Here is a 121,896-nt window from a genome sequence, read left to right on the forward strand (position 1 = left end):
CCCTATCCAGGCCTCAGCTCAGCCCTCACCTGCTCAGGTTTCTATAGGTCAGGCTAGAGATCTGGCCCAGCTCCACACACATCTCTCACTCACTGACCAGCTCAGGAGCCCCACCACCCCTTTGGCCAGGGCCAAATTTGGGCTCTGCTGGGCACAGTGTAGGAAGCTCAGGTCCCCCCAGGTCATAATTAACCCTCTTCCACTTCCCCTGCTTCGGCCCCAACACTGCTGGGACTATTTTGACCCCAATGGCAGCCAAGGGTGAGTTAAGGTAGGTGTTGTTGGATGGCCATGATGGGGCTCCCCAACTGCGTGGGAAGGCTCACCCGAAGATGTGGGCCTGAGGCAGCTATCCCTTTGGTCCTGCCCTCGGGTTTTGGTGGGGCCCTTCCCCCTCATCCCCACTCTGGGCCAGGTCTCTTTCTCTCCCTGCCATCCCTGGGAGGCACCTCCTATCCACCTGGTTGCCCATCCACCTCTGCATCAAACCAAAACTCCCCACCATTGGCTTTAAAGCACTCAATCATCTTGCCCCCTCCTACCTCACCTCACTACTCTCCTACTACAACCCAGAATGAGCACTTCACTCCTCTAATGCTAACCTTCTCATTGTGCCTCGAGCTTGTCTATCTCGCCACTGACCCCTCGCCCACATCCTACCTCTGGTCTGGAATGCTCTCCCTCCTCAAATCCGAAAGACAATTACTCTCCCCCTCCTCAAGGTCCTATTGAGAGCACATCTGCTCCAGGGGGCCTTCCCTAACTAAGCCCCTCCCCTTCCCTTGTTATTCCCCCATCCCAGCCCTCCAGCACTTATGTACATATCTGTAATTTATTTATTTATATTAATGTCCATCTCCCCCCACAGACTGTAAGCTCATTGTGGGCAGGGAATGTGTCTGTTTATTGTTGTATTGTATGCTCCCAAATGCTTAATACAGTATTCTGCACACAGCAAGTGCTCAATAAATACGACTGAATGAATGAGTGGGCTCCTCTTCCTTTCCAAGACCCACTCCCGGTCCCTGGGGCCTGGGAGAAAGAGCATTTCTCAATATGGCCCAGTGGACAGAGCAAGGGCTGGGAGTCAGAAGGACCTGGGTTCTAAGCCCAGCTCTGCCACTTCTCTGCTGTGTGACCTTGGACAAGCCACTTCACTTCTTTGTGCCTCAGTTACCTCACCTGTAAAATGGGGATGAAGACTGGGAGCCCCATGTGGGACATGGACTGTGTTGAACCTGATTACTTTGAATCTACCCCAGTGCTTAGTACAGCACATAGTAAGCACTTAACAAATACCATTAAAAAAAAAAAACCTCAGGCGACAAGACAGGCGGATCTGTGGCCCAACGGGAACCTGGTATGTGGTCATCGCCAGCTGCCTCAGCCTGTGCCTGCCTGTCGGTCTCTGCCTATTCCTGCCTATCTCCGGCTTTGATTATCTGTCTCTTTTGGTCTCTCTGCCTCTATCTTTCTGTTTGCATCTTACTCTCTGTTTTCCCTTTTTTCTCCTTTTTCTACTTCCAAACTAGATCTCTCTGCACTTTTATTACAATGGTATTTACTGAGCGCTTACTGTGTGCAGAACCCTGCAATAAACATTTGGGAGAGTGCAATACAACAGTGTTGGTAAACATGTTCCCTACCCACAGTGAGCTTACAGACTAGAGAATTTACAGTCACTTGTCTTTCTGGTTCTTTAGGTCTCTGCCCACGTCTCTTTGACTAGCTCTCTAACTCTGGGCTTCTAGAAAAGCAGCGTGGCTTAGTGGAAAGAACGCGGGCTTGGGAGTCAGAGGACGTGGGTTCTAATCCCAGTTCCACCACGTGTGTGGGCAAGCCACTTAACTTTTCTGTGCCGCAGTTACTTCATCTGTAAAATGAGGATTAATACTGTGAGTCCTATGTGGGTCAACCGAATTACCTCATATCTACCCCAGTGCTTAGAACGGTGCTTGACACACAGTAACTGCTTTAAAAATACTATTATTTTTTTTAATATTATATCCATGTTGAGGCCTCTGTTGATGAGCCTGCCTCTGCCTAACTCTCTGTCTTTCTGTGTCTGCCTCACACTCTCACCAGAACCTTCTTCCCCCAAACCCCCACCCCAACTCCTCCTCCAACCACCATCACTTCCTTATCACCTTGCATGTGGTGTAAAAGTGATCAGAAATCTGGTCTCTTTGAGCAACAAGAGGTGGGGCAGAGCCAAAGGGAGTAGGGACAGAAGGGACTGGAAAGAGGGGAAGGGACCAGAAAGAAGAGGGAGAAAAGGAGAAAGGAAAAAAAGGGGAGAGCCAGCCAGCCATTCACTGACAGCTCAAGATCCCATGGTATTTTCTGCTTTGGCCACCTTTGCCCAGCTGACCAACACCTTTAACTTTCTGTCTGTTTCTGTTTCACCTTCCTCTGATCCCAGCTCCAGACCCATTTTCTATTGAGCTCAGCCTTCCGAGATGTCATCGAGGTGGAGAAGTCCCCGGGCTGTCTGCTTCTTTTCCTGAAGGTGACTCTCTTTGGAGCCAGTGAAGTAACAAGATTTTTCAGGACCCCTACAGTTAGCAGGCTTTTGTCTGAAAGTTAGTTCCAGTGTCTATGTAGCTGAATATGTTTCATATGTTCTGGAAAGAGCCCGGGCTTGGGAGTCAGAGGTCATGGGTTCAAATCCCGGCTCCGCCAATTGTCAGCTGTGTGACCTTGGGCAAGGCACTTAACTTCTCTGTGCCTCAGTTACCTCATCTGTAAAATGGGGATTAAGACTGTGAGCCCCACATGGGACAACCTGATCACCTGTATCCTCCCCAGCGCTTAGAACAGTGCTTTGCACATAGTAAGCACTTAACAAATGCCATTATTATTATTATGATGTTCATTCAACATATGAAATCTGGTCCTTTCCCCACATGGATCCTAATAATAATAATAATAATGGCATTTATTAAGCGCTTACTATGTGCAAAGCACTGTTCTAAATGCTGGGGAGGCTGCAAGGTGATCAGGTTGTCCCACGGGGGGCTCACAGTCAATGCCCATTTTACAGATGAGGCAACTGAGGCACAGAGAAGTTAAGTGACTTGCCCAAAGTCACACAGCTGACAGTTGGTGGAGCTGGGATAAGCAGATAAGCACCCCCCTGGAAGTCGAATTTCCAAAAAAATAGCCCATTCACAACAGAGTCTAGAGGAGAGAGGTTGAGAACGCTGCCCCCTGGGAGCGGAGGAGAGAACTGCATGTTCATTCATTCCTCCCCCTCTCCCTTGCCCTCGCCTTACCTCCTTCCCCTCCCCACAGCACCTGTATATATGTATATATGTTTGTATGTATTTATTACTCTATTTTATTTGTACATATTTATTTTATTTTGTTAATATGTTTGGTTTTGTTCTCTGTCTCCCCCTTCTAGACTGTGAGCCCACTGTTGGGTAGGGACTGTCTCGATATGTTGCCAACTTGTACTTCCCAAGCGCTTAGTCCAGTGCTCTGCACACAGTAACCGCTCAATAAAGACGATTGAATGAATGAATGAATGAATGAATGAATGAATGAATTCCACCTTTGCCTTCCCCCAGTTCCCCAAACCTCCCCAAATTTCCCCCACCCAGCCAGGCCTCAGAGACCTGGACGTTCAAAAATCAGGGGGCCCAAGCTGCAACCTCCCATCCTTCCAGCAGAGGGTGCTTCAGTTCCACAAGAAAAGAACAAACTTCCCCGCAAGGCCGCGTGGAGATTTTAATAGCCAGTCAAGGGGCCTTGGGATCCCCTGAAGCCTCCGTTTATTTATTCAATTCATTCAATCGTATTTATTGACCGTTTACTGTGTGCAGAGTTTGTCCTAAGCGTTTAACGGCATGGAGTCAGGGGACAGAGGGTGTAGGAAACTCATCCATCCCCCCTTTTAGACTGTGAGCCCACTGTTGGGTAGGGACTGTCTCTATATGTTGCCAACTTGTACTTCCCAAGCGCTTAGTACAGTGCTCTGCACACAGTAAGCACTCAATAAATACGATTGATGATGATGATGATGATCCATCCTTAGCTGGACGTCAGAGGGGCTTTGAAGCCAAAGGCTCCACGTTGGATGTCCCTGGCCTGGAATGCCCTCCCTCTTCATACCGGACAGACTTCTCTCCCCACCTTCAAAGCCATATTGAAGACACATCTCTAAGAGACCTTCCCTCATTTCTTCTTCTCCCACTCCCTTCTGCCTTGCCCTTGCACTTGGATTTGCTCCTTTTATTCACCCCTTCCTCAGCCCCACAGCATCTATATAATAATAATAATAATGGCATTTGTTAAGCGCTTACTATATGCAAAGCACTGTTCTAAGCGCTGGGGGGATACAAGGTGATCGGGTTGTCCCACGTAGGGCTCACAGTCTTAATCCTCATTTTACAGATGAGGTAACTGAGGCTCAGAGAAGTTAAGTGACTTGCCCAAGGTCACACAGCAGATACATATCCTTAATTTATTTATTTGTATTAATGTTTGTCTCCCCTTCTAGAGAGAATTTATGTGTGTAGGTGGGGTGAGCACATTTGTATACAAGTGCATTTACCTGGCAGGGGTGGGGGCATGAGTGTGTCCCTGCACTTGCAGGAGTATATTCATTCATTCATTCATTCAATTGTATTTATTGAGCACTTACTGTGTGCAGAGCACTGTACTAAGCGCTTGGGAAGTACAAATATATCTGAACAGGTGTGTCAGGATATTCTTCTGGAAACCTGTAAGATCACTGTGGGCAGGGAATGTGTCTGCCAACTCTGTTTTATTGATATATCGTACTCTCCCAAGTGCTTAGTACAGTGCTCTGCACACAGTAGATGCTCAATAAATATGATTGATTGGTAGATAAAGAATTGTTGCAGGAATTGTTGCTTGGGAATTTCTCACCTTCACTGATGAGCAGCTCCCATCAATAAATCAATGAATCAATGGTATTTATTGAGTGCTTACTGTGTGCAGAGCACTGTACTAAGCGCTTGGGAGAGGGTAATGCAACTGAGTTGGTAGACATGTTCCCTGCCCACAAGGAGCTTACAGTCTAGAGGGGAGACAGACATTAAAATAAATTATGGATATGGACATGAGTTCGGTCTGAGGGTGGGGTGAATATCAAGTGTTTAAAACGTACAAATCCAAGTGTATAGGCGATGCAAAAGGAAGAGTGAGTAGGAGAAATAAGGGCTTAGGGAAAGCCTCTTAGAGGAGATCTGATTTTAATAGGGCTTTGATGGTGGTGAGAGTGGTGGTCTGTCAGATATAAAGGGGAAGGGAGTTCCAGGCCAGAGGGGTGAGGGGTCGGCGGTGAGATAGACAAGATGGAAGTAAAATGAGCTGAAGAGCTTAGTCTCAATTATCCATCTTGTAGATTAGCCAGGTCCCTGGGCTTTACCTCTTCCTCCTCCTTCCCTCTGCCATTTCATTTAAGAAACACAAATCAATTCATATTGCCCTCTCAGCAGCTCTGGACAAGGCAGGGTTGGTTTTCTACCCGTCAACTCCTCCAAGAGGCCTTCCCAGACTGAGCCCCTTTTTTCCTCTCCTCCTCCTCCCCATCCCCCCCGCCCTACCTCTTTCCCCTCCCCACAGCACCTGTATATATGTTTGTACAGATTTATCACTCTATTTTACTTGTACATATTTACTATTCTATTTATTTTGTTAATGATGTGTGTCTAGCTTTATTTCTATTTGTTCTGATGACTTGACACCTGTCCACATGTTTTGTTTTGTTGTCTGTCTCCCCCGTCTAGACTGTGAGCCCGCTGTTGGGTAGGGACCGTCTCTATATGTTGCCAACTTGTACTTCCCAAGCGCTTAGCACACAGTAAGCGCTCAATAAATACGATTGAATGAATGAATCACTGAGGTGGAAACTTTGAACCAGGGAGAGGCAGCTGCGAAACTAAGGGCTGCGGCCACTATTGGAAGATGGATGTGTAAACCAGGTACTCTCCCTTTGATTCCCTCACGGGCTAATAGAGAGTGAGAGACTGAAGCTGCAGGGAATAATTTCTGGAGCCATCCAACAACACATGTATCGTGTGTGTGTGTGTGTGTGTGTGTGTGTGTGTGTGCGTGCGTGTGTGTGTGTGTTGTGCCTCTGGGTGGAATTTATCAATCAATCAATCGTATTTATTGAGCGCTTACTATGTGCAGAGCACTGTACTAAGCGCTTGGGAAGTACAAATTGGCAACATATAGAGACAGTCCCTACCCAACAGTGGGCTCACAGTCTAAAAGTTTAAATTTATGAGTGTGGGTGGGGTGAGCACATTTGTAGACAAGTGCATTTACCTTTGGGGGGGCATGAGTGTGTCCCTGCACTTGCAAGAGTATATCGGAACCGGTGTGTCAGGATATTCTTCTGGAAACCTGTGCCTTCAGCACCTAGAGCGAGACCCTAGACACAGGGCGGGGGCTCAGGAAAGGCTCTTCCCGAACTGCAGGGCTGGCGGCTCCCACATGTGGACTGGTGGCAAGTGCTCATGGGTGTGCTTGGGCCACCAAGAGCCGTCTAGAAAAACCGAATTGACAGGGTCTGTTTTGGCAGTCGCTTCCTCCGCAGCAGCTGGTTCTCAAGGACATAACACATACACACTCTCTATCTCTCTCTCTCTCTCTCTCTCACTCTCTCTCTCTCTCTCTCTCACTCTCTCTCTCTCTCTCTCTCTCTCTCTCTCTCTTGCCCCCCTCCCCTCTGGGCCCCAGAGAAACGATTACCCCCCCAAAAAAAAAACTGGGTGAGAAGGATTTGACCTTGGTCAGCCACCCCTCACCGCTTTGAGTGACATTTTAATTTTAATAAAAAGACATTCTAAAAGTTCAGGCTCCAACAACACATTCCAGGCTCACTGGGGACATTTTTTCCTCAGAGAGAGAAGAATATAGGGTATTACCCGGCTTTATGCATTCTCATAAATGAAAAGCTTGGTGGAGGAGGAGAAGGGGTTGGGGGGGAGGGAGGAGAGCAACGCTGGGATTTTGCATGCATATTACATTGTGCAGGAACACTTTCACCCCTTAAACTGGTCCATTGTTTCCACACCACACATTTCGTTGCACTATTTGCCCTTGCAGCTGGCGCTGAGGGAATGGGTTTGTGTCCTCTGAACAAACACACAGGTCTCTCTTCTGACTTTTCCACCAGGCAAGTGAACTCTCCAGTTCAGTAAGACCCATCTCCAATCACAGAAACCACTGGACTTCATCGGGTTCAACTGCTCCTTTAGGGCAGGGATCCTGTCTACCAATTGTATTGTACTGTACTTTCCCAAGTGCTTAGTACAGTGCTCTGCACACAGTAAGCACTCAGTGAATGCCATTGATGATTATGATGATAATGATGCTGACTCCGAGCCTGGTGCAGCTGCTATTGAACTGAAATCAATGATGTACCAGCCAGAGGGTCAAGATCATCAGGATTTGGATTTGATCTGTGCTGTTCTTCTTGCTGAAATCCCTCCATTAATTTTCACACAGCTTAGATGGTTTCCTCTCGTTCTTGCTGAGAAAACATCACAGCCTAGTGGAAAGAGTGCAGGACTGGGAGTCAAGAAACCTGGGTTCTAATTCCAGCTCTGCTGCTTGCCAGCTGTGTGATCTAGGGCAAGTTACTTAACCTCTCTCTACCTCAGATTCTTCATCTAATACCTTTTTTTCCCTTCCCCTTAGACTGTGAGCCCCAGGAGGGCAAGGACTGGGTCCAACCTGCTTACAGACTACCTACCCCAGCGCTTGGCACGTAGTATGTGCTAAACATAAGCACTTAGTACAGTGCTCTGCACACAGTAAGCACTCAATAAATACGATTGATGATTATTATTACTAACTGTAGGAAATTGGCCATAAAAATGTAGCGGTCCTGTGCAATTTAACGACAGTGAATTTTTCATTTAAAATCACTTATTCTCAGTCTTTCAGTGCAACTCAGCAATCTGGGTCAGTGACCATGGTGAGGAGGTGACTTAGTAAATGGTCTCTTACTGTGAATAAGGGTTGGGTACCCTCAGTGAGGTTTCCTTAAGGCGTGTAAGAAAATCTATTAAAGTGTAGCATCTCACATTGAATATGGGCCAGACTCTCTTCTTTTTTTACAATATTTGTTAAGCACTTACTATGTGGCAGCACTGTACTAAGCGCTGGGGTAGATACAAGTTAATCTCTCCCACATAGGGCTCACAGTCTTAATCCCCATTTTACAAATGAGGACAGGAAAGTTAAGTGACTTGACCAACGCCACTCGGAAGAGAAGTGGTGGAGTCGGGATTAGAACCCAGATCCTTTTGACTCCCAAGCCCATACTCTCTCCACTAGGTCACACTGCTGCTCATGCTCCTTTCTTCTTCCTAAAAGGTATTCAACGTTTCATAGTCTGTAGCCAGGGACACATATATGGCTATTCTGCTGTGTGGCTTAGTGGCAAGATCACGGATTTGGGAGTCAAAGGATGTGGGTTCTAGTCCCGACTCTGCCACTTGTCTGCTGTGTGATCTTGGGCAAGCCACTTCACTTCTCTAGGCCTCAGTAACCTCATCTGTAAAATGGGGATTAAGACTGTGAGCCCCACATGGGACAACCTGATTACCTTGTATCTACCCCAGTGCTTAGAACAGTGCTTGGCACATAGTAAGCACTTAACAAATACCATCATTTTTATACCTGGAGTTGAAACCACCCTCCTGACCGAGAGTTGGGTTAATAATAATAATAATGGCATTTGTTAAGCGCTTACTATGTGCAAAGCACTGTTCTAAGCGCAGAGGAGGTTACAAGGTGATCAGGTTGTCCCACTGGGGACTCAAAGTCTTGATCCCCATTTTACAGATGAGGCAACTGAGGCACAGAGAAGTTAAGTGACTTGCCCGAGGTCACACAGCTGACAATTGGCGGAGCTGGGATTTGAACCCATGACCTCTGACTCCAAAGCCCATGCTCTTTCTACTGAGCCACGCTGCTTCTCGATAGGTAATTGTTACAAAATCCATATGATCTTGGCTTTTGAAAAGCATTTCTTAAAACTGTAATTAGCACGTGGGCTACAATTTAGTAAGCTGGGAGTGCATGTAATAAATAATGATAACATTGATTAAGCACTTAGTATGTGCCAAGCACCAGATTGAGCACTGTGGTAGATTCAGTCAGATCAAACACAGTCCCTGTCGCACCTTAGGGCTCACAGTCTAAGGGAGAGGGAGGACAAGTATTTGGCCCCATTTTACAGGTGAGGAAACTAAGGCTTAGAGAAATTAAGTGACTTGCCAGAGATCACATAAAAGGTAAGAGATGAGATTAGATCACACCTCCTGAATCACAGTCCTGTGCTTTTTCTATTAGGCCACCCTGCTTCAGTGCGCATACAATACTTCTCTCTGGTCAGTTACGAAAATTATTTTTGGTAGGTTATCAGGTTGAAACCTAATTTTACAAGCCTCCCTTTCTATTATTTTTAAATGGGGCCTGGGAGTCAGAGAACGTGGGTTCTAATCCCGGCTCCACCACTTATCTGCTGGATGACCTAGGGCAAGTCACTTAATAATAATAATAATGGCATTTATTAAGCACTTACTATGTACAAAGCACTGTTCTAAGTGCTGGGGAGTTTACAAGGCGATCAGGTTGTCCCACGGGGGGCTTACAGTCTTAATCCCCATTTTACAGATGAGGCACAGAGAAGTGAAGTGACTCGCCCAAAGTCACACAGCTGACACTTGGTGGAGTCAGGATTTGAACTCATGACTTCTGACTCCAAATCCCATGCTCCTTCTACTGAGCCACGCTACTTAACTTCTCTATGCCTCAGTTCTCTCATCTGTAAAAAGGGGAGTCAAAACCTGTTCTCCCTCCTACTTAGACTGTGAGCTCCATGTGGGACTTGATTATCTTGTATCCACCCCAGTGCTTAGTATAGTTCTTGGCATATAGTAAATGCAATCAATCGTATATATTGAGCGCTTACTGTGAGCTTAACAAATACCACAATTATTGTTATTATTTCTTTCATTAAGAAGCTGGTATGTAAAAAGCACTTTATTCTGAAACTTCCAGTCTGGAAATGAAGTGAGTGGTTAGTGTGGCATTAGAAATGTTTTGATAATTACCAGCCCATAGCTCAATGGACATGAGGCACTGCTTTAATTCAAAGAATGTCTGGAAGTTAGGAATGAGTATCTGGCAGAAATTTTCTATCTTTTTTTGGGTCTTCCGAGAAACTGTTATGGGGCTTGGGAGTAAATCTTTGGCATTCAAATTTCCAAACTAGAGTCTGGGAGAACTCTAAGAATCCAGGGCCAGTGATAATACTGTATCAAAGGCTGACGCCCTTACAATACAGAGAAACAGATGTTTTCTTCCCCCCTTACATAGTAAATGCTCAATAAATACCATTGATTGATTGATTTTCCTTCACCTGTTCTGGCGCAGACAATGGGGGTTGATGGAAAAAGTTTTCCATGATCACTCATCCTTCCAACACTAATTTTGAAGAAGACAATTGAGGTGGAAACTTCACCAATAACTTCAGGAAAAGTTTTCCACAAATCACTTTTTCCTTCCTTCACCATTTTCTCAACTTTGTTTCGAAGTCTTTCCAATCCAGTCTGCACATGAGGTTCAGCTAGGGGTTCAGGACATGCTGTATGTCCCAGTGTGTGCTCAAATCTTTATTATTATTACTATTATTAATGATAATAATAAGTACTTTTAAATGCTTACTATGTGCCAAGCACTGTACCAATCACTGGTGTAGATTCAAGATAATCAGGTCCCACGCAGGGCTCACAGCCAAAGAATGAGGGCAGCATGGTATAGTGGATAGAGCATGGGCCCAGGAGTCAGAAGGTCATGGGTTCTAATCCAAGCTCTGCCACTTGTCTGTTGTGTGACCTTGAGCGAGTCACTTCACTTCTCTGGGCCTCAGTTACCTCATCTGAGACTGCTAGCCCCATTGTGGGACAGGGACTGTGTCCAACCCGATTTACTTGTGTTCACTTAGTACAGGTGGTTAGTACAGTGCCTGGCACATGATAATCCTTTCTGATCTCCCAACCTCCTATCTCTCGCCACTTCAGTCTATACTTCACTCTGCTGCCCTGATTATCTTTCTACAGAAACGCCCTGGGCATGTCACCCCCGTCCTCAAAAATCTCCAGTGCTTGCCTATCAACCTTCGAATCAAGCAAAAACTCCTCACTATTAGCTTCAAAGCTCTCCATCACCTTGCCATTTCCTACCTCACCTCCCTTCTCTCCTACAGCCCAGCCCAAACAGTCTGCTCCTCTGCCACTAATCTCCTCACTGTGCCTCATTCTTGCCTGTCCCGCCGTCGACCCCTGGCCCATGTCCTACCTCTGGCCTGGAATGCCCTCCCTTCTCACATCCCCCAAACTAGCTCACTTGCCCCCTTCAAAGCCCTACTGAAAGCTCACCTCCTCCAGGAGGCCTTCCCAGACTGAGCCCCCCTTTTCCTCTGCTCCTCCTCCCCTCCACATCGCCCCTACTCCCTCTCTCTGCTCTACCCCCCTCCTCACCCCACAGCACCTGTATATATGTACATATGATTCTATTTATTTTATTAATGATGTGTATATATCTATAATTCTATTTATTTATTTTGATGCTATTGATGCCGATCTACTTGTTTTGTTTTGTTGTCTGTCTCCCCACTTCTAGACTGTGAGCCCATTGTTGGGTAGGGAGTGTCTCTATCTGTTGCCGAATTGTACTTTCCAAGCACTTAGTACAGTGCCCTACACACAGTAAGCACTCAATAAATATGATTGAATGAATGAATAATGAATGCCTAAATACTGCAATTATTATTACTATTATTATTAACAGGTACTGAAAACCCATTTTGCAGATGAAGGAACTGAGACCCAGAGAAGTGACATGACTTGCCCAAAGTCACAGAGTAGATAAATGGCAGAGGCCTGGGCTCTTTCCACCAGGCTACATTGCTTCCTTCTCCCCCACTAGTAAGTCAGTCAGTCAGTCAGTCTCTTTCTCTCTCTCCTCTCTTCACCAACGTTTCCCTGGGCTGGAAAAGGTGTATATATGGTGATTCGAAGGTGTATATATGTATATATGTCTGTACATATTTATTACTCTATTTATTTATCTTACTTGTACATATCTATTCTATTTTATTTTGTTAGTATGTTTGGTTTTGTTCTGTCTCCCCCTTCTAGACTGTGAGCCCGCTGTTGGGTAGGGACTGTCTCTATATGTTGCCGACTTGTACTTCCCAAGTGCTTAGTACAGTGCTCTGCACACAGTAAGCGCTCAATAGATACGATTGATTGATTGATTGAAAATGTCTGCTGCTTTCTGGGATGAGCTTGAATGGCAGGAACTTAGCACAGGCCCCATGTGTCTGAGACTATAAAGCCCAGCATGCACCGCCTCCTTCACAACACTGAGCAGCTGCAGAGACATGACTACTAAGCCCTCCTTTCCTCCTCCCCCTACTTCCTCTGCTACTGCCTGATGCAGCAGGAAGAACTTCATCTCCCAGAATCCCCTGCTGTGCCACCATCTTGAGGACTTGCAAATTCAGCCCTAAGTAAGTCCAATTCTTTGTTTGGGGAATTGTGGGAGGACTGGCTGAGTCCTGCTCAAACCCAGTCAAGTCTGGGGGTGCTGGGCCAGCCCGGGAAGCCATCCAGTACTGATCTGGTATTTAGTGATTTTAGAAAAGTAGACCCAACTTCATGTCTCACACTTACCAGTTTTAAAGAATAGGCACAGAAGTTTCTATTGGGAGAATGGATGAGTTTAATCAGAAAGCTTAGGTTTAACTTTAACCTTACCTTCACCGACACTGTCCTCTCCTGGTTCTCCTATCTCTTTGGCCATTCATTCTCAGTCTCTTTTACTGGCTCCTCCTCTGCCTCTCACCCCCTAACTGTGGGAGTCCCGCATGGCTCAGTTCTGAGTCCTCTCCTGTTCTACATCTACACCCACTCCCTCGGAGAACTCATTTTCTACTTACCAAGCGCTTAGTACAGTGCTCTGCACACAGTAAGCGCTCAATAAATACGATTGATGATGATGATGATGATTTTCTCTGCACGCCCAGTGCTTCAACTATCATCTCCTCTTTTCCTCCTTTGTCCTGACCTCCCTCCTTCTCTGCAGTCTCGCATTTCCTCCTGCCTTCAGGATACCTCTACCTGAATGACCTGCTGACACCTCAAACTAAACTTATCCAAAACCGAACTCCTCATCTTTCCATCCAAACCCTGTCTTCCCTTTGTCTTTCCCATCATCAGCGCTTAGTACAGTGCTCTGCACACAGTAAGCGCTCAATAAATACGATTGATGATGACTATAATCATAATAATAGTAATAATAATAATATGGTGTTTGTTAAGCGCTTATTGTGCGCTAAGCGCTGGGGTAGGTACAGAGTAATCAGGTTGTCCCACGTGGGGCTCACAGTCTTAATCCCCATTTTACAGGTGAGGTAACTGAGGCACAGAGAAGTAAAGCAGCTTGCCCAAGGTCACACAGCAGACAAGTGGCAGAGCCGGGATTAGAACCCATGTCCTTTGACTCCCAAGCCCATGCTCTTTCCATTAAACCACACTGCTTCTCTTCTGTAGACAGCACCACTATTCCCCTTGCCTCCCAAGCCTGTTATCTTGGCATTATCCTCGGCTCTTCTCTCTCTAGACTGTAAGCTCCTTGTGGGCAGGGAATATGTCTACCAACTCTGTTGTATTGTACTCTTTCAAGCACTTAATACAGTGCTCTGCACACATTAAGCACTCTAAATAGGATTGATTAATCTCTCATGCAACCCGCATATTTATTGTCAGTTCTCCCTTCATAGTATTGCTGAAGTCCACCTTTTCCTGTCCACACACACTGCTACTACACTGATCCAAGCACTTATCTTGTCTCACCTGATTACTGCATCATTCATTCATTTAATCGTATTTATTGAGCGCTTACTGTGTGCAGAGCACTGTACTAAGCGCTTGGGAAGGACAAGTTGCATCAGGCTGCTTGCTGACCTCCCTGCCTTCTGTCTCTCCCCACTCCAATCCACACTTCCTCTGCTGCCCAGGTCATTCTTCTAAAAATGTCAGTCCACAACTCCCTACTCCTCAAGAACCTCCAGTGGTAGCCCATCCATCTCCGCTACAAACAGAAACTTCTTACCAGCAGGTCTAAACCACTCAATCAACTTGTCGCCTCCTATCATACCTCCCTGACTTTCTCCTAAAATCTAGCCCGCACACTTCACTACTTTAATGTCACCCTGCTCACTGTACCTCAGTCTCATCTGTCTCTTGCTGACCCCTTGCCCATGTCCTCCCTCTATCCTGGAACTCCCTCCCCCTTAACATATGACCGACCACTATTCTCCCTACCTTCAAAGCCTTATTAAAGTCACATCTCCTTCAAGAGGCCTTCCCCAAATAAACCCTCATCTCCCTTACTCCCTCATCCTTCTGCATAGTCTATGCACTTGGATCTGTCCCCTTTAAGCCCTTTATATTCACACACCCCCCACCCAGCACTTATAATAATAATTATTATTGGATGATGTTGATCCAAAGATCTAAATAACAATCTATTCTTAATAGCTTAGTCTTAATGGGACAACCTGATTACCTTGTAATAATAATAATGATGGTATTTGTTAAGCGCTTACTGTGTGCCAAGCACTGTTCTAAGCACTGGGGTAATAATAATAATAATAATAATGGTATTTATTAAGCACTTACTATGTGCAAAGCACTGTTCTAAGCACTGGGGAGGTTACAAGGTGATCAGGTTGTCCCATGTGGGGCTCACAGTCTTAATCCCCATTTTACAGATGAGGTAACTGAGGCAAAGAGAAGTGAAGTGACCTGCCCAAAGTCACACAGCTGACAAGTGGCGGAGCCGGGATTTGAACCCATGACCTCTGACTCCAAAGCCCGTGCTCTTTATTTATTAATTTATACTTAAGTTTAATATGGTCACTGATGGAGTTGGTCTCATTTTAACTGTCTTGATCGATACAGTTGCTGTTTAAGCTTAAATGAAAATAAGGTATAGAACTTTTGATGTCTGCTAACAGTCTTATACTTGGAAGAAAAGGAGAAAAAACATGAACGTTTAAAATTTTATTTTTGTAAATGTCAAGAAGGGTAAAAATGTACCCAGCACACAAATGATAAATTTTGGTTGTGAAAATAATTAACCCCTCCCAAAAACTTTATCCCTAAGTTGTTACAAAAAAGGCTACCCAACTACAGAGATCCTAAAGAAAACCTAGTATTTCTATCCTTTTTCAACAGTTTTGTATGTAGGGTATATATAATCAATTGCACATTCGGTGATTAAGTCTGATTACTCTTTCTGCAAATACTTTCATGCACTTATGTACATTGAGAAGCAGCGTGGCTCAGTGGAAAGAGCACAGGCTTTGGAGTCAGAGGTCATGGGTTCAAATCCCGGCTCCGCCACTTGTCAGCTGTGTGACTTTGGGCAAGTCACTTCACTTCTCTGGGCCTTAGTTACCTCATCTGTAAAATGGGGGTTAAGACTGTGAGCCCCCCGTGGGACAACCTGATCACCTTGTAACCTCCCCAGCGCTTAGAACAGTGCTTTGCACATAGTAAGCACTTAATAAATACCATCATTATTATTATTATTATAGTAAGCACTTAATAAATGCCATTATTATTGTTATTCATAATTTATTCTGTGTCCCCCCACCCTAAACTGTAAATTCCTGGTAGGCAAGGAATATATCCACCAATGCTACTGTGTTGTGCTCTCCCAAGCACTTAGTACAGTGTTCTGCACCCAGTAAGTGCTCAATAAATACCATTGATTGATTAACTCGAACCCCTACTGCCTAGTACAATGCTCTGTGCTTTGGGGATGTCCTGTACAAACTTGATGATGTTGATCCAAAGATCTAAATAACAATCTATTCTTAATGGCTTAGTCTTAATGGGACAACCTGATTACCTTGTAATAATAATAATAATGATGGTATTTGTTAAGTTCTTACTCTGTGCCAAGCACTGTTCTAAGCACTGGGGTAATAACAATAATAATAATAATGATGGTATTTGTTAAGCACTTACTATGTGCAAAGCACTGGGGGATACAACGTGATCAGGTTGTCCCACGTGGGGCTCACAATCTTAATCCCCATTTTACAGATGTGGTAACTGAGGTACAGAGAAGTTAAGTGACTTGCCCAAAGTCACACAGCTGACAAGTGGCGGAACCGGGATTTGAACCCATGACCTCTGACTCCAAAGCCTGTGCTCTTTCCACTGAGCCACGCTGCTTCTCAATGTACATAAGTGCATGAAAGTATTTGCAGAAAGAGTAATCAGACTTAATCACCGAATGTGCAATTGATTATATATACCCTACATACAAAACTGTTGAAAAAGGATAGAAATACTAGGTTTTCTTTAGGATCTCTGTAGTTGGGTAGCCTTTTTTGTAACAACTTAGGGATAAAGTTTTTGGGAGGGGTTAATTATTTTCACAACTAAAAGTCACACAGTTGACAAGTGGCGCAGCCGGGATTAGAGCACATGACCTCTGACGCCCATGCTCTTTCCACTAAGCCAGGCTGCTTCACTATCTACCCCTGTGCTTAGAACAGTGTTTGGCACATAGTAAGCGCTTAACAAATACCATCATCATTATTATTACTTGAGAAGGTACAGTGCTTTGCACATAGTAAGCGCTTAACAAATACCATCATTATTATTATTATTATTATGTACACCTTCTCCACAAGGGGATTATACTCTAATGGAGACAACATAAAAATATTTACAAATAGTGGAATCCAAATATATATACATATATATACACATAATAATATAATAATGGCATTTATTAAGCACATACACACATACACAAGTGCTGACGGTGGGTATAAATACTCTAGTGCTAGAAGTGGCTGATAGGTTGATTTGTTGGCTATTTCTTTGCTATTTATTGAGCACTTACTCTGTGAAGAGCACTGTACCTTGGGGGAGGCAGACATTAAAAGAAATGGAGAAGCAGCATGACCTTATGGAAAGAGCCTGGACCCAAGTTCTAATCCCTGCTATGTGACTTTGCCTCTTTGGATTTTGGTTTCCTCATCTGTAAAATGGGGGTTCAATTCCTGTTCTCCCTCCTACTTAGACTGTGGGCCTAGTGTAGGACAGGGATGGTGCCTGAACCAGTTATCTTGGATTCACCCTGGTGCTTGGTACAGTACTACTTGGGGCATAGTAAATTCTTAACAAATACCATTATCATTATAAATTATAGGTAGAATAAACTGAGTATAAGGATAAGTGCTTTGTGGGGGGTAGAAGCAGCGTGGCTTAGTGGAAAGAGCACGGGCTTGGGAGTCAGAGGTCATGGGTTCTAATCCTGGCTCCGCCACTTGCCTGCTGTGTGACCTTGGTAAGTCACTTAACTTCTCTGTGCCTCAATTCCCTCATCTGTAAAATGGGGATTAAGACGATAAACCTCATGTGGGACAACCTGAATACCTTGTATCTACCCCAGTGCTTAGAACAGTGCTTGGCACATAGTAAGCGCTTAACAAATACCATCATTATTATTATTATTATAATTAATTGGGGAAGGCTTGCTGGAAGAGGTGGGATTTTTAGGAGTGCCTTGAATGTGGAGAGGACTGAAAACTGGCAGATTGGTGGGGGGGTGGGGGCTGTGAGGGGAGGGAGGGGGGTGGAAAATTGAAAATTTCCCAGCTGGAGAAATAATTTGTAATTTTATTTATATTGATGTCTGTCTCCCCCCCCCACCCCCAGACTGTGAGCTCATTGTGGGCAGGGATTGTCACTGTTTATGTTAGTATTGTTCTTTCCCAAGTGCTTAGTACAATGCTCTGCATACAGTAAGTGCTTAATAAATATGATTGAATGAAAGAATAATGTGAACAAGGGATCAGAGACAGGCAAGATGAGTGTGGTACAGTTAAGGAATTTGGGAGGAGCAAAGAGTACAGCAAGAATTTAGAAAAATGAATAAATAAACGATGGACAGTCAGTTCTCCTATAACACGAAGGTGGCATTCTTGTAAAGCCCCACATTAAGGAAAACTTGCAGTGTAAACTCGTTGTGGGTAAGGAACATGTCTACCAACTCTGGTGTATTTATTTATTCATTCATTCATTCATTCAGTTGTATTTATTGAGCACTTAGTGTGTACAGAGCACTGTACTAAGCACTTGGGAAGTACAAGTTGGCAACATATAATAATAATGGCATTTATTCAGCGCTTACTATGTGCAAAGCACTGTTCTAAGCGCTGATAGAGACGGTCCCTACCCAACAACTGGCTCACAGTCTAGAGGGGGGAGACAGACAACAAAACAAAACATGTGGACAGGTGTCAAGTCATCAGAATAAATAGAAGTAAAGCTAGATGCACATCATTAACAAAATAAATAGAATAGTAAATATGTACAAGTAAAATAAATAGAGTAATAAAGCTGTACAAACATATATACAGGTGCTGTGGGGAGGGGAAGGAGGTAGGGCGGGGGGGATGGGGAGGAGGAGAGAAAAAAGGGGGCTCAGTCTGGGGAGGCCTCCTGGAGGAGGTGAGCTCTCAGTAGGGCTTTGAAGGGAGGAAGAGAGCTAGACTGTGAGCCCGCTGTTTCTAGACTGTGAGCCCGCTGTTGGGTAGGGACTGTCTCTATGTGTTGCCGACTTGTACTTCCCAAGCGCTTAGTACAGTGCTCTGCACACAGTAAGTGCTCAATAAATACGATTGATTGATTGATTGATGTGCGGAGGGAGGGCATTCCAGGCCAGGGGGAGGACGTATATATGTGTGTGTGTATATATATATATATATATACCTGTATATATGTGTATATATATATATATATATATATATATATATATATATATATATACACCTGTATATATGTATATATATATACACATGTATATATGTTTGTACATATTTATTACTCTATTTATCTTACTTGTACATATCTATTCTATTTATTTTATTTTGTTAGTATGTTTGGTTTTGTTCTCTGTCTCCCTCTTCTAGACTGTGAGCCCGCTGTTGGGTAGGGACTGTCTCTATGTGTTGCCGACTTGTACTTCCCAAGAGCTTAGTACAGTGCTCTGCACACAGTAAGTGCTCAATAAATACGATTGATTGATTGATTGATGTGCGGAGGGAGGGCATTCCAGGCCAGGGGGAGGACGTATATATGTGTGTGTGTATATATATATATATATATATACCTGTATATATGTGTATATATATATATATATACACCTGTATATATGTATATATATATACACATGTATATATGTTTGTACATATTTATTACTCTATTTATCTTACTTGTACATATCTATTCTATTTATTTTATTTTGTTAGTATGTTTGGTTTTGTTCTCTGTCTCCCTCTTCTAGACTGTGAGCCCGCTGTTGGGTAGGGACTGTCTCTATGTGTTGCCGACTTGTACTTCCCAAGAGCTTAGTACAGTGCTCTGCACACAGTAAGCGCTCAATAAATACGATTGATTGACTGATTGATTGACGTGGGCTGGGGTTGATGGCGGGACAGGCGAGAACGAGGCCCAGTGAGGAGGTTAGCGGCAGAGGAGCGGAGGGTGTGGGCTGGGCTGTAGAAGGAGAGAAGGGAGGTGAGGTAGGAGGGGGCGAGATGATGGAGAGCCTTGAAGCTAATAGTGAGGAGTTTTTGTAGGGAATGTCTCTGTCACATTGTTCTAATGTACTCTCCCAAGTGCTTAGTACAGTCCTCTCCCAAGTGTTTAGTCCAGGGCTCTGCACACAGTAAGCGCTCAATAAATCCCACTGATTAATTGTAATGCTCAACCCAGGTCTGACACAGTTTCTTCCGACCCCACTGTGTCCAGACAGATGTGTGTTGTCAGAAGAAAAGTTCCCTAACTCTTCCATTGTGCTCTATCCAAAATGCACAGTGACAAAATATGTTATAAATTGATGTATGCACGGAGTGAGTGATAAGTGTTGGGATGACAAGACCAGGGCTGGTGGAAATTCCTGGAGGAGGAGGAGGATCAGGAATTGTATCTGACCTGATTTCCTGGTATCTTCCCCAGGATTCGGTACAGTGTTTGGCACACAGTAATCCTTTAACAAATATGATAATTATTATTATTATTCCCTCAACCCCTCAAAACCCCACCTCCTCCATTCCCCACCCCCAGTTTACCCCCACACTCAAAATGAAAAGTTAACATTACTAGACTGAGCCCCACTTTTCCTCATCTCCCACACCCTTCTGCATCGCCATGACTTGCTCCCTTTGCTCTTCCCCCCCCCACCAGCCCCACAGCACTTATGTGCATATCTGTAATTGTATTTATTTGTATTGATGTATGTCTCCCCAACTTTTAGAGTGATAGCTCTTTGAGGGTCAGCGTGGCTCAGTGGAAAAAGCATGGGCTTGGGAGTCAGAGGTCATGGGTTCTAATCCCAGCTCCACCACTTATAATAATAATGATGGCATTTATTAAGCGCTTACTATGTGCAAAGCACTGTACTAAGCACTGGGGAGGTTACAAGGTGATCAGGTTGTCCCATGGGGGACTCACAGTCTTAATCCCCATTTTACAGATGCGGTAACTGAGGCCCAGAGAAGTGAAGAGACTTGCCCAAAGTCACACAGCTGACAATTGGTGGAGCTGGGATTTGAACCCATAATATTATTAATAATAATAATAATAATAATAATAATGGTATTTGTTAAGCACTTACTATGTGCAAAGCACTGTTCTAAGCACTGGGGAGGTTACAAGATGATCAGGTTGTCCCACGGGGGGCTCACAGTCTTCATCCCCATTTTACAGATGAGGTAACTGAGGCACAGAGAAGTTAAGGGACTTGCCCAGAGTCACACAGCTGACAATTGGCAGAGCCAGGATGACCCCTGACTCCAAAGCTCTTTCCACTGCACTACGCTGCTTGCCAGCTGTGTGACTTTGGGCAAGCCACTTAACTTCTCTGGGCCTCAGTTACCTCATCTGTAAAATGGGGATTAAGACTGTAAGCCCCCCGTAGGACAACCTGATTACCTTGTGTCCCCCCCGCCCAGTGCTTAGAATACCATTATATTCTAACTGTGAGCCCGTTGTTGGGTAGGGACCGTCTCTATATGTAGCCAACTTGTACTTCCCAAGCGTTTAGTACAGTGCTCTGCACACAGTAAGTGCTCAATAAATACAATTGAATGAATGAGGAGGTGGGTTTACCAGAGGGCTTTTGAAGATGGGGAGAGCTTTGATCTGGCCAATTTGCAGGGGGAGGGGGGACAGACAGTCGAACAGGCAGTCAGGGGAAGGGTGTGAGCAAGGGTCAGAGTCCAGAGTGTTCAAAGTGAGGTACGGTAAGAAGGTGATCATGTGAAGAAACGGTGTGGTCCGAGTTTGTGGAGGATGAAGGGAGCTGACGTCTAATATGGAGACAGCTGGAGGAGAGTCAACTCATCCGAGGATCTAGGGGCATTTCCTAGACTTGCCCGGACTAGTGAGGGGTGGGAGGGGAGGAGACCAGGGAAAATCCTGCCCGGACTCTAACTGCCTCCCCTTTCAAGAACCACACTTTAAATTCCAGCTCTGACTTTTTTTTAATGGCATTTGTAAGGCACTTACTATGTGCCAGGCACTGTGTTAAACACTGGGGTGGATACAGGCTAATCAGGTTGGACGCAGTCCATATCCAACATGGGGTTCACAGTCTTAATCCCCACTTTGCAGATGAAGTAAATGAATCACAGAAAAGTTAAGCGACTTGCCCAAAGTCACCCAGCAGACCAGTGGTGAAGGCAGAATTAGAACCCAGGTCCTTCTGTCTCCCGGGCCCATGCTCTCTCCACTACGCCACATGGCTTCTCGGGCTGCTTCTGGCTGCGGGAAGAGAAGCAGAGTGGCTCAGTGGAAAAGAGCACGGGCTTTGGAGTCAGAGGTCATGGGTTCAAATCCCAGCTCCGCCAGTTGTCAGCTGTGTGACTTTGGGCAAGTCACTTGACTTCTCTGGGCCTCAGTTACCTCATCTGTAGAATGGGGATGAAGACTGTGAGCCCCCTGAGGGACAACCTGATCACCTTGTAACCTCCCCTGCGCTTAGAACAGTGCTTTGCACATAGTAGGCGCTTAATAAATTCCATCATTAAGATTATTACAGCAGCGGCCAGTAGATGGCAGATCCGACATGAGACTGGCCACTGTAGAAGGACCAGCTTTGCAGCAGGTTGTAGAGAATATCATCCTGCATTTCACCTGGATCATCCCGGGGACACCGGCGGAGGAGGGCTCGCTGCGGGGATGCAGGCCCTGGTGCCTGAAATGAGAATGGAGAGAGAAGGGAAAGTGGACCACTTCTTTGTTCCGGAAACACTGGGGGCAGGAGATCCCTGAAACACTCCCAATCAATCAATCAATCAATCGTATTTATTGAGCGCTTACTGTGTGCAGAGCACTGTACTACTACTACTACTAATAATAATGTTGGCATTTGTTAAGCGCTTACTATGTGCAGAGCACTGTTCTAAGCGCTGGGGGGGGATACAAGCTGATCAAGTTGTCCCATGTGGGGCTCACAGTCTTAATTCCCATTTTACAGATGAGGGAACTGAGGCGCAGAGATGTGAAGTGACTTGCCCAAGGTCACACAGCAGACAGGTGGCGGAGCCGGGATTCGAACCCACGACCTCTGACTCCAAAGCCCGGGCTCTTTCCACTGAGCCACACTGCTTCTCACTGCTACTAAGTGCTTGGGAAGTACAAATTGGCAACATATAGAGACGGTCCCTACCCAACAGTGGGCTCACAGTCTAGAAGGGGGAGACAGAGAACAAAACCAAACATATTAACAAAATAAAATAAATAGAATAGATATGTACAGGTAAAATAAATAAATAAATAGAGTAATAAATATGTACAAACATATATACATATATACAGGTGCTGTGGGGAAGGGAAGGAGGTAAGACGGGGGGATGGAGGCGGGGGCAAGGGGGAGAGGAAGGAGGGGGCTCAGTCTGGGAAGGCCTCCTGGAGGAGGTGAGCTCTCAGTAGGGCCTTGAAGGGAGGAAGAGAGCTAGCTTGGCGGATGGGCAGAGGGAGGGCATTCCAGGCCAGGGGGATGACGTGGGCCGGGGGTTGACGGTGGGACAGGCGAGAGCGAGGCGCGGTGAGGAGATTAGCAGCAGAGGAGCGGAGGGTGCGGGCTGGGCTGTAGAAGGAGAGAAGGGAGGTGAGGTACGAGGGGGCAAGGTGATGGAGAGCCTTGAAGCCCAGGGTGAGGAGTTTCTGCCTGATGCGCAGATTGATTGGTAGCCACTGGAGAATTTTGAGGAGGGGACTAACATGCCCAGAGCGTTTCTGGACAAAGACAATCCAGGCAGCAGCATGAAGTATGGATTGAAGTTCCAGAAACACATGGGGCAGCCACATGGGCTGCAGTGGCAGGGTCCCACATCTCCATCACTGCTAGCCAAGCCGCAGAAGGGGAAATAGCAAATGAAGCCAACGAATTCCCCTCTCCAGGCTGGCCCTGTGAGAGGGGGCCGATTGTTCAGTTTGAGAATTATCTGGATCCCTTTGTTCCCCTCTCCTCCTGCCTCCAGCTGTCCATCTATTAGGTTGTTCCTCCGCTCATTCACCCCTTACAAGAGGGAACTGAAAAGACTGGTAACTTCTTGTAAACCAGACCGCTCGACTCTCTCGGGAAGGGAACACTGATCCTGTTAGTCCCGAGGGAAGCCAGATTCTCCCAGATCTTTGGCACAGCTCATGGGAGAATCGACTGGATAGCTTCCCTGTGGGGCAGTGGGTGAAACAAAGGACCAGAGAGGTCAAAGGAACTGCCTAAAGCCACATGGCAAGCCAGGGGCAGAGCCAGGGCCAGAACTCAGAAAGACAGAGCTCCCAATCTGATGATCTGCTTGTTTTTCCAGGAGCAAAGAGTTGGGGGCTGGACCCAGCGGTTTAACCCCTTCACAGCCACACTGATAAGATTGGAAGGGGCTAGAAAACCACATAGGTTTTCCAGGAACCAAATGATTTCCTACTTGCATCTGGGGTAGCACCCTGCCCCCAGGCTCTGGGGCCTAATCAAGTAGAGGCACTCTCGGCTTCAAGGCTCTCCATCATCTCGCCCACTCCTACCTCACCTCCCTTCTCTCCTTCTACAGCCCAGCCCGCACCCTCCGCTCCTCTGCCACTAACCTCCTCACTGTACCTCGTTCTCGCCTGTCCCGCCATCAACCCCAGGCCACGTCCTCCCCCTGGCCTGGAATGCCCTCCCTCCCCACATCCGCCAAGCTAGCTCTCTTCCTACTTTCAAGGCCCTACTGAGAGCTCACCTCCTCCAAGAGGCCTTCCCAAACTGAGCCCCCTTTTTCCTCTCCTCCTCCCTATCCCCCCCACCCTACCTCCTTGCCCCCCCACAGCACCTGTATATATGTTAATACAGATTTATCTCTCTATTCATTTTACTTGTACATATTTACTATTCTATTTATTTTGTTAATGATGTGCATTTAGCTTTAATTCTATTTGTTCTGATGACTTGACACCTGTCCACATGTTTTGTTTTGTTGTCTGTCTCCCCCTTCTAGACTGTGAGCCCGTTGTTGGGTGGGGACCGTCCCTATATGCTGCCAACTTGTACTTCCCAAGTGCTTAATACAGTGCTCTGCACACAGTAAGCGCTCAATAAATTCGATTGAATGAATGAAGGCAGGAAGAGGAAGAATGGGGCAGAGAAGGTCAGACCCACAAGGATCAGGAAGGAGGTGAGGCAGGCTGGGAGCCTGGGAAAGGGGCTAAGGGAAATGTCTTCAGCTCCTCTTGCATCTTAACTTTGGTGGGTTGCACTCCCTACTCCTCTCCCTCCATCACCCCCACACCCGCACCACCATCACCACCAGCCAAGATGGAAATGTTCTCTAGAAACCTAGAGACCCAGACACAGGATTTCCATTCGGCAGATACATCAAAACAGTGAAGTTCTCACACCAAACAGGATGCAACAGAGAGAGGGAGAGGGGGAGAGGAACAGGAGGCAGCAGCAGGCCAAAAAAAGAAAAAAAAAATCGAGAAAATGACAGACCGAAAAAAGGAGGAAAAGATTCAAAAAAAGATAATGAAAGAGAATGGAAAGGAAAGGAAATGGTAGTTTCTTCAGCTTGCAAAAGTTCCTGCGGTGAATGAGCTAGAGTCATTCAGCAGATGGAGCAGGATGGAGAGTGGGAGGGGATATGTACACGCGTGAATATGTATTATTGGCCAAATAGGCATTGTCTTTGCTTAGCTATCTAAAGATAGCTTTCTGCCTCATTATTGTTTTATCAGGGCATATCTTTAGCCCTTCGAGCAAACGTCATGGCAATCTCCCCAGCCGCCTCTTCCCTCCATCCTGCCCCCAAACCACAGCCCGTTCCCCCACCCCACCTTCCCAGCATGGCCCTCCTTTCCCAGTTCCTGGCCCTCTCCCTAGCTCTCTCTTTCAGGTCACCCTCATCGCCTCCCCGATAAGGGACAGAGGCAACAATGAGACCTCCGTGGAAATGCGGTGGCCCAGCTGGGCTTAGTCACCCCAACTTCAGAATGACAGGGCCGGAGGCAGGACAGCAGGGAGCATTTCTGGACTTCCCTGTTCCAGACCCTCCATGGTGTTTCTCTAGGGAGCTGGACCAAACCCGACCTTTGGCTTGTCCCCTTGGGGCCACCTGGTGGGCCAGAGGTTCCCCATCTCTGTCAGTTTCAGGTCTGATTGCTCCGGTATTGACATCAACATATCACACCACCAAACTCAGAGCGAGAATGGGAGGACAGCGATGGATCCCCAACAGGCTGTGGGCAGAGAAGAGGGGAAACAGCTGCTGGGGGTTCCGCCACAAGAGTAGAAAGGGAGAAACTAACCGTCTTTGTCTTCCCACCCCAGAGCCAATCAGGTAATTCTTTTCAGAAAGTTAAATTGTAGTCGGGCTGACTCGGCGACGATGGGCAAGGATGGGCTCGGTCCTGTGCTCCACTCTGGCTCTGTGGCCCCAGGGCGGGAGGGGAAAAGTCACACACCTTGGGAGCTGCCGAAAGGGAGTCACCTGGAGGAGAATTGAGCAGGGTTTTGATGAGGTACACAGGGAACACTCAGTGCAGTGCTCTTCACACAGTAAGTGCTCAATATATTCCATTGAGTGAGTGAGTGAGTTAGGAAGGCGGGGAGGGGTCGGTTGATGGGGAACTCCACGGATGGAGTCTTCAGGCCTCCCTAGGCCCAGAAAGGCTGAAACGGGCTTCTTATTCTCCCCACCCACTAACCTACCTTCCTTTTCTCTTCACTCACCCACCTGGAGAAGGCTCCAAAGTATACTCTAACTCCTCCCTCCACAGCATTCCTTCCTGTCCCAACTCCTGTGCCCCCTCCACTCTCCTCTGTCATCAGTCAAGGCTGAGAGGAGAGTGACCCCTGCTCCATCTGAGAGAGACATGACTGAGCGCACAATTTCTCCTGCCGTGGAGATTTGTTTCTCTCCTGGAAATTGGCATTGGTCCCTGGGCCTTTCTGACTTAGCCTGGGGCAGGGGTTTTGTAGGAGCCTTAAACCCACTGAAGAAGTTTGGAACCAATACAGCCTGCCCTCCCCATCCTCCCCACTTCCAGGGGACTCCATGCCCGGAGCAATGCTGGATGCCACTGCACCTTCCAGCTCTCACCCCACCTCTCTGCTCCCAAACTCCTGGAATGGGATGTATACGCCCCACCCCCACCACTATCTCCACTTCCTCTCCTCTGACTCTCTTCTTGACCCATTATGGTCTGGCTTCCACCCCCTTCACTCCACTGAGACCACTGTCTCCAAGGTTACCAATGACCTCCTTCTCTCCAAGTCTAATGGTCTCTTCTCTGTCTTACTCCTCCTCCCCTTTTCAGCTGCCTTCGTCACCATGGACCACTCCCTTCTCCTGGAACCACTAACGCTATCCCAGAACCTTGGTTTTGCTGACCCAGTCATCTCCTCATACCTCTCTGTCCCCTCCTTTTCCATCTTTCTCGCTAACTTTTCTTCCTTCTCTCACCCCATTTTGGATCCCTCACTCTTCTCATTTTACACTATCTATTTCAGGGACGTTCATCCACTCTCCTAGCCTCAGCTATGACATCTATGCAGCCTAGTGGGAAGAGCATGGGACTGAGAGTTGGGAGATCTGGGTCCCATCCAGCCCAATCACTGATCTGCTCTGTGACCTTGGGCAAGTCACTCAACCTCTCAGTGCCTCAGTTTCCTGAGGCATCTGTAAAATGGGATAAGATCCCTGTTCTCCCCACCTTAGTCCCATTTGGGACAGTGACTGTATCCAATCAGATCGTCTTGCATCTAGCCCAGAGCTTAGTGCAGTGCTTAACACATAGTAAGCAGGCAATCAATCAGTGATATTTATTGAGCGCTTACTTTGTTTAGAACACAGTGTTAAGGGGTTGGAAGAGGATCATACAATAGTACTCTATTACAGTCTAATGGGAGAGACAGCTATTAAAATAAATTACAGGTAAAGGAAGTAGCCTAGTATAAGCATATGGACATGAGTGTTGTGGGATGGGCATGGGGAGGAGGATCTAAGTACTTAAGGGGTGGGACTAAGTGCATGGGAGAGGCAGTAGAGAGAGAAAATAGGGTAGAAGGCTGAGAGCTTAATTCTAGAAGGTTCCCTGAAGGAGATTTCAGTAGGGCTTTGAAGATGGGGAGAGCGCTGGTCTGTCAAACATGAATGGGGAGGGAGTTCTGAGCCAGAGGGAGGACTTGGGCAAGAGTCAATGGTGGTTGAGGCAAGAACGAGGAACAGTGAGTAGGTTGGTATTAGAGAAGCCAAGTATGGGGCTGGGTTGTAGTGGGAGAGGGGCCAAGATAAGTAAGGAGGAGAGAGCTGATTGGGTGCCTTGAATCTGATGCTGAGGAGTTTCTGCTTGATGCGGAGATGGATGGTCAGCCATTGGAGGTGCTTGAGGATTGGGGAGATGTGTGCAGAACAATATTGTAGAAAAATGATCCAGGTAGCAGAGTGAAGTATGGACCAGACAAGTACAGTGCTCTGCACACAGTAAGCGCTCAATAAATACGATTGAATGAAAGGGAAAGGCTGGATGCAGGGAGGTCAGCAAGGAAGCCGACACAGTAGTTGAGACAGGCAAGTGTTATGAACAAGTGTGGTAGCAGTTTAGCACTTAAGAAATATTATTATTATCATTATTATCCTCATCATCTGGGTGGCCTAGTGAACGAACCAAGAACTGAAAGTTAGGAGATTCAGGTTTGAGTCCCAGATCCACCACTGGCTTACATCGTGACTTTGAGTAAGTCACTTAACCTCCCTAGGCCTCAGTTTCCTCATCTATGAAATGGGATAAGATACATATCTATTCTATTTATTTTATTTTGTTAGTATGTTCGGTTTTGTTCTCTGTCTCCCCCTTTTAGACTGTGAGCCCACTGTTGGGTAGGGACTGTCTCTATATGTTGCCAACTTGTACTTCCCAAGCGCTTAGTACAGTGCTCTGCACACAATAAGCGTTCAATAAATACGATTGATGATGATGATGATAAATTGCAAGCCCTGTGTGGGACAGAGACTGTGCCCAATCTCATAACCATAAGTATGGTATTGTAACTCCCAAACCTCGCTAGCCCTGACTTCTCACCTCCTCTGCAATATTGAATTTCCCCTTGCATCCAGGACAGCTCCATACAAACATTCCAGAGCACTTCAACTTGAATAGGTCTAAAACTGAATTCCTCATCTTCCATCCCAAACTGACTCCTCCACCTAATTTTCCCATCTCAGTTGGCAAAATCAGCAACCGCCCTGTTCCAGAAGCCTTGAACCTTGGTATTATCCTTGATGCCTCACCGTCTGTCAACTCTCACATCCTGTTTGACAGTTCCTCCTCTACAACATTTCCCTCATCTAAAGCTTCCTCTCCATCCAAATGACCACCATCTTGGTCCAAGCACTCGTCCTACCCCAACTAGAATACTGTGTCAGCCTCTTCACTGCCCTTTCTACCTGCAGTCTCTCCTCCCTTCAGTCTGTACTTTCACATTGCTGCTGGGATGTTCTTTTTGAAGCGCCACTGGGCACACACCTTTTCCCACCTCATAAGCCTCCAATGGTTACCCATCTCCCTTGGCGTCAAGTAGAAATTTCTTACCACTGGTTTATGGCTTCCAGCAACTAGACCACAACTCTTCCCATCTTCAAAGCCCCCCTGAAAATTCACCTCCTCCAAGAGGCCTTCCCCAATTTAAGCTCCACCTTTTCAGGTCTTAGCCATCCAACTCCCCCTCTAGACTCTAAGCTTGTTGTGGGCAGGGAAGTGTTTACTAACCCTGTTATAGTGTACTCTCCTAAGCACTTCGTCTAGTGCTCTGCACACAGAAGCACTCAATAAATATGATTGATGGATTGCCCTAAGCATTTATATTTATACGTCTTAGAATTTGTGCATATTCTCAAATTACATCAATTTTCCCTTTTTGACACCTAGGGCTTCCAAAAGGTGTGTGTTTATTATGTGTTTTAGCTTGAACACTGTTAGAGAATTAGGGTGCATTCTTCTGCCATCGCTCAACCACTTGAATAGATCACACTGGGATGTTGGCAGGAAGGGTTGTGCCAGCTTGTGTGGTGCTGATCAAGTTTTTCTTAACGTGTGGCTCACCGGGAATGTAACCCCAGCATGACGGGAGCTGAGTGGCTTCGTCTATTTCTCCTTCCATACTTTTGCTCTCAATAGCCATTGAGTGCCATGAATGGCTCATATGTGTCTTTAGTTTCCCCCATAAGCTTGTAAGATCCTTTGAGGGCCAGAACCATGTCAGCTTTCCTCTTTCAAGCACTTAATTCAGAGATTTCTTCCCCAATACTCTCCCACTCACACTCTTTGCTCTGCTCTGAACCCACTACTGTGCCCCTTTCTTGACACGTGGCAGTGCAAATTTTTCCTTAATACAAGGTTTTGTGAGAAAGCCATCTTGCAAGATAGGAGAGCAGGGTGACTCTTTTTTTTAATCATATTTACTAAGCACTATGTGCCAGGCACTGCACTAAGCACTGGGGTAGACTGTAGGCTCATTGTGGGCAGGAAATGTGTCTGTTTACTGTTGTACTCTCCCAATCGCTTAGTACAGTGCTCTGCATACAGTAAGCATTCAATAAATACGACTGAATGAATGAATACAAGCTAATCAGGTTGAACACAGTCCATGTTCCACATGGGCTCAGTCTTAATCCCCATTCTACAGATGAAGTAACTGAGGCACAGAAAAGTTAAGTGACTTGCCTGAGATCACATAGTGGACAAATAGTGTTTATTCAGTTGTTTATTTTTATTCTTCTTTTTTCCCAAAAATCCCATCCTGCCATATTCATTCTACTCCCTATCTGATGGTTGTTCTTCCTACAGCTTCCACCATTTGCAAATGTTATGTCTACGTCTGTCTCCCTCATTAGAGGGAAAGCCCCTTGTGGACAGGGAATGTGTCTTGTGCATCTGTTGGACTTTTCCAAATGTTTAGTACAGCATGTTGCACTCAGTAGGTGCCCTATAAGTACTACTGAAAGCGCATAGTACAGGGCTCTGCATATAGTAAGCACTTAATAAATACGATTGAATGACTGATGCTAGGCTCTTTCCCAGGGCCCCAGCCTTGAGGCCACCCCCCCCTCCCGCCCCCTTCCTTACTCCCACCCCATCAGGAGTTCCTGTGAAGATGAAGCTCCCCTGGGTGCCAGCGGCAGTTAGTGGAGAAAAGTGTGGGGGATAGTGAAGTTTCTATTTTTATTTAACTTCTTTTTCAGAACTATTTTCAATCCTTGCCATGCCAGCCTGTTTAAGCAAAACTCTCCTTCCATTACTATTTGCATTGCAAACCCTAACTCGGTCCCTTCTAGATTAGCCTGGGCCCAGAACTGAGTGTCTCCCACACCTCTCCTAATCCTCCCTGGCCTTCACTGGGATCGTCCCTACTCCCCATTGCCTCCTCTCTATGTCATCCTTCGCCCGTCTCTTGTTCCAAACTAAATCGCTCCAACGAATTGCCTAAACCAGCAGCCTTCTCTGTCTCTCTGCCGGCTCCCTTCTCTACCTTCTGCAGGCTGGATTTCACCCTCTTCACTACTCTGAGACTGCTTATCCTGAGGTTTCCAATGACCCCCTTCTAGTCTAATCAGTCTTGCCTTAATTCTAATCCTCCTTCTTCAACGCTTTCCTTTTTCAAACTCTCTCCAGGCTTAGGTTCTCCTGGCTCTGCCCTGATCTCTCCGGCCGCTCCTTGGTTTCCTCTGCTGGCCTCTCCTCTTCATCCTCCTCCTCCTCTTGCTAAATGTCTGCAGATCCTGCAAGCCTACTGTATCTTAATGAACCTAAAACTGAACTCCTCATCTTTCCTTCTCTTCCTGACTTTCCCATCACTGCTGACCACACCATCATCCTTCTGGTTTCCCGTGCTGGCAACCGAGGAGTCATTTTAGACTCTGAGCTCTCATTCACCCCACTCCAAGCTCTGCCTGTTCTTCCTCCCGACTATCTTGCAAATCTACCCCTTCCATTTCAACAGTATTTACCTCAAGCCTACTGTGTGCACAGCATGGTACTAAGTACCCAGATAACATACAGAAGGAGTAAGAGACACGGTCCCTGGCTTCAAAGAACTTACAGAAGAATATTAGACAAAAATGCTGTGCCAGGATCAGGCCATTGATCCATCCAGCCCAGGATGCTTGGAAGAAACTTGCTAGCTGCCCTTCTGTACAACGTTTAGGATTATACATCTAAAACTCCTTAATTTTCCCTCTCGTGACACCCTCCTTGATCCGAACCCCTCTTGAACCTGTTGCTGTTTTCGACCTGCACCACTTCCTGCAGGAAGGAATTCCATAGACTTGCCTCTCCCTTTGCCAAGGAGTGTTTCCATTTTTTTTTTCTGTTTTAAACCTGCCACTTTCTAGCTTCAATAGGTATCTCCTCACCTTAATGTTGAGGGATTTGGCAAACAACAACTTCGTGCTTGCCCCGTCCACACCCTTCATGATTCTGTTGACTTCGCCTTGGTCTGTGTCTTTCCAGACAGAAGAGTCCCGATCTCTCTGGGCTGTCCTGAATATATGTATATATGTTTGTACATATTTATTACTCTATTTATTTTACTTGTACATATCTATTCTTTTTATTTTATTTTGTTAGTATGTTTGGTTTTGTTCTCTGTCTCCCCCTTTTAGACTGTGAGCCCACTGTTGGGTAGGGACTGTCTCTAGATGTTGCCAATTTGTACTTCCCAAGTGCTTAGTACAGTGCTCTGCACATAGTAAGCGCTCAATAAATACGATTGATGATGATGATGATGTCCTCACGCGGAAGTTTCTCCATCTCCCCGCTACCCTGATCCCCCTGGTTACCTTCCCCTGTGCCTTCTCCAGCTGGGTTATGTCTGCCCTGAGAGGCAATGAGCAGGACAGAACACGATGTTCCAGGTGTGGGTGCCCCAGGGGCTTATAAGGGAGAAAATTCAGCCTTTGGTTGAGTTTCTTCTCCCCCTCCCCTACTGCCCAGCATTTGGTTGGCCTGTCTAGGTGCTGCCACACAGTGGGCCAATGATTGTTGTTATGGTATTTGTTAAGCACTTACTATGTGCCAGGCACTGTAGTAAGCGCTGGGGTAGATATAAGTTAATCAGGTTGGACACAGTCCCTGTCCCACATGGGGCTCGCAGTCTTAATCCCCATTTTCAGATGAGGTAACTGAAGCCCAGGGAAGTTAAATGACTTGCCTGAGGTCACACAGCAGAAAGTGCCAGAGCTGGGATTAGAACCCAGGTCCTTCTAGCCCAGGAGCTTGTTGTGGGCAGGGAACATGTCTACCAACTCTGACATAGCAACTCTGACATGACATAGCATAGTACCATTGATTGATTGATTATCCTGTAGATCGGACCCACAGAACTTATGTACGTATCTATAAATCATATATTATATATTATTTAATTTCTCTCTCACCCTCTAGACTGTAAACTCATTGTGGGTAGGGAATGTGTCTACCAACTGTGTTGTACTGTACTCTCCCAAGCACTTAATACAATGCTCTGCACTGTGAGCCCACTGTTGGGTAGGGACTGTCTCTATATGTTGCCAATTTGTACTTCCCAAGCACTTAGTACAGTGCTCTGCACATAGTAAGCGCTCAATAAGTACGATTGATGATGATGATGATAGTAAGTGCTCAATAAATTCGACGGATTGATCTATCCACTAGGCCACGCTCCTTCTATGGTGTAAAAAGGACAGTCAGCTATAACGTGGAGATAATAATAATAATAATAATGATGATGGTATTTGTTAAGTGCTTACTATGTGCAAAGCACTGTTTAAGCGCTGGGGGGGGACACAAGGTGATCAAGTTGTCCCATGTGGGGCTCACAGTCTTAATCCCCATTTTACAGATGAGGTAACTGAGGCACAGAGAAGTGAAGTGACTTGCCCAAAGTCACACAGCGGACAAGGGGCGGAGTCGGGATTAGAACACATGACCTCTAACTCCCAAGCCCGTGCTCTTTCCACTGAGCCGCGATCTCTTTCCTCAGATGTGACTGGGCGCTCCAAGATCCTCACCCCAGAGTTGTGATTTGGATTATTTCTCCCTGAGGGCATCCTCTAACACAGGCTCACGCTGAAGCTGTCTGCTGTTTTCTGGCCACTCCCTCAGGTCCCGGAGACCTTTCTGCAGCTTATCCTCTAGACTAAAAGCTTGTTATGGACAGGGAAAGTGTCTGCTAATTCTGTTATATCGTTTTCTCCCAAATGCTTGGCTAAGTGGATAAAGCCCAGGCTTGGGAGTCAGAAGGACCTGAGTTCTAATCCAGGCTCCGCTATTTGTCTACTGTGTGACCTTGGGCAAGCCACTTAATTTCTCTGTGCCTCAGTTACCTCATCTGCAAAATGGGATTAATATTGCGGGACATCGACTGTGTCCATCCTGATTATATTGTGTATATATAGAGAGAAGCAGCGTGGCTCAGTGGAAAGAGCACGGGCTTTGGAGTCAGAGGTCATGGGTTCGAATCCCGGCTCCACCACATGTCTGCTGTGTGACCTTGGGCAAGTCACTTAACTTCTCTGAGCCTCAATTACCTCATCTGTAAAATGAGGATTAAGACTGTGAGCCCCACGTGAGACAACTTGATCCCATTGTATCCCCCCAGCATTTAGAACAGTGCTTTGCACATAGTAAGCGCTTAACAAATGCCATCATTATTATTATTATATCCCAGCACTCACTGTAGTGCCTGACACATAGTAAGCGCTTAACAAATGCCATTTTTTTAAAAAGTGCTTAGTACAGTGCTCTGCATATAGTAAGCGCTCAATAAATTCCCCTCCGCACAGCACCTGTATATATGTATATATGTTTGTACGTATTTATTACTCCATTTATTTATTTATTTTATTTGTACATATTTATTCAATTTATTTTATTTCGTTAATATGTTTTGTTTTGTTGTCTGTCTCCCCCTTCTAGACTGTGAGCCCACTGTTGGGTAGGGACCGTCTCTATATGTTGCCAACTTGGACTTTCCAAGCGCTTAGTACAGTGCTCTGCACACAGTAAGCGCTCAATAAGTACGATTGAATGAATGAATACCATTAATTATCCTGTTGATCGGACCCACAGCACTTATGTACATATCTATAAATTATATATTACACATTATTTATCTAATGTATTCCTCCCCCTCTAGACCGTAAGCTCATTGTGGGGAGGGAATGTTTCTACCGACTCTGTTATATTGTACTCTTCCAAGCACTTAATACAGTGTTCTGCATACAGTAAGCGCTCAATCAATGCAATGGATTGATCTATCCATTAGGTCACACTGCTTCTATGATGTAAAAGGACAGTCAACCATAACGCAGAGAGATCTCTTTCCCTCAGATGTGACTGGGCGCTCCAAGCCCCTCACCCCGGAGCAGTGATTTGTATTATTTCACCCTGGGAGTTGTGATTTGGTTTATTTCTCCCTTAGGGCCTCCCCTGACCTGGGCTCACACTGAAGCTGTCTGCTGCTTTCTGGCCACTCCCTCAGTTCCAGGAGACCTTTCTGCAGCTTAGTACAGTGCTCTGCACACAGTAAGCACTCGATAACTATCATTCATTAATTGATTGATTCGGATCTCAGGACAAGAGCCTCCTTGTCTCCATCCAGGGAGGGAGCAGTTTGAGGAGCACAAATACTGGCTCCGCAGCTAATTCTGTCCTTTCACTTCCTCAATCAGTCCATTAGCCAATGGTATTTACTGAGCATTGACTGTGTGCAGAGCACTGGACTAAGCGCTTGGGAGAGGACAATCCAATAGAGTTGATAGACATGATCCTCCCTCACAAGGAGCTGACAGAAGCCCAGATCCTGCCTCTGGCCTATCACTCATGCCATTCCCCCTTCCTGAAATGCCTTCACCTCCCTTCCCTTTGCAAAGCCACCTCCGCGTCTAACTCCTACTTTCCCACGCATGCCATCACTACAGAACATTCAGCCCTCATGCATGTTACATCGCACGGGTACATTACTCACCTATTTCTTCACTATCATGAACCATGAGTCAATCTGTGTTTTTTGTTTGTTTATTTTATGGTATTTAAACGCTTACTATGTGTCAAACACCGTTCGAAGTGCTGGGGTAGATACAAGTTAATCAGATTGGAGACAGTCCCCGTCCTGCGTGGGGCTCACAGTCTAAGTAGGAGGGAGAACAGGAGAACTGAGGCACAGAGAAGTTAATTGGCTTGCCCAAGGTCATACAACAAGCATTTGGTAGAGCTGGGATTGGAACCCAGGTACTCTTTCCACTGGGCCATGATGCTTCCCATGCTGCTGTGGCATTTATTAATCACCTACTGTGTGCTAGACACTACTGAATGCTTGGGAGCATCCAACAGTAACTAGACACATGTGCCCTGCCTTCAAGGAGCTCCCAGATGAATGGAGGAAACAGACAAAAATTGTTTACAAATAGTGGCAGCAGGAAGCAGTACAAACACAGCAGCTGAGCAAGTATTTGAATATACACCCATATCTAGAAATGTAAATTATTAATCGTTAAAAACACACATATGTAACACTGTTAACTAATTGTACACTCATTGCCAGTTATTTGCCTGTGTTTCTATTGGACTGTAAGGTCTTTGAGGACAGTAACCATACCTTTCTATAAATTCCTTAAGCATCTAGTGCAGTGCTCTGCATATAGAAAAAGCTCAACACATGATGTTTTTGAGGAGGAGAGGGTGGAGGAAGAGGTTGCCAATCAAGCCATCCATCGGTATTTATTGAGCACTTTGTGTGCAGAGCATTGTACTAAACACCTAAGCGCTTAGTACAGTGCTGTGCGCACAGTAAGAGCTCAATAAATACGATTGAATTAATGAATGGTAGAGTACAGTACCAGAGTTGGTAGGCATAATCCCTGCCCTCAAGGAGTTTTATCTTGTCTTATGCGATCATCTCCCACACATAGCAATGCCATGGACATATCTCTCCCAGAACCCTCCACCTCACTCTGCAATCATTCTGGTAGTGTATCCATAGAGTTTTCTTGGTCACAATATGGAAGTGGTTTACCGTTAACTCCTTTGGCACAGTAAACTTGAGTCTCCGCCCTCGACTCTATCCCATACCACTGCTGCCCAGCACAGGTGAGTTTTGACTTGTAGCAGATTGCCTTCCACTCACTAGCCGCTGGCCAAGCTAGGAATGGAATTGGTATGCCGCTGCTTGACTCTCCCTCCCGTAGTGGAGACTGGTAGCCTCAAGGAGTTTACAAATGGTATTTATTGAGTGCTTTCTGTGTGCAGACCACTATGCTAGGAACTTGGGAAAGTAAAATACAACAGAGTTGGTAGACACGAGCCCTGCCTACAAGGAGCTTACAGCCTACAGAAAGAGATAGACATTAAAACAGATTTTGGCTAGGGGAAGTAGTAGAGTATAAAGGAATTGCCAGTTGGTTCACCCCCTCCTCTTCACCCCCCAACAGCACTTTTTTTTTAATGGTATTTGTTAAGCGCTTACTATGTGCAAAGCACAGTTCTAATTTCAGTTGCTTCCCCTATCTGGAATTTATTTTAATGCCAGTCTCCCTCAGAGTCTAAAAACTCCTTGAGGGAAGGAATCATGTCTACCAACTCTATTGTATTGTTCTCTTCCAAGCACTTAGATCAGTGCTCTGCACCGTCAGAGCTTAATAAATCCAATTGATTGAGGGCAGAGATCATGTCTATTTACTCTCTTGTCCTCTCCCAAGTGCTGTGTACAGCTCTTGACACCAAGTAAGTGCACAATAAATACCACTGATTGACTGTAGAGGAGGAGGAGATGTGAAGGATCTCAGAGGGTGAGCCTTAGGAGCTAAAAATCCAGGGGAAAGAGCCCCAGACTCTGCCCCTCTCCCTGGAGAAATCAAATCCTAGGTCCCCTGGAGTCCAATACACCGGTGGGAGGTGTGGGAAGGGGAGAGTAGAGCCGTATTCTTAGTCTAAAAAAGAAGCTTTTGCTTCTGTCACAATTCCTTCTCCAGAAAACAACCCTTCTGTCCGCAGAGATTAAGCTACCAGTCCGCTACTTTACTTGGACTCCTCCTCCCCCTCCCCTCCCCCACTTCCTGGCAGCTCTTCAAAGGGGACCCTGGGCTGAAGTCATGAAGGGCACCTGTGGCCTTGCTTGTGGCTTCCTCTTTTCGGATGAAAGCCCCCTGAGCGGGGCCACATCAAACTCCCCACCCCCTGCAGGGTGAGGTAGGGGTGGGGACCCTAAGACTCTCTGGTTGTTTCAAAGGGAAGAGTGAAAGACACCTCCACTTCCACTGCCTCGGTCCCCTGGTGGGGCGGGGGAGCAAGGGGGGGCCGCTCCTGGGCCCCTCATCAGCAGCCTCTGTCTTCTCCCCATGGTTTTCGGGCTGGGCTCCGTTTCCATCGTGTCCAGCTTCCGGCTTATGTGGACACCATATATGCACCGCTTCTCCCAGCCCTGCGTGGCGGCATCTCCAAGCTTCTGCTCTGCTGCTCCTTCTCCCTCCCCCTCCACCCGCAGGCTTCCGTTCCCTCTTCATAGAATACGCTTGCATGAGGAGTGGGCAAAACTGAAGATTTGCCTCTGATTTGGGCTGAAATGAGCCAAAGGCTGGAAAGTTCCACCCACAACAGATTGGAGGAGCCTCCCTGACGGGACTTGTGCTAGAGAACGCTTTACCTCTCCCTGCCATCACACTCCTTGGCCCCGTGTGGTCCTGTCCCATTTCCCAGGGGCCCCTGAGAAGGGAAACCACTGTTTTTTCGTTGTTGTTGTTTTGTTTTGTTTCCCCACACACACACAGAGCGCAAAGCACCATCTACACTGTCATTTAACATCTTTTTCAGAAACTCCCGCTGCCTCCTGCCCCCATCCCGGCTGTCTCCCCTCCGTCCCTCCACCCTCTCACCTAGCCTCTACAGGGAATCCAGCAGGGTTGGGGAAGGGGAAGCTTCTGGCTCCAAGGTCAGTAGGGTCATGTTGAGGGCCGAGGAACCAGACCTTTGTTCTGCTTTTGGGTCCATCAGGATTCAGCCTGAAGCCTGCAGAAGGGAAAAAAATAGACACAACTGGTTAAAAAAATAAGTAAGCCCCCAAAAGTCTGAAGAAGGAAACAGTAAACACATATTGAGTGCTAAGGGTGGCTAACAAGTTGGTGGGGATTAGCTGGGGAAGGCCTCCTGGAGAAGGTGGCTATTTAAGAGGCTTTGTGGAGTTGGTGGATTTGAGGAGGGAGAGACGGACACAGTGGGCTGGGAGAGATGGGAGTGAGAGACCATCTCACCTGACCCTCAGACCAAAGCCCCAGCTTCCTGGCTCTCCATCCACTGTCTTCCTCCCCCTCCCACCCCACCTGCCCCCAACTGTGAATTTTCACTCTCTCACTTCATTAGAATCCTCCCCCCTCCCCAAGATGCTGTTGTTCCCAAAGCAGCTGAAAGAATGTGGGGCAGGGTGGGCACCATGTAGATTTAACTCCCAAGGCCTCAGCTCCTGCCTGTCAGTTCTGAGTACTGTCCTTTCAGGGGGAGGTCTCCGCAGCAGAGGGACAGAAGGAAACAAGTCAGGTGTTCGCATCCACGGTCTCAACTTCAGCCCACTGACTCCTGAAGACATGTTTCTCTTCCCCTTGGGGGCAGGCAGAAGTGGGGGCACAGCCAGTGCTGGGCTTTTTTCTACACTCAGGGGGAGGGTTTGATCATCAGTTTGACAACTCCCAGGGGAAGACGAGGGTAGCATGTAGCTTCATCTTCAGCTGTCTGGCAGCAGGGATGTAGAGGGTGTTAACAGGGGAGACCCCTTGAAAGGAGCTGATCTCATTCCTAGAGGATGGGGGCTGCCTGGTGGGGATGGGCTGGCACCCATATCTAAGAAATCCTTTTCTCCCTAAAAGGCAAACCAGGAAAGAAAACTTTTCCCCAGCCCATTATTTTACTTTTCTTTTTTCCATCTTCTTTTTGTTTTGTTTTTCCCCTGAGTTGGAGCAAGAAACGATAGTATCCCCAACCCCTATTCCAGCCAACCACAGTGACCCACACAAACAATAGCTTAGGAAACCGGTCGGAGCCATGGCTGCCGCTGCTGCTACTGCAGAATCTCCCAGGAGCATGGGCTGTGTTTAGGGACAGGCCAAATGGGCTTTGCCCGGAGCCTCCTTTTCCAAGCCTTGCCTCTTCCCTGAGTGCTGCAGGGCCCACTGCGACTCTCCTTCCTGCCCTGACAAGGTTCCATGGTTCAGTAGCCCCGGGCAAGGTGGCATCTCAGTCCACAGCCTAAGGGATTTAAAGGGTGAATCTATTAGATTCCCAGGCCCCCAGAACCAATGCCTCCCTGGGTCGATCCTGAGCAGGACAACTGGAGTGGCAGTGAATTCTGCCCTTTGACCATCTTGTCCCCTTCCCCTTCCAGAGCTGCCCCAGAGCTAGCACTGGGCCCTGGCTACCCCTGCCAGCCTTCTCTCAGTGTGTGCTTTAGGCCCTATGAGGAGTGGGTGAGAGGGTGTGGATGGCTCTGTGTGAACTACCACCACTACTGTAAAAGCCACTCAGGGGCATGTTGGATGGTTGGATGTCTACTCACATGTCCTTCATTTTTTAAACTAGCCCAGCTGCCAGTGAAATTCAGTCCATGAAGAATATAGTAAGCCCTTTCTCTAGCCCCTCACCTATTCAGGAAGAGCAGTAATGCTCAGATGCCATTGACATTGCTGTGTCCTCTTCTAACCGATCAATTAATCTTATTTATTGAGCACTTACTGAGTGCAGAGCACTGTATGAAGTGCTTGGGTGAATACAGTATATAACAGAGTTGGTAGTCATGTTCCCTACCCACAACGAGCTTACAGTCTAGAGAGGGAGACAGACATTAATCTAAAGAAATAAGTGCTGTGGGGCTGAGGGTGGGGTAAATAAAGGGTAAAAATCCAAGTGCAAGGGTGACGCAGAAGGGACTAAAGCTCTGTGGAATGCTGTCCCAGGTAATACTGTCTCTTGTTCATGGGGGGAGACTGGGACCAGTCTCTAGACTGTAAGCGTGTTGTGGGCAGGGAGCATGAAGCAGTGTGGCCTTGTGCATAGAGCACGGGCCTGGGAATCAGAAGGACCTGGGTTCTAATCCTGGCTCTGCCACTTGCCTGCTGTGTGACCTTGGACAAGTCATTTAACTTCTCTGGGCCTCAGTTACCTCATCTGTAAAATGGGGATTAAGACTGTGAGCACCATGTGGGACATGCACTGTGTCCAACCTGATTAGCTTGTATGTATCCCAGTGCTTAATCCAGTGCCTGGCACATAGTAAGAACTTATTTAACAAGTACCATAAAAAAACTCTATTGTATTGTACTCCCCCAAGCACTTAGTATAGTGCTCTGCACAATGTAAACACTCACTAAATATCATTGATTGACTTGGCAGCACCCTTGGTGTCCGAACCGCCCTACTTAGGAGTGCACTGCAAATAAGAGCAGGGCTAGTGAAGGAGACTACTTAATTTTTCCTGGGCTCCATGGGGATTGATACACTCAAGGACTAAATCACACTATCAGCAGGCATAGCTGTCTATATATTGACCTAGACACCTGTTGCTTGAAGCTTGAAACCATTCATCATTCTTAGCCAAATTATAGAAAAACTGTGGGTGGTGGCCACAGCAAGCAGCCACCACTGCCATACTCTCTGGGAATCACCTGAGTGAATAGTGAAATACTCACTTGGGCTGCAGAGACTATAAGGCTAAATAAGAATTCAGGGACCCAGAAGTGAGTTAATAAGTCTAGTGTCCAAACACCTCCAAAAGTTCCTTAAGTCTGTGAGGAGTTGGGGAAGATCCCAAGTTGCGGATCCCCTCTGTTAGACCGTGAAGTACTGCAGCCACAGAGATCTAGGCCCGGTTGGGCGTGAGAGAGAGACCACAGATGAGAAGGGGCAAAGGGAAAGGAGGGTTTGATTTTCCTCCAGAGTGATTCCTAAACTGAGTCTGGGTTGAAATGGTACCAGCAGGGGCTCTCAAGAAGTGGAATCTGACCTATTACCTCCTGGTGTATTTTAGTGCTTTCCATAAGTTTGAGCAGGTCACACACTTTTATTAAAGAGTGCTCTGATACCTTACCCACAGGCAACACTATGCAAAATAGCTCCCTGTGAGCTCAGGGGAAGAGATGAGCTCATGGGGCTTTCCCAATGCGGTTCCTTGTCTATAAGTGCATCAATTGACAATGGATGATGGAAGAATTGGAGAGTAAATTCTCCGGGGAGAGGTGTAGTGGAGGGGATGAGACGGGCCTGGGAAATTTAGGTCAGGAAACTACCATTGAGAGATAGCGGGGAGGGGGGGGAAAGGAAGAGGAGATAGATAAAGTAAAATAAAGTCTTCAGAATGCACCATTGCCACTCCAAGCACTAATAACTGCATCTGTCAGGCCCCCCTAGGTGTGGGTGGCCCCAGGCTATGGGCAGAGCAGAGTTTAACTGAGACCCAGCCCACCTCCTTCCCCCAGCACTCCTAGAGGGGCAAGGATTACAGTCCCGTAGATTCTAAGCTCATTATGGGCAGGAAGCATGTCTATCAACTCTTGTATTGTACTCTTCCAAGTGCTTAGTACAGTGCACTACACATAGTAAGTGCTCAATAAATACAATTAATGGAAGTATTAAGATTCTACCCAACATATAGGCGCCAGAGGGCAGGGGGCTTCTGTCCAGGCTGAGCACTCGGAGGCAGAATCAGGTCTGGGCTAGTTTCATTAGACTCGAGGAAGAAAGGCTGCTGAATGGGGGCCCCCAGTTGGAGTTACATGCCAAGGAAGGGAAAGGTAGGATGCAGGTTACTTGGGGTCTATAGCAGCACAGCCTAGTGGAAAGACCCCGGGCCTGAGAGTCAAGAGGACCTGGGTTCTAATCCCAGTTCCACCACTTGCCTGCTGGGTGACCTTGAGAAAGTTGCTTAACTTCTCTGTGCCTCAGTTTCCTCATCTGGAAAAGGTGGATTTGATACCTCTTCTCTCTCCAACTTAGACTGTGAGCCCAATGAGGGATGGGGTCTGTGTCTGACCTGATGATCTTGTATCTACCCCAGAGCATAGTCCAGTACCTGGCACAGAGTAAGTGCTTAACAAACACCACTTTTTTGTCATTAATAACAAAGGGGGTCCTTTCTCAGGTAGTCTTAGGGTTGGAAGTCTCCCCTGAACCAAGTGAGAGTCGAAAGAGACAAACAGTAAGTTTAATAAGTGCTGGGGGTAGGGGGTGTCCAGATGGTGCTTGCTGGGAGGGCTGGAGTGAGGGAAGGGGAACTCAGGACAAGCCCAGACCTGCCAGGCACCCCCTGCATCTCTGAGGGGAAAAACCCGGAAGGTCAGGCTTGGGGCTTTGGGTTTAAGACAATTACTGTTTTGTTAGGATGATGTCAGCCTGGTGGGGGGAAGCCCCCGCCTGAGAGATCAAAGCAAAAAAGGACCAAACAGTTTCCAGTCCTGGTCCCTTAGGCTCCCCAGTCCTCCCTGTTCCTCAGCAGCTCCTCAGGTCTTCTTGCCATCAGACCACTTCAGCATGGATGATGATGATGATGATAGCATTTATTAAGCGCTTACTATGTTCAAAGCACTGTTCTAAGCACTGGGGAGGTTACAAGGTGATCAGGTTGTCTCATGGTGGGTTCACAGTCCTAATCCCCATTTTACAGATGAGGGAATTGAGGCCCACAGAAGTGAAGTGACTTACCCAAAGTCACACAGCTGACAATTGGCGGAGCCGGAATTTGAACCCATGACTTCTGACTCCAAAGTCCAGGCTTGTTCCACTGAGCCAGGCTGCTTCTCCAAGCAGTGCCCAGGCAAACGCCCAGAAACCTGAGTTATCTGGGACTGTGGTGGCTTGGCCAAGGAGGTGGACTGTGGCCCACCACAAGCCTTCTAGGAGGACCTCCTCAGGTTAAGGCATCAGTGCCGTGGGCCAGCACACGAGCCCTGCCCCGAGAACAGCCCCAGTTGTCGGGGAGTGTACCAGCCCCGGCCCAGTCCTCACCCACTGAACCAGTGCATTTCGGCCTGGTGCATTCTGAAAACTTTATTTTATTTTATCTATCCCCTCTTCCTTCTCCCCCCTGCTATTTCTCGGTGGTAGTTTCTTGACCTAAATTCCCCAGGCCCCACTCATCCTCTCACACATCCCCTCTACCACATCTCTCCCCTGAGAATTTGCTCTCCAATTCTTCCCAAGGATGCCGGCATCAGCAACCAAGGGGTCCTTGCTGGAATCTCCTGGAGAGCAGAGCCTCCCGAGAGGGGGTCAGGGGCACATCCCTCCCCCCTGATTCTGGACCCTAGGGACCCACCAGTCAGGAGTCCTCAGGCCCAGCCACCTTCCTCTATGTCAGCCCAGAGAGTGAGACTCTCGGTGTTCATGTTTCTGCTTGGGCTCTTGAGCAGCTCCAGAAATGGCCGAGTGTGGCTTTTTGGGAAGGAGCAGGGGAGTAGTCCAGGCGCTCAGCGGAGAGGTGGAGGACTGGGAGGGGAGGGGGCATGAAGATGATACAATGAAAGAATAAAGACAGAAGGAGCAAGGAGAAAGGGAAGAACCAGATGGAAAAGAAAGTAGGGAGACAAAGGATTAGGCTGGAAAAGAGCCAGGGTACAGAGAGAAGATTGGGAAAAGAGAGAGGAACAAGTAAAAGAAGTGCAAAGTATGGCACAGGACAAGGGGAAAAGCAGAACAATTTAGCCATCAATGGTATTGAGTGCTTACTGTGTGCAGAGAGCACTGTACAAAAGAGTTTATATTATAAATTATTTATTTTGATGTCTATCTCCCTATCTCCCCCTCTAGCCTGTAAACTTGTTGTAGGCAGGGGATGTGTCTGCCAACTCTGTTGTATTGTACTCTCCCAAGTGCTTAGAACAGCGATCTGCACTGATGATGATAGACATGATCCCTACCCACAGGGCACTTCCAGACTAGAGAAATAGTCCTCCCTCTGGCCTGGAACTCCCTCCCCCTTCCATACATGTCAAACCACCGCTCTCCCCACCTTTAAAGCCTTATTTTCACATCTCCTCCAGGAGGTCTTCCCTGATTAAACCTTCTTTTCCCTGGCTCCCTCTGCATCATCAACCCACTTGGATCTGTGCTCTTTAGGCATTTGATATTGTCCCATCCCTCAGCCCCACAGCAGCCATGTACATATCCATAATTTATTTATATTAATGTCTGTCTCCCCCTCTGGACTGTAATCTTATTGTGGGCAGGAAACATATCTCCCAACTCTGTTGTACTGTATTTTCCCAAGTGTTCAGTACTGTGCTCTGCACACAGTAAGTGCTCAATAAATATTATTTAGTGATAATAATAATAATAATAGTTGTGGTATTTGTTGAGTGCTTACTATGTGCCAGGCACTGTACTTGAAAATGCCAGAGAATAAGCACAAGTGAAGATGAAAGAACGCAGCTGTGAGAGGAAAGGACAAAAAAAAAAAAAAGGATGAAGAGAGAAGGTAGGTGAGGAGCCAAAGGCAAGAAGATGACAAATATCTGGGCAAGAGAATGTGGCCCAGTAGGTGGAAGAGAAGGATTGGAGTGGGTAGTGAGCCACTGGGAAAGGAGGTTAGCTACTTGGACACAAGCTTGGAAAGGGAGTGGTTTGGTGGGCAGGAGAAAGGGGTGAGTCAGGGAAGTAACCAAAGGATGATTGTTTCCAGATAATTCCTCCTGAAATGCTCTTACTAGAAGCAGCATGGCATAGTGCAGGGAGCACAGACCTGGGTGTCAGAAGGTCATGGTTTCTAATCCTGGCTCCTGCACTTGTCCTTGTATCTCCCCCAGTGCTTAGAACAGTGCAAGACATATCTCCCCCAGTGCTTAGAACAGTGCAAGGCACATAGTAAGTGCTTAACAAATACCATAATTATTATTATTATTGTCTGCTGTGTGACCTTGGGCAAGTCATTTCACTTCTCTGGGCCTCAGTTACCTCATCTGGGGATTGAGACTCTGAACCCAAAGTGCAACTGGGACTGCATCCACCCCGATTTGCTTCTTGTATTCACCCCAGTGCTTAGAACAGTGCCTGGCACATAGTAAGCGCTTAACAAACACTATTATTATTATTATTATAAATCCAATGTCTCGGTCCTGCTGGAGATCCAGGCCCATCCAAGTCACTGGAGCCAAATGTATAATCAGAACATAACAAGGACATGACTCTCCTATGATCACAGCCAGCCCTCCCTTCTATAGGCTCATTATTCTATTTATTTTATTTTGTTAATATGTTTTGTTTTGTTCTCCGTCTCCCCCTTCTAGACTGTGAGCCCACTGTTGGGTAGGGACCGTCTCTATATGTTCCCAACTTGTACTTCCCAAGCACTTAGTACAGTGCTCTGCACACAGTAAGCGCTCAATAAATACGATTGAATGAATGAATATACTGTTTGTTTTTCTACCTTTATATTCATTTAGCAATCCTGAAAGTAGATCTACTCAATCAATCAATCAATGGTATTTACTGAGTCCTTGCTATGTGTAGGGACTGTACTAAGCACATGGGAAAGTACACTACAACAGAATTAGCAGGCACATTCCCTGCCCATAACAAGCTTACAGTCTAGAAGGAGTCTAGAGTCTACAATCTAGAGGGAACTTGCAGTCTAGAGAGAGTTTACAGTCTAAGGTCTCTCATTGCATGCCCTGCCCTAGCGGGAACACAACCAGCCAGGATGAGAGAGAGATCATGAATGGCACTGCACAAATCACTAGCACTAGAATCAATTCCTTCAGGCAGGTTCTCGGGCCTGAAGTCACAGGCCCCCCGTTGTGGGCAGGGATTGTCTCTGTTGCTGAATTGTACTTTCCAAGTGCTTAGTACAGTGCTCTGCACACAGTAAGCGCTCAATAAATATGATTGAGTGAATTGAATGAATGAATGAACCCTCAAGTTTGTCCACCATTCTCAATGGGAGAGTCCATCGTTATCATCATCATCATCCTTGTCACCGTCCTCACCTTCTCTAGCCAGATATTACCTCTATTTGGAAACCTAACCCTAACCCTGCCCTTACCCACCCAATCAATCAAACCAATAATGGTATCGTACTAAGCATTTGGGAGAGTACAATTCAATAGACTTGGTCTAGTAAACTGGGCATGTAAGCCTACACCCAAACTGCTCCAGGAGATAGACTCAGCCTGGTTCCCCTTTCATCCCTAGGGACAGGGACTCCACAGCAGTAGATATCAAGGGCTGCAAGGGAGATGATTCCAATGAAGAGGAGCAGAATTGGGAAAGACTGATTTAAACTTCCCACCATATTCAAGGTCCAGGAATTCCCAGATCTGAACCTGCGGAGCTCAGGTGGCCCAACAGAAGTTCGCGGGTCAAAGATCAAATCCACCGCCTCTGGCACTGAATCCTCTCTAGCCACCCGACCAAGTAGCTGGCTGCTGCTGCTGAGAGTTCATCCACGTCTACTGTAGCTCGACTCCTCACTGTCCTGCTCTCACGTCCTAACAATTTACTGCGAAAACCTGCCAATCTTTCCTCCAAAACGTCTCATACAGCCACTACTCTGGTCCAGGTGCTCTTCATGTCACATATTATATCGGGCTCCACGCTGGTCTCCTTGCCTCCAGCCTCTCCCTCCTTTCAGTCCATATTCCACTCTGCTGCCCAGATCATCGTCTTGAAATGGTGCTCAGCATACATCTCTCCTCTCCTCAGAGCCCCTCCAGTGGTTCCCCCTCTCCTGCCACTTCAAACAAAGACTTCGAAGTTCTCCACCAGCTCTGTCTCCACTACCTGGCTTTATCAGCTCTTCTCACCCAGTACTCCCCTGCTCACATTCTTGGCTCCCAAGCCCATCTCCTGGCTATACCAGGCTCTCATCCTTTTTTTTTATGGTAATTGTTAAGTGCTGTCTATGTGCCAGGCACTGTTAATAGTAATAGTAATAATAATTATGGTATTTGTTAAGCACTTACTATGTGCCAGGCACCATACCAAGCGCTGGGGTAGATATAAGCAAATCAGGTTGGACATAGTCCCTGTCCCATGTGGGGCTTACAGTCTGAATCCCCATTTTACAGATGAGAGAACTGAGGCACAGAGAAGTTGAGGTTGCACAACAGACATGTGGCGGCGCTGGGATTAGAACCCAGGTCCTTCTGACTCCCAGGACCGTGCTCTCTCCACTGGACCACACTGCTTCTCACTGCCTTCAACTTCTTATTCATGTTGTCTCCCACAAACCCAGCGGACTTCAGTCCTCCCCATCTCAGAGCTCTCCTAAAATCCCATCTCCTCCAACAAGCCTTCCCTAGCTAACAGAATCCCGAGTCTTATCGACCCAACAGCCACCTCTTGTACTTTTGGATTTATTTTTGTCTAGCTTCAGTTTTTGTATAGATGTGTATATTTGATTGAATATTCAATTTTATTTATTCTGATTCTGCTGCTTGATTCTATATCTTCCTCCCCCATTAAAATGTAAACTCCTTGTGGGCAGGGAACGTCTTGTGCTTCTGTTGTACTTTCTCAAGTATTTGTTACAGTGAATTCACTCAGTGGGTGCTCAATAAATACCATTACTGCTACTGCTACTACTACTACTACTACCACCACAACCCCCCTTAATAATAATTGTAGTATTTGTAAAGTATTTACTACATGCTAAGCAATATAATATAAGAAGATTGGACATAATCCCTGTCTCACAAAGGGCTCACTGCCAAAGCAAGGGCAGAGGGGGGAGAAGAACAGGTTTTGAATCTCCATTTTACAGATGGGGAAACTGAGGCATGGAGTGGTTAAGTGACTTGCCCAAGGTCACACAGCAGCCTTGTGCAGGAACTGGGATTAGAACCCAAGTCTCCTGATTCCCAAGCCCGTGCTCTTTCCACTACCCCACACTGCTTCTCAAAAAAAGAAATGGAGCAAACACCTTCTCTAATAACAATAATAATAATGATGGCATTTGTTAAGCGCTTACTATGTGCAAAGCACTGTTCTAAGTGCTGGGGGGGGAATACAAGGTGATCACGTTGTCCCACATGGGACTCACAGTCTTAATGCCCATTTTACAGATGAGGTAACTGAGGCTCAGAGAAGTTAAGTGACTTGCCCAAGGTCACACAGCAGACATGTGACGGAGCTGGGATTCGAACCCACGACCTCTGACCGTGCTCTTTCCACTGAGCCACGCTGCTTCACTAACCCCTTGCCCAGACAGGGCGAGCAGTACATCCCCAAGCAGAGCTTTTTAAAGAGCAAAGATTTTTTTCAAAAGTCCCTGATGCCTCTTTCACAGGAGCTCAGAATGGGTTAGCCTATAGTACCCAGGACTTCAGGGTTGAGGGGAGGGAAAGGAAAGGTATATCCTGCCGCCAGCAAGACATGCACATGATTTGTTTTTCCATGATTGGAATATTTTAAACTTTTTTCATCAACCACGCTCTTGATTGACACTGCTCTGGCCCTCTACTCCAGCCACCCTCTGTAAAACAGCTCTTTGGAAGCTCAACGGTTTTGATCAGCCCTGTTAGCTGACTTTCACTATGTGGGCGTCTAGTTCCTTGTCAATCGGTGCATCGTTGAACGATGAAAAGTGGAAAGATTGAATAGGAGTGTCTCAGGAGAGATGAACAATGGAAGGGGCTGATGGGTGAGGGCTGAACCCGACAGGACTTTGGGGAGGAGGTGGGGGAGATGACAGGAAGAGATTGAGGAGGGGGAAGAAGTTCAGCCTCATGGAAAGAGTACAGGACTGGGTGTTGGGCAGCCTACTTCTCACCCTAGCTCTGCCTCTGGCCTGCTGGCTCACCTTCTAGACTGTGAGCCCGCTGTTGGGTAGGGACCGTCTGTATATGTTGCCAACTTGTACTTCCCAAGCGCTTAGTACAGTGCTCTGCACACAGTAAGTACTCAATAAATACGATTGAATGAATGAGTGAATGAATGCTGTATAACCTTGGGCAAGTCACTTAACCAGGCCTCAGTTTCCCCATCCAGACAAAGGGAATATAATACCAGTTCTCGCTCCCTCGTAGGCTTTGAGATCCGAATGGGACAAGGTCTGTATCCGATCTGATTTTTCTACACCCCAGTGCTTAGCACAGTGGTTTCCACCTGGTAAACATTCAGTAAATACCATAACTGTTTACCCTAGTGCTTCGCTAAGAATAGTGCTTGTCCTATGTTTAATCAAAGCCATCCTTATTATACTGTGATTAGTATCACACACATGAGATGCGATGAGTAGGTTCAGTTTTCCCTGTGCTCTTCTTGGACTTATACATGTGCATTTCCGCATGTGAGTGTGTGGCGATGCCCCAAGGGGAGTTCTTGCCAGGAGCTGCTGTCCTATTACTAATACTAATAATTAGTAATAGTATTAGCCTAAAAGCAGAGTAATCAACTGAGGGCCAGGCTGCCATCACAAACCCCCGTGAATATTCAAGAATCAATCAATCAGTAGTATTTATTGAGCACTCACTGTATGCAAGGCACCCTCACTCTCACCCCCTCTTCAAAGAGGAAGGACCCGGAGTGGGGAGATGGAGCATGAGCCACCCTGCCCAGGAGCTGAGGTTGGACCACTCCTCCCCCCTGGAGCCCTCTGGGGTTGGGCTTTTCCCACCATACCCTAGTGGAGCCGGCAAGCGTGGTGGAAAAAATTGGGAGCAAGCAGGAAGGCATGCCTCCATCTTGCCTGTCTCGCCGCCAACTCCTGGCCCCCGTCCTACCTCTGGCCTGCAATGCCCTCCCTCCTCAAATCCACCAAACAATCACTCTTCCCCTGTTCAAAGCCCTATTGAAGGCACACCTCCTCCAAGAGGCCTTCCCAAACTAAGCCCCCTTTTCCTCAGCTCCTCTTCCCATCCACGTCACCTAGACTCGCTCCCTTTGCTCTCCCCCCCCAACAGCACTTATGTATATATGTATATATGTACAATACTATTTATTTATATTGATGCCTGTTTACTAGTATTGATATCTCCCCTCCTCTAGACTGTAAGCCCACTGTGGGCAGGGTCTGTCTCTCTTCATTGCTATTTTGAACTTTCCAAGCACTTAGTACAGTGCTCTGCACACAGTAAGTGCTCAATAAATACGATTGAATGAATGAATATGATTGAATGAAGGAATGAATGAAGAGAACATCATGCAAATGAAAGATTATCAAATGGGCTGAACACCTGCAAGCTAGGTGTGTCTTTTTTGGGGCCTGGATCTTTGAAATAGAGGGAGGAACCTGAGTAGCAGAAGTCGGGGCAAGGGTGGAGCCCTTTTTCAGCTTGCGGGGGGCAGGGAGGGTTAGGGAGCAGGGAAGGATTATTCATTTATTTTTAATGGTATTTTTAAGCACTTACTATGTGCCAAGCACTGTACTCATGGTGGGATAGATACAGGATAATCAGGTTGGACACAGCCCATGTCCCACACGGGGCTCACAGTCTTAATCCCCCCTTTACAGATGAGGTAACTGAGGCCCAGAGAAGTGAGGTAATTTGCCCAAGTCACACAGCAGACAAGTGCGGGGGGAGCCTAGAACCCAGGTCCTTGTGACTCCCAAACCCGTGCTTGATGCACTAGGCCATGCTGCTTCTCTGCCAAGGATGATGTGTCTTGTGAGCTTCATGGAAGCTGTGGGAGGTAGAGGGCCCAGTGGTTAGGCTCTGAAGGCCGACTTGGTGGTGGGACTTGGATTCCCGACTCTGACTCCTTTTGACTTGTGGCTTCGGGTAAGTCCCCTCCCCTCTCCTGGGCCTCTGGCATCCAGCCATCCGCCCACCTTCCAAGAGCAGGGCTCTGATCTGAGCCCCCTTCCTTGACGGCGGTAGACACACCTCTCACCCCACGGTCACTTGCTTCCAGGGGAAGCTGGATGTTGGGGCTCTTCCAGACACTTCAGGGACTGTCCCTCCTGGTTGCTTTGGAATTCACTGAGAAATCAGCAGGGCCCAAGCCCAGCCCAGATGCCTCCCTGCAGAGAATGTGTCTGTTATATTGTACTTTCCCAAGAGCTTAGTAAAGTGCTCTGCACACAGTAAGGGTTCAATAAATACGATGGACTGACTCCCTGTCCCCTTTTCTCCCTACCCCCCAACCCCCGATGGGCCCCCTGAACACTAGGCAGGCCCGAGTTGGGAGAAGGGGCTCAGGGCCAAGAGGCTGACTGGGGGCCAGATGGGTTTGAGAGGTGTTAAGGAAGACTGGGGGGGGCAGATGTCCCTGGGGGCCAGGCTAGAGCAAGTTAGAGCTTGCCAAGCCCCCACCCTTCTGCTCAACGAGCCACAGATCTCTCTGAGGGGAAAACCCCAGAGGGTCAGACGTAGGGTTGCAGCCTCTTAGAGTGAAAGAGACCATTGTTGCTTCTCTAGGGTGATGTGGAGAGGACTGAATCTCTTCCACCTCGGCATCTCAGACTGACCCACAGGCCTTTCCAACCATCTTTGCCCTCACTCCATCCCCCCCAACCCCAACTCCCCAGCCTTCTGCTCGCCTCTTCAGCAGTCCAACTCAATCCTCCAAAGAGAGAGACAAACCACGTTCCCTGCAGCCAGCCTCCCAACAATCTCAATCAATCAGTCACTCAATTAGGTGTGCATGGACTTGAGGCCATCTGCAGAGCTGGTTTAAAGCTACCGTGGGGCAGTGGGGTTTGGATTTGGTGGGGTGGAGGGGAGCCCAAGGCCTGACTGCGAAGCTCAAGATCTAAGGCCCAGTAGCCTGGTAGTTCCCCTCCTCCTCTCACAAAATCCTCCACTCTCCAAGGCGGCACCTTGGGAAACCCCTTGTCCCGTTGGCTGGATGAAGACCTGCAAACTTCATGGTCCAGGAGTGAGGGACGCTGAGGAGAAGGCCCTCCTGAAACAGTTTGATTCCTCAAAGAAGGAAACCTATTTATTGCACATTTTTCCACAAATAGCTTAAAGCATTTGATAGACCTCTTTGTCCCCCCACTCCCCAGCCCACCAGGGGCTACAGCAGAATTTGAAGGGGCTGTCTGGGTTCCACAACAGGTTGGAGGGGAGTGAAACGAGGACCCAGGAGTCCTGCGTTCCAATTCCAGTAGACCGGGTGGATGTATGATAGCTAACAGCCAGAGGTCTGTGCCCTCTAGAAGAGGCCTATTGGCTCAGAGGGCCTGGAAGTGGACCAGCCTAGCCTGTTTCCACTGGGGAGGATCTGGAGGCCTAAATTCCTGGCCCCCTTCTCTGCCCGCCAAGCCCAGCAGGGCAAAGGCAGGGAGGGCCCTTCCTTCCCCACACTTTCCCCAACTTCCCATGGAACCCAGGAGGAAACTGAGGCACAAAGAGGCAAAGAACACCACTCAACAGATCTGGAGTCCCGCGTGCAGCTAAAACGGAAATGAAATCCCCCAGCTCCCACTCCCCTCCAACCCCACCACCTCAGGGTGCTGGGAGCTCCAAGCAGCCAATAGGGAGCTGTCCCCGGGAGGTCAGGGGGAGCCTCGGTCCACCAGGAAGGCTCCAAAGAAGGTCTCATCTCTGCCTCCCCAGGGGACCTCAGGTGAGTTGCACTCCACTTCGAGCACGTCCTGGGAAGAGAGCAGGAACTGGCCACCCATGAAGAGGGAGCAGCTTCTGCCAAATTCATGGCTCAGCAGCTTGGCAGACCACTGCGGGGTGTGGACTTTGATGGACAAGGTTCTCTCCTGGCCCAGAGAGCAGTTGCTCAGGGTCACCTGGATGTAGATGTAATAGATGCCGCCCTGGAGGACCTTCAGGTTCCCCGCCGTCAGCTCCATCCCCTGCACGAAGGAGCGGCCCTGTTGGGCGCCCCCCATCCATTGAAGCCGCTTCACCGGCAAACCATCTAGGAGAGGAGCAGACGTGTCAGGGACCCTGAATGCCCCCTCCTCTGCAGGTGGCCCTTTGCCTATGCCCCCATCCTGCAGCAGGGTGAGCCACTCAAGAAGACCCCCTGCCCCAACATGGGCTGCTGCTGGAGTTGGAACGCTCAGGACCCCCAGAGCCAAACTGATTTCGGGGTGGCGGGACCATCAACCACGAGAGGTCAGCTAGCCCTCATCTCTTTCCCACTCTGACCACCAATCCCTCCCACTCCCTCTTCTCTTCCAACCCTGATTCCTCTCTCCTGGCAGCAGGACCACCCCACAGGGTTCCCAGCCCCCTACTTTGCCTTCACATCTCTCTGGGAGGCAGGTGTGGGAAGAGTTCATCAGCCCCTACCGCACCTCACCCACCCCCTTGCCCAGAATTTCCCCCATTTTCCAGGGAGAAGGAAAACCTGAAGCCTAGACCAGGCCTTCTTGGCTCAATAGGAGAGGACCCAGGAGCCCCAGCTTTCCACCTCCTCCATCCCCTGGGGAGCTCCATTACCAGACACCCCTGCCCCCCAACCCCGATCTGCACCTCAACAACTGTGAGGCGTGGGGGGCAAGGGGAGAGAGGAGCTTGAGGGAAGCAGCACTCACCTGAGTGATTGAGGAGAAGATGAGCTGTAGGGAATTTAACCTTTTCTTTCGACAAGAGCTGGAAAGAACAGAGAGCCATGGATGTTGTGAGGGACAGGGGAAGTCCAGAGCCCCTCCCTTAAACTTCGGCTCACTGAGGATACAGAAATGAAGTCACATCCCAGGGCCCCTTCCCCACTTGCCAAATCATCCATTCAGTTAGCATGTTTGGGAGGTGTTTGGCCTACGATTGGCTTAATATCCACTTAGTGGCCCATTCCAATCCTTGCTCCTTCCCCTAGCCCCTGCTTCTTACCTTTTCTCCCTTTTGCTCCCCAGCCCTTCCTGCAACCCCACTCCAACCCCCTCCCTTTGCCTTCCACTCTAAGTCTTTCTCTGCCTCTCTCTCTCTTTTTCCTCTGTTTTCTTCCTTCTCGTCAGCTTTCTCTCCCCAGGCCTCAGCATGAGACTAGGCTCAACCAAATTACCAAATTTCGTGCCTTTTTTCCCTCCAGACTGACACCCAACCTCAGGTAGAAGGAACGCTTTGAAGAAGGGGAAAATGGACTTTCACTGCAACAGGAAGGACTGAGATTAAATTTCCCGGGCTCGAAAGCAAGAATAATAATAATGGCATTTATTAAGCGCTTATTATGTGCAAAGCACTGTTCTAAGCGCTGGGGAGGTTACGAGGTGATCAGGTTGTCCCACGGGGGGCTTACAGTCTTAATCCCCATTTTACAGATGAGGTACTGAGGCACAGAGAAGTTAGGTGACTTGCCCAAAGTCACAGAGCTGACGATTGGCGGAGCCAGAGTTTGATCCCATGCCCTCTGACTCCAAAGCCCGTGCTCTTTCCACTGAGCCACACTGCTGCTCCTCCTAGGGCTTCTGCCCCTCTGGGCAGAGGAAGAGGGCAGTTTCCCGAGGCCCCTTTGAGCCCCAAGCATCCTGCTGGGACCTGGTGGCTGTTGGAGGGGTCAGAAGTAGGAAAAAACACCTGTCCCTGAAAGCCCCCCAGGAAGCCCCTGGGGACAGATCCCAATTCTGCTCCTTCCCATCCTCCCCATCCCATCCTTCTCATCCTCCCCATCCCATCCTTCCCAGAGTCTCAACTCCCTAGCTCCCTCCCCACCCCCCCCAGCTCACAAGCACCTGCCTCTGCTTCTTACTAAAGGCTTGGAAGCTTGCCGGTGGAGAGGAAAGAGAGATCCTTTTCCCCTCTCCCGACCAGGGCCAGCCACTCCCTCTGTCTCCCATTCCCCCACCCCTAGGGACCCGGCAACCTCCCTCACTCCCCACCCCAAACCTCAAGCTACAAAAAAGAGACACTCACCGTGGGGTCCCTGCCTGCCAGTGGGTATAGAGATAAGAAGAAGTGTGCCAGCTGGAAGAAGCTGAGCAGAGTGAGCCAGGCCACAAGGCAGACCATCCTTCGGTTCTCCCAAAAGGGCATGGCCCTCCTCTTTAGGACCAGCCACGGGAAGAGCTCCAGTGTATCCTGCCCTGGGCAAGGTGCTGCAGGTCTCTGTGTGTATATGAGTGTATGTGTGTGGTTTGTGAATGTGTGAGAATGATGTATGAGTGTGTGTGTATATGTGTGTGTGTGTGTGTGTGAGCGAGAGACATGTGCACGCCCCACAGAGAGGAAATCCCAAATGAAGCTCCTCCTAGGGTTGTGGTCAGCTTGCCCCTTTCTCGCCTCCCACACATCAAACCTCTGGGACTTTTCCGTTTTCAGAAGAGGATATGGGGGGACAAAAGCTATGAGATTGGTGCAAGTTCCAATTCTCTGCCTTTTGGGATCAGGCAGATCCCCCACATGGTCCTAGATGCTGTCCTGGAGTCCCCTCCTGGCGCACCCACCTCCCCTCCCACCCCCAGCAGCTTTACACTTCTGCTGTCCTCAGGCTCCTCCCCTCTCTGGGTGCAGCCTCCCTCCTCTCTGCAGCCTCTTCTCTCCAGTTGCCTTAGTGGGTCCCTCCCATCCCCCAGCGGTCCTTGGGACTCATTCTCTTGCCCCCCCGGGGAAGACAGAGGCAGAACCAAGCTGGGGGCTCAGGGAGGTGGGGGAAGGCTGGGCTTTCACCCCCATGGTATGGAGAGAGCTGTGTCATGTGTGTGTGTGTATGTATGCACATGGGAGAATTACTAGAGGCCACATGTTCTGGGAGGCCTAGTTTAGAGGTGGAGGGGCAGGGAGGCATATGCCCAAAGTCAGCAGCTGACTTGAGGTAAGGCTGTGGAGAGACAAGCCACTGCCCCAACGGCACGCCTCCCCCTCCCCCCACCACTCAGCTGGTTTCTGGGTGAAGCGTTTTCACTCAGCCTTTTTTCTGAGAGTTCCACTTTCAAAGAGCAGAGCTCTGTCCGGTGACATCGCCCCCCCGAACCATGTGCTGAGGTGCAGTGAAGATCTCTGCTGTGGTCGGTTTCCCTCCCGAGTTGTAAATGGCCAAGTAACTCAGCTCAGTCCTCCTCAAAGGAGGTAATGGCTCTCCCCTCTGCTGGCCAGTCACTCTGGGCCCGGGTCCAGATGTGAGATGCTCAGGATGTGGAGAGACAAAGACGGTGTGTGCGGGCAGCTCTTTGAGATCCCCCCACAACCTCCCTGATCCTCGTGGATGTACTGCCCAAGTCGTGCTTCCCATGGGGCTCTGAGCTGACTGCCCCTTTCAGATGTTAATGGAGCTGGGTCCATGACTACCCAATTCTCAGCTGTCCTCTAATAATAATAATTATGGTATTTGTTAAGCACTTACTATGTGCCAGGCATTGTACTAAGCACTAGGGTGGATACAAGCAAATTGGGATGGACACAGTCCCTGTCCCACATGGGGCTCACAGTCTCGATCCCTATTTTGCAGATGAGGTAACTGAGGCACAGAGAAGTGAAGGGACTTGCCCAAGGTCACACAGCAGACAAGTGGCAGAGCCGTGATCAGAACCCATGACCTTCCGACTCCAGGCCCTTATTCTATCCACTACACCACGCTGCTTCCCGCTACACCATGTTCATTCATTGATTCATTCAATCGTATTTATTGAGCACTTACTGTGTGCAGAGCACTGTACTAGGTGCTTGGGAAGTACAAGTTGGTAGCATATAGAGACGGTCCCTACCCAACAACGGGCTTACAGTCTTGCTTCTCTAAGATCAAGGGTGGCCTTCTGCCCAAACACACATGGCCTTGCTGGTGCTGGGCTTGAACAAGAGTTTCCAGGGAGTTTGGAAATTCGTGTTCCCTACTGCATGCAAAACTCCTATTCACACCGGTATGGTGCCAGGCGGGGTTGCCCCCACCATTTCTAAGCAACGGCGATGGCCGATTCTTCTGTTCAGGTTGCGTTGGGCAGCACTTGGTGACATCCCCGTATGAAACAGTCCGTCTTGGGCCATGTCGCTTCCTCCGTCACCTTCAGGGTGGGCTGATTCACGCAGTACTGTGGCCAGTGCCGCCGCGATGGCCTGAGCAGAAGCAGTGGAGGCTCAGTGCGTGCAACTCCACAGGAACCATGGAGGGTGGCAGAAAAGGAGGAAGAGGAGGAAAAGGAGGAGGAGGCCCACTGAGAGCAGCAGGTGAATTCTGCCTCCTTTGCCCCCCTCTCTCCCTTTTCCTCCTCTCTTCTATGCCTCTCTCCTCCTTCCTCCCTTTCTGGCCCCGGCCCCATCCTGATTCCTGCCTCCCTTAGAGGAGGAAGGAAGATTTATCCAAGCCAACTTGTGGTTCTCACCTCTGGCTGGAGAGGATTTCACCCTCAGCTCCTGGCTCCACCAAAACCATTTTAAAAATGGTGCCGTGTGTGTGTGTGTGTGTGTGTGTGTGTGTGTGTTTGAGAGAGAGAGAGAGAGAATGTACATGTTTGTGCATGGCTGCACCTCCCGCCACCACCCGGACCTTTCCTCCCCAGGCTCGCCAACTGGGAACAGAAGACAGGTGCAATGCATACTCTTCAAGGAGTTTTTATAGCCACAGTTCTGATGGCCAGGTCTGGGAACACATCAGAAGTGAAGATGGGGAGCTCAACCCACACACGCACTCTATCTCACCCTCACAAACTCGCACAAGCGAGTCAGTGGGTTCCAGATAGCCCACAGGCTTGTGGTTGGCCCAACTGAGCGCCAATCCTAATTTGGGCTTGAGGAGGCAGGGTTGGAATGGGGTGATTTGGGAGCTGGTGGTAACCCAATAAATCTGTCCTTATTTATGCTGCACCGATCAAGGTTTTGTTTGGGGCCGGGCCCACGCCTGGGCCCGGTGCGGGAGGCGGAAAGAGAGCGCCGGGCCCCGGAGAGAGCTCTTAGGGCCAGTCTGGGGCAGGAGGATGCATGCTCAGCCTTACCATGGAACTGCGCTGTGGGGGGTTGCTCTTCAGTTCCCGCTTTGACTCAGGGAACTTGGCCCATGTGGAGAAGGTGGATCCTGAGGCTGGTGAGGGGGAGGGGGGCGGGGACGGGGGTCCACTCCCCACCAGCAGCATTTCCCCCTCCCCTGACTACGAGTTCAACGTGTGGACTTCCCAAGCCAAGATAATTTGTACTTCCCAAGCGCTTAGTACAGTGCTCTGCACATAGTAAGCGCTCAATAAATACGATTGATTGATTGATTGATTGGACGAGGCCCGACTGTGCCGAGACTGAGTTCGAGAATGGGAACAGGTCCTGGTTCTATTTCAGCGTGCGGGGAGGCGTTCCAGGAAAACTCATCAAGATCAACATCATGAACATGAACAAGCAGAGCAAGCTGTACTCTCAGGGCATGGCTCCCTTCGTGCGCACCCTGCCCACCCGTCCCCGCTGGGAGCGGGTCCGCGACCGGCCCACCTTTGAGATGACAGAGACGCAATTCGTGCTGTCTTTCATTCACCGCTTCCTGGAGGGCCGCGGGGCCACCACCTTCTTTGCCTTCTGCTACCCCTTCTCCTACAGTGACTGCCAGGAGCTGCTGAACCAGCTCGACCAGCGCTTCCGAGAGGACCACCCTTCCCTTAGCAGCCCCCTGGACTCCATTTATTACCACCGGGAACTCCTGTGCTATTCTCTGGATGGGCTGCGTGTGGACCTGCTGACGGTCAGCTCCTGCCATGGGCGGCAAGAGGAGCGAGAGCCCCGGCTGGACCAGCTGTTTCCTGACACCAGCACTCCCCGGCCCTTCTGCTTCTCCGGCAAGAAGGTGTTCTTCTTGAGCAGCAGAGTCCACCCCGGGGAGACGCCCTCCAGTTTCGTCTTTAACGGCTTTCTGGACTTCATCCTGCGGCCCGACGACCCCCGGGCCCAAACCTTGCGTCGTCTCTTTGTCTTCAAGTTGATTCCCATGCTGAACCCCGATGGTGTAGTGCGGGGCCACTACCGCACGGACTCGCGAGGGGTGAACCTGAACCGTCAGTATCTGAAGCCAGATGCCGTCCTGCACCCGGCAATCTACGGAGCCAAGGCGGTGCTGCTCTACCACCACGTCCACTCGCGTCTGGGCCCACACCCCGCACAGGCGGCCCCCTTCTCTTACCTCGACCGAGCCGATGATCTCCACGACGGGGCCCAGCTGAAGCCCCGATCCGGCGGGGGCCGCCCCGAACCCTGGGTCCGGGCTGAGCCGGGCGACCGGGACCCCGGCAGCTTGTGGATCCTGGCCCCCGGGCCGGGTGAGCTTCGCAACCCGGTGGCCAAAGAGGTCATCCCCCCGCAGGACAGCGGCGTGGCCTACTACGTGGACCTGCACGGCCACGCCTCCAAGAGGGGCTGCTTCATGTACGGGAACAGCTTCAGTGATGAGAGCGCCCAGGTGGGCACCCCGGGGCTCACGCAGGGGCGGGGGCGGCCTCCGGAGAAGGCCTGGGCCGGGGACGTCGGGGGGAGAGGAGGGGGCAGAAAGGCTGAGAGGACAGACCGGCAAGGGGGCTTTGGCCCAGGCCGGTCACATGGAGCAGAGATTCAGCGGGCAAACTGAGCCCCTTCCTTCCTCTCCCCCTCATCCCCCTCTCCATCCCACCCGTCTTACCTCCTTCCCTTCCCCACAGCACCTATATATATGTATATATGTTTGTACATATTTATTACTCTATTTTACTTGTACTTATCTATTTTATTTTGTTAATATGTTTGGTTTTGTTCTCTGTCTCCCCCTTCTAGACTGTGAGCCCACTGTTGGGTAGGGACTGTCTGTATATGTTGCCAACTTGTACTTCCCAAGAGCTTAGTACAGTGCTCTGCACACAGTAAGCGCTCAATAAATACGATTGATTGATCAAGGAGTCTGACACCACTGAATTCACATAAAAGTGAACTCAAACTTGCCCATCCTGTTCTGGGCAGCTGAGAAATGGTCAAGACTGTGGGGCTCATACCAACCTTCCTCTGTTCTGGGTTAGAGACAGGATAATCAGATTGGACACAGTCCCTGGCCCATGTGGGGCTCACAGTCTAAGTAGAAGGGCAAACAAGATATTGAATCCCCATTTTACGGATGAGGAAATTGAGGCCCAGAGAAGTTAAGTGACTTGCCCAAGGTCACACAGCCGGCAACTGGAAGGGCTGGTATTAGAACCCAGGTCCTTTGACTCCAAGTCACGGGCTCTGTCCACTAGGCCTCACTGCTCCTCAATAATAATAATAATAATAATGGCATTTATTAAGCGCTTACTATGTGCAAAGCACTGTTCTAAGCGCTGGGGAGGTTACAAGGTGATCAGGTTGTCTCACTAGGGCTCACAGTCTTAATCCCCATTTTACAGATGAGGTAACTGAGGCCCAGAGAAGTTAAGTGACTTGCCCAAAGCCACACAGCTGACAATTGGCGGAGCTGGGATTTGAACCCATGACCTCTGACTCCAAAGCCCGTGCTCTTTCCACTGAGCCACGCTGTTTCATGCAGAACTTGCATTGTCAACCCTTAACATAATGGAAATTTTATATTAAAGACCATTTGAGCCAATTTAACAAGCCAAGATGAACAAACCCTATTTCTAATACATCCAATTTATAATATGCAGCAATTAAATCTGGACTTTGTGTGCAGCTGTCCCCCTACTAAACTCCTTAAGATCAATGGCTGACAAAGTTTCTCAGCCTAACCCTATTTTAGTTAACTTCTTAAAAATCCATTTAAGGAGAAGAAAACTCCAGATTCAATTATCATTCCAAGTTTCCCTTCCAATCTTAGTCCTACCTTTACCCCAACAATATCTCTTTATGCCAAATTTTAATATTCCAGTTTATCAAAAATTATACAAGTGACCACATATCTTCCACACATTTTCTTTTCACCACACATTTGGTTAATCCCATAGTGCACATGTCGAGGTAGGCTTCCTTATTCAAACCATCGCATTTATACCAGCCAGATATCATCATCATCATCAATCGTATTTATTGAGCACTTACTGTGTGCAGAGCACTGTACTAAGCGCTTGGAAAGTACAAGTTGGCAACATATAGAGACAGTCCCTACCCAACAGTGGGCTCACAGTCTAAAAATATATATATTTATATTTCAAATATATCAAGATGACTTTTTGTGTTTGATTTGCTTTTATACCTCCTTTACCAATTTAGCAAAATTTTAATGCAGTAGAATTTTAGAAATAATGATTAAATCACCACCCCTACAGTTATTCCTAGGCTGGGAGAACAATGGCAAATTCACTCCCAATTACCGCCATTGTAGTTTTGGGAGGGAGGTATTTTACATTGAGATGGGCAACCATTCACTGAGAGGGAGGCAATCGTTTGCTGGAGGGAGGTGCCTTCTCCCAAAGGAATCCCCTTTTGACCTCCCAAACTGATAGCTCTGGCCCTGAAGGCAAATTGGTTAAGTTTCCTACCCGCAAGCCTTAACTTGTAAACATGTTGCAAGTTACTCAATGGCAACAGCAGGGCCAAGAACCCAATGATTAGGTGTGCCACACCCCCTTACCTCAGTGCCACTTTGACCACACTCTTGGCCATGTTATATCTCACATACGCACACACCCCTCTCTCCTCCCCAGGTTTCTGGTTATTTCTTTAATGGTATTTGTTAAGCGCTAACCATGTACCAGGCATGGTACTTAAGCACTAGGGTAAATGCAAGATAACCAGGTTGGACACAGTCCATGTCCCACATGGGGCTTACAGTCTTAATCCCCATTTTACAGGTGAGGTCACTGAGGCCCAGAGAAGTGAAATGATTTGCCCAAGGTCACATAGCAGACAACTAGCAGAGCAGGGATTAAAACCCACGTTCTCTGACTCCCAGGCACATAGACCAGGCCGGTTGATTGGAACTCCAGCTCTGGCCTCGAAATTCCAGGTGTGTGTCTGTCAGCCCTTTTCTCTGATTGCACCTGGCACTCTCCATTGGAGCCCACTGTTGGGTAGGGACTGTCTCTATGTATTGCCAATTTGTACTTCCCAAGCGCTTAGTACAGTGCTCTGCACATAGTAAGCGCTCAATAAATACGATTGATGATGATGATGATGAGCCTGGCGCCTTTCTCAGAATGAGACCTGACTCTGTTTGCTTTGCTTTGTATGGATCTCAGTACAGCCTCAATCAAACCACAGTTGCCCCAGCCAGCTGTTGCCGACTTGTACTTCTCAAGCGCTTAGTACAGTGCTCTCAGTGAATGCGATTGAATGAATGAATGAATGATCCTGGGCCAGCTTCCTCCACAGGACCTAAATTGCCTGGGTACATGGGGCTCCAACTGCTGAATGCCCCACCACCCCTAGCCTGGGCTCCAATCAATCCATCAGTGGTATTTATTGGATGTTTATTAATAATAATTGTGGGGCTCACAGTAGGAGGAAACTGAGGCAGGTGAGGGAACTGGACCACAGAGGAAGTGAAGTGACTTGCCCAAAGTCACACAGCAGACATGTGATGGAGCCAGGATGAGAACCCAGGTGCTTTGACTCTCATGTCCATGCTCTTTCCACTAGGCCAGGTTGCTTCATTTACTGTTTGTAGAGACACTATATTAATGCTTGTGAGATTACAGTACAATACAGTTGGTCAGCAGGATCTCAAGGAGCTTATTGTCTGGGGTTGGGGAGACAAACATTAAAATTGTTACAGATAGGAGAACCAACTGAGCATAAGGATATGAACATAAGTGCTGTGGGGATGGGATAAGTATTATTATTAGTGCTTACGGGGTATTATTATTATCCTACTTGTTAAGCACTTACTATGTGCCAAGCACTGTTCTAAGCGCTGGGGTAAATACAACTTAATCATGTTGGACACAGTCCCTGTCCTATATGGGGCTCAGTAGGATTTAATCTCCATTTTACAGATGGGATGACTGAGGCACAGAGAAGAGAAATGACCTGTCCAAGATTACACAGCAGACATGTGACTGAGCAGAATTAGAACCCAGGTCCTCTGACTCTCAGACCCAAACAGACCCTAGTGCAGGGGAGAGGCAGAAGGGATGGCAAATAGGGTGGGGAAATGAGGGGTTAGTCAGGGAAGGCTTCTTGGAGGCAAGCATTGTATCTCTTGTTTGGCCACTTACATTCCGAAAGTGATGCAATGGTGCTGACTCTGCTGTCTCTTCAACCAAGCCACCAAGTTATCAAACAGTGCTTGGCACATAGTAAGCATTTAATAAATACCATCATTATTACTATTTTTATTAGGGGACTTTAGGTCAGGGTTTGGGAGCGAAGGGAAGAGAGGGGAGCGAAAGGATGTCCAACCTTCTGGAGGACATATGCCCTCTCGAGTTGTTTTGGCAGGTGTGGTGATGGATTGCACCCGAGCCATCCCCATTCTCTCACCTGGTCCTGGTCCCTACTGGGAGTCGGCAGGCAGGGGTGGTGAAAGACACCTGTGGTCTCAGAGCAAAATCTCCATGAGATTCTTGAGCAGTCAGCCCTGCTGCATTCTCCCTCGTCTCCTAAATCACTGCTGAGTATGGTACAAGTAGGGGAGGAGAATGACTTTCTCCAGTTGTTAAAAATGCACAAGAAATCGAAGGTAGAACAAAATCAAGAGCAAACAAACCCACCCCAAACAAGGCAACACTGGGAGACTATAGTCCCAGAGACAGGAGACCAAGAGCCTTGCCATTCCCGGCTCAGGCCTGGGACTCCGTCTCCTGGACCCCCATCCTCACAGTTAGGGTTTGGTCATCTTTTCCCCCGGCAATCCATCCTGGACCTTCTGTCCGATGCTTTGCTGCTTCTTCAGCCTTCTAATATCACTAATATTGAGAAGCAGTGTGACTTAGTGGAAAGAGCCTGGGCTTGGGATTCAAGGGTCGTGGGTTCTAATCCCAGCTCTGCTGCTTATCAGCTGTGTGACTTTGGGCAAGTCACTTAACTTCTCTGTGCCTCAGTTACCTCATCTGTAAAATGGGGATTAAGACTGTGAACCCCATGTGGGTCAGGGACTGTGTCCAACCTGAGTTGCTTGTGTCCACCCCGGCACTTAGTAAAGTGTGTGGCACCTAGTAAGCGCTTAACAAATATCACCATCATCATCGCTAACTTTTCCCCTCCAGCAACCCGATTTTACTCAAGCCCTTTTGGCACATTGTAAGTGCTTAACAAATACCACAATTATAATTATTATTTTTGGATTGACTGCTAACTTCTGCCTGCACTATTCCTGGGCTCATGAGGTCCATGTGCTCGCCACCTGCTCTGACAGTCTGAATGGCTCAGTTCTTCGGGTAATGAGAGTTCGTTTCCTACAGTTGGCAAGTGGAAACCTATTTGCCACCAACAGCAACCCTGATGACTCATTGGCTCAGCAAAGAAGGGTAGACTAGCCAGGTTATGCAGAGAAAACTCTCTCGTGCACTGTGTCATGGGCGGTTGGAGGAGACAGACTAACAAAGGAATCCCGGGGTTCCCCTGTTGCTCTGCCCCTCCTCTTTGAGTTCCTCTTGCTCCTTCCTCCCTGAGAGAGCAGGCAAACAACTGATTGGAGAGTTTCTCTCCTAACAGCTGCCCGGAAGGAAGGGAAAAAGCCAAGATGCCCTGTTCCCCTTCCCTGCCCCATTAACCCGGTTTGTGATTTTGTCTTTTAATGGTGTTTGTTAAGTGCTTATTATGTGCCAGGGGTAATGTTATTAATAACAATCATAATAATAATGGTATTTGTTAATCAATTGTATTTATTGAGCACTTACTGTGTGCAGAGCACTGTACTCAGCGCTTGGGAAGTACAAGTTGGCAACATATAGAGTCGGTCCCTACCCAACAGTGGGCTCACAGTCTAGAAGGGGGAGACAGAGAACAAAACAAAACATATTAACAAAATAAAATAAATGGAATAGATATGTACAAGTAAAATAAATAAATAAAGAGTAATAAATACGTACAAACATATACATATATACAGGTGCTGTGGGGAAGGGAAGGAGGTAAGGCAGGGGGATGGAGAGGGGAAGGAGGGGGAGAGAAAGGAGGGGGCTCAGTCTGGGAAGGCCTCCTGGAGGAGGTGAGCTCTCGGGCCTTGAAGGGAGGAAGAGAGCTAGTTTGGCGGATGTGCGGAGGAAGTGCTTGGAGAAGCAGTGTGGCTCAGTGGAAAGAGCCCGGGCTTTGGAGTCAGAGGTCATGGGTTCAAATCCTGGCTCCACCACTTATCAGCTGTGTGACTTTGGGCAAGTCACTTAACTTCTCTGGGCCTCAGTTACCTCATCTGTAAAATGGGGGTGAGGGCTGTGAGCCCCCCGTGGGACAACCTGATCACCTTGTTAACCTCCCCAGCGCTTAGAACAGTGCTTTGCACATAGTAAGTGCTTAATAAATGCTATCATTATTATTATTATTATTATCATTACTATGTGTCAAGCACTGTTCTAAGCGCTGGGGTAGATACAAGCCAATCAGGTTGTCCCACGTGGGGCTCACAGTCTTAATCCCCATTTTACAGATGAGGCCCAGAGAAGTTAAGTGACTTGCCCGAAGTCACACAGCTGACGAGCGGCAGAGCCGGGATTAGAACTCACGACCTCTGAGTCCCCAGCCCGCGCGCCTTCCGCTGAGCCACGCTGCTTCTCATAATGTTGTCCCTCTGTCCCTTTGCTGCTCTAATCCTGAGGCCTTCTGCTGCGGCGGCTTCAGGCGGGGGGCCACTTCGTCCATCCAATCTTGGTTTCCAAAGTTCAGCCTACTGTTGGGTAGGGACTGTCTCTATATGTTGCCAAGCGCTTAGTACAGTGCTCTGCACACAGTAAGCGCTCAATAAATACGATTGATTGATTGATGGATGGATGGATGGAGATGGCTAGCTCTGCCTTCTGTCCCTCTGGTCGACCGGCTTGGATCAGTGCTGCCCCCTCGTGCTCACTTCAAGAATGAGTCCCTGGCAGGGAACCAGCTTTTGCCTTTGTTCATTCATTCATTCATTCATTCATTCACTCACTCACTCACTCACTCAATCGTATTTACTGAGCTCTCGTTGTGTGCAGAGCACTGTACTAAGCGCTTCAGAGAGTACCCTATAACAATAAACAGACACGTTCCCTGCCCACAACGAGCTCACAGTCTAACGCTTACTGGCCCCTACCAAAAGCCTGGCATCTCCCTCTCCTTCCCCGGTTCCACGGGCCTGCAGCAGAGAGATCGCCTTCGGGCATAATAATCAATCAATCAATCGTATTTATTGAGCGCTTACTGTGTGCAGGGCACTGTACTAAGCGCTTGGGAAGTACAAGTTGGCAACATATAGAGACAGTCCCTACCCAACAGTGGGCTCACAGTCTAAAAGGGGGAGACAGAGAACAAAACCAAGCATACTAAAAAATAAAATAAATAGAATAGATAAGATTCTATTAGATTATTAGATAATAATAATAATGGTATTTGTTAAGCGCTCACTATGTGCAAAGCACCGTTCTCCGCCCTCAGCCCAAAGAGTCCCAGAGACCTTTCCAGATTAAGCCCTCTATTTCCCTTATAATAATGATAGCATTTATGAAGCGCTTACTATGGCTAAGCGCTGGGGAGGTTACAAGGTGATCAGGTTGTCCCACGGGGCGCTCACAGTCTTAATCCCCATTTTACAGATGAGGTCATTGAGGCGCAGAGAAGTGAAGTGACTTGCCCAAAGTCACACAGCTGACAGTTGGCGGAGCCGGGATTTGAACCCATGACCTCTAACTCCAAAGCCCGGGCTCTTTCCACTGAGCCACGCTGCTTCTCATCCTTATCCCTCCCTGCTTCCCTATCTGTCCTCCCCCTCCATTGCCTATGAACTTGACTGTGTACCCCTTAAGCTCCTTGATACTCTCATCCCAGCCCCACAATAATCATGTAAATAGTCTTAAACTCTGCTATTTCCCCTGTCCCTAATCTATTTTAATATCCATCTCCCCCTGTAGACTGTAAATTCCCTCTGGGCAGGGATTGTGTCGAACAATTCTATTATATTGGACTTACCCAAGTATTCAGTACGATACTCTGCACACAGTAAGCACTCAATAAGTCACTTGATAAGGCGCTTGATAAAGTCACGGGAGCACAGACCAGGTCCGCCTCTTTTGGAAGAGAATTTTCCGTAGAAAGTTCTGTCTCTGCCCGCATTGACTCAGGACAAGCTCAACAATCTGCGTCATCTTTACATAAGCAGGGTGTGCAGTATACCTACTGATTCAACCTCTTTGGAGCCACATACCGTTTGTTTCCACCCCCCGAAACCGGCCTGGATCCCCATCATTAGCACGATTGCCTGGCAGTCCTTCCGCCCACCCCGCCTTCCCACTGCTGCCCTGGGTGGCCTCAGGGCAGGCCCCAGAAGGCAGGCTGACAAGCTGATGGGACTTGGGGGGGGGGCGGGGGGAGGGTCAGAACAACTCATCATCATCATCAATTGTATTTATTGAGCGCTTACTATGTGCAGAGCACTGTACTAAGCGCTTGGGAAGTACAAATTGGCAACGTATAGAGACGGTCCCTACCCAACAGTGGGCTCACAGTCTAAAAGGGGGAGACAGAGAACAAAACCAAACATACTAACAAAATAAAATAAATAGAATAGATATGTACAAATAAAATAAATTAATAAATAGAGTAATAAATATGTACAAACATATATACATATATACAGGTGCTGTGGGGAAGGGAAGGAGGTAAGATGGGGGGGATGGAGAGGGGGACGAGGGGGGAGAGGAAGGAAGGGGCTCAGTCTGGGAAGGCCTCCTGGAGGAGGTGAGCTCTCAGTAGGGCCTGGAAGGGAGGAAGAGAGCTAGCTTGGCGGATGGGCAGAGGGAGGGCATTCCAGGCCCGGGGGATGACGTGGGCTGGGGGTCGATGGCGGGACAGGTGAGAGCGAGGTACGGTGAGGAGATTAGCGGTGGAGGAGCGGAGGGTGTGGGCTGGGCTGTAGAAGGAGAGAAGGGAGGTGAGGTAGGAGGGGGCGAGGGGATGGAGAGCCTTGAAGCCCAGGGTGAGGAGTTTCTGCCTGATGCGCAGATTGATTGGTAGCCACTGGAGATTTTTGAGGAGGGGAGTGATATGCCCAGAGCGTTTCTGGACAAAGATAATCCGGGCAGCAGCATGAAGTATGGATTGAAGTGGAGAGAGACACGAGGATGGGAGATCAGAGAGAAGGCTGATGCAGTAGTCCAGACGGGATAGGATGAGAGCTTGAATGAGCAGGGTAGCGGTTTGGATGGAGAGGAAAGGGCGGATCTTGGCAATGTCGTGGAGCTGAGACCGGGAGGTTTTGGTGACGGCTTGGATGTGAGGGGTGAATGAGAGAGCGGAGTCGAGGATGACACCAAGGTGGCGGGCTTGTGAGACGGGAAGGATGGTAGTGCCATCAACAGAGATGGGAAAGTCAGGGAGAGGGCAGGGTTTGGGAGGGAAGACAAGGAGTTCAGTCTTCGACATGTTGAGCTTTAGGTGGCGGGCAGACATCCAAACGGAGATGTCCTGAAGGCAGGAGGAGATGCGAGCCTGGAGAGAGGGGGAGAGAGCAGGGGCAGAGATGTAGATCTGGGTGTCATCAGCGTAGAGATGATAGTTGAAGCCGTGGGAGCGAATGAGGTCACCAAGGGAGTGCGTGTAGATCGAGAACAGAAGGGGACCAAGCACTGAACCTTGGGGAACCCCCCCAGTAAGAGGATGGGAGGGGGAGGAGGAGCCTGCAAAAGAGACTGAGAAAGAACGACCGGAGAGGTAAGAGGTAAGGTAACTCAGAGCTCTCCGACAGCGCTGTTCATCAAGCAATCTTCCCAACGAATGAGGATGCAGTCGTGCAGCAGGCCTTAACCTTTCCAGCTCTTCCGTGCCGGCAGGTAGCGGGGAATTCTAGAGTTGACCCTTCCCCAACAATAGATGGCCAATGTGTGTAGATATTGGAGCTGTCAAGATGCAGGCATCTTTGTGAAAGCAAACCTAGGAGAAAGGGAGTCAGCATGGCTTAAGGGAAAGAGCACAGGCCTGAGAGTCAGACGACCTGGCTTCTAATACCAACTGCCACTTACCCATTTTGTGACCTTGGACAAGTCACTTAACTTCTCTGTGCCTCAGTTTCCTTGCCTGTAAAATGGGGATTAACTCCTCCTCCCTCCAACTTAATCTGTGAGCCTCATGGAGGACAAGGGCTGTGTCCAACCTGATAAATTTGTATCTACTTCAGCGCTTAAAACAGTGCTTGACACATAAGTGTTTAACAAATAACATTAAAAAAAGGACTGAGACCCAAACATCTGAAGCCCAGCAAACTTCTTGCACTCCTCCTGATCCCTGAGGCTCCCCAGGTTGGACTGGCACTTCCTGGTTGATCCTCGGGGCATCCCCGTACCCTCACCTGCCACATTGAGGACAACCCACCCCCCAGCAACTCCAACAGTTTCCCCTGACAGAGGAAGCAGCATGGCCTAGGGGAAAGAGCCCGGGGCCTGGGTGTCAGGAGACCTGGGTTCTAATCCCAGTCTCGCCACATTCCTATTGTGTGACCTTGGGCAGTCACTTCACTTCTCTGGGCCTCCATTTCCTCATCTGTAAAATGGGGATAAAATACCTGTTCTCTCTTCTGTTTAGACCACGGGCCCCGTGTAGGACAGGGACCACGTGTCTGATCTGATTGTCTTGTAGCCACCCCGGCACTTAGCACATAGAAAGCAATCCTCAACTCTGCTCTCTCGTTCACCCCTCACATCCAATCCGTCACCAAAACCTGCCAGTCTCACCTCAGCAACATCGCCAAGATCCGCCCTTTCCTCTCCATCCAAACCGCTACCCTGCTGGTTCAATCTCTCATCCTATCCCGACTGGATTACTGCATCAGCCTCCTCTCTGATCTCCCATCCTCCTGTCTCTCCCCACTTCAATCTATACTTCATGCCGCTGCCCGGATCGTCTTTGTGCAGAAACACTCTGGGCTTGTTACTCCCCTCCTCAAAAAATCTCCAGTGGCTAACCAGTCAACCTACGCATCACGCAAAAACTTCTCACTCTCGGCTTCAAGGCTGTCCATCACCTCGCCCCCTCCTACCTCACCTCCCTTCTTTCCTTCTACAGCCCAGCCCGCACCCTCCGCTCCTCAGCCGCTAACCTCCTCACTGTGCCTCGTTCTCACCTGTCCCGCCGTCGGCCCCTGGCCCATGTCCTCCCCCCGGCCTGGAATGCCCTCCCTCCACACATCCGCCAAGTTAGCTCTCTTCCTCCCTTCAAAGCCCTACTGACAGCTCACCTCCTCCAGGAGGCCTTCCCAGACTGAGCCCCCCCATTCCTCTCCCCCTCCCCATCCCCCCACCCTACCTCCTTCCCCTCCCCACAGCACCTGTATATATGTTTGTACAGATTTATTACTCTATTTTACTTGTACATATTTACTACTCTATTTTATTTTGTTAATACGCTTTGTTTTGTTGTCTGTCTCCCCCTTCTAGACTGTGAGCCCGCTGTTGGGTAGGGACCGTCTGTCTATGTTGCCAACTTGTACTTCCCAAGCGCGTAGTACAGTGCTCTGCACACAGTAAGTGCTCAATAAATATGATTGAGTCAATGAATTATTATTGAAGGAACCTGTGGTGGAGGCCAGGGTTACAGCTGGCAGTGCAGCATTAGCTGTTGTTCCTTGTCCCATCCCCTCTCCCCAAATGCAACCCTCCCTGCCCCACCCCCACCCCCCACATATATATATATATATATATATATATATATACCACCACCGCCCGGAATCTGCCTCAGGGAGACAGGAAAGTGCCACTGCTGGAACAGAACTGTGCAGCCCTGGGGCTCCGGCCCGAGTCGAGAGGAAAGATTGGCCGCGGAGGGGAAAGGGCCGATGCAGGGAAATTTGTGTAACGGGGTGGGGGGTGCTGAGCAGGCTTGGCTGAGAGCGGATGGGGATGTGGTCACCATGGCTTCCCGGTGTTGTTGTTGCAGGCTGTTGTAGTGGGCTGCGGCAATGACGCACAGCCCGCCCCCTACCCCATCCCCACACGGTCTTTCCATAAACCGAGCCTCGCAGCAGCAGCAGCTGGCTAGCCGGGCTCATCCTCGGGGCGGCCCCGGCCCCGGCCACACACTCCCTTCCAGAGTTTTCCCCCAAGGAGCCAAATCCCAGCTGCGTCACAGTGTCTTCTACCCTGTTGCCCCACCAAGAGGCACAGCCCAGGGGCCCCGGGCCTCCTGCGGGAGTGAGAGATCTTCATATGGGGGCAGGGGCTGGCCAGCTTTCAGTTCTCCCCCCAAACTCCCTCCCCTGGACAGCTGGGATTTTCCGCTTTGCCCTCCGGGGGTGGGACCGGCCCCCTGCCCCTCCTTGCCCAGCCGGGCCTTCGAGCAGGAAGCCAAGTGCCACTTCGAGTCAGCCAACGGCGGTTGGCAAAACGTGGGAACCCATTCTTCCCCTTCTCCCTACGCCGGTACTGAGCAGAGAGCTGGTAGCCAGGACTTCTGGGTCCTCGTCGGAAGTGGGCCTGCAGGACCTTGGCCCGGCAACCACAGGGAACTTCAACCGGCCCCTTGCCCACCAGGCCCCCCACCTAGACACACTGTAGGAGGCAATTAGGTGGGCCCGACTGGGCATCTTCTCTGCTGGGTCTTGGGTCCCAGGTCCCATGGGCCAGAGCCCAGGCTAAACTTTGGCTGGCTACTGTTGGCCGATCTTAAATGACCTCTCATTTCCTGCCCTCTACCTCTTGCTCAAGGGCCCGGCCGGCCCAGGGGCTGCAACCACAGGACCGGCGGGGACTGTCTAGATCTGTCCCCTCTCCTCTGGATCACTGGGTGCAGGACGGCCATGGCCCATCAACAGTGCCTGCAGCCCCTGCTGAATATCATTCGATTGATGGATGGTACTTATTGAACGCTTACTGTTTGCAGAGCACTGGACTCCTCAGGGCTCAGGTCTTTCCCCTTCCAGGTCCCCCTGAGCGGATCCGATTCCGGACAAGAGGAGGCTATGGGTCGCTTTCATTCCCTACTGAGAGCTCACCTCCTCCAGGAGGCCTTCCCAGACTGAGCCCCCTCTTTCCTCTCCCCCTCCCCATTCCTTCCCACCCTACCTCCTTCCCTTCCCCACAGCACCTGTATATATGTTTGTACAGATTTATTACTCTATTTATTTTACTTGCACATATTTACTATTCTATTTATTTTGTTAATGATGCGCATCTAGCTTTACTTCTATTTATTCTAATGACCTGACACCTGTCCACATGTTTTGTTTTCTGTCTCCCCCGTCTAGACTGTGAGCCTGTTGTTGGGTAGGGACCGTCTCTATATGTTGCCAACTTGTACTTCCCAAGCGCTTAGTACAGTGCTCTGCACACAGTAAGCGCTCAATAAATACGATTGAATGAATGAATTCCCAAATGTGAGATCCCAAACCTCCAGCTCCAAGGGGACCAGCTGCCCACTCTGAATTCTGAGGTACTCTCCTAAGTGCTTTGTACAGTGCTCGGCACAGAGTAAGCCTCAGTAAATATGATGGAGCAATCAATCGATCTAGTGAATGAGTCCCGTTTTCCCCCACCAGGCCCTGCCTAGGAGGGGCCAGACCAGCCTCCCACCAAGAAACTGGGGAAGGGAGTACCCTGAGACCTACTGGCTGGTAGTGACCCAGCTTTGGACCTCCCCCAAGCAGGTCTTCCCCAGGGCCCACTTGGGCAGCAGCTGGGCCTGCCTGGCTTTGGGAGTGTCCCTCTGGGTCCTGGCTAACTTGTGAACGTGTGCTCCTGCGGCTAGTGCTTTGGTTTGTGGTGTGAGGAGGCTAATGGATTTTGGAGCCCCCTCCCTCCTTGCTTCTTCTTCTTCTCCTCCCCACGGTGCCCCCTCCTGCTCCACCCAGGAGAGGAGACCCAGAACATTAAGGATAAGCCAGGGACTGCTCAGATCCAGAGCAGAAACTGGGAACAGATACTGCCCAGTCCAAAGCACCTCCCCAGCTTCAGCCCTGGGGTCAGAGGGTCTGCCCACCAGGTGGGGGTTAGTTCAATGCCAGGCTGAAGTGGCGAACCCAAAGCCACTCAGCCCGAGACACACGTTCAGACACACACACACACACACACACACACACACACACACACACACACACACACGAGAACTGCTCCGCAGACTTTCAGAATGTGTTTTTATTCATTGTTCTACATCCATCCCTCCATGTTGGCAAGAATACACATAGGGTAGTAATAAAATAAATAAGTCGTGTCCATGTCGGTCAGGACGCATACAAGTTCATTAATAAATAAATCAGCTGTGTAAAGTGCAACGCCTGGCTTTCCAGGACAGCTTTGGGGTGAGGGGCTCAGAATAAATAAAGATGAGCCGGCAGGGCGGGGGAATCTGATTCTCCCTCTCCTCCGCCCTCTGCCTCAGCCCAGGCTTGCAGAGGAGCAGCCAGCACTGGCATAGCCGTGAGCCCACCCCGTCCTCCAGGTCCACTCTGCTGAGAGGTGGGATTTATGGAACGGAAAGGGAGGGAAGATTGCCAGGTCCCCAACATAAGTGTATCCTCACCTGCCTCCAACCCTCCTCCCCCGAGCCCCGCTCTAAACCCAGCTGCCCAGAAAGGGGTAGGAGCTCAGGGCATTAAAAGGCAGCAACAGTGAGCCTCCCAGCAGTGTGGCCTAGTGGAAAGAGCCAGGACCTAGGGTCTCATCCCGGCTCTGCCACTTGCCTGCTGTGTGGCCTTGGGCAAGTCACTTCACTTCTCTGTGCCTCAGTTATCTCATCTGTAAAATGGGGATTAACACTGTGAGCCCCACGCGGGACAACCTGATTATCTTGAATCTACCCCAGGGCTTAGTACAGAGCCTGGCACAGAGTAAGTGCTTAACAAATACCATTAAAAAAAAAACCCTCCAAGGCTCAGTCTGGGAGGGGAGGGGCTCTCCTCTGGCGGTCTCAAAGCTCCTAAAACTCTGGCTTCCTTCAATCTGCCATCTGACTTGGAGGAGGAAGGGTCTGAGCCAGTGTGCCCCTACCTGAGAGGGAACCCCCAACCTCCTGTTGCTGCCTCAGCCTCCCAGGGCTGGGCCTGGACCACTCAGCCCCCAACCCTGGGAAGCCGGCGGAAATCAGAAAGCACAGGGTGGAGCAGAAAGGTAACTACAGAGGGAGAGCAGGCAAAGGAATACAACTAACAGCTTCCCCTTCATCCTTCTCCTTTGCTCTCAGGCCTTCCGACCTCCTCCCTGATAGAGAGGCTCATCATACCCACGAACCACCGCGTCACTACGCCATCCCATCTCTCGAAAGCAAACACCCAACCTGCCTGGTCAGTACGAGTGCCACCCCCTGCCCCCATCACAGGGGCCTCCGGCCCTCCTCCTCCAACAGCCTAGGCCAGTCCAGGCCCTTCAGGTCTACAAAACAGAAAAATCAAAAGCAGCAGCAGCACGCCCATCAATCTCCCAACTGGAATAAATTAGAAATAAGAGTCATAATAAATAAGGAGGCCCCGGCAAAGATTGGCACGTTGATACCAGTGGCATTTTCCGGACCGCCGAGTTCCCCTGCCATTAGGCATGTGGCCAGGTATCTCCGCACAACCAACCCTCTGTTTGTGGCTCACACTGTGGGTGGCCAAGAGCCCAGATGCCAGGGGACCCCCGTTGGGGGGAGGGGAGGTTGGAAGAAGCCAGCTCGTGGTTCCTCGCCCCAGGACCCGGACCCCTGAGGCACTCTCACGGCAGCTACCTGCCCGCCTCAGCCACCCGAAAGAGTCCGAAGAAGTTGACCTTTTCTTCATTCAGCTGCCACCCATGGAGCTCATGAGGCACAGTCAAGTTCACATGGAGGCGGGCCCCGGTGTGCAGGGACAGCAGAGAGGCAGAGAACTTAGAGACAGAATTGGGGGTTTCGCCTTTCAAGTGGGTGGTGAGCGACAGCTCCGGCCTGTTGTCCCAGGTCCGATGGACGGCAATAGTGACATTGCTCTCCTCTAAGTTCGGCAGGACCACTCTCTTGAGTGCCAGCTGGATATAGACGTAGTAGATCCCAGCCCTCTTCACCTCCAGCTCCTTGGTTTTGTCGTCATAGGAGAAGTCCGATGTCATGATGACCCCTGTCAATCTGTCGTTGCTGTCCCAAGACAGTGTTCCGGACTGTAGGACCGCTGCAGACACAGAGTGGAAACCGTATTGTTAACTCCAACGGGAACTTGACAACTCAACCCCAGCCCAGCCACCGACTGGTCCCCAGAGGTGATCTGCCCCAGCGCCTGACCAACTGGGGACCCGAGGAATCGGGGTCCCCCGGCCCAGGTGGACAGGTGTCCTTCCTCTTCCCACTGCCTCTCTCCCTCCCACGCTAGGGTAGATTCCAAGGGAGGAAGTTGCTGAGGCTGCAGATGTGGGGGCTTGATAGGGAGTCACTTCCTATCTGCCCAACTGTCTGGGAGGCTGGAAACTCCCCCCACGAAGACGCCACCGCCCACCCATCAAGCTCAGACTCTACCTTCCTAAAAACCATTCCCACCCACCCTTTAACATTTTGCGTCCCAAGGGCCGGTACGCCCTAACTCCTGTTGACGCCCAGTGGCAGCTGGGGAGGGGGCCGCCCAAGGAGACAGAAAACCAAGTAGGGGATCAGGAGAGGGCAGGGAAAGGGAGAGATGAGATATGCATTTCCCTCCAAAGAGAAAAGAAAGACACTTACAGTCTTTGGCGATCAGATGGGCTCCAGGGATCTGCAAGGGAAGAAGAGAAGGTTGACGCTCTCCGTGGCCCCGGGGATCTCCCCTTGCCGACAGCAGGAGTCTCGCGCACTGCTCCTTCTCCCCCTGCCAACTCAGCCCAGCTGGGAGCCGAGCACCGTCCTCTGCTCCAGCTACGCAGGGACCCGACCAGCGATGCCTGAGAATGCCCAGGCAGATCTGGGCGCCAGCCCACGTAGCTCCTCCGACGGTGGCAGCGATGGGCTGCGTGGAGCCCGGGGTGAGCGGTGGACAGACCAGGGGTGGGAGCTGCTCGGGAGGCAACAGCCTGGCCCGGGATCATCAAAACTTCCAGGGACCCTGCGATGGGGGTCCTTACCCAACCAGGGAGCCCTGACTCTGACCTTCAGGCAGGCAGACACACACACACATGCACGGAGGGACACAGGCATGGCCTACATCGGAGACACACACACAACGGTGCAGAACCCACAGTGAAGTGCCAGAGACACACAGACACACGGACACAAAGACCTGGGCATACACACAGAAAACACAGATACACACACATTGTCCACCCAAGCGGACGGACAAATACAGGGATGTGTGGATGTGTGTGGAGAGACACTGATCTGTGCACAAAGGCCCAGAAGCCAGATATGCACACGCGCGCCCACAGAGACACATCGCGACATAAGACAAAGACTCAGAGTCACCGACAGGCCAGGAGAACCAGACAGGGCTCGGGCCCTGGCACTAGTGGACTGGGGCGGATGGGGAGGGAGGCTGGGTGGCCGGGCGGCCGGGCAGCCAGCGGCTCCTGACCTGCTGAGAGGATGAAGTGAGGAAGCCTGGGGTGGGCAGCGGCTGGGGCCCGAGCGACACCCCTAGGACGGTGCAGGAGGCCAGTGCGGCCAGCGCGGTGGCCAGCAGCAGCAGGGCGGCCAGCACGGCCCAGTCTAGGGCGCGGCAGGTGCGGGGCGCGGGCGGCGTCTGGAGGCTCTCGGGGTCGGCGCAGCTCATGGCCGGGCTGTGGGCGTGGGGCTGGAGCAGTGGGGCTGTGGGGCCACCGCCGCCGGCAACCGGTTTTTATCGGCGACCAGGAAGGGAAGCTTCCGGGAGTGGTGACATAGACCGGGGGCAAGGCGTAGTCAGGCGAAGAGGGAGGGGAGGGGCCGGGCTGGAGAGCACTGGGGGACAGGATGAAGAGGGGGCAGGGCTGGCCCGCTGGGAAGGGGGACAGGGCTGGGGGCACACTAGGAAGGAAAAGGACAGGGCTGAGGCACTAAGAAGGGAAGGGGCAAGGTTGGGGGCACTGGGAAGGAGACAGGCAGGGCTGGGTGCACTGGGAAAGAGAGAGGCAGGGCTGGGGGGCCTGGGAAAGAGAGGCAGCGCTGCGGGCCCTGGGAAAAGAGGGGCAGGGCTGGGGGGCAGAGGCACTGGGAAAGAAAGGGCAGCTATCTGGGCCAGACCTCCCCCCGCTTCCCTCATCTCCAGACCCCCACAAAATCAGAGGGCCTCCCGGTTGAACTGTAAAGCCTGCCTAGACTGGAAAATCAGCATCTGTGGTTGAGGAGCTCAAGGGCTGTTGGGGCCACAGGGATACCTGGCCTCTCTGCTCCTCTGCTTCTTTGGCTCAAGGCAGCAGACTCCCATTTGGAGGGCATACGCATGCACGCAAGCACACACACACACATACTCCCCCCCGCCCCCCGGACCTTTTGGGGTTCTGCAAGATCTTCATCCCCCGAGCCCAGCCCATCCCTAGCCCACATCCCATGGATTCCCTTCCCACCACAGATCCCCAGCTCCCAGGCTCCCTCAGAAGGATGGAGTGGCTGCTGAGGGAGGGGAAGGCTAGCCAGGGAGACCTCTGGGTTCCCTGTGTAGCGGGACTGATGTCACCAGCACCTGAAATAAAAAGTGCTGAGCTTGTGGAGAACGGTGACTCATTCGGCTCTGACAGTTCCCATCAGTCAGAGTCCCTGTTGTAGGCCCCGGCCCGGGCTCCACCCCCTGGGCTAGGCCCTGCCCCATCCCCAGCTCCAGCCAAAGAGCAGGCTGGAGAACTGACCGCTCTCCCTTCCAGCTCCGCCCACGATCCGAAACCATCACGTTATATGGGCTGGGGAGTCCTACTAGGAAATTCCCCTTCAGAGGGAAAAGGAAGGGGCTCCTAGAGGCTTGGAGAGGAAATCCAAAATTCCCCCTCTGGGCAGCAGGCGACCACCCTCCCGACCCCTTCCTTCTGCTCTTTTAGACTGTGAGCCCACTGTTGGGTAGGGACTGTCTCTATGTGTTGCCAATTTGTACTTCCCAAGCGCTTAGTACAGTGCTCTGCACATAGTAAGCGCTCAATAAATACGATTGATTGATTGATTGCTCATTTGAGGCCCCCCCACCCCGAGAACCTTCCCCAGACCTTCACCCTCCCTCCAGTAAAAGCCCAGCCCCTACGTTTCCAAGAGCAGCGTGGCTCAGTGAAAAGAGCATGGGTTTGGGAGTCAGAGGTCATGGGTTTGAATCCCGGCTCCACCACTTGTCAGCTGTGTGATCTTGGGCAAGTCACTCAACTTCTCTGTGCCTCAGTTACCTCATCTGTAAAGACTGTGAGCCCCACGTGGGATAACCTGATCAACCTGTATCCCCCCAGTGCGTATCACCCCAGCTCTTAGAACAGTGCTTTGCACATAGTAAGCACTTGACAAATACCATTATTATTTAAGAGAGGAAAGGGATTTGGGTGGGCCCTCCCAACCGAACAGCAGAGAAACTGAGACTCAGGCTCACAGCTGGGAATAGAACTTACAGCTCTTCTCCCCTCCTCTCTCCCACATCCCACACTTTCTGCCCCCTCATTCTGCTGCCCTGCCCTCTTGGCCAGCTGTTCTTGTGTTTGAGTGCCTTGGGCTGGGGGTGGGAGGAGGGAAACGGGCGAGACTGAGCAGCCAGCAGTGTGGGGTATGTATTTCATTGTTCTATGTAGCAGATGTGGGTGGGGTTGTGTGGTTGTACAGTGGTGCTGTGGTTGTGAGTTGTGTTTATGGGGAGGTGGTGTTTGTGTATGTGGTTGTGTCTATCTGTTCATGAGGTGGGAGAGTAGATTTATGAATGAAAATGCTTCCAGCTGAAACGCTTGCCCAGAAGGGATGTCCCATGATGAGAAATCTTCCCTGGGTTAAAAACCGAAACCAACTGGAAATTCAAACCTGTCGTCATGCTCTCACCGAACCCCCAGGAATGGGAAGTGCCGAGGTCGCCGCAAGCCCCTCCTCCCCCTAACTCTCCCACCTCCTCTCTCGTCTCACACCCCAACTCAGGTGGTTTTCGGGATCCCAGGGAGAACTTCTCTCTCCCAACGACACTGCCCACTTGGGTGATTTAGCTGTCAAGTAGGACAGTGAAGCGAGAACTGCCGAGAGCCAGGGACTCTTGGATTCTGCTTCTTCAGCTAGGTGGAGAATATGGACTTGAAATGGGACTTCTGTTTGGGACTCCCTTGCCTGTCATTCCCCCACCCCATCCCCATCGCCATCCCCACACTTGCTACTTAGACAGCCAATTGGATAAATCCAGACCTTGGAGCCCCAAGCCTGGCTCTGATCCACCATCCCTAGGGGTAGCAGGGTTGGGGAGGGGCAGTGGAGCTAAAACATTCTCAGCATCTTTCCAGTTAGAGACAGACTCCTACTCCTCCCCTACACATGCGTGCGCGTGCACACACACACACTCTCTCTCTCTCTCTCTCCCCCCCGTTTGCCCAGTTCTGATCTGAGACCTAATCTCTTGCTGGTTCTGGTTCCTGGCTGCTCCTCAGACATACAGCCCACAGTGTACTACACTGAACCCTTTTTATTGGATGGCAAAATTGGAGCAGAGGAGAGACGGGAGGAATGGGAAAGCTGAGAACCTGTCGCACATGGGGATCCTGGAGTTACAGAGGAGGGAGAGGAGCCACTGGGGCATCATCTCTCAGCTGGGACTGTGCACACCATCCTGTAGGTTGGAGAGAGCTACGGAGCAGGGGAATTCCACCCTCCATCCTCAGCACCCCATCTTCTCCCTGTGTCCTCTGCAGGTGGCTGAGTAGAGCTGAGGAGGTCACAAGTACACGCGACGGAGGTCCGCAGGGGAGGTGATTGTGTTACACTGAGGACATAGCTTCTTGGAGCCCTGTGAAAGAACGTGCACGTAATGTGCATGCATGCAATAAACACACACAGTTTTTCCCCTACGTCAGTAGACATGATACATGCCCCCTCTTCCCTCTTCCCCAGAATTCAGGGGACTGGCCCAGGTCAGGAAATGGTGCTCTCCCAGGTTCCCAGGCTCAGGGTTGGGAGAACACACAGGGGCAACAGTGGAGAGGTAGAAGGGAAGGGCGGGGCAGAATAAAGGGGGCAGGAGGGAGAGCAAAGGGAAAGAGGGAGGCGGTGTGGCCAAATGGAAGGAACAAAGGACTTGGGGTCAGGAGACCCGGTTTTCCCTCCCAGCTCTACCACTGGTCTGCTGGGTGACCTTGACCAAGTTGCTTAAACTCTATGGGCCTCAGCTTCCTCATCTGTAAAATGGGGATAAAATATCTGCTCTCCCTCCTCCTTAGATTGTGACCCGTGTGTAACAGGGACTGTCCAGTCAGATATTGCTATAGCTACACGAGTGCTTAATAAAGACCATACTTATCATTATCAAAAAGGAGGAGTCAGGGCTGAGACTGAAGAAGGCAGAAAGGGGTCTCAGAAGTGAGTTGTGGGGGGGTCGGAGGGGGGAATCATGCGGAACCAGGGGCAAGGAACTAGAGGCATTATTACCAGAGTACGAAGCCAGCAGAGCTCACAGTGGATGTGCCAGCACTGGATGGAGGCCAGGGGCACGGAATAGGAATCCTGCAGGAAGAGCGGAGGAAGGGGAATCAGAGGGCTCTGGAAACCATGAGAGGAGGAGGAAGCAAGGAAGATAGGCAAGGGTTGGTGGGGGGCAGTCATTGGGAAGGAGAACATAGGAAGGAGAAGTGGAGGGTCTAGGGCAGCTCTGGGGGGAGCCAACGTGTGCTGGGAGGAGGGAAAGCGGGGGATTTCGACTCACCAGGCAGATGTGGCACTTGTAAGCATCTGTGCGGAGCAGCCTATGGGTCAGCTCCCGGACCTGGGCTTGTAGTATCTCCAGGGAGGAGAGAGTGGCCTGGTCCTCGGCCCTCCCACCAGCTCCTTCCTCCCTGCAGGGACCGCAGGATCAGTTGGGGTCAGTCCATAAATAGCCCGGTCCCTCTGAGCTCCCGGGATTCCCAGCCCCTCACCAGACAGTTCTGCTGACAGCCCCAAGTACCTCCCAAGGGGATCTTTGGGTGCCAGTGGGCACAGAAGATACTTCGGAGGGTCGTCCTCGCCCTCTGAGTCCAGATCCCCATCGCTGTCCCGGCTTGAGCTGCTGCAGGGTGTGGCCTGTAGTCTGCCACCTGGGAGAGAGGTAAAAAGGTCAGGGAGTTCACTAGGTTTGAGGAGGGGTCTCCCCTCCATTCCCCAGCTCTTCAGACTACCCAATCCTTGCGATGTGCTTTGAGATCCTCCACTGAATCTCAGAGAGGAGGAGGAGGAGGAGTATTTATTGAGCACCCACTGGATGCAACACACTACACTAAGCGCTTGGGAGGAACAGAGCAGAGAAGTGATATGTTCCCTGCCCACAAGGAGCGTGTAGTCTAACAGAGAAGACAGTTGTACAAATATTTACAACTAGACTAATCAAAAGAAGTAATTGAGTGTACAGTTGACCAACAGAGAGACAAAAGTACTCAGAGAGGTTTTGTGCATGGAGACGGCTGGTGGGTTTGTAAAGCTTGGGGTGCTGGGAATTAATTGGGGAAGGCTTGATGGAGAAGGTGTGATTTTAGGAGGGCTTTGAATGTGGGGAGCCTGTCGTCTGTAGGATATGGGGAGCAAGGGGACAGAGGCAGGAGAGGCAAGAGTGAGGAATAGTGAGAAGGCTGTTTTGAGAGGAGAAAAGAGAGCAAGCTGGGGAGGAGCAGAAGAGATCAGCTAGGTAAGAGAGGGAGAGATGGCAGAGAACCTGAAGCCAACTGTGAGGAAGGTTCCAGGGAAGTGGGGAGCCAGAGGGAGTCTGGGGATGAGGTCAAGGGCAGCAAGAAGCAGATGCAACAGAGGTGGGAAGCGAGATCAGGGGGATGGACTCTGGAGAGAAAGACAGGAACACTCTAAGGTGGGAAGAGAAGGCAGGCGAGAAAGGACCTGTCCTATGCAGGAATGGTAATAATCGTGGTAGTATGTTAAGCGCTGACTATGTGCCAAACACTTAACCAAGTGCTGGGGTAGATACAAGATCATCCGGTGCAGACACAGACTCTGACCTACATGGTCTCACAGTCTAAGGGACAGGGAGAAAAGCTACTGAATCCCCATTTTACAGATGAGGAAACTGAGGCCCAGAGAATCAATCAATCGTATTTATTGAGCGCTTACTGTGTGCAGAGCACTGTACTAAGAGCTTGGGAAGTACAAGTTGGCAACATATAGAGACAATCCCTACCCAACAGTGGGCTCACAGTCTAAAAAGGGGGAGACACAGTCTAAAAAGGGGGAGACACAGTCTAAAAAGGGAGAAGTGAAGTGACTTGCTCAAGGTCACCCAGCAGGCAAGTGGCAGAGCTGGGATGGTCTTCTGAAGCAGCAACTGTGTCTCTTGGCATTACCCTTCCGCCCAATCCTGGGCTAACAACTGGGGTGAAGGACTTCTGAGACCATCAGTTCCCAGCCTGGGTCCACCCTGCCAGTTCGTGAGACTTCCCACCACCCAAGACCTTCAACGGTGGGGGCAGGGGGAGGCGGGGAGGGATCATGGCTCTACCCCAGGCCCAACCCTTTATATTTGAGGATCTCAAAGCACTTACAAGATGCTGTTCTGGAATAAAAGGGCAGTGGTTAACCAAGAACAGCCCACAGCCCTCTCCCCACACTCACCTTTCATGCCCAGGAAACTCTTCCCTAGGGCCTGGTACTCATCGTCCCCACAGCGGCTGCCCTCTGAAAGTTCGTCCTCTGCCTCACCTGCCCTGGAACCCCTAGGCAGTGGGCACTCCACCTGTGCCCATGCAGATATACACATGCCATCAGAGAGGCACTGTGGGAGGTTTCAGGGAGGGGGAATTGTTGGCTGCCCTTCCCAACCCGCCAGGATAGGGCATCTGCTCTTACCTGGTCATCCAGACTGGACCTTATTCGCTTGCATCGGCTGACTCGGGCTGCCAAGGACAAGAAAGGGGCTGACCCCCACCCTCCTACCAGCCTGTAGCAGCCCTAAACCATGCCAGGGGCAAGGCCCCCTTCCTCCCTGTTGCCCACATGGCTCTGGCCTGGTTCTGTGTCCCCACACAGTCAGGGAAGAAACTGAGGCAGTGAGTTGCGGCAGATGTAGGAAATCAATCTAGGAGCTCCCCCCAGTCCCTCTATTCTTTAATTCCAAGCCTCGCCTCCAGCCCCTTGAGGCTCTGAGTGTCAGAAGACTCCATCTCCCAGCAGGTATATCTCCCTCCTGGGGTGAGGTAGGGAGGGAGAGAGGATCGTCTCTGTCTCCACCAGATCCCACTCACTCATTCATAACCTAGAATTCAGCCTCCCTCCCAATTCAATTCAATCGTATTTATTGAGCACTTACTGTGTGCAAAGCACTGTACTAAGCGCTTGGGAGAGTACAATATAACATCAGACACATTCCCTGCCCACAACGAGCTCACAGTCTAGAGGGGGAGACAGACATTAACATAAATAAATAAATGGGGAGATAAATAAATAAATAAATTACAGATATATAGATACATATGTCCTATGCGCTCCTCCTCCCCCCCCACCCCCCGACCCCCTGACGACTGACCTGCCAATCCCACCCAGGGACCTTACCTCCCAAACGAGCCTCCCGGTTGGACTTGACTTGTAAGAAGGTCTAGGAGTAGGAGAAAGTAGTAGGGTGAGGGAGGAAGTTCTTGGCAAAACAGGGCACTGTCCGGGGCTAAAGGCCACTATTACTATTATTATCATCATTAGTAGTAGTTGTAGTAGTATTAATCAATCGTATTTATTGATTTTAGTATTTAGTACTATTGATATTATAGATTTTATTATTATTATTATATGTAATATGTAATATTGTATATAATATAGTTATATATTTTCTATTAAATATAATTATATATAATTATAATATAGAATATATAATTATTGTATATGATTATAGTTATTATAATTATAGGTTTAGTATTATTGTTATTACAGTGCCCCCTGGTGGCAAGCACGGACACGTTTGCTGCTCCTCAGGAGGAAGGGCGAGTCTTTCACCCAAACAATCAATCAATCAATCAACGGTATTTACTGAGTGCTTCCTGTGTGCAGAGCACTGTACTAAGAGCTTGGGAGAGTACAATGCAATAGGGTTAGCAGACACGATCCTTGCCCTCCAGGAGCTCACAGTCTAGCGAATAGCAGGGGCAAAACAGACCTGGTGAGGAAGGATCCCAAGCATTCTGCCCCTCAGCCCTTGTGGCCGTCAGCTTCTCTGCCCCCTCCCACCAACTCAACCTGCCGTCCCTGGCCTGTCCCCGTACCTGCTGTCTGTCCTCTTTGTGTCCACCTCCGCTGATCGGCTGGGCACCATACGGCGAAGCCGGCCTCCTGTCCTCTGCCCCGGGGGGAGACTGGAAGGACAGGAGAGAGGTGCTGAGTCCCAAGCAGCTGGGATGAGTAGTTGGGAGGTGGTGAGAGAGGAAGGGTTCAAGCCCTGTCTCGGGAGGTGAAGGCTAGGGACAGGCCAGGAAAGGGCGGGGGCCTGAGGACGATCCTAGCACTGCCAAACCTCATTCCCCTGACTGTTTGTTTGATGGGCAGAGATCTAGGGATGCCACCTCACCTGGGACAGGCCGGGAGCATCCTCCCCTGAGGCTGGCTCTGCCTCCCTATGGAAGAGAAGGGGAAGGGTCAAGGGATTGGACAAATGGGCTCCAAATGGAAAGGGTGGGGCAAGGGGAGAAGGCTGGAGAGTCACCTGTCCAGGAGGTGGGTGAGACCCTCCATCTCATACTGCAGGTGCGCCTCTAGGTGCCCACCGAGCAGCTCATGCTGGCACAAGGGGCAGCGCCAGGGGAAGCCATCCAATTTCTTGTCTCCTGGAACGAGGAGATGAAGCATGACAGGGGAGGCCGGGGCACGGGCAGAGTTAGGATTCCTTCACTCCTCAGCTAGGTGAGGAGAAAGGAAGAGAGGAAAGGGAAGGGGAGGGAAGGAAAGGGATGGGAGAGGGGAGGAATGGGAGAAGGGAGGGGAAGAGAGGAGCAGAGAGGGAAGGGGAGAAGAAAGATGCCCTAGGCTATTGCCTGGAGGCAGTGGCCATCGGGTGGTTTCACCCTGGCCCCAGACCCTCTTCCTTGGGACACGACCCCTAACTTCCCGCCCCTCCTCCTCCCCACCAGGTCAATGACTGGTTAATGAGACTCTTTGTGAAGAAGTCTCAGGGTGGGAGGCGGGGAGAGGACACCTGCTGCAGATTGAGGGGGCATGGAGGGGAGGGGGGTGCGCGCGTTTACATGTGTCTGTCACTGTAGACCAGCGGACCCGATGGTCCTCGCTGGGGGAACGGCTAACTCAGGGAGGTTTTCTTCTCCTGTTTTGTTGTCCAGCCCCTAGGACTTTGTCCTTCACAGGGCATCAGGGAAAACGGGGAGAAGGGCAAGGAGAGAGAGACAAAGAGAAGAGGTCTGATCGCCTGGGTCCCACCCTCAATCAATCAATCAATCGTATTTATTGAGCGCTTACTGTGTGCAGAGCACTGTACTAAGCGCTTGGGAAGTACAAGTTGGCAACATATAGAGACAGTCCCTACCCAACAGTGGGCTCACAGTCTAAAAGGGGGAGACAGAGAACAAAACCAAACATACTAACAAAATAAAATAGAATAGATATGTACAAGTAAAATAAATAGAGTAATAAATATGTACAAACATATATACATATATACAGGTGCTGTGGGGAAGGGAAGGAGGTAAGATGGGGGGGATGGAGAGGGGGACGAGGGGGAGAGGAAGGAAGGGGCTCAGTCTGGGAGCTCACCCTCAGCTCCTAAAGTCTACTGGCTGGATTTAGGCCAAGCTGGGTACCCGCTGGAGAGAGGCCGTGCAAGCACGGTACCACCTTGTACCAGTTCCCCCGAAATACCACCCGTTTGGGGGAGGGGAAGGGAGGGAGGCTCAAAGGGCAGGCCGGGGTGTTTCCAGACTGGGGACACTGTTCCCGCCCGTCATGATGGATGAGCAGGGGTGGGTGGGCGGTGGGGCTCACTCTCCCGGCCCTCCCCATCTGCCACCTGCTCCCCCGCTCCCAGGGAACCGGGAGAATGAAATTAACATCAGAAAGCGACAACTTGCAGGGAAAGAAGCGGGGGTGGGAGCTGGGCGGGGGTGCCGGCGGGTTGGGGGCCGGGCCGAGGAGAGCCGAGTGGGCAGGCGTTGGGGGGAAGACGGGCTCATGCGGTGGCTCCGGAAAAGATCTCGCTTGTGCCTCCTCGTTCCGGGGTGTGGGTTGCTCAATTACCCGCGCTGAGCTGCCCGCTCTCAGAGGGAAGCAGCCTGAGAGAGCGAAGCGATGGTGACACCAAACCCTGACCCTTCCATCCTCCCCTCTCCAACCCAGAATCCGGTCCCCTTTTAGCGAGGGGGGCACTTGGGCAGTGGGTATGGAAGGAAAGACCCCCCCACCTCCCTCCAGGAGTCCCGGCCCCATGGGGGGCGAGGAGAGAAGACAGGGAGGGTCACACGCCCGCCCGGCCTGAGATGGTCGTGGGTGGCGATCTTCAGCCCCGGGGCTCAAGGCCTGTTTGCTTTTCCCAGCCGCGGGTGGGCGAGTAAACGCGAGAGGGAGGGAGGAGGAGGAGGAGGAGGGAGGAGGAGGAGGGAAGCGGGGAGGGGGGGTGGCCCCTATTGAGCTTTTCTCACCCGCAGACAAAAGCTGCCCCCGCCTCCGGCTTCCCGGGCTCCCCTTTCGATCAATCAATCAATCAGTGATATGTATTGAGCGCTTACTGTGTACAGAGCACCGTACTAAGCGTCCGAGAAAGTACAATGCAATACAGTACAAAGCAGTCTTTCCCGGACTGCACCTGCAGGTGTGGTCAGGGTCGGAGGTGGGAGGGAGCTGCCCCTCTCTGCCCCCTTCCCTGCCAGTGATTGTAGCCCCCGCCCCCTCGTGTCCCCCCTTCCTCCCTTAGCATCTTCCTGCTTGCCTTAACTGCACTGAAAATGAAGTTTTGGTTTTGCGGGGGTGGGGGCACTACATTCACCAAACCCTAAGTGATGCCTCCTAGATTTGCCGGAAAAAAACTGAAACTGGTCTGTCAGTCCAGCCCACACACATACAAATAGGAGAAAGAGAAACTGGGAATCAAATGCCTGGTCTTCTCCCCTCTGCTAGATTAGCCCCCTCAATAAAACAGAGTAATCCTGCTCCCAGGAAACGACATCAAACTCCAGCATTAACCCCGCAGTGCCTGTAGCCCTCCCTACTCCTCTCTTCCCACCCACATGGCAGGCCTGTTTAGAAATCCCACAGCTCCTCCTCTTCAGTACAACAATTAGAGATGCGGCGGCCTTCACTGCCCTCCGTCCCAAATCAGCTCCAAATCAGCTCCTACTGCACCGCAACCCCATCTGTGTCCCAGCCCCATGCCCAAGAAGGCGGCCAGCTGGTGGGGTGGGGGCCTGGGTTCTTGGAAGTTCCCTGTGCCTGTGTCCCAGCCCAGAGTCCTCTCCCTCGTCTCTCCCCCATCCCTTTTCCTCTCCCCAGCTCCCTCTGCCCCAACCCCAGGGCCAGAAAAGTGAAGCCCAGGGCTCTCTGATGAGGGGCTGGCTGCTCCAACTCTGCCCACCCCTGGACCCAAAAGGAGGCTGGGGTGAATCCCTCTTACCTTTCTTGCTCTGAGAGAGCCGGGAACCAGAGGATGCCTGGAAGGGTCTGAGACTGAGGCTGGCCAAGCCTGGCCCTGGCTCCCTCGTCCCAAGATCCCTCTGATCCTTCGGGTCCTTCTCCAGCACCAGGTACTGGCTCTTCAGCTGCTTGGCTCCCAGGAAGCTGCCCAGTTCCTCAGGCAGGGGGAATGGGGTGAAAGGATACAGAGCGCCATAGCCCAGCATGCCCACTGCTGCCTGCTCTAGGCTAGGGGGGCCAAAGGTCAGGGGCAGCAGCGGGGATGGGTACTCTCGGCCTGGGTGCTCGGGGGGTGAATACATGAGGGAGTAGCTGGTTCCCAGGAAGGGCACCTGGGCTGGCTTGTCCAGGTTCACGGGCACCCCGAAGGGATGTGGCTGTGGGCAAGGGGGACTGGGGCCCCGGGGCGCTTCTGAGGATGAAGCCACGACCAGGAGGGCCGGGGAAGCCAGTGGATTCAGGAGGCCTGAGGAATTGTCCATCACTGGTACCTGGAAGCACAGATGGACACATAGTCCCATCCCCATCAGACCCATAGGGACCAAGAACCCAGGTTTGCTGGCCCAACCCCTGCCTGGGGTTCCCCATTCAGTCAAGCTTCCCACTCCGGCAGCATCCCCCAGGGGCTGAATTGGCCCCTTCCTGTCCACACTGCTGTTCCCCACCTGCCACTCCCCAGTCTCGGCCACGCTCCCACCTCCAGGACAACAACTGGAAACCAGGATGGAAGAGGCTCCCTGGGCTCTCTGCTCGGTTCCCTGTGGTCTCGACTGGTCTTCAGCCCTTCTCTACCACTGGCAGAGACTGCGGACCCCAGGTTTGAATCCCAGCAGGGCCCCTCTGGGGGCAGGGCCCTGCCCCACCCCTCCCCTTAGTACTCTCTAGAGGCTAATACATCATCCAGCTCAGCCCATCTCAGACTGGTGGTCCCCGCCTCTCCTCTGTAACTGCCAATCCCCCCCAACCCCCACAACAGGAAGGGGGGGGGGCGGTGTCTGCGAAGGGATGGGGGAGCAAGTCAAGGTGCGGGTGGATCCTTTGGGGGAGAGAAGAGAAATCCTCTCTCTCCCCCCCCCACGGTGGAGGAGGGGTAGGGGGAGAATACCAGGGCTACACTCCGGAGGGCTCATGTTTGCAATTTCATGCTCCCAGGGAACAAGTGAAAAGAGCAGGAGGAGGAGGGTCTGGCAGAGCAATCATGGGGAGGAGGAAGATGGAGGGGGGGCACAGAGCTTGGGTGGTCTCCTCTCAGACATTCACACACACACACACACACACACAAATCAGTCCAGATGCAGCCTGTGATTTTGCTCTTATTTTGTATTTAAATTGACAGAGAGTGTGAGAGGGTGTGTGTGTGTGTGTGTGGTTTCTGTGGCATGTGCAATTACATTATGAGCCCCATATGGGACAGGGACTGTGATTGGCCTGATTCTCTTGTATTTACCCCTCTGCTTACTACAGTTCTTGGCACATAGTAAGGGCTTAACACCACACATTATTATTATTAGCACTGAATTAATTGCAGCCTCTACCCACTCTCCTGATCCCAACTCCTTACTTCAACACTGCTTGCCTGTCACAGTCTTAAGAGGTCTCAATTCCTCCTACTAATTTAGCGCCCCTAAACTCCCATCAATTGTTTGGCAATTTTCCCCCTAGAAAAAAAATCCAGCCTTCTGCTCCCCTGGCCAGCCATTCCCACACCTCTCCCCACTCACCCAAGCTGTCACGTCCTTCCTGGCACTGAAGCTGCACTGCCCTGATGAGGTGAGACAGGGAGATCCGGGGCAATGGAGATGGGGCAGAGATGGGGAAAGGGAGACAGGGATGGAGTTAGGGGTGTTGAAAGAGCAAGGAAATATGGGGAGAGGTGGAGATGGAGACGGGGACAAGGAAATGGAGAAAAATGGGGCAGAGCAGCAGGGATGGAGACGGGAACAGGGAAGAGAGGACAGTTCCTCGGCCACCTGCTGCCTGACTGAACTGCAGCTCTGGCTCAGGGGGTTTTATTCTATGGGGTCAGGGCAGCCAGCTGGTCCCTCCACCTGCTTTCCTTTAATAAATAAATAATAATAAATAATGATGGCATTTGTTAAGCGCTTACAATGTGCAAAGCACTGTTCTAAGTGCTGGGGAGGTTACAAGGTGATCAGGTTGTCCCACATGGCGCTAACAGTCAATCCCCATTTTACAGATGAGGAAACTGAGGCCCAGAGAAGTTAAGTGACTTGCCCAAAGTCACACAGCTGACAATCGGCGGAGCTGGGATTTGAACCCATGACCTCTGACTCCCAAGCCCGGGCTCTTCCCACTGAGCCACGCTGCTTCTCTGCTTCCTTTAACTCTCTGCACTGCATGTGTGTGTTCCTCAACTAACTTCACTCACCCCATGAACACACTTCCCCTGCTATCTCCCACATCACATTCACCCTCCCAATACACCCTGTACATCAGAAACTACTTTGTCACACCACACACACACCCTCATAGCTGCCCTCCCCCACAGTCCTCTTCCCTCCCCACCCATCCCCACCAAGCTCCTTGCCCCTCACCAGCCAAAGCCTTTTTTTTTTCTTTCTCCCCAGGGTTTCTACTCCCAGAAGGAAGGGAGGGGTGGGGTAAAAAAAATGTGGTGATCCAGCAGGAGTCTGTCCATTGGCCTTTGGGAGATGCTCAGCATCCAGTCAGCAATGCCGTGTCCTTGGAGAGGACACACACACCTGGGTTTTCAGAAAACCACTTGTGTTCAGATTCACCTCCCTTCTCTCTTCCTACAGCCCAGCCTGCACCCTCCGCTCCTCTGCCGCTAACTTCCTCACTGGGTCTCGTTCTCGCCTGTCCCGCCGTCGACCCCCGGCCCACGTCCTTCCCCTGGCCTGGAATGCCCTCCCTCCGCACATCTGCCAAGCTTGCTCTCTTCCTCCCTTCAAAGCCCTACTGAGAGCTCACCTCCTCCAGGAGGCCTTCCCAGACTGAGCCCCCTCCTTCCTCTCCCCCTCGTCCCCCTCCCCATCCCCCCGACCTTACCTCCTTCCCCTCCCCTCAGCACCTGTATATATGTTTGTACATATTTATTACTCTATTTTACTTGTACATATTTACTGTTCTATTTATTTTATTTTGTTAATATGTTTTGTTGTCTGTCTCCCCCCTTCTAGACTGTTAGCCCGCTGTTGGGTAGGGACCGTCTCTTTATGTTGCCAACTTGTACTTCCCAAGCGCTTAGTACAGTGCTCTGCACACAGTAAGCGCTCAATAAATACGATTGAATGAATGAATGAATGAATGAATGAATGAATGAATGAATGAAGGGGAAAAATGCAGCGGGGAGGGCCTGCGAGTAGGATGCCACTGGAAAAAATTGGGGGGCTATGACTATCTGGATGGGAAGGGGAATTAGGAGAGTGTGTGTGTGTGTGTGTGTGTGTGTGTGTGTGTGTGTGTGTGTGTGTGTGTGTGTGTGTACATGCTTCTACTGAGCTGTGTACGCACGTATGAGCCCAAGTTATGGGGTTGGGTTCTTTTGGGCTCCCTGCCATGCTCTGGTCCACCCTCTCTGGAATCCAAAATATCCCTTGTATCTGCTATTTGGCTAGTCAATCAATCAATCACTGGTATTTATTGAGTGCTTACTATGTGCAGAGCACGGTTCTAAGCGCTTGGGCAAGCATAGTCTCTAGAAAATGCACAGGCAAAATTCTCTCCCCCTTTTAGACTGTGAGCCCACTGCTGGGTAGGGACTGCCTCTATGTGTTGCCAATTTGTACTTCCCAAGAGCTTAGTACAGTGCTCTGCACATAGTAAGCGCTCAATAAATATGATTGATTGATTGATTGATTGATTGGTGGAGGGGTGATGCCTACATTCCCTGGCAGACTGTTTATCCTCCACCAGCTTTCCATCAGCTCTCTCCCTCTTCTTAATTCATTCTCTTCTAATAATAATACTAATAATGATGGCATTTGTTAAGCGCTTACTATGTGCAAAGCACTGTTCTAAGCGCTGGGGGGGGGATACAAGGTGATCAGGTTGTCCCACGTGGGGCTCACAATCTTAATCCCCATCTTACAGATGAGGTAACTGAGGCTCAGAGAAGTGAAGTGACTTGCCCAAGGTCACACAGCAGACAGGTGTCCCCAGCCCACGTCATCTCCCTGGCCTGGAATGCCCTCCCTCCCAACATCTGCCAAGCTAGCTCTCTTCCTCCCTTCAAGGCCCTACTGAGAGCTCACCTCCTCAAGGAGGCCTTCCCAGACTGAGCCCCCTCCTTCCTCTCCCCCTCATCCCCCTCTCCATCCCCCCCGTCTTACCTCCTTCCCTTCCCCACAGCACCTGTATATATGTATATATGTTTGTACATATTTATTACTCTATTTATTTTACTTGTACATATCTATTCTATTTCTTTTATTTTGTTAATATGTTTGGTTTTGTTCTCTGTTTCCCCCTTCTAGACTGTGAGCCCACTGTTGGGTAGGGACTGTCTCTATATGTTGCCAACTTGTACTTCCCAAGTGCTTAGTACAGTGCTCTGCACACAGTAAGCGCTCAATAAATACAATTGATTGATTGATTGATTTGGCAGAGCTGGGATTTGACACCATGACCTCTGACCATGACCTCTTCTATCATTATACCCCATCTTGCCCTCTTTGCTCCCCTCAATCTAACCTATTCACTGTGCCTTGTTGTCATCTCTCCCACTGCCATCCTTGTGCTCACAGCCTCCCTTCTCCCTGGAATTCCTTCCCCCTTCATTTCCCTCAGACCACCTCTCTCCCCATCTTCAAAGCCCTTCTGAAATCGCAGCTCCTCCAGGAGGCCTTCCATGATTAATCTCTCATCTCCCCAGGTCATATCCTCCTTCCACCACCTCAATAATCCTATGCCAATTATGCACTTATGCAGTCATAGCACTTGCATGCCCTGGACTGTAAGCTCTTTGTGGGCAAGGAACAAGTCTTCCAACTTTGTTGTACTGTCCTCTCTCAAGAGCTTAGTACAGTGCTCTGCACACATTAAGCACTCAGTAAGTACCACTGATTGAGTGATTGATTAATACTATGTAAGCTCCTACTCATCAACATATCATTCATTCATTCAATCGTATTTATTGATCACTTACTAGTGTGCAGAGCACTGTACTAAGCACTTGGAAAGTACAATTCGGCAACATAGACAGTCCCTACCCAACAACAGGCTCACAGTCTAGAAGGGGGAGACAGATAGCAAAACAGAACAAGTAGACAGGTGTCAATACCATCAAAATAAATAGAATTATAGACATATACTCATCATTAATAAAATAAATACAGTAATAAATATGTACTAATATACACAAGTGCTGTGGGGAGGGGGAGGGAGGGGGAGGGGGTAGGTCAGAGGGAGGGAATAGGGGCGATGGGGAGGAGGATGGGGGGGCTCCCCTTTCTTTTCTGTAAATGATTTTGTGGCTGTCCCCTTAATAGGCAGCAATTTCCTTGATGGTAGCAATCATGTCTTCTAACTCTACTGTACTCTCCCAAGTCTTAGCACAGTGCTCAGCACACAGTGGGTATGCAGTCAGTATTGTTGATTGATGATTAATTGATTGATCCTCTGGAAGGACGGCTGAAACGATAGCCGCAAATGAACACACTGCTTGGAGGAAGATGCTTAAAAAAAGGAAGATGCTAAAGGCACTCCCATAGGGTTTGGATGAATTCATGCATGAATCAGTAGACTATTCATTAATAATAATAATAATAATGGTATATGTTAAGCACTTACTATGTGCAAAGCACTGTTCTAAGCACTGGGGAGGTTACAAGGTGATCAGGTTGTCCCATGGGGGGCTCACAGTTTTAATCCCCATTTTACAGACGAGGTAACTGAGGCCCAGAGAAGTTGTGACTTGCCCAGTCACACAGCTGACAGTTGGTGGAGCCGGGATTTGAACCCATGACCTCTGACTCCAAAGCCCGGGCTCTTTCCACTGAGCCACGCTGCTTCTCTATTCATTCTATTCATTCATTCATTCAATCGTATTTATTGAGCGCTTACTGTGTGCAGAACACTGTACTAAGCACTTGGGAAGTACAATTCAGCAACAGAGACAATCCCTGCCCACAATGGGCTCACAGTCTAGAAGAGGGGAGTCAGACATCAAAACAAGTAAACAGGCATCAGTAGCATCATTATAAATAAAAAGAATTGTAGATATAAACACATCATTAGTAAAAATAGAATTATAATGATTAAATATGTACATATACACACAAGTGCTATGGGGCGGGGACGGGGGTAAGCAAAGGAAACCAGTCCGGGTGATGGAGAGGGGAGGGGGAGCAGACGAAAAGTGGAGCTTAGTCTGGGAAGGCCTCCTGGAGGAGGTGAGCTTTCAGTAGGGCATTTATTAAGCACTTACTATGTGCAAAGCACTGTTCTAAGTGCTGGGGAGGTTACAAAGTGATCAGGTTGTCCCACGGGGGGCTCACAGTCTTAATCCCCATTTTACAGATGAGGTAATCAATCAATCAATCAATCGTATTTATTGAGCGCTTACTGTGTGCAGAGCGCTGCACTAAGCGCTTGGGAAGTACAAGTTGGCAACATATAGAGACAGTCCCTACCCAACAGTGGGCTCACTGAGGTACAGAGAAGTTCGAATGGGTTCGAATCCCGGCTCCGCCACGTCTGCTGTGTGACCTTGGGCAAGTCACTTAACTTCTCTGAGCCTCAGTTCCCACATCTGTAAAATGAGGATTAAGACTGTGAGCCCCATGTGGGACAACCTGATCACCTTGCCTCCCTCTCGCCTGTCCCGCCATCGACCCCCGGCCCACGTCATCCCCGGGGCCTGGAATGCCCTCCCTCTGCCCCTCCGCCAAGCTAGCTCTCTTCCTCCCTTCAAGGCCCTGCTGAGAGCTCACCTCCTCCAGGAGGCCTTCCCAGACTGAGCCCCTTCCTTCCTCTCCCCCTCATCCCCCTCTCCATCCCCCCATCTTACCTCCTTCCCTTCCCCACAGCACCTGTATATATGTATATATGGTTGCACATATTTATTACTCTATTTATTTATTTATTTATTTTACTTGTACATTTCTATCCTATTTATTTTATTTTGTTGGTATGTTTGGTTTTGTTCTCTGTCTCCCCCTTTTAGACTGTGAGCCCACTGTTGGGTAGGGACTGTCTCTATGTGTTGCCAATTTGTACTTCCCAAGCGCTTAGTACAGTGCTCTGCACATAGTAAGCGCTCAATAAATATAAACGATTGATTGATTGATTGTATCCCCCCAGCGCTTAGAACAGTGCTTTGCACATAGTAAGCGCTTAACAAATGCCATTAAAAAAAAAGTTAAGTGACCTGCCCAAAGCACACAGTCGACAATTGGTGGAGCCGGGATTTGAACCCTTGACCTCTGACTCCAAAGCCCGGGCTCTTTCCACTGAGCCACGGTAGGCTTTTAAGGGGGGGGATTTGAGGAGGATGTGAGGAGGAAGGGCATTCCAGGCCAGAGGTGGGCCAGACTAAGCTGTAAGCTCGTTGGGGGCAGGGAATGTGTCTGTTATATTGTTATATCGTACTCTCCCAGGTGCTCAGTACAGTGCTCTGGGCGCATTAAGCGCTCAATAAATACGACTCATTAATCGATCGATCCTCCGGGCTGGTGAAGAACTGGACTCCCATCTTACCTCCTTCCCTTCCCCACAGCTCCTGTATATATGTATATATGTTTGTACATATTTATTACTCTATTTATTTATTCATTTTACTTGTACATATCTATTCTATTTATTTTATTTTGTTAGTATGTTTGGTTTTGTTCTCTGTCTCCCCCTTTTAGACTGCGAGCCCACTGTTGGGTAGGGACTGTCTCTATATGTTCCCAACTTGTACTTCCCAAGCGCTTAGTACAGTGCTCTGCACACAGTAAGCGTTCAACAAATACGATTGATGATGATGATGATGATGATGATCGATCGATCCTCCGGGCTGGCGAAGAACTGGACTCAGGCTCGATTCGGTCCCGGGGGTCCCTTTAGCGAAGACACGAGAGCAGCGCCCTCAAGTCACCACCAGGGGGCCCTCTTTGCCTAGCCATCATCCCTCACCTCCCCGCCCAGGCCAGGAGGAGAGCAGAGAGCAGGCACCTGTGACCTAGGGGCGGTCAGTCAATAGCATTTATTGAGCGCTTACTGTGGCCAGAGCACTGTACTAAGCGCTTGGTCCAGGGCAGTGCCAGCATAGTTCTTCAGGACGGGGGCCTGGATGGGGGGGGGGGGGGGGTAGGCTGGGCCGGTTATAGGGTGACCCCCACACCCTCCACGGCTCCTCCCTGACCCGAAGCTGCTCAAGGGTGTGGGTGGAGGAGGAGCAGGCAAGTGAACAGATCCAGCTAAACAGGCTGCCCCTGTGTCACCTCCAGCTGCCTCGCCTGCCCCGGGGGCACCCAGACCCCCCCACCCTTAACTAAACCCCTGCTAAACCCTAGAACAGCCAAAGCTCTGGGCTTGTTGATTAACCCCAGCCCCATCCCGGGCCGCTCCTCTCCCCCACACTGGCCTTGACCTCTAGCAATCAATCATTAGTCTCTGCCGCAATGTTATTGCCTGGATCCTTCAGTTTTGCTCTCTTACTCTGGGCAGACCGCTGTGCTGAGCTTTTGGGAAGGGCCACAAATGGCTTCTCAAGGCCCAGGGCCGACTTCCACTCAATCAAGCGATGGTATTTATGGAGCGCTTACTATGTGGAGAGCACTGGGCTGAGCGCTTGGGAGAGTACAATACAACAGAGTTGGTAGACGCGTTCCCGGCCCACAACGAACTTACAGCTCGTGAACTGCTCCCCGAAACTCCCATTCCCCCCTCCCCCCACCAGCCTCGTCCAAGCTAACCCGGTCTCTGGCTTCCCTGCCCATCCCTCGGGCTATATCCAGGACCCCTTTCTTTCCATTCTGCTTCTTCCTTCCTCCCCTTCCCCCAGGCTGTGGATCCATGACAAAAAAAAAAAGCATTCAAGCTGTTTACTCAAAACTACGGAGTACTCGCTCCTCTGCAGGGAGTTTGGCATTTTTGTTGGAATGGAGTGGATTTCCAATCCAATGGAAAAGCCTCCCTAGGCCTGTCCGGTTCCGGCCTCCTTCCAAGCCCTAGTCCTAGCCCTGGCAGAGCGTCTCCTGCCAGGAACCCTCCAGGCCCACCCGGCCGGGCAAGCCTCCCGACTAGGTGGTTGCTCCCTGGCCGGGTGCCCGGTCCCTTTTCCTTTCCCCTCCCGGTCTCCTCCCCCTTTCCCCTTGCTCCCTCCCCTCTTCCCGCCCCCCGAAGCCGCCGCTGCCGGAGAGCCCGGAGCCCCACAAGATTCCCCCGGCTGCTCCGGCTACCGGGACCCGAGTTTGGAGCCGGGGTTGCCACCGTCCCGCCCCCCAGCCCCCAGGGGGCCGGGGGCCACGAGCCATGTGCTGTCCGACCCCCCAGCCCTAAGCCCAGGTAAGGGAGAAAGAAGTAACCCGGAGCCTTCCTCCTGGCCACTCTCCCCTGCTGCCGCACCAGGTGGATAGATTGGACCCCCATCCCCGCCACCACCACCTGTACCAGCCTCGGGCCCCGCTCCCCACCAGGCTGACCCACCCCTCGCCCCGAGCCAGACCATGCAGAAGGGGAAACGCCAGTTCCTGCCTGAGCTGCCCGGGGAACAGCGGGTCTGGCCCGGGGACCCCGCGGACATTCGGGTCACCCGGAGGCCGCTCAGCAACCAAACTGATGACCTGGGGGCACCTGGCACCGGCCGCAGGAAGACCTTGGTCCTGATAGACATCGTCTGTCTCCTTGTGGGTGAGTCTGGCAGCGGGGAAACCGAGGTGCCCCGGGGGCCCACGACCCCCACTCCTTCCCGAGGACCTGCCGCGGCTTCTGGGGAGACGCCACAACAGCCTGCCCCGGATCGGTGAAACCCGAACCTTGGGCGCAGCCGGTACCCCATGCATCCGCACGGAGCTAGGCCCCAGGCTGGCTGAGAAGGGAAGGGTGATGGGGAAAGACCTCGAGGTAGGAGGGTCGGCTTAAGGGATGATCTCAGAGACCCCTCCTAAGGGGGGAGAGCCTCAGGGTCCTGGCTCATTGCCTCTCAACCTCATCCCACTCGCCTCCCTGAGGCCTTGGCTCCCACCTGCCCCCCACCCAGCCCCCTGTCAGCTCAAAGGTCGGTTACTTCCCCGTGATCATCTTTTGTCCCAGTTCCTAGCGCTCCGCCCCCACCCCAGTAGTGCAGGCCAAAACACGCAGCCCCCACACCTTCCTCTCTGGCCGGCCAGGGCACAACTTGTGCCATGGAGAAGGGGCAGGTTCCTACTTGTCTCCCAGGCATGAGCCCTTGCAGGGAGAGAGGGGAAGGGGCTTGCCCAGGAGAGAGAAGAGAGGGCTCCCAGCATGGCAAGTTGTACTCCCAGGGCCCCTAGGCCTTAGGTGGCATTCACACCCAAGCCCTGAGGCCAGGGAGGGAGCACAGCTGAAGGGAGGAAACAGGCCGGGTGGATTCTCTCTCCGGTAATTTCCTTTGGAAAACTGGGAAAACTCTCCGAAGGGGAAAAGCCTGGGGTTGGGGGGAGGGGGGACAGAGCCCCAGGGCACTTCAGAGCAAAGGTGGCAGGGCCGGATGAGCTGGCTGAACTGGGCCAGGGAAGTAGGAGAAGAGGGAGGCTGGGGGAGGGGCAGCAACGGGGGGGTGGGGGACAGGGCAACTGCTCTGGCCCCCACAACCATCCAGAGAGGTAGTTTCAGAGCTTCTAACCATAAACACAGTCCACCCGGGCCCCCACACACATGCTCAGAAATCCCCAAGCCCACCCGCAGCACACATAAACACACACATTCGCATATACACACATTCACAAGCAGACACCCCCTCACTGTCATACACAGAGATGCACTCATACACGTCAGCCACCCTCTGACATCCAGAGCTGCATGCCTATGGACACATTACCCATGCGTGCACCTTGACACTCATATCTACAGAGTTTCCTAACAAACTCCAATCAATACACACGCACCTTGGCCTAAAGACACATACACACCTTTTTCTTTCTTGGGTCCTGCTGAGGAGGCCTCTGAATTACTACACTAGAGAACTGGTTGATGCCCAAGGGAGGGGCCCAGGACCCGTTTTCTTCTGGAGTTGCAGGGGAGGGCCCATTTCATTTGGGAAGTTGAGGGGGTCCCATCCTGGACGTCGCAGGGGTCGGGAGCCCCTCCATTCTGCATGTTGGGAGTTACGGGGGAGGGGACTAGTCCATGCTGGAAGTCAGAGGGGGCAGGCCAGCTCAACCGCTAGCCAAACTCTGGAAGATGCATCCCCCATCCCCAAGCAATTCCTGGGGGCCAGGTTAGGGGAGGCGAGAGGCATCACACAGGGATCTGCTGACTCCAGCAGCAGAAAGACAAGACTGAGGACAGGCGGGAGCCAAGCAGCTTGTTTGGAAAGGAAACCGGGGACTTGGGACGGGAAACACAGCCCAGGCCACACCCCCAGGAAAAGGCTAGTGGGCAGGACGCCTGGGTCCCCTTCCTGGCCCTGCCCTGTGTCTGGGGACTTGGCAGCTGCAGGTCTCCGTTTCTACTGACAGCTCCTTGGATCTGGGGTGGGGGGTGTCAAGAAGCCTTTGTGATTGCCCTGGAAGGGGTCTTCGGGTTCAATAGTTGTGCCCGCCACTGGGGTGCCCTCAGTTCCTGGGTGACTCCAGCTCCATCCCCCTTCCCGGCCCCCAACTTCCCTCTCCCCCAGCTTCCATCCCCTTCTTCGTATGTGAGATCAGCCGAGTGCAGCCCACCCATCGGGGCTTCTACTGCAACGACAGCAGCATCCGCTACCCTCTGAAACGGGTGGAGACAGTCAGCGATACGGTCCTTATCTCCGTGGGCATCCTCATTTCTGCCCTATCGGTGAGCGAAGTCCACAGCTGGAGGATGGGGAGGGAAATTGAACCACGGGAAGTGTCAGTGCCTCCTCTAGAGACCAGGACAGAAAGTCCTGCCTTTCCTTGGCAGGGCAGTAGAGGAAGTCTCACCTTTGCCCCATCAGCCTAATGGGGAAGGACAGCATACTCCTGGCGTCCCCCTGGATGGGGCCAGAGGAGCACTGCCTCCTGAGTAATGGGGCAGCCAGGACACTGGGAACCGCTCCTCGATGGCTGCGGGAGCCACCTCTCCCACCTGCTCAGACCCACAAGGGTGTCCTGCAGGTCAACGGGGGAGCACGGGAGCCTGCCCCAGGGAAACGGGAGCTTGCCCCCACCTGGGCACCATCTCCCAGTTCTCCGAAACCTCCCGGGTCCCCGGGTCACAAGTTCGAATGCTGCCACAGATCGCCCTGGGGGAGACCTACCGTGTGCGCTACCGGCGCCTGAGCTCCCGCTCCTTCGTGGGCAACTCCTACGTGGCTGTGCTCTACAAGGAGGTGGGTGCCTTCCTGTTTGGCTGCACCGTGGGCCAGTCCCTCACCAGCATCGCCAAGCTGACCGTGGGCCGTCTCCGTCCCCACTTCCTGGCCGTCTGCCAGCCCGACCCTGCCCAGCTCGACTGTTCCAGGGGTTACGTGCTGGACTACGTCTGCACAGGCCGCCCCTCTGAAGTCCGGGAGGCCAGGTGAGAGCGGGTGCTGCCGGGGGACCCAGGGGAACGCTGTGCCGACGCCGAACTGAGAGCCACCCTGGCTCCGGAGCTGGCAGGCTTCCATTGCCACAGCCCACCCAGTACCAGGGTGCTCCTCCTTCCTTCCCTGGCCGGCACCTCCGAGAGGGTAGTGGGGCTGGGGCTGGTAGGGGCTTCAGCGAGTGACCCGGCCTCTTCTTTCTCTGCAGGAAATCCTTCTACTCAGGCCACGCCTCCTTTGCCATGTACAGCATGCTCTACCTGGTGGTAAGTGCCTTCAGAAGCAACTTTCCCCGGGGTGGGTCCCCCTTCCCCCTCTCCCCTCCAGCCAGAAACAGAGTTTCTGGCAAAGGCGAGAGAGGCCGACACCTTCCCCGACTGGTGTCCCCACCCTAAGGGACAGTCTCCCCGGGGACACTGCAAGGCAAGAGGTGAACACTGACGCCTCGGCCACCTGCATCCCTGGTCCCTCCCGACTCTCCAAACTCCCCCACCTGCTTCCGGCCTCTTCCCCATCTGCCTTTCTGCCCAGTCCAGAGCTGCTCCCCTCCCCAGTCCTGTAGGCCTCGTAGCCCCGTCTCTTCTCCCGCTTCACCTTCCCCTCCCCCTCCACACCCTGCAGCTCAGCCTGTGCCCCAAGGGACAGAGAAGGCCCCATTGTGCCCATGATGCCCACGGAGCCGGGCACAAATGAGGCCTTTGTGTATCCCTGGCCCGCAAGCGGCGGGAGCTGGAGAGCCGCCCCGAAGCCCAGACCCTATTCAAGCCCGCCGGCTCAGCACGGCACCCCATGAATGGAACCTCTCAGATGCCTTTTGTCCCCTTCCTCAGCTCACTCCCGAGTGAGCAGTGGAGGGGGGGGCGGCCCCGGTAACAATGCCCATCTGTCCGGGCTCGCTCGGGGTGCTCCAGCCGCTAGGCTGAGCCTGGCGGCTCCGGGAGGGTTTTGAGCCCCAACGGCCTCTGCTCTTCTTCCACTCGGTGGTGTCCCATGCCCTGTAGGCATCCTGTTGTGGAATCAGTGGCCTTTCTGGTCATTTGGGCCCCCCTCCCCCGGGGGGGGCAGGGGAACACATAGAAAATCCCCAATACAACTGATTATAAAGACAGAGTGAAACAAATCCACCCAGTGTCAGTCCGGTGGGAGGGTGCCAATTCTGCCCAAGCCTGGGACCGAGACCCTCACCTGCCCTTTCTTTTCCCCCAGTTCTACTTGCAGGCCCGGTTCACGTGGCATGGGGCCCGCCTGCTGCGCCCACTAGTCCAGTTCATCCTCATCCTCATGGCCCTCTACACCGGACTGACCCGGGTCTCCGACTACCGCCACCACCCCTCGGATGTGGCTGCTGGGCTCCTGCAGGGAGCCCTGGTGGCTTACTGGGTGGTACGTCCCAGCCCAGGGAGGCGGGGTGGGCGTCCCAGGCATCCAGGGAGGAGGGCTCTGGGAGAAATCTGGTGGGTTATCAGAGGGGGTGGGGGGAAAAGCTGGAGGAACTGGGAGCCATGACCTCAGGGAGGGGGCCTGATCCCTCCTTGACTCTGACCTCATCCAGGATTGGAGGGTCGGGGAGTGTCCTCGGGGAGGCTGCCAGGGGGCTGGAAGGCCCAAGAGGGCTTAGTGCTGGGAAGAAAAGCAACGTGTCCAGGCCAGGGCCCGGAGGCCCAGGTGTACCAGCCCCCCTCGCCTTCCCCCTCAGGCATTTCACATCTCATCCATGTTCCGCTCCAAGAAACGCTCGGCCCTGCTCTCTTCCTCCTGCCCCGAGAGCCCAGACTCCAATGGCCACACCAACTGCTAACCCCATCCTGCTCCCGGGGCTCCTCCAGGGTCCGCCCCCGCCCACCCTGACTTCTCCGCTGGCTGCGGCCCTCCAGCCTGGCCCGGACTTCTGAGACCCCATGCAGCCGGTCTTCTCGGCGGCTGGGCCCCAAGACCTAGGCCTCCAGGATTCTCCTAGCCTTCCCTGGACTTTCAAGGAAGGTAATTAACGGGATACCACCACAGGAAGTCGGATGATTCAGGAAGGCCCACCTCGACCTGGCGGATGACCCAGGAAGCCTCGGACAGGAAGTTGCCCCTTCCCTGGAGTATGGCATAGGAAGGCCTGCCTTTTCTGGCCAAGCGATACCGAAATCCTCCCCAAGGGTAGGACTGTTCTTGCCCTTTCTCTGAGTCTTGACATTTCAGCCTCTCTCAGCGTGGGCCAGATCTGAGCCCTAGTCTCTGGGTAAACTGGGTATAGCCCAAGGATGAAGAAGCGAGGGGGCCAGAGGGAGTAGGCCGGGGCCCTTGGGCCCTCCCCCTGCTCTTCGCCCTGCCCCAGCAATAATGTGAAGTGTACAGTATGGTATGTGTTTTTTAATAAACGGTACAGCTGGAGCCGGGGGTGGCCCCTTTAACCCCTGAGGACCTGCTGTCACCTTCACCAGGGCCCTATCCCACCTAACCCATTGTGAGTGCCCACCTCGGGTGGAGGGGTGCTGCTGAAAACCAGGAGTCTGTCACAAAGGAGAAGACATGAGGCAGGCGCTCCAACCCCAATCTCAGGCCCGCCTCAGACCTGCTGGCCCACAGGATACATCGTATTACGTGCATCCTGGAGCTTGAAGTAGCATGGTATAGTGGGTAGAGCACGGGTTTGGGAGACAAAAGACCATGGGTTCTAATCCTGGCTCCACCACTTGCTATTGTGTTACCTTGGGCAAGTCACTTCACTTCTCTGGGCCTCAGTTACCTCATCTATAAAATGGGGACTGAGACTGAGCCCACATGGGACAGGGACTGTGTCCAACCCGATTTGCTTGTATCCACCCCAGTGCTTAGTACAGTGCCCGGCACATAGTAAGTGCTTAACAAATACCACAATTATATTATAATCCAGTCCCCCTGGCTCTACCCTGGTTCCGCAGTTGTTGCGCTCCCCTCCCTGAAACAGAGGAATGGAGCGGGGCTGGGCCCTGAAAAGAAAAGCCCCAAACCTGAAGGTGCCCAATGTTGGCCCTATCAACCCGTGGTATTTGAGTGCTTACTCTGTGCAGACCAACGTCCTGAGCACTTGGGAAAGTCCAGTACAACACAGTAGGTAGACACAATCCCTGCCCGCTAAGTGTTTACAGGCTAGGATCATAGTGTACTCTCCCAAGTGCTTAGTACAGTGTTCTGCATTCAGTAAGAAAGGGGAGACAGGCATTAAAATAGACTACAGACAGGGGGAAATGGCAGAGTGTAAGGATGTGGACGTGTGCTGCGGGTGGAATGAATATCAAGTGCTTAAAGGGTTCAGATCCAAGTGCATATAAGGTGACAGAAGGGAAAGGGAGTAAGGGAAATGAGGGCTTAGTTGGAGAAGGCCACTTGGAGATGTGTTCATTCCAAATGGGTTACAGATGATCTGAAGACTGGGCAGACAGCCTTCCTCCCTTCACCCCTACACATTTTGGTGGCCAAGCTGGGGGACAGACCTGAACCCCCAAGGTGCCTCCATCATCCTCCAGGGTCCCCCAAAGTCTGAGTCAAGTGGGACTCACTAAGAGACTCCACCTGGGGGATGAAAGGAAGAGGAGGAGGGGCCCTGGAAAGTGAGGTGGGGGATGGAGAGGGAGGCTGGAGCCAGGCTGGCTGCAGGGTGGAAGGACAGCTGGGCCTGGGCAGAAACTCCAGTGCATTCTTTCCAGACTGATAAGAGCCACTTCCTGGCCTTGGGGTGGGGAGGCAGGCACGCCATGCAGAATGCCCTCCCACCCCAGACCTTGGGGATCATCAGACCCAGCCCCTCCTGCCTTTCTGGCTTTAAGTCTGCCCCATCCAAAGCTGGGGGCCCAGACAGGAGGGAGGGGCTGCCCTGTGGGGGCCAGATTAGGTTTCTCCAACCACATGGAGGAGGACATGAAAGGCAGGGAATAGGGGGTGGGGGAAGGCCCATCAAGGCATGAACCCCAATGTCCTGGCTAACAACCCAGACTACAAATTACTTTCAGCCTGAACTTTGTCCCTGTCTGTTGCAGCTGGCCACCACGGGCTGGACAGGGAAGATAGCGGGGAGGGTGCAGGGTCCCCCAGAAGCAGAGTGGCTCAGGGGAGTAGGATTAGTTTTTAAGGATAGCCAAGCTCATTAAGAGCCTTTCCCAAAAGAAGGCTTTTGGGGGTAGGGGCAAGAAGTATACCCCGGCCCAGGAAATTTCCTCAACTCCCGGCAGCAGGAGCTGGAAGAGGAGCATGGCCCAGAGGCTATTTGCAGGGATACTCATGCTGTGCATAGTCTTTGCACCTGGGCCAGCCCCACCCCTGCTGCTTGTTAGGGAGTGAAAAGCCCTATGGTGGGGGAGGAGCCATGTGAGGCATGTGGTGAGACCCCCGGGGTTGCTAGCTTGTGTCTATGGGTGTGGGCTGTGGGGGGGGATCCTGAAGGGGCAGGGCAGAATAGGGTGGAGGGACGTGCTGGGCCAGGCTGGCGCTAACAGGGGCACACAGGAATGGCCCCTGGCAGGAGGACCTGCAGCTAACCACAGGGTTGGCTAACCAGAGGACCCCCATTGTGTGAGCTTCCTCAGCTGGAGCCTAGCCAGGTCAGAAGAGGGAAGGGCTGCTCCCAGTCTCAAGTGTCCCCCTTTCCTTCCCGCATGGCGCCCACAGCCTCTCCTGGGGACTGGAGAAGGCAGGCTGTGGACCACTCAGCTTCCTCGTCCTTTCCTTTCCCCTTGACTCATCAGACCCACAGCCTCACCCACCCTCCCTGCTTCCAACCCCTAAAGGGTTAAAGGAGCTCTGGGGAGAGGGCAGGAGGACAGGAGCCTGCCTCCCCAAAGTGCCCCTTCTTAGCCATACAGGCCAGGGGCTGGGACTAAGGGAGGTGGGGGAGGGAGGAAGGGCTAGACTCCAAGCCCCTGATGATGGACTTGGCTGGCAGTTCACAGAGAGGGAGGAGAGGAAGAAGCTTGAATGGGATGTCCTAGGCCCATTACTCATTACCCTGGGATGTAGGGGCTCCCTATCTTCCACTCAGGGTGGGAGGGAGGCTCCAGGAACAGCTGACAGCTGTCTCCTCCCCCTCCTCCTCCTCCTCTTCCCTACTACCACCACACCTTCTGCTCCCCGACTACTCCCCAGTCCCTCCACCACCAGCCCTGCTCTTTGTTTCCCAATTCTGTCCCCAGCCCAACCTCTCAGTTCCTCAAGCCCCCGCCCACCACACCCTGGTCCCCCACCATGTCCCTTTCCCTGCCAAGAACTATAAATAGGGATTCCTTGGAGCTCTCAGCCCGCTTCCCAGAAATGAAGAGCTGCAGCTGCCGTTCTCCCCGGGCCCCAAGAGGGAGCGGGCAGTGCCACCTGACAGACTGTGGGCACATACACAATACACGTGCACATGTGCATGCACAGAAGCACACGTTCAGGCATACACAAATAGACCAACCCCCCCAACACACACATGACTTCCTAAGGGGTCAGGATGAGGAAACCACCCCTAGAGAAGAGATGGAGCCCATGGGGTGGCGGGGTGGGGGGAGACTGAACACTCCACCACCAGGATAAAGATGATTTACCTACTTACAAGGACCTCTTTCATCAAGTCCCCTCACTGAGAGACACCACCTCTCCCCGCTGGACACTGGAGAGTTAACAAGAGTCCCCGGTAATGCAGAAGGCTGGATTAGGTGCCCGGAACCTTCTTAGAGAATAGATTCCTTCATTCGTATTTATTGAGCGCTTACTGTGTGCAGAGCACTGTACTAAGCGCTTGGGAAGTACAAGTCCTTCCCCTCAAGGAGCTCCCTACCTGTTGGAGGCAAGCCCGACCTACCGTCATCATAAACACACGTGCAGATGTTGCAGGCGTGGAGGTGAGAGTAGAGGGCCACTGTTTCTGCTGGTGGGTGGATGAAAGGGATGGAGTTAGTCTGAGAAAGCTTCCTAGAGGGGGTGGCTACGTTCTGCAACTATTATTACTATTATTATTATAGATAGTAATAGTAATTGTAGTATCTGTTACACACTTACTATGTGCCAAGCACTGTACTAAGGGCCGGGGTAGATACAAGATAACCAGGGTGGCTTAGTAAGAAGCTGCACGGCGTAGTGGGTAGAGTATGGGCCTGGGAATCAGAAGGTCATGAGTTCTAATCCTGGCTTTGCCCCTTGTCTCCTCTGTGACCTTGAGCAAGTCACTTCACTTCTCAGCGTGGCTCAGTGGAAAGAGCCTGGGCTTTGGAGTCAGAGGCCACGGGTTCAAATCCCGGCCCCGCCACTTGTCAGCTGTGTGACTTTGGGCAAGTCACTTCACTTCTCTGAGCTTCAGTTCCCTCATCTGTAAAATGGGGATGAAGACTGTGAGCCCCTCGTGGGGCAACCTGATTACCTTGTATCTACCCCAGCGCTTAGAACAGTGCTTTGCACATAGTAAGCGCTTAACAAATACCAACATTATTATTATTATTATTATTCTCTGTACCTCAGTTACCTCATCTGTAAAATAGGGATTAAGACTGTGAACCCCATGTGGGACAGGGACTGAGTCCAACCTGATTTGCTTGTATCCACCCCGGTGCTTAGTACAGCGCTTTGCACACAGTAAGGGCTTAACAAATGCCATTATTAGTGGATAGAGTATGGGCCTGGGAATCAGAAGGACCTGTGTTCTAATTCTGGCTCCCTCACTTGTCAGCTGTGTGACCTTGGGCAAGTCATTTAACTTCTCTGGGCCTCAGTTACCTCATCTGTAAAATGGGGATTAAGACTGTGAGTCCCAGGTGGGACATGGACTGTGTCCAACCTGATTACTTTCTATCTAACCCAGAGCTTAGAACAGTGCCTGGTACATAGTAAGCACTTAGCAAATACCATTAAAAAAAAAAAAATCAGGTCCCACATGGTTTTCACGTCTAAATACTCATTCAGTTCGTTCAATTGTATTTATTGAGCGCTTACTGTGTGCAGAGCACTGTACTAAGCGCTTAATAATAATGCCTGTGTTTCTAGGTGGTGCTTTTATTACTAAAGCACCTTACATTACTCATCTACCCCTCACGACACCCCTGCGAGGTAGGGTTTAGGTATTATTACTCCCAATTTACAGCTGGAGAAACTGAGGCAAGGGGGGGTTAAGTGATTTGCCCAAGGCCACACAGGGTACGCGTGTAGAGCTGGAACTCAAACCCAGGACCTCCGGTTTTCTGTACCGCGGCTCCCCAAGTAGGAGGGAGGACAGGCATGGAATCCCCATTTTACCGATGAGGAAACCGAGGCACAGATAAGCGACTTGCCCAAGATCACACAGCAGACACGTGGCAGAGCCCAAATGAGAACCCACATCCTCTGACTCTCTGGCCTGGGCTTTCTCTACTAGGTCACGCTGCTTCCCTAATTTAAAGGGAGGGAGGGACAGGAGGTGGCCGACAGGAGCAGGAAGATCTAGCACTGTCTGACATCTTCCTGCCAGCACTGTTCCTTTCTTGGTCTTATTGACTTCTCGTTGCCTCGTGGAATCCAGCTCCCCTTGCTCTTCCTCTCCTTCTCCTTTCTTCCCTCCTCACCCCTCTCCCTCTTCCCCATCCCTTTTCCTATCTTTCCCTCTTTTCCCTTCCTCTATCTCCCTCCTCTCCCTTCCCTCTCTCACCTCCTTTTTCTCCCTTCCCCCTTCCTCTCTCTCCTTCCTCCCCTCTCCTCCTGGCTCAGTGGAAAGAGCCCGGGCTTGGGAGTCAGGGGTCATGGGTTCTAATCCCGGCTCATTCATTCATTATTCAATCGTATTTATTGAGCGCTTACTGTGTGCAGAGCATTGTACTAAGTGCTTGGGAAGTACAAGTTGGCAACATATAGATGGTCCCTACCCAACAGTGGGCTCACAGTCTAGAAGGGAGATAATCAGGTGGTCCCACGGGGGACTCACAGTCCTTATCCCCATTTTACAGATGAGGTCACTGAGGCCCAGTGAAGTTAAGTGACTTGCCCAAAGTCACACAGCTGACAGTTGGCGGAGTCAGGATTCGAACCCATGACCCCTGACTCCAAAGCCCGGGCTCTTTCCACTGAGCCACGCTGCCACTTGTCAGCTGTGTGACTTTGGGCAAGTCACTTCACTTCGCGATGCCTCAGTTCCCTCATCTGTAAAATGGGGATTAAGACTGTGAGCCCCACGGGGGACAATCTGATAACCTTGTATCTACCCCAGCGCTTAGAACAGTGCTTGGCACATAGTAAGCCCTTAACAAATACCATTATTATTAGTATTATTGTCCGCCCTCTGTCCTTTCAAGGCCCTACTGAGAGCTCACCTCCTCCAGGAGGCCTTCCCAGACTGAGCCCCTTCCTTCCTCTCCCCCTCGTCCCCCTCTCCATCCCCCACATCTTACCTCCTTCCCTTCCCCACATCACCTGTATATATGTATATATGTTTGTACATATTTATTACTCTATTTATTTATTTTACTTGTACCTATCTATTCTATTTATTTTAGTTTGTTAGTATGTTCGGTTTTGTTCTCTGTCTCCCCCTTCTAGACTGTGAGCCCACTGTTGGGTAGGGACTGTCTCTAGATGTTGCCAGCTTGTACTTCCCAAGAGCTTAGTACAGTGCTCTGCACACAGTAAGCGCTCAATAAATACGACTGATTGATTGATTGATTGATTGATTGATTGATTGTCCTGCCCTTGGGAAAAGGATCGCCTGGACTGGAGAAGCTGCTCAGTTCCACCCAGACAGAGCTCCATTTCCAAACGGTGGGGGCAGAGTGAGAGGGGCAGGGAAGGTGAACTAAACTGTCCCGATTTTAGGGGGAGGGAGGGGACAGGGATGGGAAGCTGGGAGCCAGAATTCCTCCTGGATTCCGCAGGGGACAATGGGGAGACGGTTGGGGCCGGTTTCACTGCTCGTGACTGAGGCACAGAGAAGGCAGCAGCAGAAGAGCCAGGGGAGAAGGGGGCGGTGACCGGCGGGCCTGGGGCGCCACCCCATGGACACACGTGGCGTAGCACCGCCCTTCTCTTTTTTTTTATGGTATCTATTAAGCGCTTACCATGTGCCAGGTACTGTACTAAACGCAGGGGTAGATAATAATAATAATAATAATAATAATGGTATTTGTTAAGCGCTTACTGTGTGCCAAGCACTGTTCTAAGCGCTGGGGTAGATACAAGGTTATCACATTGTCCCCCGTGGGGCTCACAGTCTTGATCCCCATTTTACAGATGAGGGAACTGAGGCATCGTGAAGTGACTTGCCCAAAGTCACGCAGCTGACAAGTGGCGGAGTCGGCATTAGAACCCATGACCCCTGACTCCCCAGCCCGGGCTCTCTCCACTGAGCCAGGAGGAGAGGGGAGGGAGGAGAGAGGGGAAGGGAGAAAAAGGAGGTGGGAGAGAGGGAAGGGAGAGATAGAGGAAGGGAAAAGAGGGAAAGATAGGAAAAGGGATGGGGAGGAGGGAGAGGGGTGAGGAGGGAAGAAAGGAGAAGGAGAGGAGAAGAAGAGTGAGGGGAGCTGGATTCCATGAGGCAACGAGAGATACGAGTTCAATCACCTTGCCCCCTCCTACTTCACCCGGCTATTCTCCTACTACATCCCAGCCCGCACACTTCGCTCCTCCGATGCCAACCTTCTCACTGGATTCATTCAATCATATTTATTGAGCGCTTACTGGGTGCAGAGCACTGTACTAAGCGCTTGGGAAGTACAAATCGGCAACATATAGAGACGGTCCCTACCCAACAACGGGCTCACAATCTCTCTCTCTCCACGGACCTCTCTCCCACATCCTGCCAGAAGCAGCGTGGCTCAGTGGAATGAGCCCGGGCTTTGGAGTCAGAGGTCATGGGTTCGAATTCCGACTCTGCCACATGTCTGCTGTGTGACCTTGGGCAAGTCACTTAACTTCTCTGAGCCTCAGTTACCTCATCTGTAAAATGGGGATTGACTGTGAGCCCCACGTGGGACAACCTGATCACATTGTATCTCCCCCAGCGCTTAGAACAATGCGTTGCACATAGTAAGTGCTTAATAAATGCCATTATTATTATATGTGACAATTACTCTCCCCCGCTTCAAAGCCTCATTGAAGACACATCTCCTCCAGGAGGTCTTCCCTGACCAAGCCCTCCTTTCCTCTTCTCCCACTCCCTTTAGCAAGGCCCTACTTGCTCCTTTTATTCATCCCCCCTCCCAGCCCCACAGCACTTATGTACATAACCGTAATTTATTTATTTATGTTAATGCCTGTCTCCCCCTCTAGACTGTAAGTTCGTTGTGGGCAGGGAATGTGCCTGTTTATTGTTGTATTGTACTCTCCCAAGCGCTTAGCACAGTGCTCCGTGCACAGTAAGTGCTCAGTAAATACAATTGAATGAATGAATGAACTGTCCCACATGGGGCTCACCGTCTCAATCCCCATTTTACAGTTGAGGTAATTGAGGCCCAGAGAAGGATGTGACTTGCCCAAGGTCACGCAGCAGACAAGTGGTGGAGTCAGGTGGACCCAGGTCTTTCTGACTCCCTAAACCAGCGCTCCATCCATTAGACAACACTGCCTCTCCCCTTTCTCTAGTTGCTCTCTCTCTCCCTCCAGGATTCCCCAGTCCCGTCCACCACCCCGCAAGCTCGACTCCCACATCGTCCCTAGCTTCCTCCCTTCCCACTCCTTCGGCCAAGGCCCTAGACCAAATATTCAGTCGGGCGCGCCTGCCTTCTTAGCAATGTCGTGAGGGTTGCCGGCTGGGAGACGGCAGGAAGGAAGAGTCACAGAGCATGCCAACCTCCCCGGCTGTCCCTCGCCTCATTGTTGCACCTCTTGACATCATCCCCTCGTTCTTCACCCCGACTCGGGGCCAAAGGGAGCCACTGGTTACAGATTGGAGGTTACACAGACAGGAGGAAGGCTAAGAAGCCGGGAGCTGGGCCCAAGGACGGGGACAAGATAAGGATAAGGAGTCCCAGTTTCTGGGAAGCCCTTCCTCCCCTCTTCCATTGCCCTGATTTTCTCACCATCTTCTGCTGGCTAGTAATAATCATTCATTCATTCAATCATATTCACTGTGCGCTTAACTGTGTGCAGAGCACTGTACTAAGCCATTGGGAAGTACAAGTCGGCAACATCTAGAGACGGTCCCTACCCAACAGCGGGCTCACAGTCTAGAAGGGGGAGACGGACAACAAAACAAAACATGTAGACAGGTGTCAAAACCGTCAGAATAAAGAGAATTAAGAATTGTGGTATTTGTTAAGCACTTATGTGCCAAGTACTGTACAAAGCGCTGTACAAAGTCCAGGAAACCTGGCACTCCTAGCTGGGGAAGGGATAGTGGAAAGACCAGAGGCTGGAAAATCAAGAGTTCTGGATTATAATTTTCCTTTGCCACTTAGCTGTTACTCGACCTTGAGCAAGTCACTTCACTTCTCTGGGCCTCAGTTTCCTCACCTGTAAAACGGGGATAAAATACATGTTCTCCCTCCACCTTAGGCTGTGTGACCCATGTGGGACGGGGACTTAATTATCATTACGGTATTTGTTAAGCACTTACTATGTTGCCAGGCACTGTACTAAGCGCTGGGTGCATACAAGCAAATCGGGCTGGACACAGTCCCTGTCCCACGTGGGGCTCACAGTCTCCTTCCCCATTTTACAGATGAGGGAACTGAGGCCCAGAGAAGATCACCACTCTCTTAGCATGCGAGAGCTAGCAGGATCGATGCCCGCATTCTCCAATTTTTAGAGAAGCAGCGTGGCTCAGTGAAAAGAGTACGGGCTTTGGAGTCAGAGGTCATGGGTTCGAATCCCAACTCCGCCACATGCCTGCTGTGTGATCTTGGGCAAGTCACTTAACTTCTCTGGGCCTCAGGTACCTCATCTGTAAAATGGGGATTAAGACTGTGAGCCCCACGTGGGACAACCTGTTCACCCTGTATCAGCCCCAGCGCTTAGAACAGTGCTTTGCACATAGTAAACGCTTAACAAATGCCAATTATGTATATATATATATATTATATATATATATATCACACAGCAGACAAGTGGCAGAGTCAGGATTAGAACCCACGATCTTTTGATTCCCAGGCCTGTGCTCTCTCCACTATGCCGTGCTGCTTCCAGACTTGATGATCTTGTATCTACCCCAGTGCTTGGCACATTGTGAGGACTTAATGAATGCCACTATTAATCAATCAGTCGTATTTATTGAGCGCTTACTGTGTGCAGAGCACTGTACTAAGCGCTTGGGAAGTCCAAGTTGGCAACATATAGAGACGGGCCCTACCCAACAGTGGGCTCACAGTCTAGAAGATTATTCTAGACTATTATTAGTAGTATAATATATACAATATATCATATATTAATACATTACACTATATAATAATACATATAATAAATAATATGCTATAATGATGCAATAGATGATATAATATATTATATAATAATAGAATAATAACACTATTATTCTTCAGTGGGGGCAGTAGGATGGACTGAAGGATTCTGCTGCCCATCCAGATGCCCAGATCCCTGATAGATGTTTTTCAGCCTCTCCTGCCCCCATGCCAGCTTTGATGTGGGCACTCTCCTCCCTCCATCCCCCTCCTACCTTGCACCGTGGGCTTCAAAGGGCTTACTGCCCGGCAGTGCCGGCTGCGGGGGTGGTTCGTCCTGCTGGCGCCTCTGGGTCCAGGGAGCTCAAAGCCCCAGCCAGACCTGCCTGCCCCCTCCTCCTGCCTCATGGGTGGGCTGTGACTCACAGGGCAGGGCAGGGGCAGGAACCCATGTGTCCTGGCTCCCAGGCCTCCGTCCCCAAGCCCAGGGAGCCACCTGAGAGGCCTTGGGTTTCTCGGTGGAGGCATTTGTGGGTGAGAAGGGTTAAAACACGGGACGAGTTGGGGGCTGCAGTTCGGGCCGGCCCGGGTCACTCGATGTCATTCATTCTTCATTCAATCGTATTTATTGAGCACTTACCGTGCGCAGCACACTGTACTAAGCGCTTGGGAAGTCCAGTTCGGCAGCATACAGAGACGGTCCCTACCCAACAACGGGCTCACAGTCTAGAAGGGGGAGACAGGAGACAAAACAAGTCGACAGGCGTCAATACCGGCGGCTTTTCAGGCTTTTAGGCTGGTCACAAGAAACAGAAGCTGTGAGGGAAGGGAGAAAGAAATCGGAGCGGAAAAAAGGAAAAAAAACAAGATTTAGATCGATAGCCTAGATACCAAATGGACCCCCCGACACAAAAATAACTTTAGCGGAAAGAAAAGAAAATAAGGATTCGGACACTAAGGAAAGAAAACGCTGCCCCAGATAGAAGTGGAGGGAAAATGTTTTAGCAACACTTTGATGAGGGGGGGACACCCTTTTCCCGGTTCTGCTAGAACTGGGTAGTTGTGTTCTCTAAGAACATCGTGCTACAGAAGAGTTGCATTATGTACTTCCACTCTGTGAACCTTAAGTTCCATTTAGATCAGGGAGTGGGATCTGATTGTCTTATAACTCTGCCGGGGCTTAGTTCTTGGCACATAGTAAATAAGGGCTTAAATACCACAATTATTTTGCACACAACTTTCCTTCTAAAACGTCTCTGTGCACCAACGGGGACTGTGTCGTACCCGGAAAGACGGATGCTGTAGGAAGAACAGTCCCTAGTTCTCCAGCAGTGGTCTATCCACATGGCCAAATTAAAAAGGTATGCTAAAGCAGAACTGATGATTTCCTTAGGTTCACAAAATCTCCTCCCCTCCCCGCTCTAGACTGTAATAATAATAATAATCATAATAATGGTATTTTTAAGCGCTTACTATGTGCAAAGCACTGTTCTAAGCACTGGGGAGGTTACAAGGTGATCAGGTTGTCCCACGGGGTGCTCACAGTTTTAATCCCCATTTTACAGATGAGGTAACTGAGGCCCAGAGAAGTGAAGTGACTTGCCCAAAGTCACACAGCTGACAGTTGGTGGAGCCGGGATTAGAACCCATGACCTCTGACTCCAAAGCCTGTGCTCTTTCTGCTGAGCCATGCTGCCCCTCCAGCAGCAGCCCGTTGTTGGGTAGGGATTGTCTCTATAGGTTGCCGACGTGTACTTCCCAAGCGCTTAGTACAGTGCTCTGCACACAGTAAGCGCTCAGTAAATACAATTGAATGAATGAAGGACCTGGGTTCTAATCCTGCCTCCACCACTCGTCTGCCGTGAAGCCTTGGGCAAATCAATCAATCAATCCCTTCCCCACAGCACCTGTATATATGTATATATGTTTGTTCGTATTTATTACTCTATTTATTTTACTTGTACATATCTATTCTATTTATTTTATTTTGTTAATATGTTTGGTTTTGTTCTTTGTCTCCCCCTTCTAGACTGTGAGCCCACTGCTGGGTAGGGACCGTCTCTCTATGTTGCCAACTTGGACTTCCCAAGCGCTTAGTCCAGTGCTCTGCACAGTCAGCGCTCAATAAATACGATTGACTGATCGATTGGGCAAAGTCACTTCACTTCTCTGGGCCTCAGTTCCCTCATCTGTAAAATGGAGATTATGACTGCACCTCCCTTCTCTCCTTCTCCAGCCCAGCCCGCACCCTCCGCTCCTCTGCCGCTAATCTCCTCACCGTACCTCGGTCTCGCCTGTCCCGCCATCGACCCCCGGCCCACGTCCTCCCCGGGGCCTGGAATGGCCTCCCTCTGCCCATCCGCCAAGCTAGCTCTCTTCCTCCCTTCAAGGCCCTACTGAGAGCTCACCTCCTCCAGGAGGCCTTCCCAGACTGAGCCCCTTCCCTCCTCTCCCCCTCGTCCCCCTCTCCATCCCCCCATCTTACCTCCTTCCCTTCCCCACAGCACCTGTATATATGTATATATGTTTGTACATATTTATTACTCTATTTATTTATTTATTTTATTTTGTTAATACGTTTGGTTTTGTTCTCTGTCTCCCCCTTCTAGACTGTGAGCCCACTGTTGGGGAGGGACTGTCTCTATATGTTGCCAACTTGTACTTCCCAAGCGCTTAGTACAGTGCTCTGCACACAGTAAGCGCTCAATAAATACGATTGATTGATTGACGAGCCGGGAGCGCGCACGTCCTGGGCTGGAGGCGCGGCCCCGCGCGCCCAGGGGTAAAGGCGGGAGGGGCGGGGCCTGTTCGCGTCATTGGTGACGTCATCGGGCGAGGAGGCAAATAGGGCAGGGCAGCCGGCGCGCGCGCGGAGGACGGACAGTCGGCGCGAGCTGCCGCGCGGTACTTATTTGTCTCCTCCCGGAGCGCGAGGCCGAGCACCCCCCCCTGCTTCCCCGAGCGCGCCCTCTAGCGGCGACATGCGTGAGATCGTGCACCTGCAGGCCGGCCAATGCGGCAACCAAATCGGCGCCAAGGTAGCGTGAGCGGGGACCGGGAACCAGGGGCCCGAGAGGTGGGGAACCGGTCGGGAGGGGCGGGGTGCAGGCGGGAACCGGTGCAAGAACTTCCTGGGAGGGCCGGATTTCTATTACTCTATTTTACTTGTACATATCTATTCTATTTATTTTATTTTGTTAGTATGTTTGGTTTTTTTCCCTCTGTCTCCCCCTTTTAGACTGTGAGCCCAATGTTGGGTAGGGACTGTCTCTATATGTTGCCAATTCTATTACTCTATTTATTTTACTTGTACATATCTATTCTATTTATTTTATTTTGTTAGTATGTTTGGTTTTTTTTTTTCTCTGTCTCCCCCTTTTAGACTGTGAGCCCAATGTTGGGTAGGGACTGTCTCTATATGTTGCCAATTTGTACTTCCCAAGCGCTTAGTACAGTGCTCTGCACATAGTAAGCGCTCAAGAAATACGATTGATTGATTGATTGGTAGCTCCAGTGGGGAGGACGGGGACGGGGGATACAGAGGCGTGGGAGCCCAGGGATGCGGGGAGGGGTGGTAGGGGGGCGCCCAGGCCTGGGATCTATGGTGGTTTGGTTGTCCGGGCAAGGATTCCTCCCGGCCTGGGGCGGGGTGAATGTGGGGGCACTGCCCGGGTGAGTTTCTCTCCCACGACACAGACTCCGGCTGTCAGGGTGACGGGCGGCGGCAACTGAGGTGCAGCCAAAGGGGAGGGGCAGGATGGGCTGGGCCTGGAGATCCAATTTGTACTTCCCAAGCGCTTAGTACAGTGCTCTGCACATAGTAAGCGCTCAATAAATACGATTGATGATGATGATGATGATCCGGGGGAGTGGGGGTCCTCGACCTGGCTAGCACCTCTTCCCCAGCCCCAGTTTTGTTGTCTGTCTCTCCCTTCTAGACTGTGAGCCCGTTGTTGGGTAGGGACCGTCTCTAGAGGTTGCCGACGTGTACTTCCCAAGCGCTTAGTACGGTGTTCTGCACACAGTAAGCGCTCAGTAAATACGAATGAACTAGGGAGAGAGAAGAGAGCGTCAAAATGTCTAACTCACCCTGCCATAAACTGAGCTCAAGGGGCCCTTCCTCCATTCCCATCACAGGGCTTGCACTTAAAGGGCTCAATTTGAGGGCTGACTCAGGGGGTGCGGCCAGGGCACCCTACGTGCCCCTTCACCCCTATATTCGTCCTTGCCCCAGGGACCTCCGCATGGAAAGGGGCTGGGAGCAGATCAAATAGCCTGCAATGTGGCATCCCCTAATTAACCTGGGCTCGTTAAAGGGAGCCGGGGGCGGAGCTGAGGGTGGGAACGGAGGGGTACTCTCCCCCATCCCCTCCAACATCTGACCCACCTTAGGGTGCTGCTGCTGCCCTTGCCAGCTGGTGCCTGCCCCCGTTGGGCTCCATCCCATCTCTCAGGAATTATTTCTAATAGTGGAGCTGCTGCCCCTTCCATCCGGGACATTATCTGGGGGTTGGGAGTAGCGGTGAACTGCCCCACAGTAAGTCTCAGGGCTCCCGGAATGAAACCAGGGGTGGGCAGAGCTGGGGAAGGCCCCCTCAACTATGCCCACTCACAGACTTGGCAGCGAGAGAAAGGGTGCTCCAGGGCTGGGCAGCTGAAGATTCATCCCTGGGAAGAGAAGGGGTGGGGCGGGGGGTGGAGGGCAGAGCCTGCATCTTGGCGCTGGGCTGGACAGTGCCAGGCGGAGCCTGGTTCCCACCCCACCCCCAGGTTACCGCATCTCCATTGATTGAAGCTTGAACCACTGCTGAAGGGTGGGGAGGCGGGGAGGAGGAGGCGGCTATTAATTCTCCAGGCAGGGAGCTCTCTGCTTCCCCGGCCCCCTTCCAGCCTGCAGTGCTGGGAGCGGGGAGGGCGAAGAGTCCTCCTCTGCCCTCCCCCCACACCTTGGTGCCTGCCCAGAAGATTCAACCAGGTGTCTGGTTTGAAGGGAAACTGAGGCCCTGACGGGTAAAGTTGGGGGTCCCCAAATAATAATAATAATGATGGCATTTATTAAGCGCTTACTCTGTGCAAAGCACTGTTCTAAGCGCTGGGGAGGTTACAAGGTGATCAGGTTGTCCCACGGGGGGGGCTCACAGTCTCAATCCCCATTTTACAGATGAGGTAACTGAGGCCCAGAGAAGTTGTGACTTGCCCAAGGTCACACAGCTGACAATTGGCAGAGCTGGGATTTGAACCCCTGACCTCTGACTCCAAAGCCCGTTCTCGCTTCAGGAGCCTCTGCTCCCACCTGTCCTACCCCCCAACCCAGCCTCTCTTCAGATGAACCCAGGAGGGCGGCTCTGTAAGTGTCCCTCACTTGGAGGGGACTTCCCCTCCTCCCTGCAGCTGCCCCTGGACTTGGCCAGCATTGGCTGGCAGAGCCTCACCCTGTATGGTAATGAGATCAGGCGAGGCTGCTGCTCAGTTGTAACTGCAGAACAAAGAGTCCAGCCGGGTGGGGCAGCCCTCGCCTTGGGGAAAGCCAGAGCCGGGCACAGCGTCACCCCGGAATGCCAACCCAGACCCCCTTCCCACTCCCCTGTTTGATCTTTTAAGATGCTGGGGTCCTCAGTTTAAAAATCCTTCAGGGGGTCTGAGGAAAGGCAGAGAAGCCCCTGGTGAAGTTAGCCTGACCATTGTGAGTGGGACTGCACAGCTGGCTGGATCTAACCTCCCCGCAGCCTTCCCCAGCAGTATTTGTCACTGGCTCGCCCCTGCCTTCCCTCCTCCACCAGAGTCTAAATAGACACAGCCTAGACCTGCCTGGGAGAAGCTGAAGCTGGGAATGGAGGGATCCCCACATCTTCTCCCAGAGCCCAGTTCCCCCGACTCCTCCACATCTTCCTCTGACTCAACCTCTCTCGTCCCTAGGTCAGAGACAGGAGGAAGCAGGACCTCCTGGGTGGTGGGAAGCCCACCCAGTCTGGACAGTCAGGAGGGCAGTGAGGTGGAACAAGAAAGCAAGAGTGGAGTCCCTACAGCTAGCCACCCTGAGAGAGAGAGAGAGAGAGAGAGAGTGTGTGTGTTATGCCTGTGTTACATGGCTGCACCCAGATATCTGGCTCTGGTCCCTATCTCTTTCTCCCCTTTTCTCTGATTTCTTTCTCTTCCTGCCTTTCTGGATCTCCTCTCCCCATCTCTTTTTCTTTTCCTTTTTCTTCTGCCTCCAGGGCCTAGCTCCCCGAGACCTAGTAACTTGTTGGCATTGGTGGGTCGGGGTGGGGTGGGGGAAGGATCACCCCAGCTAGGGTTGGGGTGAGCCTCCTCAGCCTTGGTCCTGCCTCCTGACCGCTGGGGGGGTCTTCTTACAGTTTTGGGAGGTGATCAGTGATGAGCACGGCATTGATCCCACGGGGACCTACCACGGGGACAGTGACCTACAGCTGGAGAGGATCAACGTCTACTACAATGAGGCCTCAGGTGGGGCGAGCCACATCCAGGGGCCTGGAGGATGGGACGGGGACACAGCCTAAAATGTGTTCTTGGTCGCGGGATGCTCCGGTGCAGGGAGGGGGCTGGGTTCAGTTTCAGCTCTGACCAGAGACTCCCCCTAGGCGGGAAGTATGTGCCCCGAGCTGTTCTTGTTGACCTGGAGCCGGGCACCATGGACTCTGTCCGCTCCGGCCCCTTTGGACAGATCTTCCGTCCGGACAACTTCGTCTTCGGTGAGTCACAGGCACAGACGAACACACGGAGACATGCACAAGCACACAGAGTCACACACACGCACGCAACCCCACGCCAACCCCTGCCAACTTCCCTTGGCGGTCCCCTATCCGGGACATAAAGCCAGTGAGACACGCATGCCCGGAGCATGGCGTCCCCTTCTCTGACGTCCCCCTGCCCAGATGGCTTGGCGGGAACTGTCAACTGTACCACCCTCGGGGGTGCCCTGGAACTGTCCTCCAGGCACTTCCTGCTGTGGGGAGACACTCTTCTCCCCTCAAGTCCTGACCCTCCCAACTTCCTTCCTGCTCTCCCCTCTCTGCCCTGACCCTCCTCTCCCCTTAACCTCTCCCCAACTCACCACCCGTCCTCCAGGTCAGTCTGGGGCCGGCAATAATTGGGCCAAGGGCCACTACACGGAGGGGGCGGAGCTGGTGGATTCGGTCCTGGACGTGGTCAGGAAAGAGGCAGAGAGCTGCGACTGCCTGCAGGGCTTCCAACTGACCCACTCGCTGGGCGGGGGCACGGGCTCGGGCATGGGCACGCTGCTGATCAGCAAGATCCGCGAAGAGTACCCCGACCGCATCATGAACACGTTCAGCGTGGTGCCCTCGCCCAAGGTGTCGGACACGGTGGTGGAGCCGTACAACGCCACCCTGTCCGTGCACCAGCTGGTGGAGAACACGGACGAGACCTACTGCATCGACAACGAGGCCCTGTACGACATCTGCTTCCGCACCCTCAAGCTGACCACGCCCACCTATGGCGATCTCAACCACCTGGTCTCGGCCACCATGAGCGGGGTGACCACCTGCCTGCGGTTCCCGGGCCAGCTGAACGCCGACCTGCGCAAGCTGGCCGTCAACATGGTGCCTTTCCCCCGCCTGCACTTCTTCATGCCGGGCTTCGCCCCGCTGACTAGCCGCGGGAGCCAGCAGTACCGGGCCCTGACGGTGCCCGAGCTGACCCAGCAGATGTTCGACGCTAAGAACATGATGGCCGCCTGCGACCCCCGCCACGGCCGCTACCTGACCGTGGCCGCCGTCTTCCGTGGACGCATGTCCATGAAGGAGGTAGATGAGCAGATGCTCAACGTGCAGAACAAGAACAGCAGCTACTTCGTCGAGTGGATCCCCAACAACGTCAAGACGGCCGTCTGCGACATCCCGCCCCGTGGGCTCAAGATGGCTGCCACCTTCATCGGCAACAGCACGGCCATCCAGGAGCTGTTCAAGCGCATCTCGGAGCAGTTCACTGCCATGTTCCGCCGCAAGGCCTTCCTGCACTGGTACACAGGTGAGGGCATGGACGAGATGGAGTTCACCGAAGCCGAGAGCAACATGAATGATCTCGTCTCCGAATACCAGCAGTACCAGGACGCCACGGCCGAGGAAGGCGAGTTCGAAGAGGAGGCTGAGGAGGAGATGGCGTGAGCTGGGGAGAGAGAGCTGAGGTGGAGGTGGGGAGCAGGGAGGGAGCAAGGAGATAGCCCACCCTCTGCCTGTTTGCTTTGACCTCACTTCTGGGGGGAGCAGAGGGATGGGGCCGGGATGGGGGGCTTGGGAGTGGGATCGGGGGGCTGTGCCCCCTCTTCTCCCTGCCCCTTGGGTCAAGCCTGCCCTATCAGCAGGCGGGAATCCTGTTCTATGCTTTTGGTCTCTGGTAACTTATGCTTTCCTTTCAGGAGATGGAAGTGCACTAACTACTAACTTAGCTTCTAGGCACTTTTTTTGCGGTGGGATTGGGTGACGAAGGGACCGGGGAGGGTTGGTGGGGGGAAGAGGGGGGCTGGTTTTGGGGGGGGGAGGGGAAGGGCAGGGGGAGGGCAGGGGGGGAAGTGTGTGCTAACCTGGTTGTATCTGTTGCCGCAATAAAAATCCCCAGACCCCGGGACTTTTTGTGTCTTATTGGGGGATTTAGGGCTGGAGGATGCTGTCTGGGTGGGAGCAAGATGAAGAGTTGGGAAGGCCCCTGAGTACTGGCTCTGATTTGAAGGTGGTTGGGGCTTGGGCCTGCCCCTGGGCCCCAGGGACATCTGGGCTGGCAAGAGTGCAAGGTAGCTGGGCTGAGGAGAGAGCACCCAACCCCCTTCTTGCTTGAAATAGCCTCCAGAGCTATGCCCAGCAACCAGACACCATTCACCCTGCCCTGCTCTCTTAAGGGCCCCAGGCCAACTGGGAACAGAGCCA

The 121,896-nt window shown here is 51.1% G+C and overlaps 6 protein-coding genes across 7 annotated transcripts; 3 read left to right on the forward strand and 3 right to left on the reverse strand.

Moving 5' to 3' along the window:
• Window positions 1-53,073: 53,073 nt before the first annotated feature.
• On the reverse strand, window positions 53,074-55,483 carry CD70 (CD70 molecule). The gene is made up of 3 exons (XM_038771782.1): window positions 55,388-55,483; window positions 54,073-54,130; window positions 53,074-53,450 (listed from the first exon to the last, which is right to left on the reverse strand). Exons 1-3 carry the CDS (start codon window positions 55,481-55,483, stop codon window positions 53,074-53,076), a joined length of 531 nt encoding a protein of 176 aa, XP_038627710.1.
• A 2,874-nt stretch (window positions 55,484-58,357) lies between these two features.
• Window positions 58,358-73,855, forward strand: LOC119949927 (cytosolic carboxypeptidase-like protein 5). Its single transcript, XM_038771783.1, has 7 exons — window positions 58,358-58,563; window positions 58,664-59,897; window positions 71,384-71,442; window positions 71,771-71,913; window positions 72,151-72,297; window positions 73,293-73,423; window positions 73,820-73,855. Exons 1-7 carry the CDS (start codon window positions 58,382-58,384, stop codon window positions 73,853-73,855), a joined length of 1,932 nt encoding a protein of 643 aa, XP_038627711.1. The 5' UTR covers window positions 58,358-58,381.
• A 1,067-nt stretch (window positions 73,856-74,922) lies between these two features.
• TNFSF9 (TNF superfamily member 9) lies at window positions 74,923-77,773 on the reverse strand. Its single transcript, XM_038771784.1, has 4 exons — window positions 77,707-77,773; window positions 76,926-77,158; window positions 76,103-76,364; window positions 74,923-75,560 (listed from the first exon to the last, which is right to left on the reverse strand). Exons 1-4 carry the CDS (start codon window positions 77,771-77,773, stop codon window positions 75,139-75,141), a joined length of 984 nt encoding a protein of 327 aa, XP_038627712.1. The 3' UTR covers window positions 74,923-75,138.
• Window positions 77,774-79,951: 2,178 nt separating this feature from the next.
• On the reverse strand, window positions 79,952-113,302 carry LOC119950250 (E3 ubiquitin-protein ligase Rnf220-like). Of its 2 annotated transcripts, none has more exons than XM_038772448.1 (11): window positions 113,272-113,302; window positions 85,149-85,269; window positions 85,014-85,059; window positions 84,712-84,801; window positions 84,011-84,053; window positions 83,309-83,355; window positions 83,075-83,195; window positions 81,426-81,555; window positions 81,186-81,315; window positions 80,912-80,986; window positions 79,952-80,273 (listed from the first exon to the last, which is right to left on the reverse strand). In XM_038772448.1, the coding sequence occupies exons 2-11, from the start codon at window positions 85,175-85,177 to the stop codon at window positions 80,202-80,204; spliced, it is 783 nt and encodes a 260-aa protein (XP_038628376.1). In that variant the 5' UTR covers window positions 85,178-85,269; window positions 113,272-113,302; the 3' UTR covers window positions 79,952-80,201. The 2 variants fall into 2 exon arrangements, with proteins under 2 accessions (XP_038628376.1, XP_038628375.1); XM_038772447.1 differs by lacking the exon at window positions 113,272-113,302 and adding an exon at window positions 88,059-88,833.
• On the forward strand, window positions 97,436-103,118 carry LOC119950251 (phospholipid phosphatase 3-like). The gene is made up of 6 exons (XM_038772450.1): window positions 97,436-97,897; window positions 99,846-100,003; window positions 100,425-100,705; window positions 100,921-100,978; window positions 101,919-102,095; window positions 102,409-103,118. The coding sequence occupies exons 1-6, from the start codon at window positions 97,714-97,716 to the stop codon at window positions 102,508-102,510; spliced, it is 960 nt and encodes a 319-aa protein (XP_038628378.1). The 5' UTR covers window positions 97,436-97,713; the 3' UTR covers window positions 102,511-103,118.
• A 2,578-nt stretch (window positions 113,303-115,880) lies between the features above and the next one.
• Window positions 115,881-121,469, forward strand: TUBB4A (tubulin beta 4A class IVa). The gene is made up of 4 exons (XM_038740486.1): window positions 115,881-116,034; window positions 119,353-119,461; window positions 119,596-119,706; window positions 120,083-121,469. The coding sequence occupies exons 1-4, from the start codon at window positions 115,978-115,980 to the stop codon at window positions 121,138-121,140; spliced, it is 1,335 nt and encodes a 444-aa protein (XP_038596414.1). The 5' UTR covers window positions 115,881-115,977; the 3' UTR covers window positions 121,141-121,469.
• Window positions 121,470-121,896: the final 427 nt, after the last annotated feature.

Source organism: Tachyglossus aculeatus, chromosome X1, assembly GCF_015852505.1.
Source record: "Tachyglossus aculeatus isolate mTacAcu1 chromosome X1, mTacAcu1.pri, whole genome shotgun sequence".
In the NCBI taxonomy this organism is placed as follows: Eukaryota; Metazoa; Chordata; class Mammalia; order Monotremata; family Tachyglossidae; genus Tachyglossus; species Tachyglossus aculeatus.

What these genes read in the sequence shown, in the direction of transcription:
- CD70 (XM_038771782.1), bottom strand. Translation starts at nt 55,483, where the DNA reads ATGGTCTGCCTTGTGGCCTGGCTCACTCTGCTCAGCTTCTTCCAGCTG. An exon ending in TGGCAGGCAGGGACCCCACG is followed by an intron (nt 54,131 to 55,387) that starts GTGAGTGTCTCT and finishes TGTTCTTTCCAG; the next exon opens with CTCTTGTCGAAAGAAAAGGT. An exon ending in TCTTCTCCTCAATCACTCAG is followed by an intron (nt 53,451 to 54,072) that starts GTGAGTGCTGCT and finishes CTCCTCTCCTAG; the next exon opens with ATGGTTTGCCGGTGAAGCGG.
- LOC119950250 (XM_038772447.1), bottom strand. Translation starts at nt 88,614, where the DNA reads ATGGGTCTGATGGGGATGGGACTATGTGTCCATCTGTGCTTCCAGGTA. An exon ending in GGTCCAGTCTGGATGACCAG is followed by an intron (nt 83,196 to 83,308) that starts GTAAGAGCAGAT and finishes GCATGGGCACAG; the next exon opens with GTGGAGTGCCCACTGCCTAG. An exon ending in TCTGCTGGCTTCGTACTCTG is followed by an intron (nt 80,274 to 80,911) that starts GTAATAATGCCT and finishes GTTCTTTCACAG; the next exon opens with GGCTCCAAGAAGCTATGTCC.
- TUBB4A (XM_038740486.1), top strand. Translation starts at nt 115,978, where the DNA reads ATGCGTGAGATCGTGCACCTGCAGGCCGGCCAATGCGGCAACCAAATC. An exon ending in GCAACCAAATCGGCGCCAAG is followed by an intron (nt 116,035 to 119,352) that starts GTAGCGTGAGCG and finishes GTCTTCTTACAG; the next exon opens with TTTTGGGAGGTGATCAGTGA. An exon ending in CTACTACAATGAGGCCTCAG is followed by an intron (nt 119,462 to 119,595) that starts GTGGGGCGAGCC and finishes GACTCCCCCTAG; the next exon opens with GCGGGAAGTATGTGCCCCGA.
- LOC119949927 (XM_038771783.1), top strand. Translation starts at nt 58,382, where the DNA reads ATGCTCAGCCTTACCATGGAACTGCGCTGTGGGGGGTTGCTCTTCAGT. An exon ending in CCCTACCCCATCCCCACACG is followed by an intron (nt 71,443 to 71,770) that starts GTCTTTCCATAA and finishes CTCCTTGCCCAG; the next exon opens with CCGGGCCTTCGAGCAGGAAG. An exon ending in TATCATTCGATTGATGGATG is followed by an intron (nt 72,298 to 73,292) that starts GTACTTATTGAA and finishes TGCTCCACCCAG; the next exon opens with GAGAGGAGACCCAGAACATT.
- TNFSF9 (XM_038771784.1), bottom strand. Translation starts at nt 77,773, where the DNA reads ATGCGTATGCCCTCCAAATGGGAGTCTGCTGCCTTGAGCCAAAGAAGC. An exon ending in CAGAGGAGCAGAGAGGCCAG is followed by an intron (nt 77,159 to 77,706) that starts GTATCCCTGTGG and finishes GTGGCCCCACAG; the next exon opens with CCCCACTGCTCCAGCCCCAC. An exon ending in TCACTTCATCCTCTCAGCAG is followed by an intron (nt 76,365 to 76,925) that starts GTCAGGAGCCGC and finishes GGCTCCACGCAG; the next exon opens with CCCATCGCTGCCACCGTCGG.
- LOC119950251 (XM_038772450.1), top strand. Translation starts at nt 97,714, where the DNA reads ATGCAGAAGGGGAAACGCCAGTTCCTGCCTGAGCTGCCCGGGGAACAG. An exon ending in CATCGTCTGTCTCCTTGTGG is followed by an intron (nt 97,898 to 99,845) that starts GTGAGTCTGGCA and finishes CCTCTCCCCCAG; the next exon opens with CTTCCATCCCCTTCTTCGTA. An exon ending in CCCTGGTGGCTTACTGGGTG is followed by an intron (nt 102,096 to 102,408) that starts GTACGTCCCAGC and finishes CTTCCCCCTCAG; the next exon opens with GCATTTCACATCTCATCCAT.